At 39.2% G+C, this 115375-nt stretch overlaps 2 protein-coding genes and 2 long non-coding RNA genes across 9 annotated transcripts; 2 read left to right on the forward strand and 2 right to left on the reverse strand.

Annotated features, from left to right (window-relative positions):
- Positions 1-23735: 23735 nt before the first annotated feature.
- On the forward strand, positions 23736-92813 carry SESN3 (sestrin 3). 6 transcript variants are annotated; one of them, XM_037013766.2, is made up of 11 exons: positions 24030-24440; positions 65160-65225; positions 67730-67927; positions 69356-69538; positions 73912-74148; positions 74678-74852; positions 79904-80022; positions 80826-81016; positions 83081-83225; positions 85024-85136; positions 85495-92813. In XM_037013766.2, exons 1-10 carry the CDS (start codon positions 24291-24293, stop codon positions 85108-85110), a joined length of 1551 nt encoding a protein of 516 aa, XP_036869661.1. In that variant the 5' UTR covers positions 24030-24290; the 3' UTR covers positions 85111-85136; positions 85495-92813. The 6 variants fall into 6 exon arrangements, 5 of the variants coding, with proteins under 5 accessions (XP_036869664.1, XP_036869662.1, XP_036869661.1 ...); XM_073239465.1 differs by having other exon boundaries at positions 91573-92813; XR_012132597.1 differs by having other exon boundaries at positions 24031-24440; positions 85024-87448; positions 91573-92813.
- On the reverse strand, positions 24503-59493 carry LOC118971620 (uncharacterized). The gene is made up of 3 exons (XR_005060128.2): positions 59356-59493; positions 49243-49325; positions 24503-24684 (listed from the first exon to the last, which is right to left on the reverse strand). It is a non-coding gene; the product is annotated as an uncharacterized lncRNA (long non-coding RNA).
- Positions 45264-60889, forward strand: LOC140849997 (uncharacterized). Its single transcript, XR_012132598.1, has 2 exons — positions 45264-46128; positions 56015-60889. It is a non-coding gene; the product is annotated as an uncharacterized lncRNA (long non-coding RNA).
- On the reverse strand, positions 92626-111782 carry LOC108388036 (uncharacterized). Its single transcript, XM_073240023.1, has 7 exons — positions 111738-111782; positions 110969-111579; positions 110517-110607; positions 108585-109138; positions 107893-107998; positions 94526-95266; positions 92626-93190 (listed from the first exon to the last, which is right to left on the reverse strand). The coding sequence occupies exons 1-4, from the start codon at positions 111780-111782 to the stop codon at positions 109106-109108; spliced, it is 780 nt and encodes a 259-aa protein (XP_073096124.1). The 3' UTR covers positions 92626-93190; positions 94526-95266; positions 107893-107998; positions 108585-109105.
- Between the last annotated feature and the right edge of the window lie 3593 nt (positions 111783-115375).

The raw sequence follows: 115375 nt of genomic DNA on the forward strand, positions 1-115375 counted from the left end.
GGACAACCCAAAGGCACTAAACCGGCGCCAGAGTCCAGCAGCCTCACCCTCCACACAGAGCCTTTTCTCCTAATCTCTCGCGAACTCTCAAGATACCATTCTTGAGGTTTTCTTTAGAGATGTTCTCAGATACACTTATTTTAGAAATCTCTAGGTTTTCACAAGCTTTTACTTATTAAGTACAGCTTGGAGGGGGAAAAAATAGAAGCCTAATAGTTCAGATGCACATTTGCATACATTACATAAGGCTTCTATAAGGGGTAGGGCTCTCTAGTTTCAGGCTTATTTTAAGTTTTCATGGAATGACTTTGACAGAGCAAAAATAGCAGGCTTGGTACCAGCTCAGTAACTTAGGTGTCAGAGCCATTTCTGCGCCGGAAGCCAGCCCCTCAGTATCTCCTAAGGGACCCTGGATTTCTCCTGTTGGTCTCCAGCTGAGACGATTAACTGCCCTGTGCTGGCCTGGCACAGCTCTCTCTTTCATCCTATTTGCGGCTCCAAACCCTTCTTCTCTTCAGCTTTTATTACACATTTGAAATATATCAGCTTCCCTAAGGTATTTTTATATAAGCAGAGCAAAAAACCACGAGTTACTCCATGGAGCCCACCACATCTGGTTTGCTCAGGTTAAAACAATACTCCCTTACCCACCCTTTTTTTTTTTTTCAGATGAAACAGAACCTTTCAACAAAGGCTTAAGAAACTAGAATGTTGGAGGAAGGGCTGAGAGAGTGAGGGACACAGATGACTCACATGGAAGTACAGGTTTTTATTTTCTGTCTGGGTCTTTGTGACTGCAGCCCTGAACATATAGTACCATGGCTTATGTCTCATAGTCTTAGAGCTGATTTTATGTACTTTGCATGCTTCCATCATTTTCCCAATCATTGCCCCTTTTTCCCCCTTTGGGGACATTGCAGGGGCTGTGTGTCCCCTGATCCTCAGGTCTCATGCATCCTGTGTACGACAGGTCACTCTCAATTTCAGCAAAATGCTCTCTCTGAAACTGGCTTCATTTCAGTTGCTCAAAGGTTCACATTTTCACTGCCTGTGAAAGTACACACACTGATTTTTCTCTTTCTGTGTGTTTTTAAGGGTAACAAATAATGTTTCATGTTGAAAAATAGAATCTTGGTCTCATGAGCTCTCCAGAGTGAACCAAGCTGTTCCCACATCTAATTATCCTCCTATCTGAATCACACCTTTGCTTCTCTGGATCCTTTACCTGGAATGTTCATAGAAGAAAAAGAGAGTTATCACTCATTATGTATTTTAGGGGGAAAAAAAAAGTCTTTGGTTACATAGCTACTTGGGACAGTTAAAACTAAAATTAGATCCCAAACTCACTTAATCATTAAATAAATATTTTATTGATGGAGAAACACATTAGTACAGGCTAATAAATTTGTACAATATCTGACCAGTTCCAAAGGTCCGGAATGAAAGATTTCTCCTGGGATCATAGGAGTTGGATCACCCTGTCTTCTCCCACCCACTATTCTCCCCTCCTCCACCTTTTGCTCTCCAACGGGAGATTCATTTTGCCCAGAAAGTAACAGAGCAAATCAGGTCCACCAGCACACATCCTACTCTGAGCTAGATGCTCCTGAGGGCACTTCTAGCATGGCACTCCAGGTCTATGGGCCCTTTGTAAAGCTCGTGTCTGGGCTCTAAAATCAGGCCTAATTCAAACCTCAACTCTGCAACACATCAGATGGAGGAGGGACAGAAATCAACATAAATGTGTGGATCATTTAACCTCCCTCATCTATTTCATTTTTGTTAAATTAAGGGTAATCAGTCATATACATATGTCTTATAGAGGAAGATTAAGTAAGATAATGACTGTGAAGTCTCTATCATAGAACTGGGATACTGGGATGTGTGATGTAGAAAAGTCCCAATAAATGTTACCAAGTATTTTTGCCAAACTGACAGAAATTCAGATGCAATTAGGGGAAAAAAATCAAGGTAATGAGGAATTCATGAAAGCAAATTTCAAAAATGAGCATATGTGGTACCAATATTTCAGTTAAAGAAAAAAAACAAGTGACAGGAAAACAATTCCATTCACAATTGCATCAAAAAGAATAAAATACCTAGGAATAAACCTAACCAAGGAAGTGAAAGACCTATACCCTGAAAACTACAAGACACTCTTAAGAGAAATTAAAGAGGACACTAACAAATGGAAACTCATCCCATGCTCTGGGCTAGGAATAATTAATATCGTCAAAATGGCCATCCTACCCAAAGCAATATACAGATTTGAAGCAATCCCTATCAAATTACCAACAGCATTCTTTAACAAACTGGAACAAATAGTTCAAAAATTCACATGGAAACACCAAAGACCCCAAATAGCCAAAGCAATCCTGAGAAGGAAGAATAAAGTGGGGGGGATCTTGCTCCCCAACTTCAAATTCTACTACAAAGCCACAGTAATCAAGACAATTTGGTACTGGCACAAGAACAGAGCCACAGACCAGTGGAACAGAATAGAGACTCCAGACATTAACCCAAACATATATGGTCAATTAATATACAATAAAGGAGCCATGGACATACAATGGGAAATGACAAGTCTCTTCAGCAGATGGTGCTGGCAAAACTGGACAGCTACATGTAAGAGAATGAAACTGGATCACTGTCTAACCCCATACACAAAAGTAAATTCGAAATGGATCAAAGACCTGAATGTAAGCCATGAAACCATAAAACTCTTGGAAAAAAACATAGGCAAAAATCTCTTGGACATAAACATGAGTGACTTCTTCATGAACATATCTCCCCAGGCAAGGGAAACAAAAGCAAAAATGAACAAGTGGGACTACATCAAGCTGAAAAGCTTCTGTACAGCAAAGGACACCATCAATAGAACAAAAACATACCCTACAGTATGGGAGAATATATTCATAAATGACAGATCCGATAAAGGCTTGACACCCAAAATATATAAAGAGCTCACACACCTCAACAAACAAAAAGCAAATAATCCAATTAAAAAATGGGCAGAGGAGCTGAACAGACAATTCTGTAAAGAAGAAATTCAGATGGCCAATAGACACATGAAAAGATGCTCCACATCACTAGTCATCTGAGAAATGCAAATTAAAACCACAATGAGATATCACCTCACACCAGTAAGGATCGCCATCATTCAAAAGACAAACAACAACAAATGTTGGTGAGGTTGTGGAGAAAGGGGAACCCTCCTACACTGCTGGTGGGAATGTAAATTAGTTCAACCATTGTGGAAAGCAATATAGAAGTTCCTCAAAGAGCTCAAAATAGAAATACCATTTGACACAGGAATTCCACTTCTAGGAATTTACCCTAAGAATACAGCAGCCCAGTTTGAAAGACAGATGCACCCCTATATTTATCACAGCCCTATTTACAATAGCCAAGAAATGGAAGCAACCTAAGTGTCATTCAGTTGATGAATGGATAAAGAAGATGTGGTACATATACACAATGGAATATTGTTCAGCCGTAAGAAGAAAACAAATCCTACCATTTGCAGCAACATGGATGGAGCTAGAGGGTATTATGCTCAGTGAAATAAGCCAGGCAGAGAAAGACAAATACCTAATGATTTCACTCATATGTGGAGTATAAGAACAAAGAAAAACTGAGGGAACAAAACAGCAGCAGAATCACAGAACCCAAGAATGGACTAACAGTTACCAAAGGGAAAGGGACTGGGGAGGATGGGAGGAAAGGGAGGGATAAGAGGCGGGAAGAAGAAATGGAGTATTACGGTTAGCATGTATATTGTAGGGGGGGGGCATGGGGAGGGCTGTGCAACACAGAGAAGACAGGTGGTGATTATACAGCATCTTGCTATGCTGATGGACAGTGACTGTAATGGGGTTTGTGGGGGTGACTTGGTGAAGGGGGACCCTAGTAAACATAATGTTCTTCATGTAATTGTAGAGTAAGGATAACAAAATAAAATAAAATAAAAAAATAAAACAAATAAGACATGCAGTGATAGTATGAAGAACTACAAATATGTCTAGATAGTTAACATCACAGAGACGAATTTCATTATTTTTACTATTGAGCTCTGCCACATTAAACTGTGGCTTTTATAACATTTGGTATATGTATTTAGTAGAGTTCTGCTGGCAAAATTCAGCCCTTTTGACATATACTGCTGATCAAATTGGGGGTCTGTATGTACAGAAGGAGTCACATACCGCTATTCTGATTTCACTGCATCAATTTCCAATCTCTAGGATAAACTAAAGAGACTAAAAAACTTTGGCAAAATAATCAGGAAATGTTCCCGAGAGCAAAGCACACAGTGCTTTAGATCTGACTCAGGAATGAATGTCTGCCCTCACTATTAATTCGTGCAGAGCTGAACTGGCCACAGGCCTAGGAACCCTCTGAAGGGCCAGCCTTTATATTTCAATCCTTAAAGTGTATCAAATCGCCTGGCCATTTTGTACAACTTCTTCCACTCCATAGCACATTGTGCAAGTTGGTCAGTGAATGACTGAGCACTGAGTGTCCACCGTACGCAGTACGCTGTGCTGGGTGTCGGGTCTAAGGTGATGAGCTCGACAGCAGCCCCACACTGATGGTCGGAAATGTGACAGAATGAAACACAAGGTTATAAGCACTGTGACCTGAGTGTTCACAGGTGCTGTGGGGTCCCCTCAATTAGACACTTACGTATCTTCAGCTACAAGATAGGAAGATGCCTCCCAGGAAAAATTGCCGTACGGTACCCAACATACGCTCATTAATCAATCAATAATCACCCAGAAGGGAATCTCTACAACTGCCATGCAGGGGGCTTAAGAGCTGTCTGAGTCCTGTCACCAATTTTTAAAGTAAGATTCTAAATTAACAAACAGAAGACATATTCTTCAGGTCTACATGTGGCATGAATTGAGAGAGAGCACTAGTACACTGACTAGTGAAGCAAGATTTGAAAAGATCTAGCAGTCTGGAGGGATGACCTGAAACCAAGAAAAATAGAAAAATTTGTATTAAAAAATCAAATGTATAAAAACAGGAAGAGGGAAAGGTGGCTGAGAAGCAGTAAATGTGAGAAGACACAGGGAATGATTGACTGGAAGTTCTTGGTTTGACTGTGAGCCTCTGTAACGAATCAGGTGTCACCATTGAACTGTCACATTCTTAACGACAGATCACATCTTACAGGTTCTAATATCCCTCCTCTGCCTAGCATAGGGTCTGATACAGAGTATGAGCCCAGCAGAACTTTTCTGAACAGAGTCAAAAGTGAAAAGGCCTAAAGCAAGAGGCTTCACTGATGAGTGGGCTGTGGTCAAAACCCACCAAGGAGGCTGTTAGCTCTCCTCTTGAAGACAGCCTCCTGATACTGCTCTGGGCTTTCTCCTCCTATTTTCTTTTTAAGATAAAATCAAAATACTCTGCATGCATTGGAAGGCTGACCTGAGGCTCTTCCTGACCTCCGGTCCTACATGACATGACTGTTCTGGCTCGCACACTGCTGCAGTTCTTTCAGTTCCTCCAAGACCTCCGTGTCCCTTCCAGCCAGAACAAGAGCTGGTCTCTGTATGGAAGGCTCCTCCTCACCCCATCACGTACACACATTTTCCACCTGCTTTTCATGGTTCCCTCCAGCCTGTTGCTTTATCTTACTCCAGGAAGCCTCCCCCAAGCCCTCTCAGGCCCCTCCGTTGCATGCTCTCCCAGTTCCTAATGTGTCCCTTTCTGGCACTTGTCACAATCATCATTCAATGTTAACCATGAATTATCTTGGTTACCTTTCAAATCTGCCTCTCCTAGAGTATGAACTCCATGAGTACAGGGCCTCTGCTGTCCTGCGTCTTCACTGTAGCCCAAGTACCCAAGACAGTGCTTCTCTAACTGTGCTGTGTTTCTGAACGATCTGGGGATCTTGTGAACCTGCAGATTCCAAGTCAGCGGATCTGGGGGGAGGGGAAGCTGGGATCCTGTCTTTCTTCCAAGCGGTGCTGATGCTACTGGTCCACGGAGAGTAACCAAGCCCTGCAATACAGCCTGTCCGTGTGTCCTCACCACTTGTAAACGCCCCCTGCTCACCATCCTCACTGCTCTTGCCTTCATGGAATCCCTTCGTGGCTCTCACCTGGATGGTCTGGCCTTCAGCTGGCCTCCCTGCCTCAGTTTCCTAGAGCTCCAGCCCCTGAGCCACACACTTTCAAAATGTTTTTCTACAATGAAACTTAATCGTGTTGTCCATCTTTAAAAACTTTAGAAACTCCCTGTCACCTTGTAGGAAAAAACCCAAGCTCCTCAGTATGGCACTCAAGGCTCCACCCTGCCTACATGCTCTGTACCCACACCTCACATCCACTCCCCACCCTACCCAAGCCTTTGCAGTTCCCTGAGCTCACAAGGCTGTTCCATTCTTCCCTACCATTGCTCAGGCCCATGACTCTCCCCGGAGCGCCCTCTCCCAGCCCCATCTGTCTGCCAGCAGGATGACCCCCCCTAAGTGGGAAGCATTTCTGGGATTCCCCTCCCCAAGGAAAACCGGTGGCTCCTTCACCTGGGTTTCCCTGCAGCTCCCGTGCTGTACTAGCTCCCGTACAGGGCAGCCTCCTCCTTCAGGACAGTTAGTCCTCTGGGCACAAAACCATGCCTCATTCATGCCTGGCACGTGGTTGGCAGGTAAGAAATGTGTTACACTAATGAAGGGATGTTACCGTGCTTGGCTCCAGATGCCATATTTTTTTAAGGCATATGCTTTGAGTCCCTCTGAGAAAGGAACACCAGCATTGGTCCAGAATCCCCACGGTATGAGAAATATTTCAAGAAAATTGACTAAAAATAAACCCTGAAGAAACAAAAAATGTACCTGCACACAGTAGGTGTTCAATAAATATACAAATGAGTCATAACTGCTCACTTCATATGAAGCTATCAGGCAGAAGAGAGATTACATCCATTGTGAGTTACCCATAGCTCCAGAAGCTCAAACATTGTCTCTAAGGCATAAATATCAGTCCAATAAAATAATGAATTTCCTAATAAGACCAAGACACAGGAAGCTTCACAACCTCTAGGAGCCACCTAAATGATCTCTTTCTTTTACAAATACAAATACTAAATTACAGAACATAATCTCTGGACCAGTTAGGGTTATTTTTGTAACAAATGACAGAAACAAATTTAGGTTGTGGGTCAGTTATTGCTTCTAATGGTGTCCTCCCACCCCCACGTTCCTCTATGCTGACTGGAGTGTAAAGACCCCAAGAGCGCCACCCCACTTCTCACCACAGAAAGCAGGGGATGTCCTCCTGCTGCAGCACCCCCCAGGCAGGGCCAGCGGAGGTGGGGCTGAGCGAGGCCCCCGGCCGGGAGGGGGCGCTCTGGCCAAACAGAGCATCCTGTGCAGATACGGGCCCACTGTTCCTGAGGCAGGAGGAGAGGACAGGCCTGAGACTGAAGGAGAGGGCAGCTTCCCGGCCTGACCTGGCTGAGAGTGACCCGGAGGAAAGGTAAGCGCTGGGCGACAGACCGGCAGTTTGCCACCACCACAGCCGGTACCCTTGTTCCAATTCTAACACTTACAACCACATTCAGTGTTATGTTTGCACATAATATAAATTCAGTGAACAATGACTGGTTATTAAAACCTCCTGAGCAATTCAACCCGCATTTTACCAACCTGGTAAAAATTCCTGTAAGATACACCAGAAGACTGATCTGCACTGACTTTATTCGTTACTTCAAAAAAATTGCATTGTATTGAAGAGACAATGATGAGGAAAACCGTCCTCAAGAAGCCTGTAATCTCAAGAAGGAAGCGTCCAAGTACAAATACAATCACAGAGCAGATGAGGAAACATCGTAAGAAAATGACCTATTTCCATATTATTGTACCAGGATCTAAAAAGAGAAAGTAGAACTTTACTCAATTTCAGCAGTGGCTTTGTCAATAAAGACTAAAAAAAAAAAGACCAAGTAATGAGACTGGCAACGTCTTGATCCCCACACCACTCAATCCCTCTGTTTCCCATTCTTTTGACTTTGGGCCTCAGTTTTACTTTTCTCAGGACGATGTTTTGAACTTCTACCTTGATCCCACAAACCGTGTAACCTCTTAGGTGTCACCTTTGCTGGGGACATTCCTTTGTCCACCTGCAGTGACGTGGCCCACTACTCATCTTTCAGAGTCTGCAGTAAGTGAGAAGGTTCAGGTGATACCCTTTTCGCGGGCAGAGAATAACGATGCTTTATTTTACTTGCCTTTCTAGCCTTGATTATGTATTTCAGGTTATTTAGGTCCTGGGTGATGACAGTGATAGCTTAGTTACAAAGCTTACCAGAATTCTGATCTACATGGAGTTAAAGAACATCCAGGAAATGGCTCAGGATTATTTTGTTGCCCCTTTTGCAGGAAGCACAGATGTGCTGTACTCAGGTGATCTCAGAGGCAACAGGTTCCGTTGTGATTGCTGGCCCACACTGTGGGCCCAGCTGGGCTGACATTTTAATTTCTGTCTCTTTTGAGGTTTCCATTATCCTGGGGACCAAGGAAAGTTAGTAAAATTTTGAAACAGTGCCAGGACCATTCAACGCTTAGGATGGATGCCTTAGAGTCTCTCCAAATGTATGGGTTGCCCCTTTGTGCCATGTGGCGAGACTTGAATCTAGAGTAGAGCATTAAAAAAAGTGATGCTTACTGCCACCTGGTTGTACAATGAAAACAACAACAACAACAACAACAACAACAACAACCTGGGTGAATGGTCTGGAGAGGGTTGCTTCTGAGCTCAGCGGGCTGTTCCATACAGGAATGTTGCTTGGGTCTGTAAAGCTTAAAGATGCTAAGGAAGCAGTTACTGTATAAATATAAATGATGATTTAAAGGGAAAATGATGGCTAATAAAAAGGCTCTGGCTTTTGGCAAATGTTCTGTCTGCGGAAAATGAAGGTAGTTCTATACAATGAATAGTGTGCCACGTCACTGTAGATGGACAAAGGAATGTCCCCAGCAAAGGTGACACCTAAGAGGTTACACAGTTTTTGGGATCAAGGTAGAAGTTCAAAACATCGTCCTGAGAAAAGTAAAACTGAGGCCCAAAGTCAAAAATACAGCCTGTGTCAGTACCCCAGCTCCACCACTTACCAGCTTTAAGACTCTGAGAAAGTTAACTTACTTCTCAGAAAAGCAGCAGTATTGCAAATTTAGGGCTAAATGAGGTAATACATATGAAATGTTTAGCATGACGCCTGACTCCAGAAAGTGCTCTGTTGAGCCTTATAAGGGGACAATCTAAAATGTTATGTGACCCAGTGGCTTACAAGTTTCTGAGGTTTCAGACTACCTTGGGAATTTGATGAAAACTATGGGTCCTTGCTCCTCAGGGAAAAAATGCACATATACAAAATTTTAATACACCATTATAAGGAATTCAAAGATACAAAGCTGTATAGCCGTGGACTTTTGTTCTGGGCCTAGACAGACCCATTCCCAAAAGAGAGATAAAGTCCTCAATTTTATTTATTTTTTCACAATTTCAATCATTTATAATCATAGTCTCATAACTTTTTAGACTTGGTTTTATCTAGTCTAAATCCTCTTTTTTCCTTTAGTTATAATACTATTAAGGTCCTAAGAAAACACCTGGTGTTTCAGAGAAACAGAAAACTATCAATTCTGCATTCCTCTAATTTAAAAAATAAATTTTCTCCTTATCAACTACCCTTTGCATTTGAGATATCCCTTAAAATGTACTACATTTCTACTCTGTTCCTACCCCTGTTCTCTGAGATACATTTAGAGTCCCCAGAAGCTCATGTTCATTCAAAGCCCTGTAATGGATACAATGATTATTATTTTCTGTGCATTTTAATTAGCATATCAAAATTCACTCTGCCTTACCTGTTTGATATTGTGCTAATTAATGGAGAAGAGCCTTGTTCAAATGCAATGCTAGAAAAATAACTTCATCAGCTCGGAATTCGTACTAACAGACTTTTGAGCACCCACAATGGAACAGGCTCCATTCTATGCTCCTAGGACAGATTCATGAATGAATGGAGCCCAAAGATGGAGCTTACAGTCTAATGATGAGAGTGATCTTTTGTTTTGGGAGAATATGTCCAGGGTTGAGATTCTATTCATGGACATGGCCAGATGTAATCTGCAAGTGTTCAGCCAGGTGAATGCCACCGATGCCTCTGCTACCATTCCTTAAAGACACTTGCCTTCATTTGCTTAAACAATAGCTGACTCAGCAAGGGCAGCATTAAACACAGAATCGCTGAAGTGTGTCTAGGCAAAACCCCGCCCATCCCTTTCCCCTGCCAGGAGCAAGAACTACATCAAGGAGCAAAGAGGACATGTTTAGGTAAGTCATCTCCAGGTTTTTCACTGAAAAAAGTATTTTTAAGCACTTCTCCTTTGCTTCCAGGATACTTTGGGTAAATTTTGAGATGAATGTGAACAGGAGAGCAAAGATACCGAGGGTCCGCAGTTTGCTGTCTTGGAAGGTAGCAGGGAGGAGGGCTGACTGTGGAAAAGAAGCAGATTAATAAAAGGGATGGGAGACTGGAACATGAGCAATTGGAAGTAGGTCAGATAAGTGACGGGGCTAAAGGCCAAAGACATTTAAAGGCTTTAAAATCATGTAATCATTTGAATCTGCTTCTGGAGCCCCAGAAACAGTGGCAACACAAAGTCAGCATGGCTTACATGTGGTTGGGATCTAAGGCCCTCAGGAATTCACCTGATCTAACTCCGGAATTGGGATAGAATGATGTTGCTGGAAGCCTGAAGACAGGAGGCAAAGAGAATAGAGCAGACACGGCTCCAACTGGGCAGGAGCTGGCAGGCTGGGACAGGAGCCTCGGTTCACCCCAGCGTATTGACCTATCCAGGCAACAGACCGCTGGTCCTCATTCTGAAGCTCCATGGGGCAACACCAAAGCTGAATAAACTAAGGCACCATCACATCCAAGCGTCTGCCTGCCCTTCTTCGCTTTTTTTACACTAGAAAAACCTTACCCTTTACAGGTATCCTCCACATCTAGACCCTTAACATTTGTTTAGCTAAGTATATTCCTTAGTTCTTTGAGAAAGGGGAGAAACTCTCCCAAATCAGACGTTGCTTCAGTCCCTTTGTACCTGAGATATCACTATGCAATGGACTGAGGACTACAGTGAATAAGCAAAAATCACGTTCGTGACACCTGAGGAAGACGAAGTCAACCTAAATGAGTTGCACCATTTGCTCAAGAGAACAAAATCATTTACTTGTGACCTGGTAATGCAGTGACCTTTTTCATGTGCATTCATAGTTTGCAAGCCACAATATTTTTGGCAGTTGAATTGCTCATCTTTACTCCCAGTGAATGCTCTGATAGACAACAGTATAAATATCCTGTGACCTGGGTCCTTGGTTTGGTACACAACCAGGGAACAATTAAGGCATTTTCCCTGATGACCTAGCGAGACTCACAAATGGACTTCTGTAAACAGAGGGCGATTGTAAAAGGCAAAGATGATGGAACCTGTTACTTTGGTTCATGATTTATGTATCCTGCCCATTACACCACCCAGAGGATGCTCTCAGCCCACACCTATATTAAAAGAGAGAGAGAGAGAGAGAGAGAGACCTATTTATGATATGGCTAAGCCCTTGCTTGAATCATGCAGAATACATCAGGTATATTATCTTTCAGGATTTGTTCATGTCACAAAAGGTAGTTGCCCCCTACAGAGTAAAACTGGGAATCATCAGCCACTGACTTGTTGGCAAAGCTCTTGAAATATTCCAAGACACACTATCTCAGAATCCCAGCCCTTAAATGGGAATGTTTCCTTTTCATTAACTGGAAAACTGCAGTTCTTCAGTTAAAAGCTTAAAGAATGATTATAAACACACACGTCTGTGTATGCACCTGCACACTCACCTATATACATACACAGGCCCAAGTTCCAGAGAAAACCATCTTTCTTCATTTTGAGAGAGGTTAGAATAAGAGACACATTGCTGTCATTTAATTTTTCCAGGCAGTTAGATTCATTATTTGGCAGTATCTCTGACATGGAGTCCTCTATCTTGGAATGTGATTGGATAGACTAATAGAAGACAAAAATGTGCTTTGCAAGCACAAGTGCAAAAAAGATACTTAATGATAAACCTTGCATGTTATCAAGTATTGGATGCCCTTTAAATAAAAACAAAAATTGATAAATGGTATCTGGAAACCCAAGACATTAAAATTCAGGCAAATTTCAATTGTTATTAAAAAATATGTTCTTGTTTATGAAATCTTTTGAAAATACTAGTATCTAACATTCAGTGAGTGCTTGTAGGAAGGACACTGTCTTAAGCACTTTACAAATTTTTTTCATTTAATCCTCAAAAAAAAATCTTACAAAGTAAGTACTAAAAGATGAAATCTGAAGAGTTTTTGAACATTAACTAGATTATACACTACCAAGATAGAAAAAAAAGGTTCCAATCTCACCCTTACAGGCCTCTTAGAAGATACATTTCAGGTCACAGGTGAAATTACACTTGTTTAATATGTAAGCATTTCCATTTGCTTCCATTCCTCAGCATTTTAGTTCCCCATAGACATGTGAATCTCTAGATATTCCCATTTCCTCAGATAAATAGAAAATGCCAAGTGGCAGGTCGTGTATATACAAAATAACAGTTATCTCAACAGCAAGTCTAACACAACCACAGCCCTTCTCATATTGCCCAGGGAGAAGCACCATTTTCTTTTCTTCTCCATCCACAGTTTTCAAAGGTGTGGGAAAGCACACCCACAGAGAATATCCTTGTTGGTAAGGGGAAGTACTTCCTTTATTTTCTGAGGGCTTAGCAAATCCCCAAAACTACTTTACCTACCAGATAGAGAAGGGGTGCAAGCACTGCTGAGATCAGAAAGAGTCCAGAAAAAATACGAGAGAGGGAGAAAGAGAGAAAGAGTGAGAGACCGACTTAGAAAAGAAAAGAAGGGGCCATAGCTCCTGCAGAGACAGGGCACAGGCGGCAGGAATGAAAAGCAAAGAGAATGGGAAGTCCAGCTCTATCGTGGCTGCCTGAGACGAGCGCTTCTAAGTCTAGTAATTGGCTCTACAGAAACAAACCAGTTATTTAGGCACATTCCACATCTGACAAGTTATGTCAGATTCAAACATTTATATGTATCTGTATTTCCAAAGTAAAATGACCTCTGAGTAAATGCCTGGTCCCCTATAAGCTGACCCAAAAGGGCATCACAGTGATCTTTAGCCCGCAAAGTCACACAAAGTTGCCCTTATTCACTATCTTTTCCTAGGCCATTTAGTTCTTAGACATCTGGGAGGAAATTTAACTTTGATTTCTGTTTGTTTATACCTTTTAAAAAATCTTTTTGGTTCAAAAACCCTAGGAAAGGCATTAAACTGGGCTGGCAGGCATGAAGTCTGAATGAAGGATAAAGAGCAGAAAGGGAGAAAGCCTTTTGTGTCCCCAAGCTTTCTTCCCAGACAGTTGCTAGCACAGACATTAGAATCACTTTTACATTAAATCAGGAAAGGAGAAGCAGTTTGGGTAGCAGATTACTGATCTTCATTTTCTAACTAACAGCACAAAAAGTTTCTAAGTTTGAGGTTCTTGCAGAGCAGACTTTCTTAATGACACAGAAGCTGAAAGAATTTTTTGCATGTAAGAACTAAAATAGGATTTTCTGGCCCAATGAGTTCTAGTTCTTTCTTTTGGTATGTCTGACTTTCACATCCATTTACTAATGAGAAAAGTAATACTTCATATTTGTAAGTACTTGACATAGAAATGAAGGAAGATTGTTTCAGTCAGTCCCTCTTGGTTGAGGCATGCTCAGATTACTCCACAAAACTCACAGTGGGAGGAGATTAGGTCAGAGAAAAGAATTGTTTGAAAAACACACAGCAGGGCCTGGAACTGTACCAGGATCGAGGACGGTGTGAATCACCCATGTGTTTGCTTTCTTCCTGCACATGGCTCCCACCTGCCCTCCCAAGCAGCTTTCTCAACCTCTACTCTATCTTTTCGGCACCTTCACAGTCTTGGCTTGCATGTGGCTCACGGCATCCTCTCACTCTCTGATTTTGCTGCCAACTGGTTGACTCTTTTAGATTCCCTTTGCCAAATTTTCAAGAAAGGCATCGGATTTGCCCAGATTTTCATTTTAAGCTCATCCATACCTATGGCCGACCAGGTTACAGAATGGCTGTGTTCAAGTCAAGTGTCTGCCCTTTAGTCCACTCATCTGAGACAAGAGGCAAGTGTGTAGCAAAGAGCATGACTATCTAGAATGGAGCCACAAGCAGAAAAATTTCTTCGGAGGAGGATGGGGATGGGACAAGTTGAGACAAATATCTCCGGTTTGCTGGCACACTATGTGGAAACTAGTTTGTTCATCTTCGTCCTTAGAGGAGCTAATCTAGCTGTCCACAATAGACCAGGACCATCCTTGGTGGATGTTTGGGAGATCTAAGTTAGTAGACCTCAAGCTGGGCAACCTAATGCAGAGAAGTATTACAATAATGACTGTGTGAAGCCAAGGCAGGATTATACAACACTATACACACTGCCATCAAGCAAATCTGGATTCAAATCACAGCTCTGTCTTATAATAACTGTGACTTTGACCAGACTTTTAATCCCTATAAATCACTGTAAAATGGAGATAGAAATAACCACTTTATAGGGGTTTTCTAAATACTGGTAATACAATGTATGTAGGTTACTGCAAAATGACTGACACATAGTAAGCAATAAATGGTAGTAGTTGCTTCTGTTACTAAATCAGTTATGATTATAATATTATGATGGGTGTTATGGGTATTAGAAAATATAGATTAGAGACATGAGGGTTGTCCTCAAATACTTTAGTCTTAAGGAAGACAATTCATACATATTAGAAATGGTGCATATATGTAACTTGCCCATACACAAGGAAAACTCAGCAGAATGATGGACTAAGTGAGAAGTGTTATGGGTGAAATAATGATATTAAGTGATATTTTTAATGAGGAAAAAGAGGTTAAAATTCTGGTAAATTTTTAATAGGGATAGTGCCTCTTAGAAAAGAAACGATTGCTTCTGGCATAAAAGTTTGTCTGTTATAATATAAAAAGCCAAGATTCCCAGTAGTTTCACAAATGGAACATTAGCTGTATTAAAAGGGGGAATTGAAACCTTGAGATTTACAAATGAAAAGGACCTCCTAGAGGGATGTGTGGGAGTCACTGTCAGAAACCAGAGTACAACCCACCACTTGGATTTACAGTTCACTTCCTTGGGGAGGCCTAGCCCAGGTGAGATGCCCCTACTGTTCCCTTCCTGTGTTTTCCCTACAATAATAATCACTACATGTTGGCATCGCTTGTTTAAACTCCGTCTTGTGTGGTAGGTTATAAGTGCTGTAGGATTCTGGCTGTCAGGGCATCACTTGATCTTTGTGATGAGTCAAGTGCCTGGCACATGGTAGGTAGTCCACAAACATGCTGAGTGAATGAATGCATGAATGCAAGAATGAATCAAGTAATGAACATGGAATTAAGAGGTAATTTCATCATACACTGTTCTGTATTGTTCTCTAATATTAATAAGGGTTAATCCTATCTTCCTGTGGATGTTGTGAATTACATTAAAATGCAGCAAGAATTCTGCATCATATGTCCATCACTGCCCCTAAGAGTCATCGGGTTACAGGCATAGTCAAAAGATCTTTCTGAGCCCTTTGCTAACAATTCTTTTTACCTTCTACTCTCATTTTCTATTTATTTTTTTATATCAATGCAAAGATCATACTTCAATCTCACTGTTAAATTCTAAGCCTGTATTTTGTTGATGTTAATCACCAGGACTTACTACTTGGTGAAGTGCCAATAAATAACGAGTGAATAAAGGAAGATGTGGACAGCTTATATGCCAAAGCATTCCCTTCCAAACTTATGACCTCCCAGAATCTCGCAAATTGCTGTTGTGATTCCAAGCTTGCAGTTCATGTAGGAATGCATCATCTCTAGCCAACAATTCATCTTTAAAATTGCTGTCTTTGTTGTTACCATTCACATAAATGTTGAGTCAGTTCTTGCTAACAAGGCAAATTTTATCCTTGCAAGAGAATATTTTTAGATTTTAAGACAATTTGGGAACATTTATTAGTAAAAATAATATGTTCACTTGCTTTCTAGTTTACAAACTCTAATATACCCAGTCATTTCATCCAATAAATTTTTTTGAGCACCGCTTAGGTTTCAATTACTTGAAATACTCTGTTGAGTAAGACTCACCCAGAAGATGCTGAAAGTCTGTATGTAACACAGTCATATTTGGAGGGTCTGAAAGTTGAAGTATGGACTACCAAGGGCCCTTCCAGTCTCACCTCAGTCTTGTGTGTTGATTCCCTGCAAATCCCTCACAATAAAATACCACTGCCTCTAAGACTTCTGAGTCTGCAAATTAGAACTCCCCTGCACTCCCATTAACTAGATCCTACTCCCAAACTCCCTTATTCTCATGTGGATTTTTCTATTTTATTCCTTTTTAACTATTATTTTATTCCTTTTCAATTCCATTATATCCTTTTTAACACCTAGGCAGCCAGTATATTTCAGTGATTTTTCTATAAAATACATAAAATATTTCTCTTATCAGTTTCCTCATCTCTGAGACAAGAATACTAAGAATTTGGGGCAGTGAATTTGGAACCTCAAGGAGACAAACAGGCTAACAGGAGAAACAGTCCCCAAGGGAATAAAGGAAAACTGACAGAATGTGGGATTTGGGGGAATAGAGTTGCTTTTACTTTCTCCCCACCAACTTGAAAAAATTCTCCTCCTTCTCCTATATTCTGCGCACACTGGATTCTCGTGGGAATACTAAGACAAAACAAATTCACAGAATTTCAGAGTTTGAAATTTTAGAGTTTTGCAGTTCTCTGCTCAGATGTGGATTAACCATAAATTTAATGAAGCTCAAACTTGAGGGTCTGTCACTAGCTTTGGACCCTTCCAAGGCCCTGGGAGAGGTCTGAGCAATGTGTTCATGTGGTCACAGTTTTAAATGCACAAGTAAGCTATTTTAACCATTGTTGGCAAAGACCATTGTGTCTTTGCGTCCAATTTACCTCCTTCAAGCTCTTTCTCCTGCTGGTGGAATTGGAGAAGCGATGGTATTTTTGCTGGTATCTGCTAAATGGAAATGGAAATGGCAATGGAAATAGCTTTAGCTTAGGTTTAGTGGGTTACATATATGTGGATCACAGTTATTTCAGTGTGCGGTTGACATTTTGAGTTGTCTCAATGTAAGAAAGCATTCTAGGAATATTCCACTGCCCACTGGGTCAATTCACTGGCATCGTGTCACAAAGATGTAGGGTTAGAGGCTGTTTCATGATGCATATGCATCCTAGGGCACTCTGCCCTAGAATGAATGCTAGGGGAAAGATAGAATTGTCTTTTTATTCTCTCTCCATAGAAGATTGCAAACATCACTGTAATATGAAGAGTATATCAGAATATACAGGACAAAAAAATGAAGGGGAATGAAGTAATGTAGGGTTGTGTCAGACAGTTAATTTAAAAAAAATATTTATTTATTTGGACTTTTTGATGTTTGTGGTATTTTTCAGCTCTTAAAAATTTATTTGGATTTTGTTGTTGATTTTAAATAAGTGCTCATTTTCATAGCTAACTTGCCAGCCATAATTTTATACTCTTAAAGGACATTATATAAGCTCTGGCCCTGACCCTATGCAATCACCCCTCTACATTTAACAGAAGAGGAAACTGAGGCCTGATATCACGTAGTTCACAGCAGCACTAAACTAAACCCTAGGTCTCCTGACTTTCTGTCCACCATTATTTCTCCTATCACACAATATCTTACTTTTGAGAAGCACCTCAAAAATCAAAGATTTCCACTGGGGAAAAAAAAGCAAATTAAAAAATATCCTGACATATATATACTTACAGCAAACACTTATATAGCATTTCGTATATGCTAGTTTTAATGAGTTTTACATATAACTCATCTAATCCTCAGAACAATTCTCTAATATCAATATCCTCACCTTTCAGATGACAAAAATTGCTACATAGAAAGGTTAAGTGATGATCAAAGGTCATAGAGCGTGCAGAGCATAACATCCTTTGTGGCGCTAGCAGCCAACATTTTTTGAGGGCTTACTATGTTTCAGGTGCTTTGTTGACTATAGTGGAATATCCCATTTGATCTTTACAATCATCATGCAACATAAGTAGCATTATTACTCCATTTTACAGATTAAGAATCAAAGTAACTTAATTAAGTACCTCGCCCAAGGTCATGATCTGGTAAGGGGCAGTCAGCACACACACAATGTCCTGTCTGACTCCAAAGTCAGGCTTTTATTATCTCCACATGATAATGCCCATCAAAGAAAACACCAATGTCCTTCCACTTCTTATGTGGTCCCTTTTTTCTAAAACTACAACTAGAATGGGTATGTAGGCAGAGTCAGAATAAGGAGAAGGGTTGGTAGCACAAAGGGCATGATGGTCCCTTTATAGACAACTGTCCTCCCCACCGTGTCCACACACACACAGGTGTCGGGATACCCAGTAAACATCACGGCAGTCCTTGCATCTGACCCCTGTACTCAACTTTTTCTATAGTCTAGGCATGATATTTATTAGTAACTCAGATTCTATAAAAAACTTAAGAGAGACAACCATCAGTTCAGTAATTTAGATACTAGGGAAAGTTTATAAAGGTGGGAAATCACTCCCAATGTCAAGAAGATAATTTAAATTAACTGGCAAAATGTAACCCCCAGGCAGCGACCAAGACCCCGACAGTACGTGTCCAAACCCAAATAGTGGGCAGTGGGCTCTGGCAGATGGTGCCACATGGCAGTGTGAGCCCAGTGCCGCCAGATCTGACAGTTTTTCAAGAGAAAAACTGGATATCTAGATTTTTGGTGTAAAATCTCCTAAATAATAAATATCTTAAAATAATTCCATTTTTTAAAGTATTGTGTGGGCTAACATTCTGCAGGCCAAACAAACAACAGACCCCCACATCTATAGGCCTCTCATTTGTCATCTGCTTTTTATAGGGTTAAGTGCAGGAAACTGTGAAATGGAAGTTAAAAGAGAAGGCTGACAGAAATTTGGATCTTGGTGCAATATTTGTTCTTTGAAAAATGAGCTTTGGTAAGAGTTTTCTTGGTCGAGGTGGGTGACTGAGTGGGTGGCACGGGAACGGGCACAGAAGCCATGGCCGTTTGGAACATATCCTCTTCATTTCTCCTTTGGTGTAGTATTGGTCTTGGGCCCTAGGAAAAAAATAGCAGGAATCTAATAACAGCCCAAAAGGGAGCAATCAATTTACAATTGTGTGAAGTGCAAATTCCTTTGTGCACAAAACAAATTACAGTATTTGCAAATTTGTAAGTAAGGCAGCCCTTTCTCTGCACTCCAAATGCTTTGGGTGCCCCTGGGCAGGAAGTAAAAAAAGTCTGAGGAGGCGAACGTTACAAAATGACCTACTGTCTCAAGAAATGAAATTTAAAAAATATCTTTAGTAATTGATTTTTTCAATTGAATCCTTATTTAGGAATTATAAAGGGGCCCAGTTCTTAGGTCAGTAGAATGAGAATATCTACAGAAGTAAACAACTTCAAGTCCAAAAATCACAGCATGTTATTAACAGGGTACCTTCTTTCAAAAGTGTTGAACATAAAAATTCACCCACCAACCCTCCCTATACTCTTGGTTCCTGGCGAAAACTTTCATTTTATAAAAGAGATGGCAAGCCCAGCCATTAATGTTACATTCAATGTCACAGAAGGAAATGGTAACAGATAAGGACATGAATCAAATCTCTCTGCTCTGCAGCAATAGGTTTGGGTTTTTTTAGCTATTCCATTCACAAATATTTATTGGGGCCCTTCTAGAGGATCCTGTAGCTATTATCAGAGATTCAAAAGAGATGCCCCAGAAGAATGTGTCATATATTTAGGAAAGTAAGAGCGAAAACTCGTGATTTTCTCCAAGAGTTTAAAAGCACATCCCTGTGGATTGGGCTAGGAATCAAGAATGCACAATGACTGTTAAGTCCATCCTGGCCCTCGAGTGGTTCACAGTCTCATAAAAAAATAGAACTTAAATCAATCATGTAACTACTGAGCCTGATGCTAAAGAAGGTGTAAGAGAGGCACCATGGACACTTTGACAAGTGCTTGACTCTACCAGAAGGTCTTTTAATAGGAGGTCAATCACCAGGCAGAAGGGCATGGAAGGCATTAGAGGTAAGGTAAGTGCAATACTGGTCAGCCTTATGGCATTAGAGGTAAGGTAAGTGCAATACTGGTCAGCCTTATGTAGGGAAAGGCAGATCGGGTTTGTGCTTTCATATGATTCTTTCTTCTGAGGTGAGTGCAAATTGTTTGAACCTTTCCACAAACTATTTTAGCAAATTGCATCAAGAGCCTTAAAACATATTCATACCCTTTCAGTTTAAATTCCACATCTAGGAATCAGAGACCCTGACAGAAACGTATGTATGAGGAAGCTTATCACAGCATTATTTGTAACTATGAAAAACTGGAAAAAACCTGCATGTTCAATAATGGAATAATGATTAAATAAGTTACGGTACACCCAAACCATGTGATTTTACACTACTTGTAAAAACAAAAATCACACTTTAAAAGAATATTTCAAAATAATCAAAATTTATTTTTTAAATGATGCAAAACATTTAATAAAATACCATCCTAATTCTGTAATGAAAAAATAAGAAGTAGTTCTCAACATTAATTGTAATTTTTACCTATATCTTATTTTTCTAAAGTTCTTTCTTGTTATAGAAATACCAGACAACAAAGGGATGGAGTGTCTCCTTATTTAAAAGAAGTGGCTTTTGCTCCTTTCCCTCAAACAGTGTGATACTAGGATTTGCAAGTCACTTGTTAAGTCCCATTCTCTTTATGATCTCCAGGATGGCTAGGAAAGAAGGGAAGCCAGGTGAGGAGTGGAAACGAAGTAAAGGATCCAGAAGTTGAACATGACCATGAAAGGAGAGAACGATATGATGGGAATGGAGGTTGTCAGGAGAGGGAAGGGTGGCTGCTGTGTGCTGAGAAAGAGCTACTGGATTGAGGATTCAGGGGTGGAACATAAATATATGTAACAGCCTATTGAAGAAGCATCACAATGGTTAAATGCCAAAAAAATGGCACCACAGACAATTAACGTTAGAAAAGTTTTGTGGAGTTTGGTGGAAAGAGCCATCATTTGGTCACATACATGAATCTAACCATTTATCAGTGAAGATATTCCTCAAAAACCTCCCTTTAGCAATATTTGTTAGGGGTATAATCACGTAGAGCTGGGCTATCTTGGCCATCCTTTTTAGGGGATTTAGCTATTGAAGAACTCAAAGTAAGTTTATTGTGAATGAATTTTAGCTGTTCAGTAAAAGGAAAAGTTGTAAGAAGAATGGAAAGAAAATAGGAAATACTTTGAAGTTAAAATACTATTTGAGAAAATTCAATCTCTGCACAAAAATTCACTTCATCCTTCAATTTCTTCTTCCCTTAAAATGTATTCACATAAAATCTGCTTTACAAGACAGAACCAGCCAGGAATATAGCCCAAGAAATTTACCACCAAATGAGGACACATATGTGTTTGAGTTCTTAGGAAAACTGTGCCTTGCTGACTTACTTTCTCCCTGGATTTCTTGGTTCTTTGCATTGAAGAACATGTGGTAATTTCTCCCTTTTCCGAATTTTCTTGCTGTTACAGTATTTTTTCTAACTGAATGTTAAGCTCTTCACAACACCATTGCTATTCTAGGCTATATATGTCTATACAGCATCCAGCGACCTTTAGCTGTCACTAGTTAAATGGATCAACACATTTACCCAACCGCACAACTTAGAACTCTTGGGGGTTTTCCAGTCTATTTAAATCTATTTAAACCTGACACTGGCAGATTTCCATTTCCTTTGTTCCTTGTGTAGACTTGGTTTATGCGTGTTGGTCTCTAAAAGGGACAGCGAGGAGGCAGCTGTTGAAAAAGGGGGAGATTGGCAGTTCCAACCACACAGTTTGGTCTAATAGCTTTGATATGCTAAACTTGCTAGCTCCTCCAAGTGTACCTTTCTGATTTTGCATCACAACACCACAATTAATCCCTTAGGAAATCATGGTTGTTTTTAAATTAAAAAGAAAAGGAAGAAAAGAAATGCAGACTAGTGAAACCTTCCTTTTAAATCATCTCCACAGATTCTGCGAATCGCAGGCCTTCACAAATCCTCGTACACTAGAGACCTTTAAAAAGGGAGAAGCCGAGAATACCGATCATGGTCTAAAGAGCGAAAACAGGTGATGTCACGAAGCACAGTGCTGTATGCTCACAGCCAGGGCCGGTGGAGAGCTGGGGCTCCAGCGAGCGCGGAGCTGCGTGCCAGCGGGTGAAGCAAGTTGTCTCCAGGGCCGGGAAGACGCCGGTGAAGACCGGGCACCAATCGAGTTCCAGTTCGTCGCCTGCTTTTGTTCTCACTGGGGAGCAGGTTTCGGGGCATCTTGCGTCAGGAACCCGGTTTCGACCCTGCACGAGCGCTACTGGCCTTTCCGGGGAGACCTGGCTCCCCCCAGTCGCCTCTCCCCCCACATTCTGCCAGCCAGAGCTTTCCCCACTTATATCTGGCTTCTCTGTCTAGAGGATGGACGCCAAAATCCCGACTCACCATTTTTAGCTTTGGAAAAGGCAGGTCCAGCCCAATAGTTTTAAATCTGTTCACTGAACCTTCTTTCCCAAGCAGGGCTCTGTGCTCTGCATATGTCTGACCAGCTGCCTCAGAAAGGACTTTCGGTGAGAGGATAAACCTGTCTCTCTGGCCCCTTTCGTGCTGGGCAAATAAAGGAACTTTCATTGCTGAGGATTGAGTGCTAGAGGGGGCTTCAGATACAGGAAACCGCTAAACCAGAGGTTTTGTGTCTTTTTTTCACCCTGACTCGATGAATGGTGTAAATATACTTCAAACATCTATCCCCTACCTCCGCGCAAGCAACTGGTCGTTTGCAAAACACGGCTTACGATAAATGATGCATAAAGTTCTTTGAGATCCCTGGATGCAAAGTGCTGGGTGACCGCAGTCTTCACAGCTAAGCGAAGGTTTTGGCTAGAAGAAAGCATAGCTACTGACCCCACTGTGTAAACGTTTTAGCTCCCTCCTCCTCCCCCACCCCACCCCACCCCACCCCACTTCAACCTTTCTCAAGAAATCAGGGAATATTTAGCTCAGTTGTAGACCCTCTAGAGAGGATCTTGCTCCCAGCTATTTATCTCACACTCCAATTCCGAAGGGACCTACGGAGGGGGCGTGGCTTGCCCGAGATAGGGGCTGGGCTTCCAGTCTAATTTGCATATGGCCACCCTCTCCTCCTATTGGCCGAGCAGCAAAAACGGTATTCCCTCCCAGCCCGCTGCTTAACAACGCGCCATAGCCCTTGAGTTCTGAGTCTCGGAGATAAACTTAACTTGCCCGGAGATTCGGGGCGGCCTCGGCTTCTGTGATTGGCCGGTGCAGCTCCTAGCCGGGCTCTAGTTGCTCATTGGCTGCGGGGAACCGCCAGGGGGCGTGGCCGGGGCTCGCTCGGCGGGAGGGGGCGGCCCCGGGGCGCGGAGGCGGTGGAGGCGGTGGAGGCGGCGGAGGCCGCAACGGGGGTGGCGGCTCTGGTGAGCCTGGTGGGGCGGGGGGGGTGTGAGGATGGGGGCGGGCGGAACGACGGGCCGGTAAGAAGAAGCTGCCGCCGTCTCCGCCGGCGCGTCGGCAGCCGCTGCGGCGGTCGCCTCGGGCAGCGCCGCACTCGCGCATCTCGGCATCCCGCCCGGAGGAGGCTGAGGCTGAAGCGCGGCCGGCGGCAGGAGGACGGCTCGGCCCCGAGGCCGCGATGAACCGTGGCAGCAGCGGCCCGTCGGCCGCCGCCAACTACCTGCTTTGCACCAACTGCCGGAAAGTGCTGCGGAAGGTACGGGATGGGCTCGGGGTCCGCCTGGGAGCTGCGCTCCGCAGGCGAGCTCCGGGCGCGCGGGCGCCTTCCCCGCCGAGGCCCTGCAGGGGGCGTGGGCCGTGGGCCCGGTTGGGAGGGGGCGCCGGCCCGGTCCTCCGCGGGTTGCTGGTGGCGGCCGGCGTGGGAGCGGAGGCTCCGGGGCTGCCCCGCGCTGCGCTCCTCCGGCGGCCGGCCTGTGCCTGCAGTCCGGGCTGGAAAGGAACTGGAGAGGCGGCTCCAACTTCATGCCCACGCGATGCCGTCTTACCCCGCGGCTCCGCAGGGGTCGGGGTGGAGGGCCGACCCGGTCATTGCCTCTTGGCACTCCACGCCGGCTCCTGTTAGTCCGCAGGAATCAGCGCGCGGGCCGCCGACTGCTTTCCAGAGGCTGATGGAAGTTGCCCCGGTATTGTTCCGTTTGCTTGGCTTCATCGCTCCGCTGAGTGGGGTGGTGGGGGGAATGAAAAGATTTCTCTTAAGACCGATAAAAGCTTTATCAGACATTAACAGCCGCCACTCGGTAATATAATCGGTTTATTTTTGTCCAAACTCTGTCGTTCCAGTTCACTAAATGGAAACATTAGTTGAGGCGCTGCTGCTTGTCCAGTACAAATGAATTAAAATTGCTGAGCTGGGCAAATGCACCGGGCCTGAAAGACAGAAATGAATACGCACCGTTCTTAGTCAATTTCTCTAAATACCGTTCAGTTGGGATTGTTCTGTGTATATTAAAAATAGAAAGAAAACACGTAAATAACCAAGCTCATATTTGCGCTCTTTGTCCAAAAACTGTTTTTCTTCCTCTGTAGGTCAGGCCAAGTGCCAATCAAAGTTGTTTTTCAAGCCTCTTTTCCCTGCAGTAGGGCTGCCTTTTTTTCTCTCTCTTTCTTTCCTATTTGAGAGCCTGAAGAAAGCAAAGAGTTTGCAGATTTGAAGTTGATCGAACAGTTAAATGTGCCTTAAATTGTGTTTATTGGATATATTTTTCTTGAAATAGTTTTTATTAAATGTGCATGTTGAGCATGTGCAGTTATTTTTTTCCATAAACTCTGGGATCAAATTACAGTTGATACTTTCTCAGCTCATTGTAGGACAGCTTATGAGAAATGTAATGGATCAGAAGAGCAGATCAGCTTAGTTGAAAGTTAACTCTTTACTTTCAGGGCCAGATGTCTGTCACTTGAACTCAGCTTTTAAAAAAATAATGATTACTGTTATTTCCTAACTTTAAAAGTGATTAAGTTATATATTTAACATGGAGAGTGTTGAGATGTTTGCTTAAAGTCAAGCCAGATTAAGTAACAGCTAGGTTTTTTTTTTTAACTGAATAAAGAAAAAAAAGTATATTGATTTTTTTTTTTTAATGGCTCTGGCAATTCGGTAAGCCAGTGTTTGGAGGTGGTAATAGGCTTCAAATTGTATTTTGTCTTTCTTTTGCGATAACCATGGTTATGGATCCATCATATTTTGCTAGCTTTCTTTATCTCTCTCAGCTTTTAAGAAACTGTTTCTATTCACCTAGAAAGAACATCCTCATTTCTAGCCATTATTGAAAGAAAGGTATATGGAAAATGGATATTCACCATTTTCATATTTTATAATTGCTATGCACACCTCTGCCAGTATTCCAGTTTTTAGTAACTCCAGGGTATTTAATATTGATTCATGCAGTAGCATGAAATAACTTTAGATGAAAATGGGATTGTTTGAGCCAGTTAAGACATGACTTGGCAACATTTGTAGCTTTTGAAGAGTGCCATTCTTAAGTGCTCTTAAAAGATACCAAGTGTTTAGCAGTTTTAAATTCATTTTAAAAATAGCATGTTAGAGTTTTTTCTAATAAAATTTTTTTCTCGTATATTCTTTTTGTTAGAAAGTATGTAACTCTAAAATTCTTGTATAACTCCCAAAATGCGATTCTGTGAATTTATCTGTGTTTTCCATTTAATGAACTGTTCAGTAATCACCAAGTGAGTCAGAGCATTTTGAATTTTAGCTCAGTGTAGTTCATAAATGGAAGAATGAAACTCATGCACACCCACTGTGCATTACTCTTTGCTGTTATAATCTTCATTAATGATAGGGGAAGAGTCACCTTTATATGTGGCATAAAACCTTTTTCTCTAAGTGGCTTAATTTGTTGACTTTGAGGAGAACTTCATAAGGAACTGATTCTCCTTCAAATGAAATAATTTAGTTTAACCCAATATGTGAAAATTGAATTATATATTGTATGAGAATCACATTTATTCCTAGAAGTGCCCTGACAATTTTGACTGTGTCTTCCAAAATAAAGAGACTTCTTGAACTAGTGAATATACCTAATTTGTTAATCTTAAGTCAGTAAAAAAATGGAGAGGTAAACCGTATAGGGGAACAAATGAACAAACAAAACTGTCCTCATATCTGTAACTCCTAGTAAGCCCAACTGCTCTGTTACCACTGAAGTAATTCAATAATATTTTTTAATAAAAGAGGAAATGCTTCTATTTACTTTGGAAAAGTTAATGACTTTTGAAGTGGAATACATTTTACTTGAAGAAATTCCAGTGAAAACTAGATGCATTTCAAAGTGGAGTGCCAAACTGCATTAAGAAAGGTAAGTAACTGCCCACTTATCCTCTTGATAAACAAGAGGTGGCACATTACAGTCCTTTGAGTATTGAGCACCTGGGAGCTAATGGAGTGAAGAAAACCTGTATTATTAACTTTTAATTTTAAAAATTCTTAGTATGTTTAGGGGGCTCTAGTGATATAGTTTTGTTGCCTATTGCACTTTTCCACTTTGCTTATATAGTCACTCATTGTGACATTTTGATGGTTTCACAAGTAAAGACACTGAAAATAAAGTGGGAAATATTAGTTGAATCATATGAACTTCATTTTTATAGTCAAAATTGTCAGTTAATAGAGAATTTATATGGTTCAATCAGTAGAATGGAATTGTTTTGACTTGAGTTACTTAGCTATATTCTGCCTTGGTTAATTAGATTTCTTGTAGACATTTTTTATTTCAAAAAGCAGTTTTTTACTTAATTTGGTTTTTGGTAATCTAGAATTGGTAATCTAGGATAATTTGGTATTAAATGAACTTAAGCAGAGATTTCAAATAGTTAATTTATGAGAGCAAACCATTATGCACTGATTTTCAAGCTGCTTTTCATGGAACCTTAAGATGTTTCACTGTTCAAAAATGCTTGAGTTGGATTAAATTTTTAAGCACATAGTAAATTATTTTAAATTATAGTTTAAAAATACCCAAAATGTTTTACCAAACTTTAACAAATTGTTTAAAAAGTTATTTTTTGTTACAATATTATTGTTCAGGCCTTGAATTAAAACTTGTTCATCTAGTTTTGTACATATATTTGAACTTTTCTGTTAATATGGCATTGATGAGAAAATCATTATTGATTATGACGGCCCTGACCTTTAAAAAAAGTCTTCTCTTTACATGTATGTGTAGGTATTCAGGTTAGTTTTTTACTTGTAAGAAAACAAATTTATTGTTATTAGTAATTACTACTTTGTAACTAAAATATTCTGCTGCTTCCACCCCCACCAAATAACCTTCTAAAACATAACTGCTAATGCAGTGATACTGGAAACCACCAGACTGTGCTCATAGTAAGGCCTTTGATGGGTCTTTTAATTTGGGGCAAGTGAGTTAAATTCCTTGAAGCCTAGTTTTTTTTCTGTAAAGTGCAGATAATTTCTACTTACCTTATAGGTTGCTGCATAGCTCTTGAGGCAATGTGTGTTCAAGTACTTTGTAAACTATAAAATACAACCATGTGTAAGAGAAAGACAAGCCTGCTTATTTTCTCTTTTCCCAGAGTACCTTCATTCTTTGTATGTTGTGGCAATATATTTTAATACATACTGAGTAATTTGTTTAGTCTTAATTTTTCTGTCCTTTCAAATTCTTGCCTATAAATAAACTTTCAGTTAGGACTATCAACACACTGATTTTTTATTTGCATATTTGTTTGTATCTACCCCATCCCCTCTTAAATAGCAACTCAGTGTGTTGCTTTGGATTTTTCCAATAATTAAATAAAACGAAATTTCTTTTTGGACACTTTAGCAGATAAAGGAAATTAGTATTTGGTTTGAAAGACGAAGAGTTAAGGATGAATGTACTTAATAGAAACTGGGGCAAATCTAGGATAAAATGAAGAATTTTTAGTTATTTTAACTTAGGAGGACAATTATGGGAGTAGTAGTCTCTTACTCTTTTCTTCCTATTTATCCCTACCTTTTTTTCTTTTTTGAAGGGATTGGGGGTTATAAATCAAGTTTGTCTAGGCTTTCACATTTTTTAGAGTGCCGTCCCATTCTCCATTGATTCAAGCAGAAAATTTAAGTGGTATGACTTCTGTCATACAACTAGTAAGAAGTCCATTTAATTCTTAGGACTGCCTCTGTAATAAACAGAACTGTATTTTAATTATCCCCTGCAGTATTGAAGCTGCCAGGGAATATAGTTTTATTTCCCTCCCACTCCCAGTTTTAGCATTTATGGAATGCCTGTAGATACCTAAAACTCTCCATCTGACAAATCTTTCTGTCAGTGGCACTGAATATTGTCAGTTGTTTTCCTTGAATTTTCAGGATCACTTAACTCAGTTTTTGAGAAAATGTTTATCAAAATCCTGCCATGGAAAAGGAGTCATTCAGAGTACAGACTAGCCACATAGACTTTAATAAAATAGAGTACAGGAAGTTAAGTTTACCGATAGGTTTTCGGATTCCACATTGCATTTTGAACACTTCACCTTTAAGAAGCTTTACTTGACAAGTTTTGGTGTGGTATCAGAGAAGAATATTTACAAAATCTCTTTCATTTTCCAACTCTGTATCTGTGTGAGGCCAGGTTTTCCTCACATACTTTCACCAAAATGTATCACAAATTGAATGCAGAAGCAGATGTGAAATTTAGCTGGCTTATATTAAACAGACACTAAGAGATTTGCAAAAACATAAATTCACTCTTCTCACTATTTTTAGTTTTGAAAAATAGTTGTTTTCATAAAACTAAGTGATGTTAACATGTAATGGATTTATTTTAAATAAATAATTTTTAAATTTTTATGTTTTAATTTTAATTTGTAATACAGTAACTTTTTATTTGCATTGAGCTACAATAAAATGCATAGGTGATAATGTACAGCTTGATTTTTACATGTAGGTACTCATGTAACCATCACCCAGATCAAGATACCAAAATTCTTACTATATTTTCCCCATCACCTATTTCACCCATCTTCCCATCGCCCTTCCCCTATGGCAACCACAGTCTGTTCTCTGTGTCTGTCTTTCTCTCTTTTATTTGTTCATTTGTTTTATTTTTTAGGTTCCACATATAAGTGAAATCATATGGTAATACAGTCAATAATGTGGTCAGTTACAACACACACACAAACCAGAGTTCCTGAAAGCAGTGTGTATAATACATATAAATGCAATTCTCAGGAGTGTCTTTGGGAAGATACAAGACTAATACTACTAACAGAAAATGTGGAGAAGTCCAACCCAGTCATCTATGTTCTGTGTGGATTCACTTGCAGATGCCGCCTAGCACTTTTTCAGTGACATCCTAGAAGCTTCTTTGTTACCACAGGAAGACTTAGGCTAACTAGGGGATGCTCTTTTCTCTTATTTTTGTGAATATCCCTTCACTTGGTAAAAACCAGGGAGGGGAAAAAAAAAGAATATTCTCCTTAGTACTGTGCAACAAGTGAAGAATGGTCAGATCCAAAGATTTTGTCCATTGTGCTTTAATTGGTAGGTTCTTGGCTGAAAAACAAAGAAAGGCCTGAGTAGCCTGCTTGGCCTTTTTTTCCTGAAAGCTGAGTAGTGTGGGAGAAGCAACAGAAGAAGACGGGACAAGAAAGAGGCAGAAGGAAGAAAGAAGTATCAGTGTAGACCACCGATGATAAGGAAAAAGAAAAGCACCACTGTAGACTGGCAATAGGACAGCTGTGAATGTGGGAGTCCCTACCTAGTGCAGCCCTCAGAGGTACAGGGCATTTTCACCTCGTTGGGGTGGGGGCGGGGGGAGGCCGCACTGTGCACACAAGCTGGGGCAGACCACTGCCTGCACTTCGCTGTCGTCTTGGAGGCATTGGCATAAGGGTTCATCTACTCTGAGTGTATCTGATGAGACCTACAAATAACTACCAGTATATAAATTACCCCTTGGCCATCACTGATGGGAGTGAGGATGGGGTTCTCCCTCTGTGTATATCGCTAGGTCAAGACGTGTAGTCATGTGTCTGGTAACAGTTACCTTAAACCTGCAGGTGGATGCAGGGTAAACGCTTTAAAAATAAATATTCTACACCATCTAAATACATAGTAAGCATGTAGAATTCCTTTTTGTCTTTCAAAATTTTCTTCAAAACTCTTGTGATATCTCCAAAAAGCCTTCCCTGAATTTCAAACTCTTTTCCCTCTGTCCTCAGGACTGCCATGCCACCCATGTCTGCTGCATTTAGTGCACATAGAACATTGAATTATAATTAACAATGTGCATACATCTTTTTCCCCTACTGAGTTGCCTCTTAATGGATCTGGTTAGTGGAAAGTTTATCTTTAGCTAAATAGTATTTTGATTTAAAGATACATTGCTTTTATAAATGCTGGCAATATATTAATATTGGACATAGTATAATCTAATAAAATGAGAACTTTTTTACTTTCCAAAATATGTTTGATGTTTGTCTGACATGTCTGTTCTTTACAGCCATATTTTTCTTTTAGTATCATTAATCTACAGTTACATGAGGAACATTATGTTTACTAGATTCCCCCATCACCAAAGCCCCCCCTATAAACCCCATTACAGTCACTGTTCATCAGCCTAGAAAGATGCTGTAGAATCACTACTTGTCTTCTCTGTGTTGCGCAGCCCTCCCCATGCCCCCACACACATTATACATGCTAATCATTATGCCCCTTTTCTTTTTCCCCCAGCCTTATCCCTCCCTTCCCACCCATCCTCCCCAGTCCCCTTCCCTTTGGTAACTGTTAGTCCATTCTTGGGTTCTATGAGTCTGCTGCTGTTTTGTTCCTTCATTTTTTTCTTTGTTCTTATACTCCACATATGAGTGAAATCATTTGGTACTTGTCTTTCTCCGCCTGGCTTATTTCACTGAGCATAATACCCTCTAGCTCCATCCATGTTGTTGCAAATGGTAGGATCTGTTTTCTTCTTATGGCTGAACAATATTCCATTGTGTATATGTACCACATCTTCTTTATCCATTCATCTACTGATGGTCACTTAGGTTGCTTCCATTTCTTGGCTATTGTAAATAGTGCTGCGATAAACATAGGAGTGCATCTGTCTTTTTCAAACTGGGCTGCTGTATTCTTAGGGTAAATTCCTAGAAGTGGAATTCCTGGGTCAAATGGTATTTCTATTTTGAGCTTTTTGAGGAACCTCCATACTGCTTTCCACAATAGTTGAACTAATTTACATTCCCACCAGCAGTTTAGGAGGGTTCCCCTTTCTCCACAACATCGCCAACATTTGTTGTTTGTCTTTTGGATGGTTTTACAGCCTTATTTTGTTCTCTTTATAAGGAATGCTTTGAGAGGTTCTGTAGCAAGAGATTATTTTGTTGTCTTTGTGACCTTGGGAGTGTTTCAGTTAAATACCATACCACATTTTGGTGGGAGTTCTGATAGGGAGCAAGAATGTTAGTCCGCCAGGAGGGTCAGGACACTGACTTTAGCTGTTGGTCCTTCTCAAAAATGTAAAAGGGCTATTGCTTTGATATGTACATGTGTTCCACCTCCTGGCAACTGCTAGTGTTCGGTAATGGATGGCTATTTTAGAGTGGTTAAGGGCATACCTTTAAGATGCCAACATTTCGCTATAGGCCACCAGTTAAGATTCATGTCACCACAGAATCCTGGCTAAGTCTTTTCCTCTTCCGGCTCCCGCCAGGATGCCTCACTCTGGCAGTCTCCTCAAGCCAGCTCTGATGTCTTTGGCCGGCAGACACTCCTCTGGTAACTAACTGAACCAGAGAGTTGTTCTTAGGCCTGAGCTACCCCTTAGCTAGTCTTTACTTTTCAGATCCGCCTGGAAGTGAGTCATTTATTGGTCTGTGGGCCAGGATATTGACTACCCCTTGAGGGAAATATGGCTATTATAGGATATTTAGTGGTGGGTTGAAATGTCTTGCATTTTGCTGTTCAAAGCTTCTAATAAGGAATGACAGGCATTTTCTTTCAGAAAGAATTTAATTGAACATATCATAAGTCAATAAGTATCAGCAAGTATAAAAGTAGTTGATTTAGGGCCATATTATTTCTTATACCAGAGATTTCTTGAAATATAAAATACATATTTGAATGAGACTTATTTTCTCTACAATTAATAGCTACTTGTAGTGGTGGTATATGTTCTCATTTCTAGATACATGTTTTATTTTTACAGCTTGCTGTGTTGTAAAGTTGGCAGTAGTCAGTTGAAGAAATGAACTCTTCCCAGCTATAGAAAGATGCTGAATATATAGAAAGGTCAGATTCACCTTAGGGGTAACTAAAGCTGGATTTTGCAGAAGATTATTGTAATTATTTGAGGCTGTAACTCTTAAGTTTTGAAATGCATCTTATAATAACAATAACAATAGTAGCTTCTGTTGAATATCACCTATGTGCCATCAACTTGCTATCTATGTATCACATTTAATCATGACAATGAACCCATGAAGAATTATTACTCATACTTTATGATTGAAAAAACTAGGAATCAGAGAGTTTTAGTTACTTGCTTAAGGTCATCATATCATTAAATGGCAACTCAGGACTTGAGACCAAGTCCAACCCCAAAGCCTGGCTTACAAGTGCAAACACTGAATTTCCTTCCATGTTTTCTTTAAGCAAAGACTCTTATAAAATGTAAATTAATGAAACTTAATAGGACTTGATTTCTCAAGAGATGAATAGGAGTGATTTCAAATTTAGGTATTTTTCTATAGTTTTACAGTAGAGGTGCAAAATTTTCTTACCTTTATGAGATTTAATTAAGAAACAAAGTAAAGCTTTCATTGAACAGCTTTGAACTCTTTAGTTAGCTCTTGTATCTGTGTCAATCTGTTGTTAATTATGTGACCATTCTTACCTAATTCCAGGATGTATTTCTCCTATTTTCCCAGCCAGCTTAACCTACTCCTTTTACCAACCAGTCATTCATTAATTCATTAATGTTGGTTCATTCAATACTGCTGTAATATTTGTGACAGGACGCTGTCAAGAAACGTTTTGAGTCTAAGTATTGCATCTCCTGAAGGACCTGTAAGAATGGTTCTTGCTTTTTTGGTAAATTTTTTACAATAGAAAATAATTATTTATGATGATAAGAAATAACATGAACTTATTGCCACCATTTTGATTTTCTATGTAAAGGCCAAAATGATGGCAAAAGGAGGTAAAGAACCCCTGGAACTGCTATCCCTCCCTGGCACCCCCTGCCTCCGTCCCCTGCAGTACTGTGTCTCCAGGAGAGTTCCACGTCCTACAAAGAGTTTGGGCTTATGCTGGGGAGAGAGATTTGTGGAAGGTAGGGCTTGCTATTTGGAAATTATTAACTCTTGAGAGTTTGCCATAGAAACACAATAAGATACCTAGTTAAGTTACAGAGTACTGTTCATATTACAGGTGTATTCAGTAGACATTTACTGATTATCGTGGAAACCTAGCTATTTGGTATAACATTGTTTCCAGGGGGAAATACATCCTGAAATCTAAATAACTGTTCCACTGTAGGTTATTTTTCCTACCTTATATACTTAACACTAAAAACAAGTAATTTTTTGACTAAAAATATTTTTTAATATCTTCACTCCAAAAATATATTTGGTTATTGTGTCTAGTAGGAAAACTGTGTTAATTCAGTTCCATCCAACTTTCAGGTAGTTGAAGTGAAGAAAGATAAAGTTCAGGTGATAATCAGGGCACTGGGATGACCAAGGGCCAGTGCACAGCTGGCTCACCCTTGTTCGCTTTGTGCTGAGGCTCTGGCCCAGCACAGTGCATTTTAAGTTGGGTGGCATATTTTTTTTTTTACCTACGCCTTGTTGTCTTTAAGGTAATATGAATGAAAAAATAATCAACTTTAATTCCTCAGAAATTTTCCTTTTATATGAAATTAGGAATTTTACTTGTGTCTCTTAATTTTTTTTTGCTGTAAATTAATAGGGGAGAAGAAGCCCAGTAAATTTAATCCACTAAAAAAAAGAATTAAAACAAAATCATCTAACCTAAAGGTACCTTGGCACTAAACCCCAAGTAATGTTCAGATTCTTTGATTTTATCAAAACTTTTTTGTATAATGTAACTGAATGCTCAGCTGGGGTGGCAAAATACCTATTTGTGTTATAGTCTTATTTTTTAATAGAGTATGACCTATATAGTTAATTATCTTGTGAGGTACTGTTTTATATTGTATAGCTTTTAAAAAAAACTACCAGGTCTAGGTCCTAATACTCTTTAGGCAGATTTCGTTGTTAAACACCCAAGATTAGCATGAACTCTTAAATATTGTTTTGATTATGCAAGAGAACTCTTTAGTATTTGGTGCTCTTAAAAATGAGGGAAGACTACGTGTAGATAAATAGGAATATAGACACAATTCTCTTTTTGGTAAAAATATATGCATTGCCATTTTATGTTATCCTATATCTCTACATTATTACCCTTTCATGGCCTCCATGTTCTTATGCCAGCAAGAAATGTAAATGCTGTTAACATTTACAAACTACTCATATCATTCCCTTATTTACTCATTCAACAAACGTTAAAGACACAGAGTGAGGATATCAGGGTTCTTGCCTAAGCAGTGTGTAAGAATTGGGCCATACATCTGGATCGAATGAAGAGATCTTCCAAGATGTGCCTCTCACTTAATGTAGGGTTTGGCAGATTTTTTTCTGCAAAGACCTAGCAAATACATATTTTACAGGTAGTTGTCTCTATGACAGCTGCTCAACTCTGCCTTTGTGCAAAGAATTTGGCATCACAGGCCTAGGTTAGGTGACCTTTCTTAATTTGCTTGCTCACTATTGAAATATAGATAGTAATAGTAAATATTTTAAAACATTTTCTGTGTTATTCTAACTGTACTTTCATTGGTATGAAAATTAATCAAAAGCCAACTATATAATAAACACTACATTTATAAAAATATTTAACTTGAATGACTTGGCTGTTTAGTACCTGGATAGATACCATGTAATTTAGATGGATCAAGAGTAAAACTTTAAAAAATCTGTACATACTAAATATACTTGAAAAACACATTTGTCAGGTCCTTTAGCACACACAATGCTTTCTACCTCTTTCGAAGTAACACTTTGTCATACCTTGTTTGATTTTAGTAGAAGTGCCATTATGTATGACAGAGCCTTACATTTTAATTAAAGTTGCATTTTGAGAGTTTTCCAAAGCCTAATTTGTATGAATAGTTTGGATTGACATGTCATAGTGCAAAACTAGTCACTAAGAGTCTGAATGTGTTTTGTGCTGGTCCGAGTCCCCAGTTAGAATCTCAGAGCTGTTATTTATACTGTCTTTGAGATCTCAAGTGAAGTGAACAGACGGTAGTTCCATAGACACTCTTTATGGCTACAGATAGACAGTGCAGCAAGCATAGTAGTTTTTCTGTAGTAAATACTTTTAAAGTATCAAACTCATTGTCTTATTCCATTAAAGTCGTAATTCCCTCCCTTCCTCAACCAACATTCACATTGGCACTCAAGAAATGTGTCACATATTAAGTGAAATGAACATGTGCCAGAGCTGACAAAGGTAGTACGTGAATACAGATCTGCATGAGTTGTGGGGGTTGGGAAATGTGTGTGTTGGGAGTAGCGATTCAGTGTAAACAAACCTTTTCTCTGATGACCATTAGGTGATGGCTGTCACTAATTTAGAAATGGAAAACTATTTTTCTTGAAGAATACTTTTTATGGACATGAACTTGAAAATTTTAAATAAAAAAAAATTAAATTCTCACACTGAGCATTTAATCAGGGACTATAAAATGGCACCATTTATTAGGATCGCACATTTGTAAAAGCGTCAGTATATGATGTTTTCCGTGGTTGAGATGCAATGATACCAGGAGAATGGCTCAGCCCATGCAGAAGTACAAGATTCACACGCTATTGAAAATTTGCATTGCAATGGAGATTGACAGCCATTCATTTTAATAATGTGTGCTTCAAACTAGATCAGGTAAGGAGTTCTTTGACCAACTCATTATGATTGTGTATTGTTATGACTATATATGGGGAAATTAAAGTACATAACCAAGCACTGATATGGATCATCATTCTTATTTCGTTCTCTTTTATTGTATGAAGTAGTCACTAATCTGATATACTTGGGGGTCTTTTTTAGTATAATGGATGTGCAACATTAAATTAGTTTCAGGTGTACAACATAAAGACTCCACATTTGTATACATTACAAAATGGTCACAACAGTAAGTCTAGTTACTATCACCATATAAAGTTACAAACTTTTTTTCTTGTGATGAGAACACCTAAGATAACTTCCTTTGCAACACAGTGTAATTCAACTACAGTCACCAAAGTCATCATGCTGTACATGACATCCCCTTGTCTTGTAACTGGAGGTTTGTACCTTCTGATCCCCATCACCCATTTTACCCACCCTCCATTCCTCTCTCCTCTGGCAGCCGCCAGTCTCTTCTCTGTGTCTGAGTTTTGTTTTGTGTGTTTGTTTTTCAGAATCCACCTACAAGGGAATTAACAGTGTTTGTCTTTCTCTGGCTTATTTCACTGAACATAATACCCTCGGGGTCCAGCCATGTTGTCACAAATGGCACGATTTCATACTTTCTGATGACTGAGTAAAATTCCATTATATACATAGCACATCCTTATCCATTCTTCCATTAATGGACACCTAGGTTGTTTCCATATCTTGGCTATTGTCAATAATGCTGTAGTGAACATAAGGGTACATATATCTTTCGAAATTAGGGTTTCTGTTTTCTTTGGGTGAATACCCAGAAGTGGGTTGCATTGCTGGATCATTTTGTAGTTCTAAGTTTAATTATTTGAGGAATCTCCATATGATTTTCCATAGTGGCTGCTCCATTTTACATTCTCTTTTTTCCACATCCTTGCCAACACTTGTTATTTCTTGTCCTTTTAATAATAGCCATTATGACAAGTATGAGGTGATAACTCATTGTGGTTTTGATTTAATTTCCCTGATGATCAGTGATGTCAAGTATCTTTTTGTATGCATGCTGGCCGTCTGTATATCTTCTTTGGAAAAAAGTATTCAGATCTTCTGCCCATTTTTTTAACTGGATCTTTTCTTTTTTGTTGTTATTGAGCTGTTATTTGTTACTGTTCTTTATGTATCTTGGATTATTAGACATGTGACTTATACACATCTTCTCCCATTTGGTAGGTTGCCTTTTGTATTGTCGATGGCATCTCTGTGCAGAAGCCTTCCAGGCTGATGTCGTCGCACTTGCTTATTTTTCCTTTAGTTGCCATTGCCTTTGGACTCGGGTCCAGGAAAATATCACCAAGAGCGAGGTCAAATCACTTACCATCTATGTTTTCTTCTAGAAGTTTTATTGTGTCTGGTCTTACATTCAAGTCTTTAATCCATTTTGAATCAATTTTTGTATATTGTGTAAGGTAATAGTCCAGTTCTCCCAACATCATTTATTGAAATACTGTTCTTTCCTCTTTGTACATTCTTGCCTCCTTTGTCATAAATTGATTGACCATATATGCTTGGGTTTATTTCTGGACTTTCTATTCTGTTGCATTGATCTGTGTGTCTATTTTTATATGTCAGTAATACACTGTTTTGTTACTATAACTTTGTAAAATAGTTTGAAATAATGGCAAGTGATGCCTCCAGCTTTGTTCTTTCCCAAGGTTGGTTTGGCTACTTGGGAACTTTTGTGTGTCTATAAAAATTTTAGGATTAAGACACTTGTTTTTTGGTTTTTTTCTTTCATTAAGATATAATTGATATACACTTTATGAAGGTTTCACATGAAAAACAATGTGGTTACCACATTCACCCATATTAACGAGTCCCCGCATACCCCATTGCACTCACTGTCCATAAGTGTAGTAAGATGCCACCCAGTCACTATTTGCTTTCTCTGTGCTCCACTGCCTTCCCCCTGATCCCCCCCCACATCATGTGTGATGCACTTGTTTTTAAAAAACAAATTTCCATGATGTATAAGCAGCCATTAGGAAAACATTTTACTTTTAACTGATGTTAAATTTTTTAAACAAAAGCATATGACATCTATGTGTTTTTCTCTTTCTTTACTAATGATCTTTATTAAAGCTATTGCAGAGAACATGTTTGTCACAATGACAGATGGGAAGGATTGATAATCAATGAGTACCTTAATGATAACTCCATTTAACTTAGAAATTTATAGAAACAATTGGATTTTTTAAAATATTGAGTAAGAAAGAATCTAGCCACCAGTGTAGTACTAGGTGTTTCATCTTTTATTTAGGGTGTCACTGATATTGCACCCTGTTGTGGCAGTGCACTTTTAGCAATTTTAGTTTTTAATAAACCACTGTATTACCATTCACGAAAGGTACTCTGATGTCATAAAAATGAAGTAATTTGTGCTCTTGATCTCCTAACCTGTCCATCACTTTTTCTGTGGCAGGTTTGCATTTCATGACCATGGAAGAGTAGAGAGCACATTGCTGTTATAAAAGACCATTTCCTTTCATTCTATCTTTATAGTCATTTTAGTGGATTTAGTGTTTATGGATAATTAACTATTTGACAGAGCTGTAGAGCACTTGAAAACTAAAATGTATTGTGCTGCCAGTTGTAGATCAATCAATTCAAGGTAATTTCTAAAATGAAGATGTAAGTCAGTGGGAAGTTAAATAGGACTTACAGAAACTTGGTACATAACTTGCTGTGCAACGTATGTAATGCATAGTTGGTTATTTCTAAGAAAAATTTACATTCAGACACTTCAGTTCTGCTTCACAGATTTATGGTAGATACTTGCTTTTGAAAGCCAGTTGAATTCAGAGGGGACACACGCAATATACTGCTGCTCAGGGTTTTAACTTCCTGGATGTCATTGCATCTCACAGCACTTATCCGACCACTGGAGAACAAGTTTTAGGAAGTAACATCCTTTTCAGATTGCTAGGATTCACTGTACCCCCGACTGAAGCTATTGTTTTTATTTTAAATGGTTCATTTGTGAAAGATTGAAGTGATTTATTAACAGGGAATAGCAATTCTGTAAACAAACAAGTCTGTGTGGTGTCTAGGACAGTAGTTCTTGAAGTGTGGTCCTAGAACCAGAGGTGTCACCGTCACCTAGGAGTTTATCAGAAATGCACATTTTTGCATCCCACCCCAGGCCAGCTGAACCAGAAATTCTGCAGGTGCGACCTGCGTCTGTGTGTTAACGAGGCCTCCAGGTGATCCTGATGCACTCCTAAGGACTGGGAACCGCTGGTCTAGAATTATTAACCAAATGCTTTTACAAATCAGAATTGTATGCATCCATTTTATTTTCAGTATGCATTTTCAGTTGTTTGAGAAATATGGTAAAAAGAGGATTAATTAATAAATTGTTTCAAATTAAATTAATGCTATGTCTCTGATCTTTATATGTAATAATGGCAGTACCAGCTAAGAATCAGGAAAATTCCTCTGATTTATAGATTCGAGATCTTCAGGTACACTATGCTCTTACCCTAAGAAAAGTATAATGCCTTGTTTTATTGTTGCTAGAATCTGAGCTTTGTCTTAAGGGAAAAAATAGAGTTGGGTCTTGGACCTCATTTATGATTGAAATAAAGTGAGAATATCTTTTGGGATTGCTTGTTTACATAAAAATAAGTGTTTTAGTGTGGATATTGTTAGACTGATCAGTCTTAACCATCTTAGATTATTTTTATTTCAAGGAATGTTGATGTACTAAGTTTTCATGGAGAAGAAGATTTATCTTGGATATTTTTTCCCTTAAACAGAAGGAGAAATAATATTTACCCTAAAGACAGTTTTAGGATTGATATCATTGGGTTTTTAAAAAATTGTTTTGAGTCTGTTAGCTAAGAATAAATATGCATGTAAATTATGGGCAGACTTTTTCACCTGTAAACTGGTAGCTTACTCTTCAGTTACAAATGGGATGTCAGAAAGTCATAGCAGGAAGCCTGAAAATCGAAACGCAACAAACCTAAGGACTGTGCATTGTACATGGGCTCTAGATAAATCAAAGGGACCAAAGATTGCTCTTTGCAAAGGAAAGACTATTTTCAGTTAGTCGCGGTTCTATCTAGGATAGCGAATATAAATAACTTTGTTTTTGCTTGCATCTAATTTTGAGGTAATTTTCCACACATTGTCTCTAGCTTAGTACTAAATTTAACCTCTGGTGATCTTACTCAGGGAAAATAATGGACTGTTTAAATTGCATGCCTCATCCCCCTCCCAAATTCTCTTATGCGTTGGTTGCCCCAGAAGCATATGTAATTACTTAATTCTAAACCAGGGAGAATGATGCTTTTCTGTTGACCACTTTTCTGTTCTCCTGTGAGGAAGGGACTAATATAGTACCTTAAATAGAACTGTCTCCATGGCAATGGGCAGTCAGCTTTTGACTTTGAGACTCATAAAAAAAGGAAATTTAAAAAAGCATTTTCATGGTCTAAAACAGCAGTAGAGCAAAAGCAAGGTATGAGAATATTTCCTGTCAGTTACTGCATGACTGATAAAGCAGCGTAACATACCTGTTCTTATTTAGCACTTTTTATCTGCATATTTAAAAATGCTGTACAGTAATTCCTTCCCTTAAGTAATGAGTGATAATTACTATCTTCAGATTAATAGAGACTTGAGAAGCTTGGATGTAAGTTTAGGATTGGAGTCCAGCCTGAGAAAAAAGTGTTGCCTAACTAGTCGTAATTTGATTTTCACAAAGATTAAAAATACTAACGAAATCATGGGTCATTTTTTATCATATTTAAGCAGAATTATCTCTGGAACACTGGAAGCAATGACAAGACTTAAAAAAAGCTTAACAATTTATGCCATTTTTTTTCTAACTGGCTCCTACAAATTTGATTATATGGATCACTTCTTCTGTCAAAAAGACTCCACGGGCAGCCCGCCTCCCTAGATCCCTCTTGCTTCCACGCCTACTTAAGAAGCAGAACCCTTTGGTTCTCACTTCTGGGCCATGGAGCCTTCAGGGGAAGTGAGAGTGCTGTGTACTAGGGCCCAAAGAGGAAGATCGCGTTATCTCATGTAATCTTTCTGTTCTTTTCTGTATTTCCTCCTTGACTAAGCCTTCTTTCAGTATAGGGTTAATTTCCAGTTGAATTGTCTCTCACCTTTAAAGTATTACCAGTAAAATGCTCAATACTCTGAAGTTACTGTTAATGAGGGAATTAATTAAGCAAATTATGTGATACACATTGCAGCACTGAGCATCTCTGAGGATGTGGATCTAAGCGTTGAAGTGAACTGATGTCCATAATAGGTTATTAAGTTGGAAAAACCTGCTTTGTTTGTTTTTTAAGGACGTAAACTTTTCATTTTCATTTTTAAGGTAAAGAGATACTGTAGGATGGACACCGAAATAAATGGTATTCATTTCTTGGTGATGAGATTACTAGAAATTACTTTTATCATCTACTTCTCTTCGTTCTCTTTTGTTTGTGTTAATAATAAATGTGTACTTATAAAAACTTGAGCTATTACTGTTTTGAAATAAGAGTAGAACAAATAATTTAAGTCAAGGATGGGGCAGAGAGCAAACCTAAATGTGATGGCAAATTAGAGATGCATTGAGGTAAAAACAAGCTCATAGATTCGATAACCATGGTAGCTGTGGGTAGATTGCCAGAGAAGAATAGTGTATGTGTAGGTGGCCATAGATACATTTAGTCTGGAAGTGAATGAAGGTATTGTAGCTGTCTGTATAAGATATTACTTTATTTACATCAGTCATTCCAGGGTTTTTCTGAAAACTCATGTTTATTAATATTTAATAAGAAAATTAGTTTTCCTCTTTGATTTTGAATTCAAGAGATGATTGAAGTTTTTTGCTCTACTTTTATACTGTATGCTAAATAAGACTTATTGTGTAAATTTCAGGGATTTATCAAATGTGTAATTTGAACATTGTTTATTAATCTAGAGATGTTACCTATTAGGACCTGAGGATAGGAAAAGGTGGTTATTTTAGGAGATACGTTAATTTGCAGTTACTACATTAATAATCACATTTCAGAGTTTTTGAAGAATTAAAAGGTATACAGAATATGACTCAGGTATTAGAGAGCTTACTTTGTGGTTGGACAGGAAGATATTTTCTAAATAATTATGAAGGGAGATAAAATGGAAAACATGCCCTTTGGCTTTTTATGGATATTAATAGATTGTGCTTATCTTTAACAATTATGAAGGTATGAATAAAATTTCAATCATCCAAATATGCTACTGTGTGGAAAAGGATAGTAAATATTAAATATTAAATACTTTCAAGGCAGAGTGATGTTGTCCTTGTGACTCTGTATTTTTATTAATTTTTCCAACCTAATTTTTAATTCTTGAAAATGATCATCTGCATCAGGTATGCAATGTCGCTTGCTTAAAACTATGATGACCACACCCTCAGCTGCTTCTCTTCCATGTTCGCTTTCCCTCACCCTAGGTGGAAATTCTCAATATCCAGAAATAAAAGGAAAGCATATAGAAATTCAGTGTTCTACCTCCATTGCTGTCTCATAAATAAAAATGAACTATCTCAGTGTTTCTATTACTTTATTGCCAAAGATTTCATCCAAGTGTCCTGATTATTTTATTTCATTTCCTTTTATAAGTTATAAACTCTAATGTAGCTAAATACATGTTGATGTCTTGACTGAAAGTTGCTGGAAAAAGTCATTATACAGAGAGGTAATAGATTTGGTTTTCCTCTTCTAACAGCCTGTAAGAGCAGAATAAATGCTAAGATAACCACCTTTCATTCTGTGCAGCGTGGAGAGAATGCTCTACTGCCCTTCATTACTAGTAGCTTGTGCATCTGTGAGTAACTTGTATAAACACATAAAATACCTTCTGGCTGGTAGAAGTTTTGTTGGTTTACGTGATGTAACTTTGAAATTTGCAAACCTGATTCATCTTTATTGTTTATAAAAACATAATTTATATGCCAGGAAGTAATTGATGATTATTATCTGGTACCTGAGATATACATATATATATATATATATATATATAAATTTTCACTCTATATTTTTACTCTGATGAGAGCAGAACATCTCATTTTCATGATAAAATTGTATCTTTTTCTGTGGACTTGGTTTTCAAATAGTGCAAATGCAGTTATAAGTTGCCTAAATTAAGTGTGTTTTAATTTTACTTTTGTTGAGTATAGCTAAAACTTTTATGTAAGGAAGACATATTTATAGAGTATTACTTATAATGAACTATGTGACGTAATTAAAAGCAGATTTTCCGTATTTGAGCTTTTCTCATTCCCTTTATCTTGCCTGTGAATTTTATCAAATTAACTCTTGAAAAAATAAGAGAATCTTGAGTCTAGCATATTATTATAATACATTTCTTAAGCCTTTGTCTTAGTGAGAGCTATGCTTAAGTGTATAGTGTTAGAGTGCAGCATGCCATCAGTTCTGCTATAACACTTACACACATTTGTTCCAGTTGATGTGTCAGGGAATAATTTGAGCATAAAGAAAGGTGAAATTTGCCTCTGTTTAAACACAGTTTCATCTGTGAGAAACACTAGGTGAATTCAGAAAACTGCACCCCTCTGATCTGAATGTCCTTGGAATACCCTAAACATGCACACACCTCAGAGACCTAACCTCCACTGCTTCATCACTTACAAGCTGCAGCCCTTCCAACACCCACTTCCACCAGCCACCTTCAGGTCTTTCTCAAGGTAACATGTCATATTTAATGTTCTGTTTATGTATTTTTTAACAGTTTGACATGTGCAGAACTGGTACCATTTTTTGTTAGGTCACTTTTTTTTTTAATGTAAGACTGACAGAGTTTTTTTCAATGTTGTCTTTAACCTTATTTTTCTCGTAAGCCTTCTGGGTTTTAGTGCATGATTTTGTGTGGTTCAGTGACTTTCTTGGAAGCACATATTTTGTGTTATATAGCAGAATGACTGTAATTGAAAAAGTTACCTCTTTTTTTCCCTCTAAATTTCTCTAGATTCTAAGATTTTAGTTAATTCATTGTAATAGGGTGATTAATTTAATAAACTTAAATATAAATGTGATCAATCAAGTACAGAAATTCAGTGGTTTTTTAAAAATAATTATATCATTATGGATCACAGATGTCTTTGAAGAGTGTCACTTGGTAAGAGCAATAGAGGGGACTGTTAAAAACTTGTCACCTAAATTCATAATTAAAAGCATAATCTGTTATTGTGAAGTTACTAAAATTTGTGTTTTGGGGAACTTTTTGGTAAAAGGAAATTACAAAATTGTATAGAATTATGATCTCTAGTAAATATAGTCTTATGTATATACATATATGCTTACAAAAATATATTGGAAGGATAGAAACTGCCATGTTAAAAGTGGTTATTTTCATAAATTGAAATTGTAAAGAATTTTTGTTATTTTGTACTTTATTTTCTACTTTGAATAAATACTACTTTTGTCATCAGAAAAAAAAACTACACAGAGTGAAGGAAAAGACACCCAAGAGGGTATGTGGGGGAATATAGTGCTAACAATAATTTAATTCTTTACTTAATGAAGGCCGTAGGAAAAAATAATCCAGAATGGAGGGAAATTCACAAATCTTGGCAGAAATTCTATCTGAAATTTGAATACAGGTATACTTTTTATTTTGTGCACTCTGCATTCTTGACACAGTAGTAGGTTTTTTTCTTCATATCTTATCTCATTTAATCCTCATAACAAGTCTTACGAAGTTGAGATGTCATCCGTTTAAAAAAGGAATAATTTGAGGCTTAAATATTTACCTGATGCTTGGAAGCTACTCTGTTACCATTATAATGTATTACCTTTCTCTGACTCTGTGGAAATGTGTATTTTTGAAGCACTTGCATTTATTTTTTATTTCTGATAAGAAAAACAGTATCATCTTGTATTCTAAATCAGAAAAAAGAAACACATATTTTCTTGGGAAAACAGGTTGTTGCCTTTTGTGAAGGACCCCGTTGCCTTACAGCATTCGAGAATATTGCCGTTCAAGACTTAGGGGCGTGTATTTTGTGTTTTGCCACTATAGGAATAAATGTTACTTCAATGCTTATCAGTAAAGTTAATCTGGGGTCTTTTCCATATAGCATTCTAATTTGATACTTTAATGTTTTCCTCTAAGAAACCAATCAATAGTATTAATAAAAGAATAATAATAGCAATGACAAAAAAATTATTGGCCATCAGAAATGCAGAAATTTGCTGGTACATTAAAAACATTTAAAAATATTTGCCAATTAAATTCTGCTGATTAAATAATCACATATGTCTATTCAAACTGTTATTAAAAATAATTTTACTCGAATTATGGGTAAGAGTGACTTTGGTAAGTTCTCTTAATCATAATAGAATCATGATTTGATTAGTCTTTAAATCCTTTAAAAGCAATCACTGGAATAATTTTATTGATTTGGAAATGTCCATTGTCATGTGAACTTAATCCTTAAGTCTTGGTACCACTCATGTAATTGTGCAGAAAAAACAGACTTGTTCCCACTGTAATACCCACAGAAAAGATAGTTTGGGGTGCAACTAGTGAAACTAAGATTCTTTGCTATAGAAGGTGAAATTAGGTCTGGAACGGCTAACCATGAAAACTCCCGGGGAGGATCTGCAGCTTCAGCCACGGTGTCATTGGTGCTTCTTTTTGGAACCAACTGCCGTCCTTGGAGGGAGCGAAAGCAGCCCGCGTGGAGGGAAAGCCAGGCACTCCAGCCGGCAGCCCGCGCCCGCCGCCAGCCACCCGTGCGTGGCGCCTTCGGCCCAGCAGCCAGCCCACAGCTCTGATGAAGCTGAGTACGTGTTTGGCATACCGGTGATCATGTGACTCTTCTTTTAGAAGAGAAGAATGTGGTTTTTGGAGATTGCATCCTAGTGAGGAAACAGCTGTATTTGCAGACCTGTTAATGTTATATAAACTCCCTGAAAATAAGTTATGGAAAATTAAAACTCACTAATATGTACAGGTCTAGTAATCCTTAATGCTGAAGTTAAAATTATACAATGTATCTTTTACTAGAAATACCTGAGAAAAAGTCCACAAGTTATTTTGTGAGGACTTTGAAAAATCATTTATAATAATAGATGTAAAAGATTTTAATCTTTTAAGACCACTCTCATCATTTACATAAAATATCTTATCAGAATCCCTTGATTTATTTTGGGGCTGAGGACTATAGATAGAAGAAAATTAAGCAACATGGATCCTTACAAGAAATTAATTTAAAATTTTTTATTTTTATTTTTTTGAAGTATGGTGTGTTTTCTTAATTGGATCATTTATACAAAGTATAGAGTGTAGAACTTTGAAAAAATCTTAGATATATTTAAAACTAGTCATTCTGTTATAAGAATTATGTAAATTACTTAATATAATATGGACTATTTTCTAATCTTAATTTTATAACATTTACCAAAAACTCAAAATCTGCGTTTACCAACCAACTTATTAATAGACTAAGTAAAATGGTTGTTTTAAAAGCATTTATTTTAAACTAGTAAAAAGAATGAGAAGGCAATCTTCAAGCATTTTGGTTATTTTCTTCTGAAATCTTTCTATCAGCATTTAGAATCTCTCACAACACAGAACCAGAGAATACTAATACAAAAAGGCCCTTAGAGATCATCTCTTTAATTTTTCAAATATGAAAACTGATGCCCCAGAAACTGCTCAAAAGTCTTTCAGTATTTGAGAAGAGAAAAGAATTTTTGGTACCCTTTTCATTATGTTGGCTTACCTATAGCATTCAATTACATATCATTCCATTTACTATTTTTTGAGGTATCAAAAATAACTTTTTGATTATTCACCTACTTGTTTAAGCTCCCTTAGGTAGCTTTTATGTTTTGTGTAGTCTTAAAAGAGCTCTTACATAAGCTGTTTAACAGTGAAGAATTCTGGTAGTGCACAGTGATTGGTGGTTTGATTTGAGTGTGTGTTTTTAACTCAGAATGCCTAGTGCAATGCTCTCGTTCCCATTAGATGTCCTTTCCATGCTTAAAAATTAGTAATACTTAGATCACATGAATGATTTATTTATTTTGGGTTAACTAGAAAACTGGATTTAGTATACTCATGTTAAAGCTTTAAGTAGAGTCTATCCTTAGTTAAAATGTCAATTAAAATGCAATGATTTAAGAACACTAAGGTGCATGAATAGCATCTGATCTTAGCTTGCAAGAAAGTTAATCTGGAAAATGGGAGGAGGTATCAGGAAAATGACAAATTAAGGAAAGTCTTTTTGATTATTAGATAATTACTTTCACAGATTTTAATTGAAACATAATTACAACTCTTTCCGTCAGCGGCTTCACTCTCAGAATTTTTTGCCAGAACAGAAATTCAAAACGTGTGTGTGCGCGTGCGCATTTTAGGACTAGCATGAGTACAGGATGCCAATAAACAATTTTTAAGGCAGTTATTGTACAAAAATAGTTACTTAATGTCACTAAATAGGCTCAGATACATAGAAATATTATGTGGCCAATCAACATTGAGAACCTGATTTGGATTAATTATTAAGATGGAACACTTCTTTTATAATCAAAATAGTGAAAGAAAAGATAAAGAAAGACATGTAAAGATATGACCAGGTGTCATCCAAGTGAGAACCCAGAAGGGACAACTCACTGTGGGTTTGAATGAAGGTTTGAATCCTCAGTATAGAGCATGTAGGATGAGCTGAGCTGGGCCTTATGAGATGAGTCAGCAACATTATAGCAGATAGGAAGAAGGGATGTGGGATTCCACGTGGAGGTTCAAGGACAAGGGAACAAAGGTGCAGAAATGTGCAAAGTAGTGTCTGGGATTTAGCAGATCAGTGTAGTTCACCGGTCAGGAACACATGGAAAACAAACATTGGAAAGCTACAGAAGAGTCAGAATGTTGAAAACCTACCTTACCTTCTTGTTTCCACTGTCCTTCCCCACCCCCACCCCTCACCCCACTCCTGCCATAGCTGGGGATAAAATGATGTAAAATGGAGTGGTGGTGGTGGAAATGGAATACACATTAGGGGCACTTGGTGAACAGGTGGTAAGATAACCTAGCATGAAATGGTTATTAAATGTTAGACTGTTAGGCAGGATTGGAAAATTGGGTGTTTAATTGAGATAAAAATAATGAAAAATTGACTCCTGCCAGCAATTTCATCTCTCTGAAACCCATATCCTTCTGTATATCTGCCTAATAAATAGATATCCCTAGATTATTAGAATAACCTAAATCCAGGCTGCCTCATTCTCTTGATTCCCTTTATATCAGTTGGTATCCCCATTATTCATCCATCTAGTCATCCAAATTCAGAATTCTTTGAGGCATTCTAGACTTCTCTCACTACTTTACCGTTGTATCCAATCACTCAACTCTGTCTCCTAAATAGCTCTTAACATAATTCCTTTTCTTAACCCATACTGCTTAGTTAACGCAAATCTTCTCTTTCCTAGAAATTAGAATGGCCACCTAACATGTTCTATTTCCTCCAGCCTCCCCTACCTCAGTCTATTTTCTAAATGATACAAAAATTTTCTTAAAGGACAAATCTAATCCTTTTTAATATTGCCCGTTGTTTATATGAAGCTCTTCACTATGTATTTATGATACAATTCTTGCCTGTGTCTCTAGGCTTACTCTCTGAGAGAGGTTCAGGGGTCATACAGAAGAGCATATGGGTACTCAAAGTGTGGTGCCTTTGCATTTTCTATTCCTTTTGCCTGGGATAGTGCACCCACAAAGACCCATCTATTTTTTTCCAGGTAGCCTGACACATATCTATTCCTTCCTAAAGAATTATCCCATCTGGAAGGCTTTTTTGATCCATTCCCTTGCAGGGAAAGTTAGGCATTCCTATTTTGGTTATCTCCATAATAGCTCCTAACATGTATTGTAATTGTACATACATACTTATTTACCTGGTGTTTCCTTGCAATCAGCACGTAATGCCTTATTCTCTTTGTACTTGCAGTACTTAGCCCAAGACCTTGCAGATAATGACCTTAAAAAAGGGAAACAATCTGTTGAATGAATTAATAGTTCTTTTTAAAAGCCACCACTTAATTTTAATCTTAGTAAGGTTTAAATAAACATAACACATTTTCTTCTTTAACTTATTAATTACCAAACCTGTATCTTAATAATTGCCATTTACCAAATGTCAGGTGTTTTGCCTTTAGCTGGTTGGGTCAATTGCCCTGTAGAATTCCTGGATATGCTTCCTTATGGTGTCATTTAACTTGTTCCTCTCACTCTCTATTTCCTCTCTTCCCCATCAATTTGAAGTTTGGGCTAAAGGCTTAATTAAATTCAGGTTCAAATTGTTTTTGGTATAGGCCTTTTCCTCATCTTTTTTTTATGGCTGTATTGATAGGTTAGATTTCTAAAAGTAGGATTGCTGGCTCAAAGCATATATGCATATATACTTTTTCTAGACTTTGTCAAATTCCTGCCTTTAAGGGTTGTTTGATTTTTCATTCCCACAATTTTGCCTGTTTCCCTGTAGTCTTGACAATAAATATGTTGCCTAACTTGGATTTTTGCCAATCTGATGTATGAAATATATTTCCTTTCCTATGAGTAATTTCTTGTGGTACTTGCTCGTTCTTTGTCCATTTTTTTATTTGGTTAGTGGTTTTTTTTCTCTTGATTTTGAAGAACTCCTTATGTAGTTGGGGTAAAATTAGCCATTGTCTGTGTTAAATTGCAAGTATTTGTCATCTGATTTATCTCAGGGTGTTTTGTTCCATGCAAAGGGCTTTTTTTTTATGTTGTGTTTAAATATGTTTGTGTATAGTTTTTATTGTTTCTGTATTTTTAGTCAATTAGGAAAGTTCCACTGGTTTGTGACTCTATACATGTGCCAACACAACTTTTAGTTACAGACATAATGTGTCCTACTCTACGGTACAGCCTGTACCCCTCCTACATTGCTCTTTTACAGGGTTTTCTTGTTCATTCATGTTTGCTTAATTGATTGAAAGCTTACTTTACAAGTAAGAAAATGAACACTTCCATAGAAGTTATATGAACATGGAGTAATGAGAAAAATAAGAAATAATTGTTCTTAAGGGTTTCTTAATACTTTGTCTTAATATGAAGGTTAAATGTAGCACTCTTTTTGCAGATGCTGAAACCATTTGTAACCATACAAAATTAAAAGGAAGAGAGATGAGAATGTATTGGAAACATTTATTCCCCTCAGTGGTTCCCAAAGTGTGGTCTGTGGACATGTAGCCCCTTAGCATACATCACAGCAGTGGCATCCCTCTGCTGTAGTAATCATGTTTTCCACAGCATCATATTCGTAGTAAAACATTGTCAGTTTTATTCAAGAATATCCTTGATAAAAGTAAAAATTATGTACTTTATTAAATCTCAGCCTTATCTTTTGATTGAATATAGTCTCTGTTTCAAAATGGAGAATATGTACAAAGCTCTTCCACGGGCCAAAGTGTGTGACCATCTCAGGGAAGGCAGCCTGTGACTGAGTTGAGCCAGACTAGTCACATTTTATTGAACCCCATGTTTACATGAAAGAATGACTGATAATTGTGGTCATTCAGACTCGGGTGTTTGGCAGATGTTTTCACAATAATGGACAAAGTGAGCCTGTTACTTTAAGAAAAACAATTGACAGGATTTATTGCCAATGATAAAATTTGAGCTTTCAGGAGAAAAGAATTTTGAAAAATTGGTATTCTCTATACTGTGAGCCTGACACTTCTAAATACTTACAGATTTTTCTGATGTTATCGGTGGTCGTATTAGCAAACTTTAATTTTATACTAAATGTGTTAACATTTGGAAGACCTGCAAGTCTCAGTGAGCCAACATCTTCAAAATGACCCAGTGGATAACACTACAGAATGGTGTGTAGGTAAATAATCCAGCAAGTGGATTTTATTTTAACAGAGTAAGAAATTTATTGATATTACTTCAGATTCCATATCGCAACAAACTTAAAAGCTACTACTTGTCAAGCTTTAGTGTAATAGCAAAGAATGCCCAAATTATCTGAAAAGGTGACTAAAATACACCTTGCCTCTCTCTTTTCCAACTACATATCTTTGTGAGACTGGATTTTCTTTATGTTATACAATTACAACATAAAACAGCAGATTGAATGCTGAAGTAGATATGACTGTTCTTTTTAATTAAGCCAGATATTTGCACAACTGTAAAACGATACTACTTTTCTTGTTAATTTTTGTTTTGGAAATTATAGATTCCCCAAAATTCATTTGTGTCAACATGTAACAGGTTTATTATTTCTATTTTTATTTTTTTATATTAATGAATAATTACATTAAAATTTTCTTTGGTTTAATTTCTAATATGGTAATTGACAGATATTACCCACATAAAAGCTTTTGGGGTCAGTAATTTTTAATAATATAAAGAGGTCCTGATATCAATAAGTTTCTGAATCATATTTAAATAAGCATAACAATACATGGCTTTCATTTTGATTACAACAGGTTTTACATTTCCCTGTATACATTAAAGCACAATTTTGTAGTCTTCTGGGTAAAGAGTTAGAGGTTGACAAAAAATATAGCAGAGATGAGGTTAATGAGAATTTGCTTTACAGATCAGATTATTTATTCTAGGCAAAAATTAAACCTTTTTCAAAACTAAAAACAAAAACTTCTGCTTTTCTTTTAAATTTAATTAAAACTGAAGTTTAATATAATTCAGTGTAAAATCATACTTTAATTTTGCTTGGTTGTGTTGTCAGGAAACTTGGCGAAAGATACTTTCTCAATTTAAATAAATGCATGAGTTCTTGTTATTTTTGACTACTCTGTGTAAAGAAATACTGGTTTTTAGATGGCTAAAATGCCATCTAGAGATTTTGTAAATCTCCAAAAATCAACTGTATCTAATGTTTTTCCCTGATTCCTTCAAGCTGAGCAAATGGCCTGTGTTTTGTTAGTTATTGTGTTTTGAAAGATCTAGAAACTATCCTGTCAATCTGTGTTTAACATGTTACATTAGAATAACCTAAATGCCTTTGATTTAGTTACAACCTAGATATTGATGCTGAGTATAAAGGTTTGATTTAAAATTCTACTTTTCCCTTATATACCAAGGGAACTACATTCACAGCATATTTTTTTGTTTCTCTTAAAGACTGGTAGCTATCAACAATATAATGAGTAATATCAGAATTTTGTGTAGCTATAATTTTCTCTAAGGGGGGTCTTACTTCCTAAAACTCCAAATCCTAATTTCTTTTTATCTAATTGGGGGATAATTTTTATAGATAAAGCTTTCTAAAATTCACCAAGTTTTTTTATTATTGCACAAAACTGAACATTTATATAGAAGTTAAGCCCTTCTTAATACTTGAGACCTGGAAAGAGATCTTATGATTAGTGGTAGGAAAGTATATTATCTATATGTTAATGGGGGAACATTGAGTTAGGTAGTTACTATGGACTTGTATTATCTCAGGTGCAAAGACATAGTTCTCTCTTTATTTTCTTGGGCTTTACCCCAAATGATAGCATATTCAACAATACTGTGTGTTTTGTAGTACTGCATCTCTAAAGCAAGGGCTCAACATTTTAAAAGAGCTTATCTTATATAGGAGCCTTTGTTGTTCAAGATTAGTGTCACAGCAGCCAGTATGTTGTCCTGATTTCTCAGAAAACAGTACCAATTATAGAAAATTGCAGATATTACTTGTTTTAACAACATAAGAAAATAAGCAAATGGGGAAAAGTGATTATTTGTCCCATAGGGAACCCAGAGAGCACATGGAAGGTAGTGAATTACTGTTCCAGAACTGTGTTCGTTTTGTTAGTTTAATTTATTGGTGTCTCTCAGTAAGAGAACAGAGAACTGCATCAAGTCCATAGGATGCTCTCGCCCTGTGGAATGAGAAGGGATGGAAGAGCCTGTACCAGACTCCTGTCTTAATTCAGTTCAACAAGTATATATGAGTATCTGTAATTTTCATGTTGCTATACTCTAACGCTACAGATGTTTTGTTAGAAATTGATCCTTCTCCTTAAGGAGCTTATTTATGGTCTGAAAGGAATGATAAGATAATGATAATCTGTTAATAGCTATAAAACAACCAAAATGCAGTTGTGAATGTTAAGAAGAAAAGGTTTACATTCACAGAAGAGCCTGGGAGGTGATTGGAGTGCAAGGACAACCCAAGCATGTGAGTTGGCTCTTAAAGGAAAAATGGGTAGAATTTCAATAGTGATAAAAAGGGAAGCCAGAGCCTCAGGACGTGCTGGTTCAAATATATCTCAGTTCCATAGAACACAGAAGAAAAACTACCATGTTAGAAGTACTGATTTTTAAGTTACAGGTGATCTAACTTGATTGATTTATGCTCCTCTGTGGCATTACAAAGAAAGTGCAAAACAGGTGTATTCTTTGCTACTTGCCTCCAAATGGCACTGGACATGAATGTGATTTTAGATTTACTTCCAGTTTAAATGATTAGCTAGTAGTATAAATGGTGTAAAGACTATGCTAGTCCCGTATTTTATTCTTAATATTTCTGCCTTTGCAGGTTTGTGTCACTCTGTGTTTGTACAGGGCATACGTTAGTCCTTTTGCTTTCCACAGTCAACATGTAAATACAATAACTTGCCTACACTTTGAATAAGTACACTATGTGTTCTAATACGTAAAATTTAAGGGGTTTTGTACTTGCCAAGGAAAAGTTATTTAGAAATTCATCTATACTATAGTGCAAATTTAACTCATTTAGCTATTCTTTGCTATATGGATATAAATTTTTAATTCTTCTAGCGCTGGGATGGGGTCCATTCATTTTTGCATACGTATCTGCATCTACTCTACCAACGCCTACTACTGCTTTCTGCTGATAATAGTAGCACTCAGGGCTGCCTTTTCAGTAGGATGGTGTGTCTCTCCATAGGCTCACAGTTGGTAAGACAAAATTTACCAAATGGCACATCCAGTTTTTTTGTTTTTTTAGTATTAGTTGCTTGATCATAATATCTCATTATTTCTTGGAACTCATTTTTTGAAAAGTAGAATAGAAAAAAAACCCTCTTATTCAAATGGCTATCATGTAAAACTTTCAAAAATGGACCAGAAGTTTACCTCACACCACATACATACTAAAGCTGAAATACTCGAGGATGAATGAGGCGCTGTCCCAGCCCACCTGGTGCTGACAGTCACTAAAATACAGTTGATGAATGCAATGCTTTTAGTGGAAATGTTTTCAGATTCCAAGTTACAGTTTTTAATCAGTATGTGTTGTTTAAGAAGGCTGAAATTCACCATATTAGTAACAAGATCTTTGCAATGTTTAAGTGACTACCTAGAGCTGGAGCTGTTACAGAAAAGGCTGGCTAGTCTTGGTTTGAATGTCTCAGTAAAAAGACTCCTCAAGTCTCAGGCCCTTAGAATGAGACAGGAAGGCCAACTTGTGAAGGAGTTTGCATGTTCTCTGGAGTGCCGGTGAATTTCTGCCACACCCTGTAGTTCCTGGCTGGGCTCTGATGCCCAGTGGTGCCTTGTGCCACTCTAGCTGCAAGTACCAGGAGAGTTGGTGGGATTCAAAAGACTCTAGCCCTTAGTGCCATCGCCATTTTCTGCTTCCAGAGTTTTTCTCACTAAATGACCTTAGATCTCAGTGAGCTGTAATATCATGAAAGTCAATATGTATTTTAATCAAGTTTAGAAGACGTCACAATTTTGTTAAATGGTCTTTTAGGCTATTTTGGGATGATGGGAAGATAGTGTATATTCCAGGTAATGACAGACTTGAGTTTACTGTAAAATTAACCAATCTTTCACAGTTAACCTAATTTAAAACCTGTTCATGTTTTCTCACTTAAGGATAGAGAGTTTTTATCTCTGTGTTCCTTTCCTTTTTCGCTTTCCCTCTGGAATATATATTATCACTAATTTCTATAAACCCAGGCATTATTCCAGAAATTGAGTGCCAAAGAATAAAAAGATGGCATCACATTATTTCATAGCACAGAGTCACGTATCCATTCCTGCCCTTTTTGCAGTGGTTTCTGCCAAAACGTCTTTGAAGAATAGAGTCAACAACTGAAATTTACTATTTGTATTGATAATTGCAGTTGGCTTTCTTATACACATTTTAAATTTTTATTAGGGGCATATATTTAATATTTAAGATTTTCTCATTGTAACATGTTAAAGAAAGTTGAAATATGAAACTACCTTATAAGGATGTCTTAAAAATTGTGGAATTAGTATGTTCAGTGGAATCAAATCTCTGCTTTGCCGAAGTCTTTTCTATGTTAAACAGATTTTTTAAATTCTTCTTTAAGTGTTTCTGTGTAAAACACATATATTGCTCTCAATATTCTTTCTCTCCCATGGAGATAACTTCATAAACAGTTTTTACATTTTAATACAATATGTATATTTTTGCTTCTCCCTTTTTAAATGAAACTAAAGAGATAAATGAAAATTAAATTTAATAATTTATTTAAAAAGTATTTGGTACTTAATGCATCTCTTAATTCTCTTTGGCAATTAGGGGCAAGTAATTAGTTGATTACCTGTAAAGACTCATAATTTTAAGAATTCCTAATTTCAAAGTATTTTAATTTTCTATTGGATTAATTTATATAAAAGTATCTAGTAAATCACTTAGCTGTTAAGTGTCAAAATAAGCAATTTCCTAACTATAATTAATCCTTCTCCTTTCAGTGTTTTGTTTCCCAGAAGAAAATTACTTAATAGGCATGATCTCATCTGACTAATTTCAAGCTAACCTCTTTCAACTATAACATAACTGAAAAAAGAATCTTCCCTTATGGTAGCATTCTTGAGATCACAACCCTTTAAAATATCTCTTAAAATACATATAACTGACCCTGAATAGCCAAAGCAATCCTGAGAAGGAAGAATACAGCAGGGGGGATCTCACTTCCCAACTTCAAGCTCTACTACAAAGCCACAATAATTAAGACAATTTGGTACTGGCGCAAGAACAGACCCACAGACCAGTGGAACAGAATAGACAGTCCAGATATTAACCCAAACATATATGGCCAATTAATATGCGATAAAGGAGCCATGGACATACAATGGGGAAATGACAGCCTCTTCAACAGCTGGTGTTGGCAAAACTGGACAGCTACATGTACGAGAATGAAACTGGATCATTGTCTAACCCCATACACAAAGATAAATTCAAAATGGATCAAAGACCTGAATGTAAATCATGAAACAATTAAACTCATAGAAAAAAACATAGGCAAAAATCTCTTGGACATAAACATGAGCAACTTCTTCATGAACATATCTCCCTGGGCAAGGGAAACAAAAGCAAAAATGAACAAGTGGGACTATATCAAGCTGAAAAGCTTCTGTACAGCAAAGGACACCATCAGTACAACAAAAAGGCATCCAACAGTATGGGAAAATATATTCATAAATGACATATCCAATAAAGGGTTGACATCCAAAATATGTAAAGAGCTCACACACCTCAACAAACAAAAAGCAAATAATCCAATTAAAAAATGGGCAGAGGAGCTGAACAGTTCTTTAAAGATGAAATTCAGATGACCAACAGACACATGAAAAGATGCTCCACATCGCTAATCATCAGAGAAATGCAAATTAAACCACAATGAGATATCACCTCACACCAGTTAGGATGGCCACCATCCGAAAGACAAACAACAACAAATGTTAGCGAGGCTGTGGAGAAAGGGGAACCCTCCTACACTGCTGGTGGGAATGTAAATTAGTTCAGCCATTGTGGAAAGCAGTATGGAGGTTTTTCAAAAACTCAAAATGGAAATACTATTTGACCCAGGAATTCCACTCCTAGGAATTTACTCCAAGAATGCAGCAGCCCAGTTTGAAAAAGACATATGCACCCCTATGTTTATTGCAGCACTATTTACAATAGCCAAGAAATGGAAGCAACCTAAGTGTCCATCAGTTGATGAAAGGATGAAGAAGATGTGATACATATACACAATGGAATATTATTCAGCCATAAGAAGAAAACAAATCCTACCATTTGCAACAACATGGATGGATCTAGAGGGTATTAAGCTCAGTGAAATAAGCCAGGCAGAGAAAGACAAGTATCAAATGATTTCACTCATCTGTGGAGTATAAGAACAAAGAAAAACTGAAGGAGCAAAACAGCAGCAGACTCAAAGAGCCCAAGAATGGACTAACAGTTACCAAAGGGAAAGGGACTGGGAAGGATGGATGGGAAGGTAGGGATAAGGGGGTTTGGGAGGAAAGAAGGGGCATTACAATTAGCATGTATGATGTTGGGGGGAGCACAGGGAGGGCTGTACAACACAGAAGACAAGTAGTGATTCTACAGCATCTTACTACGCTGATGGGAAGTGACTGTAATGGGGTATGTGGGGGGACTTGGTGATGGGGGAGTCTAGTAAACATAATGTTCCTCATGTAATTGTAGACTAATGATACCAAAAAAAATACATGTGACTGGCATATAGAAAGTATCAGTTCCTAGTTGATAACTAGCTTTTTTCTTGATTGAAATTATAGAATTTCACAGAAAAAATTTAAGCAAATCCTGTGACTTATCTAAGATACTAGAAAACAAATCACAATTAAATTTACTATTTTTCAAAATTCCGTAAAATTTTCATTCTCCTTTTTATTTTTTAACACTGAAGTCATCATCTCAGAGAATTTCTTTTTAGTTAGTGGTTTGAACATTATCATTAAATTGAGTCTCTGAAGAATAGTATCTTCCAACTTTTTTGCCATTGTAATTTGTTGGTTTTACTGGTCTCCTAGTTTTAATCAATTTTTATCTCTATGAAGTTATCTTAATACATATTTATTATGCTATGGTCATTCCTGAATTTTTAACCATTTTGTATCTTTGCATCATCCCAGTAGCTGAACTCACGACTAATCAATACTAAACAATGCTGCATCGTAGAAACGCTGGAGATGATTAGAAAAATCCTAGATTTGGCACCCACTAGCCACAAGTGGCTCTTACACACTTGAAATGTGACTGGTGGAATTGGGGCACTGCAGTTTTAACTTCATTTAATGTTAATCAACTTAAATGTAGATAGCCGTACGTGACTAGTGGCCTTCATAGTGGACAGCACCACTGAGAAGTCCTCAGGGCTTGTTTTTTTTTTTTTGGTTTTAAATTTTCACAGAAATGAAACAAAGCTTATGAGTTAAAGCCATTGTATAAGATTCACTAGTATGGTCAAAGTCACTTGTTTCCCAGAATAAGATGTTAGCTTTAGGCCTAAAGAGAGGAAAATATGGCAATATTATTCCTCAAACTTTGCACAGCTGCAGGCTATTTCCACTTACAGAACAACCATTGAATACTTCTATTAGAGTAGCATCTGTTAAAGTGCAGCTTTTCTTGTTTGGGGTGTTTTGTTTTGCATTAGGCAGAGTTGGCAGAAGAAAAAACAAGTCTTTATTTTGTATTGTCTTTGCAGTTTTTACATTTTTCTATGCATTATCTTCTCCAAGCCTCCCAATGAGAGGGAAAGCTAAGACCTAGAACCGACATTATTCTCAGTTCTAAGGAGAAAATATTTCTCAACTCTTTTAAGGTTGACATAAAGATTTAGCTGGGAAAGGGCAGTTACAGGATTTGGCAACTGAATGCAGACTCCTAGGATGAAGAGCCAAAGGTAACTAAATCGGAGCCAGGGTTACCGGTGTGTATGTGATTGTATAACTTACAGAGGAAAGTGAAGAGAACAGCTGGTTTGAGGTAGAAGAATAGTTTTAAACATGTTGAGTTTAAGATGCTGATAATACAAGCAAATGGCATGGGCAGTTCAAAATGCCCCAAAACTGAACTGAAGGGCAGAGAAGACCTCGCTCCTAGCTGGATAGAAAAGATTCAGGAGTCCGTGACAGGGCTTGCTCATTTTCATCTCACATGCCCGTTTTTCTCCTGAATCCACTTTCCCCTCCCCCCAGCCCCCATATACTGACTGCCACACAATTCAGTAGAAGTTTGTTTATGTAAAGAAGATCTGAGCCACGGAGGAGAAACTCACCTGAGAGAATGGAAATTGATGAAGGAAATGCAGGGAAGGTCTCAGGAAAGTGTGAAAGTGGTCAGAGTGAGTGGGAATGTTTCCCTGTGGTGCGGGCTGAGCAAGAGGAGAGTCGCGCAGGAAGGGTCAGATCTGCGTTGTGCGAGAGGCGAGAAGGCTGGTGACGCAGGGGAGCATCTCAGCTATGATCTGGAAGTGCTTGTAAAAAGCAGGAAGTGATGGTTGTCAAGGGCCGGGGGGCGAGACAAATGGGGAGCTGCTGTTCAGTGGGTATCAAGTTTCAGTTATGCAAGACGGAAGAGGCGCAGATGCCTGTTTCACAATATTGTGCTTACAGTTACCAAAACGGTACTGTACACTTAGTTTGCTAAAAGGATAGTCTCATTTATGTGTTTTTTTCCCATAATTTTTAAAGGTGCGGGGAGCTCTTTATATTTTTTTGGAGACTAATGTGAACAGAAATTGAGACAAGGATTCTTGGAACTGGCTGATTGGTTTTTTTTTTCCTTTTCTTGAATTGCCCCTATCTGGGTTCATTCTTAATTTGGTTGAAAACATTTCTGCCATTACATTAAAATGTTTGGTTATGGATTGAGTAGGTGTGACTATCAAACCAATGACAGGTGGTCATTTAGCATTTCAAAAAGGCATTAAAATGCCAGAAGATGTGATTTTTAAAAAAAATAGAATGAAGGGCCCAGAGCAAGCACTTAATGTGGTAGAACCTTCTGCAGTGGCAGATGGCAATGTCTGTACTGCCCTGTGCAGTAGCCATAGCCACATGTAGCTGTTGCGTACTTGACTGGTGTGATTGAGGAACTGTATTTTTAACTTTATTTTGTATTAATTAGTTTACATTTACTCATATGTGTCTAGTGGCTTCCATAGAAGGCAACACAGGTCTAGAGACCTGAGAAAAGTTAATCAGCATATGAATGAAGTAGGAACTCGATCCAGGCATTTGGATTTGAAATAAAACCTGAGGAAAGGTATTACGGTGCATTACCGGAGACCAGAACTTCCACGAGTGGCTTTAAAGTGGTGTCATCCTGTTTCAATCAGTGAAGTGAGTTCACAGCAGAATCCATGAGTCGCCTTGATCGTTTTTAATTTCTGTGCTTCGCCTTCATGTGAATACACAAAGCAGCCAAGTGGGACAACAGTCCAGTGCTGAGCAGCAGAAAGGCCACTCACAGAAGCGGGGCCTGGGCCGATGGTTTTAGCAGTGCTGCCATTTTAAAAATGCAACTAAGGAAGGGTACATGATGGCAAAACTTAAAAATGATGTTGGTTTTCCCTTCTCTTCAGGGTATGAACAGCTCTCTTGGGCCACATCATCTCTCTCCTGGGCCATTGCAGTAACTTCCCAGTTGGGTTTTTGTTTTGTCTTGTTTTGATTTTTTTTTGCCTCAGGCCCAGGGGCTGCATCACACCCAGAATTGTATTATTAAAAAACAATTTTAGAGATCTGATCCACATCTCTGCTCAAAAAATTTTACCTCACATATGTATTTAATAAAAAGTTTCAAACACATTTTTGGATGCTGTTTTTCACTTTGAAATTAATGGGGTCATGTGGACATTTTCTCAGCTGATGAGAAGAAAATTGTTAAAACATTTTTGTTAGCCTATTGGCAGAATGTAACAAGGACTTTAAAGATATTTATCACCTGAACTCTAGTAATTCACATCTGGGAATCCTCCCAAAGAAACTATCTAAATACCACAAACTATGTCCCCAAATCTCATGTGCAAAGGTATATACCTCATAGCATTATTTAAAATAGTGAAAACTGTACGTAACTGTCATGTTCAACAATAGGGAAATGACATTGCTGAAATGATGTCCTCCTCCATCACTGTGGACGCATCTGCTGGGATATATTACATGCTACAGTCAGTCGTATGCATTTCTGCCATTGTAGTGCGTACTTGTGACGCTGCTGTGCCTATACATTGTAAATGCCCAATGAATCTTTGCTGAATAAATGAACAAATGAATATTGTCACAAATGAAATTGAGTTTTAGTTGCTTATCAATTGGTTAAAACTAAGAGTTATTATATTCTTTTAAGTTCAGTGTCATGCAGTTCCATTTGTAATAAAAATGTTGTTTTAGATTTAAACATCTTTTCCAGAAAATATTTTTGTAGACAAAATAACAATTTCCAACACTGAAAGGTAAATTCAGTTTATAAATGTATCAAATAGTGATTTTTATAAACAAATAATATTAGTAATAAATCATTCTGTGGCCCCAGTCTTTTTTGTACACTTGTAGCTTATTTTTGTCTCCCAATATTTTCTCTGAATTTTATGTCTTTTTTATAATACAAATAAAACCTGTACATACCTCAAACCTATAATTTGTCCACACATTCTATTTCTCTACTTTGTTCATTTGAAATGATCAGTCATCAAGGAAATTGCATACCTAGTGCATTAGGATGTGATGTAGAGTATTTGAAATTTTGTTTTCTGTACAGAGGTTAGCAAAAGGAAGAAATCTGTTATTTTCCTTTATATTATTTTTCTGGGTAAATCCAGATTATTGTTGATGTAGACAAGAAATAATTACAATGATGTAGACAAGAATTTCAGTATTCGAAATTCTAAATTCCTCCTTTTTACATGGAGTCCTCTAGTGTACTTGACCAGCAGATTGAGATATATATTTGTCATCACTTTATAAATAAAACCTAGATGCCTCATTCTTCCTGAAACTTTAGCAGTTTAAGATTGTCATTATTTAATATATTTAGTTGATAGAACCCTGAAAATTGAGTGTCAAGCTCATGAGCCAGGGATCGTATCTGTTTGCCCACCCTGTGTCCTCAGAGTCTATCACAGTACCTGATTAAGCTCTCAAAAAATCATCAAATACCTGACTGCCTACTTTTGCCCATTTGTTCTGTAACTGCTTTCTAATAAAGAAAGGGATTTAAGTATCTGTTTTGTGGTGGATAGGCTCTTTGATTGTAAGGAACAAAAAAGATTCAGGTTTTCTTATGGAGAGAGAAAAGGGCAAAAGAAAAAGGGAAAGAGGGGGAAAGAGAAGAGAGCCAATGGTTAGGCTTTACTTTCTCTAGTGAATCTAGAAGCTAGTGGTTTTCCCCTAGAAACAAGTGTCTTTTCCTGCCGACTCTGATGCTTCTCCATTGTGTTCTCTTTGCTTCTGCTTCTGAGTGCTGCTTTGTTTCTCTTCTCTTTGTCAGAGTACATTACTTCCATATAACTCTAGTACTCCAGAGTTACTTAGTACTGTAGAATCTTACTGGTCCAGCTAATTACCCTTAGTTTAGGCAGAAGTTTTTCATAAAGGCCCCCCACCCCACCCTATGGGCTCCCAATTAGCTTCTACATTGATTGGTCCAGTTGGCTTTGGCCAGGAGACAAGGTCATGTGAAATAGGAATTGCCACCCTCAGATAAGGAACCACCTACAGTTATTTCCTCAGTTCAGAAGTTTCCTGAGATGCATCTGATATCATCTAAAGCTTAACACACTCTTTTCCAGTAGACATCTGTTTCCATGTTCTTTAATTTCCCGCTCAGGCTTTATAATATTTTTATTAATCATGGCATAGTCCCTATTTTTAAATTGAATTATAATTGACACATACGACTTTTGGGTGTATGACATAATTATTCAGTATTTGTGGACATTTCAAAATAATCACCACACTAAGTCTAGTTACCATCTGTTACCATTACAAAATTTTTTTGTTGTAATGAGTTTTTAAGGTTTACTTTCTCTGCAACTTTCAAATTTGCAATACAATATTATTTACTGTAGTCACCATGCTGTATATTACATCCACGTGACTTATTTATTTTATAACTGGAAGTTTGTACCTCTAGACTCCCTTCATCCATTTTGTCCACTCCCTACTCCCTCCTCCCTAGCAAACACCAGTGTGTTTTCTGTATCTGAGTTTGTTTTATTTTGTTTGTTCATTTGTTCTGTTTTTTAGATTCCACATGTAAGTGAAATCATATGGCATTTGTCTTTCTCTGATTTATTTCACCTAGCATAATACCCCATAGGTCTATGCATGTTGTTGGCAAATGGCAAGATTTCTCTCTTTTTTATGGCTGAGTAGTGTTCTATTGTATATATGTACCACATCTTCATTGTCCATTCAACCATTGAGAGACACTTAGGTTGTTTCCGTATCTTGGATATTGTCAGTAATGCTGCAATGAACAAAAGGGTGCATGTATCTTGGAATTAGTGTTTGTTTTCTTTGGATACCTCAGAAATGGAATTACTGGATCATCCAGTAGTAGTTCTAGTTATAATATTTTGAGGAACCTCTGTATTGTTTTCCATGGTGGCAGGGCCAATTTACATTCACACCAACAACATGTGAATGATACATTTTCACCACGTGCTTGCCAACACTTGTTCCGTCCTGTCCTTTTGATACCAGCCATTCTGATGTGTGAGAGAATACCTCATTGTGGGTTTGATTTGCATTTCCCTGGTTAGTAATGTTGGGCATCTTTTCATGTGCCTGTTGGTTATTTGTATGTCTTCTTTGAAAAAATGTCTGTTCAGATCCACTGCCCATTTTTTATCAGGTTTTTTCCTCAGTTAGTTGAGCTGTATGAGTTCTATTAAACCCTTATCAGATATAGGATTTACAAATACTTTCTCCCATTCAGTAAGCTGCCTTTTTATTTTGTCTTGCATTTTCCTTTGCCATGCAAAAGTTTTTCAGTTTGATGTAATCCTGTTTGTTTATATTTGCTTTTGTTGCCCATTTCCTTTGGATTTTGATCCAAAAAATTATCACCAAGGGTGAGGTCAAATTCCTTACCATCTATGTTTTCTTCTAGGAGTTTTATGGTTTCTGGTCTAACATTCAAGTCTTTAGTCTATTTTGAGTTAATTTTTGTGTATGCATTGATGTTTTATGTTATGGTTTTAGAGGACTTCATTTTTAGAATTTAGAATATTGCTTTTTTTATAGAAAATTAAGTAGTCATTTCTCCTATCTCTTCTCCTCGTGAGAAGGACTTCAAAGCCTGGGAGCCTCCCCCTGACTATTCCTGCTCCTCAACATGCCTGTGGAGAAGGAAGTTACTTCTGATTGGAATTTTTGTGGCTTATAGATAATCACACTTAAAATGGAGACACCAAAATATTTTTCAATTAAAGAAATTTAACAAAAAATTTTAAAATTTAAAAAAACTAATAGACATACCACTGGTAATCTGTAAGTTGTAAATACTTAATGGATAGTAAATTTAACAGTAAAGCATTGTTACAGTTCCCATTTCTTAAATTAACCTCTACTTCTCCAAGTTTTTCATTTTTCTTACTTAAAACTTCAAACCTTTATGCTAGATATACTTACTCCTATTTTATTCAGGGGGGTAAAAAAACACAGGTCAGTCCATTGCTTGGGGAGTTACACGTAATCTTTGAATTTAACCTTTCCTTAGCTTTCAAATTGAGGTCTAAGAGTAACTGGCATACTGTTAGATATGACTTTATTATGGAGGATAATGGTTTTCAATCATGGCAAATATGGACTAAAAATCTGTGGTGCTATAGAATATGACTGAGGGAAATGACATTTGAGGAGTCTACTGTGTACGCATGTTAGGGGCTTACCCTGTTCCCTTATTCACACAATGGCCCTGTGGATTTTCTTTGGTCTGAGACCTAACAGTTTTTCTAATTTTATATAATTCTATTTATTCTGTTTGTTTTAGTTCCCTGGCAGTAAATTTGCACCAATTTAACTCTTCTTAGATAGTCATCATTAATACATAAAACTTTTCTTTTAAAAACAGGATAAAAGAATCAGAGTATCTCAGCCCTTGACAAGAGGACCAAGTGCCTTTATTCCAGAGAAGGAAGTAAGTTTATCCGTCCTAAAATATATTAAGTGTTATATAGATGTATACAAAAAGCTTTAGTTGTATCAGAATATCTCCATTTCTAATACAGGAGTAAACTTGTGGTTGCTTTTGTTTCTTAGTTATATGTCAGAAAACCGGAAATATTTTATTTTCAACTTCACTTAAAAGTTTATGTATATAATTATCTACCTTCTTATTTTAGAGTTAGATATTATAAAAATTTTACCGTATTTCATTTCAAACATAACTTTTCTGAACAAAGCTACTAACTAATAAAATTTAGTACTAGCCTGAAGGTTTTATGTTTTAAAATGGCCATGGTTTCATGGTGGTTAAGGGCTACAGAAATGTTAAGATATTTTGAAATGAAAAAGTAAGTTTCCCAACTAGACCTAATAAACAAAATATGATATTATATCCCTAGTAGTTACTCCTTTCATGTGGCTCTAAGTCTCTGGACAGCATGTCACAGAAGGCCCAATGCAGTCTGCACCTTTGGTGAGGATGGAAGTCAAGACTGCGGATGCAGAAAAGAGAGGTTGTAAAATGATGCAAGGAGATGATAATCCATAAACAATGTACAGGACCTTCTAGATTCCTGGATGTCTCTCATATATACTTGGGCTAAGAAAAGTTTAAGAAGCACTAATTGAGTTTTTCTCTGTTTCAAGGAGTTACTAACTCAGGTTAAGTACAGTTTTGTAAACTAATTCGCTGTTGACTGCAAAAACATTATTTATCTTAAAGCACCAGAATCGTTTCTATATTCTGAAATTAATCAACAAATACTTATAGGACACCTGTTACATTCTAGGCATTATTTTAAAAGAAGGGATGAGTAGAATTTAAATAATACATGCCAGGACATTGGCAGAGTCAGCAATTCCTTCAACTTCATTTCACCTTTTAGTGACCTTACCATTTAAATGAAACTGTTAAAGGAAAGTTTAACAGAAATGTTTTGGGAACTCAGTGACCATGCATTAGAGAGACTGTTGTACTTCTGCCTGCTTCCCTCTTAGGGCATACGGGCTGCTGCTCTTAGTGGACTGATTGCCACATATACATGAAGACTTCCTGAAACACAGTAATTTTCACAGTATGTGTTGGAAGATAATACGGCTTGCAGAAGCCACTGATTTGTCAGGATCTGTCAAATCATATGAATCTATTAATGTATCTTAGGTATCAGTTAAACAGAAGAAATGTCTGCTGGGGAATACAAAGCAAAAACAAATATTCTATGCCTCATTGTATGGCTTATCTGGATCCTGTTTAATATGTTTTTAACTATTATCTTGGTCCTTGTAGTTGACGAAATGGGGGAAAATGAACAAATGCAAGTATATTTGACTTTATAATTAGCTGAAGTGAAATTGCCTCATTTTTACACTATTGTAATTAACATTTTCTCACAGTTTACACTTCCTTTGGGATTAGATTTTCCTCAAGTCAGTAGTGCCTTTGCATAATTTGTACATATTTTTCAAAAGAGACTGTAAAGCCAGCCCTGAAGAGTGCTGTGTTAATGGCAGTGTGGATCTCTGGAAAGACCATTGGTCTAGATTTAAGGAAACCTGGATTCTAGACCAGGCTCTGCTGTTACCTTGAATTTAAACTTGAATCTGTTTACTTATCTAAAATGAGTGCGTTCTTAAGTCTAGAACTCTAGCTCTAAAATATCAATAATAATAAACCAGTCCTAGAATATGCCCGTATAATTCCCACAGAGCTGGATCCTTCTACAAGGTGCTAATAAGCTTTTAACACCTTCAGAGTCAATTCTTGGTATGATGCCCAAGCTGTCATTGTGTGTCAAGCTACATATAAATAACCTGTTTTTGAGAAAGCTCTCTTGATTTCCTAGGATGGAGGATGTCCAGTTTAATAAATTGTGTTGTTTTTTAGTGATTAATATGATAGGCTCAAAATAGGAATGCCAGTACTTCAGTGTACTTAATTTTTCAATTAACACTTTTCCTATAAATTTTCCTATAAATATTTTCCTTTGTCCCTATAAAAAGTTCAGAAGCCCTTTTTTATGTTGAATAGCAAAAACAAGCAAAGGATCAAACTGAAAGTATTTATCTTAATATAGTGTGATTAAGTATCTCCATAGGTTGCTGAGATAAAATTTTAAGTGTATGTAATCAAATGCCGCTTCCTCAGCCTCACCGCAGATCAGTATGCCGACTGCCAAGCAAGTGGTCTCCGAAAGCTTTGCCTTGTGCGCTGGGCAAAGCAGATGGGAGCTTCTTCTCTCCGGTTTCATAGCTGTGTGTGTATAATGTTCGTTAATTTGACATTTGTTGTTTAATAAATTATGGTCCCAGAGCCAAAAATGAGTAGTGCTTTCCTTTTTGTTTCTGGTATGAGCAACTGCATAATTTCTGTGGCTGTTAATATCAAAAGAACAATCATTCGCTTCTGTAGTGGCATGATTTATGTAAACTACAGATCGGTTTACTTTTTAATACCATTTTGTGTGTCTTGGTGTCCAGGTCATCCAAGCAGACACAGCAGATGAGCGCACCAACTTCCTGGTGGAGGAGTACTCGACGTCCGGCCGCCTGGACAACGTCACGCAGGTCATGGCTCTGCACGCCCAATACCTGGAGTCCTTCCTGCGGAGCCAGTTCTACATGCTGCGCATGGACGGCCCCCTTCCCCTGCCGCACAGGCACTACATCGCAATAATGGTGCGCTTGGCCTGTGCCTGCCCCCACCTGACATCGTCCTCGCTCCTCCCACCTAATGTTACATGTGTGCTTGCAAAGCTTGCAGCACTTTGTAGGGATAAGAATTGAAGAAGCCTGTGTCCTTTTGGATACATTTTGAATGCTTTATACTACTTAATTACTTAACTTTTCTCATTTAATTATCAGTTTAATCTCTTATGATTAAAGATGCTTGTAGGATCCAAAGCAATACCACTAATATTGCACAAGTTTTGTTTTTGCTCTTGATATCTTGTTTTTATTATTAATACAAAACAGGTTATAACATTTTGTTTAGTCATTTTATACAGGAAGAATATTACTGATTTGGCCGACTAAAAGGGAAATACCAGTCAGCACCCACAGAGATGCTGGATAAGAGGAAAGCTCTGAAATGAGTTACAGTATTTCTCAGTATAGTACTTGGCACAAACTGGTTAACTAGTTAATATTTTGGGCGGGAGAGACTTCTAAATTGGGACGATAGGCAGCAAGAATGAGAAAGGTAGGCTGAAACAGTGTTACAGTTGGACTATTACAGAGAAAGCGGAAGAAGAGCAGGATGCAGGTCTGCCTGTTGGGAGAGTCTAGAGCAGCTGGGCTGGCAGAGCCCGCAGAGGGGGCCGTGAGCTGGCAGATTGGTTTTTACACGTTTGATTTGATCATCTTGTCTATGCTGTGTCCCTTTCACTTTGAATGACAAAAGGGCAGCATTCTGTGTTTTACTGAATGGTGAACTTGACTAAGACTAATTTCAGCTTAAAGTTCTGGCAGACTTAGAATGCTTACAAACTAAGAGATAAACAAGATACAGAAAATAGAAAGAACAAAATAGTGCTATTTTACTAAGGATCAGCTCTGAGTAAAGGAGCAGTGAAAAGTCTGCTTTGCATGGATTTACCAAATTGTCAGTATCAAGGCTGATTTTGAATGCATAGGAAGGAAGATGTCAGGAGCTTCAGTTCTACCTCAGTAGGTGCTGTGCATGGATGAGATCTGAAATCAGTTATCTGAAAGGAGATAAGAGAGGTATCCAAGTTAGCATGCATTCTGAATTGGTACGATACAAATTAATAACATTTTATTTATGGTTTAAATAGATTATAGTTGATATCATTTACCATAATGAAATGGACATGTATTTTCTTATGTCTAGGTTGACCCAAATTCTAGATGAGGAAGTGACTGTCTTTGTGTAACAATTATTTGCTTATATAAGTATCAGCTTCCTGTACTGACTCAAAAATCTATGGCAGCACTGTGATGAAAGTTCTAGAAGGAGGAGGAATCTGTAAGAAAAGAATTATTGGCCATAAAAATTATTAAACTCCATCTAAATTATTTGTTTAGAAAAAGAGTAGGACTCTACAATGATTGTTTAATCAACTAACTTTTCCCTTTGTGTTTTAGGCTGCAGCCAGACACCAGTGTTCTTACTTAATAAACATGCATGTGGATGAATTTTTAAAGACAGGAGGTATTGCTGAGTGGTTGAATGGTTTGGAATATGTACCACAAAGGCTGAAAAATCTTAATGAAATAAATAAGCTGCTAGCACACCGACCCTGGCTGATCACAAAAGAGCACATTCAGGTACTGAGTGTTCCTTTGAAATAAAAAAGATGTTTACTAATGATTATAAGAGTTACATAGTTGGGTTTTTTTTGCTTAAGAATTAATTTTGATTAATCTTTAAATAATTACAGGAACTTGGAAAATAAAAAATAATAATATGTGTAGAAGAGAAAAATTTAGAAAGTCAGTGGATTTAATGAAGGTACAAATGAATACTTTAAGTAATCAGTAGTTAACTATACAAGTGCTTCGGTGAGTGGCTATGAGAAAAGTTGGTTTCTATTTTCAAGCAGTGGGTACAACAAAGGAAGCCCTGCGCAATCGGAGACCTGAGGTCTAGTCCTCCACTCTTACTCACAATTTTACTACCTTTAGTAAATTAACTTCTGTGGACCTCAGTAGTTTCCCCTTCTATAAAACGAGGGACCTAGATTAAATGAGTTCTACACTCTTTTCTAGTTCTAAGTGGTGTGTGAATGCTTAAAGGCCTCTAGAAGCTGGAGCTTAGAAAAATAAAGCTGTGATTGACTAAAGCACTTGCACGTCGAAAAGAATGTCCATCAAAGGCCTGCAGGGTGAGGCTATTACAAATACCCTTAGCACTGTGTGTGTACTTGGTAACTACTCAATCAGAGAGAGCTGTCATCTCAGTTATCATTAGTAGAAGCCTTAAGTATTAAAAATCCCTGCTTCTAATGCATAGAAATGCCTGTTTTTAAAAAACTGTCTTATTAGACTACATGTTTATTATTTGCTCAGTTAAACCAAACTTAACATTTTTTTCTCCCAAGCATATATGTTCATTTTAATTTTTCTCTTTAGGGATTGACAGTATAAAGCTTGAAGTTCTCTGTTTTATAAAATACGCATATTCAAAATATTTTGATGAGCAGCATTTTAATCATGAAGCCAGCATGTCACTGCGAATCTGGTTAAAAGTCTGGTAGTCACTCAACGGGACCAACAGCAGCAATAGCTGGAGTCTTAATCTTAAATATATCCGGCACACACATCTCGAACTGTCCAGCATTCACAGTTCCCGCTTTAAGCTCAGGGACAGGAACTCTCCACCCACTGACCCCCTCACAAACTGCATGGGGCCATCACAACATGTTTTTTTTCAGAAGATTTCTGGCTTCCACAGCTTCACTTTTGGCGACACTTGTACAAAGTCGCATCCATTCTTTTTTGAACAACATGCAGCATGTACGCGATGGTAGCTGGTTCACAGACCCTATAGAAGCCCCATGATCCATGTCTGTGTAGGAAGTGTTGAAAGTGTGAAAGCTGTGTCAGAGGCCACCACAACAGGTGGGCTGGGCCAGCTTGCTAAGTAGGTTCACTCCCCCTCCAGAAAGAGCAATCCTGGTGGCCAATTGGCATGGCCATGAGACAGAGTGCACCCAGAGGTGCCCAGCCTAAACCAGACCTCAACTGTTTTCAGTCTGTATGCTCTCAGACTTTGTGTAGCTACCTGGGAATGTGAGACACAATTCTGTGCTGAGGTTTATATTCTACTTTGATGATATGTCAGTTAGATAAAGGAATTAATTTTAATTAATATAATAACTCTGTGCCAGATACTTTGGTGGGTCTAAAAAGATAGACCCTGCCACTGGACATGCTTGGAGTCTAGGGGAGGAGAGGCAGAGATAATGGCCATAGCACAGTAGTTTATAAAGGCATAAAGAGAATGGGATCAGGAGGTTTTATAAAAGAAGTGACATTTGAGATAGTTCTTGAAGAATAAGTGGGAATTTTTAAGTACAGAAGGGTATTTCTGCCAGACAATAATGTATGAAATATTATGGTGTCTTGGAAAAGTAGCTAACAGCTTCAAGTTAGGAATGGTTATGTAAGGTGGAGGATGGGAGATGGGAAAAATTGGGGTCATATTGTGTCTGACCCAATGAATACTGTGTTCAAGAATTTCTGTTTTATCCTCAGGAAACTAGTCTCCAGAGTTATGGTACCTCAGGGGTGCATAAGACAGTCCTTCAAAATGCTAGAGTGTGTGTGTGTGTGTGTGTGTGTGTGTGTGTGTGTGTGTGTGTGTGTGTGTGTGTTCTTAACCTTTTAGGTTTCTGCATTTTACAATATTAGTATTACAGTATGTGTATATAACTGATCTATATAAAATGTTGTATTTTGTCAGAACATATTAACTTATAAATAAATGTACATGCTATCAGGAGTTAGGCCTCCCAATTGTTACTGTCAGAAGTATATATATATATGATCAAAAGAGCTTAGAGACCACAATGATGAAGAATCAAGATCCCTTAAAGGTTTTTGAGCTGAGTTGTAGTATAAGCATTTTTAGCGAATATAGAAGTTAAATTACAAATGGTCTAGTGTAGAAGCAGAAATGCTAGACATAAAACAGTTGCAGTAACCTACCTGCAAAATGATTTTTTTTAAAGCCATGGGGAGATAAAGAGGAGAGGTAAGAGTGTATGTTAACTATTCTGCTTGAGAATAATCAGGACTCGGTGACTGGTAGGATAGAGAAAGGGAGTAGGACAGGAGAGTAACTCTAACGTGTCTTCATTCCTGACTGGGCAGAAGGCACTGCTGTGAGCAGGTTGGCATACACAGGCCTGCAAACAGTCTATGACATCGATACAGTGATGTCCAGTTACAGAAGGAAATACAGGGCCATAGTTCAAGATAAGGGGTAGATTCAAAATAAGATCAGGTATTATTTATAGATAAGCAGAGGTCAAATTGAAAGAATGAATGATCCTTCCAGGAGTTACTGTACCAGGGAGATCATGGGTAGAAGAGAGCAAGCCAGCATTTTGGAGGGGCTGTGGGAAAAGGGGGCCTGTGAGGAGGGAGGTGCATCTCAGGGTTGAAAGGATGCAAAGAATTCATGGAATTGCTGAGGTCGAGGGAGATTAATTTCAGGAAGGGAGAAAGTAAAGAAAATGTAAATCCTGCAGAGATCATAAAAGATAAGGACTAAAAAGAAATAGATTTGGCCTTTTGGAGGTCATATGTGACCTTACTGAAAGAGCTTCAGAATTTGTTTAAAAAAAGAGTCTAGATTATAATGAATTTAAAAAGTATTCGCTGTTCTATCAAGTTTAATGATTATCCTGCAAAGACTGGTAAAGGCATTATAAATTTTACCAGTCCCTTGGGAAAGCTCTTTGGCAATACTATCAAAAATCATAAAAATATTAATATTCTTTGCCCTAAAAATCCTATTAACAATTATTTCTAGAATAATAAGCAAAGTTATAGCATGAATATACTAATAATAGCAAATAAGCAAAAATGTAGGATCAGTTGGCATATCTAACAGTAAGGAATAGGAGAAGTAGTTGTGTACATGCATTACTGTAGAATATATCCCATGCTTAAAATTAATATAAAACATTGTAGCCTCAAGAAAAATGAACATGTCAAAATGTCAAGTTTGAAAATCAGAAAAAAGTAGATGCATACTCTGATTATAACATTATTCTTATAAAAATAAAAGGTGATGTTTTAAAAGATACTAGGGTGGTTGAAATATCCTTTTCTTTTCCCTGCACTTTTGGTAATTGTTAAATTACATGTGTGCAAGCGCGCAGGCATGGTAGTTAAATAATGGACAGTAAAGCAAAAGCAAGTCTTGGTTTGGGGCTTTAGCTGTGAAGTGGGTGAGATGAGGGTTGGTTTGCGGGAGCAGCAGCCCACACATGCACAGAGAGAGAGGACACACTGACGGGAAAGAAACCCCAAGGGATCCACAGATGGATCAGGCTCTGGGAGAAATTGGGTACCCAGGTATCACTGCTTTGAATGGCGTCTCGTGAGTCCGTCATTCAGGTGAAAGATCAAGTAAGATAGTAAGATAGCATATGAAAAAGTGCTTTGAAACTTTTAAGTTCTTACTGAAATGTTAGGTAGTATTCTACAGTTTCTGGCATCTGCTATAGGCTCTTTCTCCATCAGAGTAGATGCCTAAAAGATAACTGAAAGTTGACTTACTGAATTCGATTCTTATGTGATTTTTAAGGTAGAGTCTCTGCTTAAAACCTTAAAATGAATGGTTTTGGTAGATGTTTTGCTAATCCCTTTAACTCCAGTGTTCTCTGATTCTCTGAAATGTCTTATTAAAATAATATGTAGAAGTGCTTTGGAGGCAGAAGTTCCATTGTATATATAAGGAATTCAGAAGAAGCCACAATATAATTCTACTGTTAGGTTTGATAGTTTTAATGTAACATTGTTTGACCAAAGCCCGTATCTTTAATATAAGAGACATTTTTAAAAGGGAGTTTTAAGTTTATTACTGTAAGGTTGTATTACATATGAAATTTGGTAGATTTTCCATGCTTTCTAAACTTGCTTTGTAGTATTCTGTGATTTTCATTTTCACTTTTACTTTCTCATTTCAGAAACTTGTCAAAACTGGAGAAAATAATTGGTCTCTGCCAGAACTGGTACATGCTGTGGTCCTACTGGCACATTATCATGCGCTGGCGAGCTTTGTTTTTGGTAGTGGCATCAATCCAGAGAGAGACCCAGAAATATCCAACGGATTCAGGCTGATATCAGTCAACAATTTCTGTGTGTGTGATCTCGCTAATGACAACAACATAGAGAACGCATCCCTCGCAGGCACCAACTTTGGGGTCAGTTTCCTTAACTGCTTTTCTTTACTATTTTGCCTTTAAACTTCCTAATGTTAAAAACTTCTAGAGAGAATTTATTCTCTGACTAAACAGTATATTATACACTTGAAATCTTTTTGCATAATTTTTACTACTATAAAATTTAACCTGTACCAGAAGTTCTGAATTATCTTAAAAGGGCTTTAAGCAAATAGATACTTCCTTTAACACAGATAGATATTATTGACAAATCTTCAGGGTGCATCATTTTAAAAAATAAACTATGATATATATCAGGTACTAGATCTAGATTAAATATATCTGTACTTACAAACTTTTCTGTATTTATAACTGAAGCAAAAACATCATATGTCTGAAAATGTTTGTATCTGTCATATGATTTCCTGTGGAGTTAGTGGAAAACCCACTTAGGAACTTAATAATTGTGCCCATGCCACTGTACATAGTAAGATGACACTGGGAGATTAAGACATTTGCTAGAACAATTTTTAATATCAGTAACACCCAAACATCATCCTGTCTGCCTCAGATTGTAGATTCTCTGAGTGAGCTAGAGGCCTTAATGGAGAGAATGAAAAGGCTTCAGGAAGAAAGGGAAGAAGAAGAGACATCTCAGGAAGAAATGACCACTCGTTTTGAGAAGGAGAAGAAAGAAAGTCTTTTCGTGGTTTCTGGAGATACTTTTCATTCATTTCCTCATTCAGGTGCTTTTTTATTTCAGTCTTTGCCTTTAGTCGTCCTTGGAACCTTGACAGACCACCTCTAGTATCTTTCCGTATGATTATGTAAAAATGATTCTACTGGCATGTTCCTTTTATGTAGTTATCTTCCTCTGCCAGACCCTAGTGGTACTGCCTCCCCTCCTACGTTGGTGCATCTCTGAGTACATTTCAGACCCAGTTGAGAGGAACTTCCACCTATGTGGTCCATATTCTATTCTGGATACAGTGTTATACAAAGCAGCCCAGTTGCCTATTAAGTTAGATAGGAATATTTTAAGTCATCCTACTTCTATAATTTTTGTAATGATAAGTGGAATACTGTTTCAACAGATATAATTTTTTAAAAAGCTTTTGCTTTTTTTGTGCGTGGGGAGTGTGTGGGAGGATTGTTCTCACACTGCTGCTTCTCCAGAAATAGTTCTAAAATTACATTGCATGTGCATTCGCATTTCTTTGAAGAAATCATTGGAATTTTATGTGTATTATTTGGGTCATTATATTAGGTTTGGAGAAATTCATTTTGTATTCAAAGCTAAGCTTCTGTACTCTTAAAAATGCACTTTTTTCTAATACTCTGAGAGAATTGAAATAGGAGGGAAACTTCAATTATGACTAAAAAAGGTAATAAACATCACATGGGAAAGGTTATTAAAAGAACAGACTCAATAGAAAGCCTAAACCCTTCAGAGTCATCAATCTATATAATATTTATTCTTAAAATAGAGTTTCATTGGCTTAAAAGAGGGCTTAAAAATTACTAGTCTTAAGACTAGTCAGTCTCATAAATTCTGAGGGTAATCGATTTGGCCGTAACTGGTATAATGTCAAACAGCGTGGAGCAATGGCTCTCAGAAGTTTTACCAGGAAGAATAAGAACCCTTATGTCCTTCCCCTGATGATCTTTTTTTATGGAAGGTTTTATGTACCAAATTGAGTATGTTAAGTAACAGTTTCTCAGAGCTTCTAAATAACAGGAATTCCCAAATAAAGAAACTTGATGTTTCAGTTATTGGTTTAATATTCTACAAAAAATTTATTGAGTGCCCTATGTAGTCTCAGCACTGTGATAGGGATTAACGTTGTCAGGCTAAATAAGACACGATTCTTGCCCTTTGGGGGCTCTCGTTGCTAGTGGGAGAGAAAAAAATGATTACTTTGCATAGCAGAATGTGAAGGGTATATGAGCCTAGAAGAGGACCCTGAACCCAGTCTTGGTAGGGTGGATAGAAGAGGTCCTCGGAGAAGACTCCTGCAGCTGTTTGCTCTAAGCTAAGTCTTAGAGGCTTGAGTGCAAGAGAGTCAGGCAGTGGCTGGGAGACAGAGGAGTCGGGGGTAAACACCATCCAAGCCTGAGCCAGGGCACAAAAACACTGGATGCAGGAGCAAGTGGTTCTGTGTTGCTGTGGCATAAATCATGAGGTAGATAGTGTGATGATGTGGCTAGTTAGGTAGATAAGAGGCCTTATCATGAAGACCTCTCTACCCTAAGGAACTTATATAAGCTGCCATATTTTGGACATTTGAGTTGAGATGTCTGTAAAACCTCCAGTCTGGAGATAGCTACTTGTGTGCTTCTCAAACGTTAATGTGCATGTGAGTTACTGGCGAATCTTGCTAAGAAGCAGATTCAGATTCAGTCAGGCTGGGCTAGGACCTGACAGGCCACACACCTCATCACCAAGTGACACCAGTGCTGCTAGTCTGAGGAGCACACTTGGGGTAGCAAGGATGGAGCAGACAGTCTGAAGGTCAGGAGAGGGTTTTAACCTCAAGATAAAGTTTTGGAAGTTATCAGTATATAATTAGAAGTTAAAAGAGTTGATTATAAAAATCATGTGGGGAAAAAAAATCGTGGGGAGAACAGATGAGACAAAGGAAAATCATGAGCCTAGGGTGAACCTTTTAGGTAAAACAATATTTAAAAATGTAAACTTTTATGAAGGTTAGTAATCTATTTGCTTTTAGACATTGATCTTTTAAGAGTTTCTCTTAAGATGATTAGAGCTTAAAGAATAAACATGTTTTATTTCTTCAAGTTTTCTTATTTTTAGTATTGAAAATATATTTTGGGTCCCAGTCTCTATTCTCCCTTCTTGGGCCCTTGAGCAAGGACTGCTGCCTTCTAACTTGTGGCCAGCAAGTCCTGGGCCCTAGCCGAAAGTATGTTCTAAACTTAATGGAAGAGGCTGTATCATCTGTAAATCATTCAAGGAAATAAATCATGTCATTATTTGTTTTTAACCTTTCTCAGTACTAATTTGCTGGTCACACAAAGATAACATAGAAAAATGAGCCAGTACAGTGGCTGATTGAGTCATTTTTTTATAGACCTACCATGTTTGAAAATGAAACTAGAAATTTATCTTTTCCTATAAAAATGTCTTGGTTTGACCAACATGATAAGCATTCCAGATTCCATGTAGATGTTCTAAAAATAGTTTTTCAAGCCTTTCAAAGAAAATAAATGTTCAAAGGATTCTACCAGGGTAGTACTCTATAGCTTGGATAATAGTTAACTAGCTTTTATTATTTCTTGTTTTTCAAGTTAGAAAAGTGTTCCATTATTGTAACAGAGGTTTTCTGTATTATGTTAGTAGCTACCTCGTAGGGACAGAAATGCAAATAATATGCCAATTATTATTTCCTTTGAGACCAGACTTTGAAATATTTGTTTAGATAAAATTAAAATTACAGTTTTAGATTTGTTGATCAGAACACTAATTTTGACATCTTTAAAATTTTTTTTGACTTCTTAAAAAATATAGGAAAAAATATTTGTGGTTTGATAAAAAGACCTTTGTACATTTCTTTCTGTGGACAAAATTGAGTAGAAATAGGTCTTGATTGACCCCTGATTTTAAAATGAATGGATATTATTCATAGGAAAAATTCCATCTTTTGTGGCTAATTACTCTATTGTTCATATAAAAATGTTTGAAAGTCATGTGAAAACTTAAAAACGTATATAAGCAAAACAAAAACTAACATTGAAATCAAAGGTACCATCTACATAATGGTCAACTCCAGTATCAATATTTGCCAAATGAAACCAGCTGGTTGTACATGTAGGAAGAAAGAGCACTTGAGGAGAGAAACTGTTTACAGAGTTTAGTTATTGCTCACTGTTCCTGGTTTAATTTTACTTTGCAACGCACAAAACTCCTAGTTTTCATAGTAGTCTCAGCAGTTGCTACTACATTTTCAAATTTTGCTTCGTTTCTTTTGATTATTAGGTGATGGACTGAATTAAGGAAAACAATTCATAAATGTTAAGAGATTATGCACTGAAAACACCATTTTTAAAGTGTCTCTATTTATTCAAATAGGGTGCTGGAGCACAAGGGACAATAGTGGCTGGGGGACGGAGCTAGGGATGAGCCTGAGATTTCTCTTCAGAGAACTGAAAGTCACTTAAAAGCTTCGGATCAAATTAAGTAGTTTAATGTTTGCAAGTTTTCCACATCATGTTAAGCTAATCCACATTGTATTTCCTGCTGACCCTCACTCAGTACTGACGGTGGTATTAGTGGTTGAGAGTTAGTTTGCTTATTTCTTCAGTGGATATTTCTTTCCATGTTAATGAAACAAAGAAAAAAATAAATATTAAGTACATAGCATAGTGGTATATAGTAAGTTCTCAACAAATGCCAGTCTCTTCTCTATATGTAATAAAGAAGGTATTTTAATAAGGTGTTTCCAAAGTTGGGTAGTCTGGCCACTCGATCTTTCCTTCTATTATCAAGCACCCCATTTAGTCCATGGTAGCAACCTAAGGAAAAGTTAAACCTTATTGCTAGAATTTTCATGGAATAGCAAGAGATGAATGATAATTAAGGTACTACTAGTGTACCGGGTCTCTCGATGAATTACTGTAACCACTTGTTTTTTAAGCTTCTTAAGACTGCTGTGTTAAAAATTATGCTTTTTTATTATGCCATAAAATTGTTTTATTGACTATTTATTAAACATTAAGTTTAATATTAACTAAAATACTCTATTAATATTGTACTTTGCATAGGAGCTAATTTTTTCATTTTGAAAACTATATGTTCATTTTCTAGAGTAGAAGGGAGTAAATAAAGGTTACCCATCCCCTTTTAATGGTTGAAATCAGAAAAAATAATTATAAAGATAGACTAACCTGCAAAAAGAAAGTGAATTAGAAAATAGTTACCTTTAAATCAAATTAGCATTCAGTAGGCATTTAAAGTTTCTCAGTGGTGGATTTCTAATATTACCAAGTATGCAGAAGTCAGCTGCCTTAATATTATTCTAATCTTCCTTTCTTCTTGAATGCCTCTTTCATAATACTCTAATGCCAGTATCATAAGCACATTGTTACTTCATAAGTTGCATACCTTTTTATTTTCATGTGCACATAAAAATGTACAAATCTTAGGTATATAACAATGAATTTTCACAAACTGAACTTTCCTGTTTAACGCCCAGATCAACCAAGAATAATATCCGCACCCAAAAGGCTGTTTTCTCCACATTGTGTTCCCTTGCCAGTCTTTCCCTGTATGCCTCTTTGTAAGCTAAAAATGAACTGTGTTGAACTAATTTTCACTATGAATACATCCAGATGGAATATAAAATTTTAACAAAATCTATCTTAATAAACTCAATTAAAGTGGCCTTTTACCTTCATCTCTTCTTTTCCCCACATCCCACTTCATCCCCCAGAGAGATAAAAAAAATGGCTATGCTTTATACTCAAAGATCTGTGCTATTTTCCTTCAAATAAGTTACAACTAGTGAATCAATCCTTTGCTACTACTGTTTAGATATTTCCAATTAGTTTTTTTGCCTAGGATAACGATAGTTAAATGTTAACATTGCTAGTATTTGGTAATGAAATTGTATTCAAAACTTAAGCAGTAGGTACTTTATATGAATTTAAGCTATGTAGTCAATATTGTAACTTTGGAAATCCATGGAAAAGCTAAAAAGTGAAGTTGAAGGTGGAATTGTTTCATTGTTCTAGTTATGTACAATTTCCTTAATGCTAGATTGTTCCTAACTGTCCTTAGATTTTGAGTATGACATGATTATAACATCTGATGTCTCCCGATATATTGAAGACCCTGGTTTTGGGTATGAAGACTTTGCCAGACGAGGAGAAGAACATTTGCCAACATTCCGAGCTCAGGTATGAGATGCCTTTAATTCAGAGAAACTACAGAATAAGTACTGTTGCTTTAACTGTGAAATGTTGAAATGTAAGTAAATTGATTTCTAAAGTTAGTAAGTCATTTTGATAGAGTGTGTAAATCTTTTTATTTAACCTAGTTTTTGGCCTAATTTGATGTCCCAGCAGATAATTATTTCCAATGTTTTCCCCACTAAAGACAAAAGGAAGCTGTCTGCTTTACTCAGATATTTGCATTAATACATGGTAGTTGTATAGTGTTCATGCCATTTTGTGGGGAGGAGCATGGAGGAAATCAGCTGATATGGTCACATTTATAATAAAAAGGTATTTTGTAATAAGATCACACATTAGTAGTTATAGTACTTATGTAACCCACCCTCCCCAGAAAAATAGCCACAATAGTGATGTGGCTCCTAAAGAGAGAGTAAGTTTGAGTCAAGACAGACTCCTTTGCACTTGTTTCAGATGATCTGCTAACTGCCTCTGTCACTGAGTAGGTTTGGTCACATAGGAGTACCCCAAGGTCTTCTGGGGTTCTTCAGATAGAGCACAGTCTGCATAGTCCCCAGCCACAGGGGAGGCCAGAGTCCAACTCCAGCACCCCTGACCTTGGACTCCATTGAGGAAACCACATGGTGCTCGGATCTGCAGACTGATATGAAACGTTCTTAGTAAACCTACAAACTTAGAATTAAATTTGAAGTATCTTCAGTTGCTTGCTTCCGTAGTTATATTTAATAAAAACATAGAGTTTAAGTAGAGAATGCCATTCTGTACTTGGATGAATCCCATTCTTTCAGGACTACACCTGGGAAAATCACGGGTTCTCCCTGGTGAACAGGCTTTATTCTGACATTGGACATCTTCTTGATGAAAAGTTTCGCATGGTCTACAATCTCACCTATAACACTATGGCCACCCATGAGGACGTGGACACAACCATGCTACGCAGAGCTTTATTTAACTATGTTCACTGTATGTTTGGAATCAGGTATGTTCGCTGTGGAAGCGGTCTTCTGCATTACCAAAGGAAAATCCTGACATGGATCTACTTCTGTCCTGGTTAGGGGTATATAGTTCTGGGGAGAACATATTACATGCGGACTTCTGATTTTTAAAGATTAATTCCATTTTATAGAAAAGCGTTTTTCTTAAATTATTTTGAATTGTAACATGCACATATGAATACAGTGGTAAGGATTTACCAAGAAGGGGAAAAAATAAATCAGTAATCAGTGGGAATAAGGTAGAATCAGACCGAATTTGAGAATCCTTCCTGAAAGAATTGACAGCTAAAAAACAAATACTGAGTCCCTCTAGATCACTGTAATAAGTGCTGGTTGCTCTATTGGTTTATTTCTTATTTTTGAAGGAATGGTAGTTATAAATAAAACTAAGCTCTCATGAAGCTTCCATCAGAACTTAAAAACAAAACTATCCATCTTTATAAATTAATGGCCTTTAAGTTTAGAAAATTAGCAATGAAAGAACAGTGAGTAAATGAGTACATGAAATTGAATGGTCTAATCAGCAAGGCAAGCTCTTTTTCAAGAATGTACCTTTCTAAGCTAGAGTGTAAAGGATTTTATGGAGATAGACTTTCAGAAAGGAAATTCTCAGTTATGAATCTATTCCATTTGACTCTATACTGTATTCTTTCTGAGAGAGTATCAGAAAGCCTTAATGGAATGGAATTAGGATTGATTTGTTAAGTAAAGTATTTTCTATAATTTTAACTTAAAAAAAGAAATTTACTGAACAATCAACTAATAATGAAACATTCTACATAAAAGACGCTATTAATGTGGTTAAGTTACAGCTATTAGACCATTTACCGTCTTAGACAATAAGTTATAGAATCCTCACATTTTAAAACATACATTGTACTCACCTAGTTAAGAAAAATAAATACTAATAGAATTTAATTCAGTTGTGACAAATATTATATTCGAGATAGTAAATAACATGTCGTGCTTGTATTTATCAGTAGGATGCTACTAAATAAAGCTTATATAAAATCCTTGAGATAACTTTTTTTTAACTAAGCATTATGTGTGGGATAAAAATTAACTGAAAATGTAGAAGTGAATCCCACAAGCTCTCACTACTTTTACCCTCAGCTGTCCTCCTCTCTAGCCATTTCCTCTGCTGTCCCTTCTGTTAATATGGATGAACTGTCTGCTCCTGTGCACTTGGGCACAAAATCCCATCTCCCCTCATCTTCTGAAGGTCCCTATTCTAGCGATTCTACCTTCTTTCTCCTGCTTAATCAACTTTACTCTTTATTGGATCTTTCCCATCAGTATATAAACATGCTGTTTCTTTCATCTTTAAAAAATAAGTCCTTTCTTTACTCTTCTTTTCCCTCTGTTGCCTCATTTTTATGCCCCCATGCACAGCATATCTCTTTGAAAAAATGTTGTATATTTACCGTCACTATTTTCTCATCTCCCATTCCCTCTGGAACCCACTATCCTGTCAGGCTTTTACTCCCATCTTGCCAAAAAAAACTTGGCAGTGAGGTAGCCAGTGACCTCTCTGTGGCTACTCCAGCGTCAGCCCTCAGTTCTCACCTTCCCTGACGAGTTAGCGGTGTTGGACAGTTGGCTACTCCCTCTTCTTGGAACGTTTGACTCCTGCCTTAGGGCTGGACCGTGGTGCCCCTTCTCCTGATACCCGCCCAGGTGTCAGCCTCTCAGAGAGGCCCTTCTGCCCACCCTGTCACAACCACAGCTGCTGTCTTCCCAACTTCCCGTGCCCTCTGCTCTCCTTAGTGGTTACCACCGCTGACATAGTATAGGGTTGTCTTCTTAATTTTTTTTTCTCCAGTAGAATTTAAATTCCATGAGGGATTTTTGTCTTACTTAGTTCAATAGTGTATCACCAGTTCCTAGAGGAGTACCAGAAGGTACATGGCATATAACAGGCACTAAGTATTTGTTAGATGAGTTAATTAGTGAGCTTTTGGTATTTAATTACTAGATAATGAAATTCTCAGTATAATTTTAGAAAATTTTATTTTGTCATTATAAAGCTGTTGTCACCTTGCTCATAGGTATGATGACTATGATTATGGAGAAGTTAATCAATTACTTGAACGAAGCCTGAAGGTTTACATTAAGACAGTGACCTGCTATCCTGAGAGAACTACCAAGCGCATGTATGATAGTTACTGGCATCAGTTCAAACACTCAGAAAAGGTATGTTTCAGGACCAGACATTTTACCATAGATAAATGTTCAATATAATTATCAATGATTATGAAAAACTATACAGGAAAATATTAATAAATTAGTGCCATTATGAAAGTGGCATCAGCTAGCCATCTGTTTACTTTTATGTTACTAAATTTAGGTTTATTGAATATTAACTAAATTTTGGTTATGTTTTGTCCAATGTGGTATATAAAGTTTAGTATTGACCTTTGAAAGAAAAGACCCGAATATTGATATTTTTGAAGTACATTTGTGAAGCCATCTATCATTCTAATGATTAATAAAAATCAAGCCTACTGAGATGTTGTTAGGTGTAATTGTATCTTGGCTCAGAAGGCATATCCATTTAGAGATTCATTAACTCTAGCCATTAGAGTTAACATATTAGAACAATAGTTTCTCATTCTAATTGGGTAATTTAGTATTTTGACAATATAATGCAAGACCTTTGAGCCAAATATATTATTTATTATGTCAGAATACTTCTTTGGATGAAATATATAAGAATCATTATTTAGGACCTAAAAAGTGTTAAACGTCTTTACCAACATTACAGTATAAGCATTGGCTTTAAATCCTAGGTATTGACCTGTTAGTCCAAGAATCTTCCATTTATAACACAGTACCCAAGCCTCAGAGTAAGAAAATCTTTTTAGGGTCCTAATATTCACTAATTAACTTGACCAAGAATGTTATGGCCTCAAAACCTAACAGATGTTTTGAAGTCTTAGAGCTGATCACACATCAAATAAATACCCATTTTATCTCCACCATCTTTCCTCGATGGATCTTTATGCCCTACTTACATATTTACACTAGATTTTCTTCCTTTACTAGGTTTTATCTAGAAATATTCTCTTAACTCAAGAGATTATATCCAACAATAAACCCAACCTGTAGAAAGTTACCAAAATAATTTAAATATAATAGCAAAACATATTTCTTTATAATAAATTTTGAAAATATGTGAGTATTAATTTTAACCTATCAACTCAGAGCATCCCAAAAAAAGTTAGGTGCTTATTCACAGCATTATCTAAATGAGTCTAGGGAACCTTAGGCTATACATATCTAATGAGTACCAGACACTAACCACAAATTGCTTTAAGCTTTAAATTTCCACCTTAGTATCTTTCAAGTAAACAGTAAGAAATATTTTTAAAGACCTTCCCAAGGAATAAGCATAGGCTATAAGAAATATAGAGATGATTTTTAGTCATATAAAATTTTACAACTGGAGGAAAATATAATTTATAGGAAAATTATAATTTATAAAAATTTTTATTTTATAAACCCAAAAGACTGATTGACTGTACAAAACCCATGTTCTAAAAATAATTACTGGAATTTTTAAGACTTTCAGGGTCGTTCATCAAATGCTCACAAGAGCCATTTTTGATAAATACAGTTAAGGGTGTTACATCATGTATATGGATCCATTGTTTTCATAGTCAGTAATAAGTTAAAATTTTCTGTTAAGAGTTCCCACAAAGATTTCATTTTAGATTTACTTGTTATATAAGACTTAACTTTTTTTTCTCTCATGAAAGAATCATGCACTAGTCTTGTGTTAATATTCCCCTTCCATTTATCATCCTTTTCTGGCACAACACATGAGGTTTCTTTCTTTTATCATGTACATGCATAAATATGCCCAGGCATTTATGTTTGTACGTGTGTCTATATATACATGAAAACCTTGTGAATGCCTGGTATCTGAAAAAAAGTAAAGATTTTTCAGTTATGTTTATAATGGTCACTAAATTAAAATTTTCATTTTTAGGTTCACGTAAATTTACTTTTAATGGAAGCACGGATGCAAGCTGAACTTCTTTATGCTCTTCGTGCCATAACTCGGCATTTGACCTGAAGCATCACCCAGGGAAAATGTCATATGTGTGTAAAGACCTTTTCACATAAGATAATACATCAGAAGCTGTTTGTGATGTAGCATCAAAAATTATTCAATTCTCTAGTGTCAAAGTTTAGCCGTTTTTTTTGGCGGCTGTAATGTGCAATGATGTGTTTTATTTTTCTTGATGCTTAACATTACTAACAATTGAAAAAATAATACCGAGGAGCACTACTTTGCATTCTTTATGGTTGGATTTTTGGATACTGGTCATAAATCATGAACCTGGTTTGTTAATGCTTAACTTGAGCATTTTTGGGTTTGTGTGTATGTCTATTTTTTTTCTTTCCTTTTTTTTTCCAAATAAGGAAAAGCGCTTACAATTACTCAACTATCTTTCAGATATTGGAATTCAGCAAAGAATGATCTCTTCTGGCCATTCTAAAACTTTACTGTTCTGTCCTAAATCTGGTGGAGGAAAAGCATGCGCTGTTGAACTGAGCTGCTCACAGGACACATACCTGTGTCCCCAGGAGATTATTTGTCAGGCACTGTTCGGTTTTTTTGTTTCGTTTGTTTTTGTTTTTGTTTTTTACTGCTATTGGCGATAACGTAAAATGTGATACAGCCATTGTCCATAATTTAATGTGAAATTAGTCATGATGAATTCTATAGCATGCTACTGAAATGCCAAATTCAGCTATTTACTTTCTCTTCTGAAACAGAAGTTCCAGTTTTCCATATCAGATGTATATATTAAAAGTGGAATTATGCACAATCCTCTCATTGACAGTAATCCTTAGGCATCTGGATCAGTGCTCACACAGTGCTGCTTACACTTCATTTAGTTGGCACATATAAACCTGTACCGACACAAGACTGACCAAAAATTTTCTTTGCACATTTTTCTTTCCTCATAGTGTTTTCTCTATTGCAGTGTGTAAGCAGAGGAAGGTTGACATACCTGTTTTTTCCTGTTAGGCCTTTAGACCTTATTTTCCTTGATTTTTCTAGTAATAGATTAACAGTTTATTATTCAAAGGTGAAAGTTGTGTTTCTATGCATTAATGTGATTGAACAATGACAACAACAAGAAGTGCAATATGTTTTTTAAAAATGCTCATCTAAACTTTCCCCCTATTATGTCACTGCAGAAGTGTCCTTTTAAACAGAGCCATAAAGAAATTGTGAAAAAATTCGAATTTCTTTATTGCACAAGGCTTTTTGCCTTACTGGGGTTAACAATGTTCCTTTCAGAATGCCAAAGCATCCCCTTCCCCAGAAAAATCTCTTTGGACAACTGGTTAAAAAAAAGATACCAAATCTTAGGGGAGGAACAAGCGTCCATTCAAAAAGTCACATTTTTGCATTGGCTTATGTTGCTTAATTAGGCTATCTTCACAGAGCACAATATTGTGTGTTTATAGCTTTAATTTGTATTACATTAATGACCCAGTGAAGTGCCTAAAGAGATGCTTACAACTATCCAATAGGACACGGCTGCAACTACTTAAACACTTTTTGGTTACTTAAGGGTGACTTGAATTTCATGCAAACATGCTAAGTTTTTTTAATCCATTTTTTTCATAGTCAGTAATATAGTTAAAATCTTCTGTTAAGAGTTACCACAAAGATTTCATTTTAGACTTACTTACTTGTTATATAGGACTTAACTTTTTTTTCTCATGAAAGAATCATGGACTAGTGTTGTCTTAATATTCCCCTTCCATTTATCATCCTTTTCTGGTACAACACGTGAGGTTGCTTTCTTTTAGATTTTTTTCCAGATGAGAAAAGGGAGAGAAGACTGTGAACCTACTAACGTAAGGGAGCTCTGCATTGTTGGACTCTAAGATCTTGTTTGAAATCTTCCGTGTGAGATAAAAATGACTAATATTTTTTAAAGACAGGGTGGTTTTAGTTAGAGAGATTATTCAAAGAACTCATGCCAGATCTCTTCTGTTTTGTTTACTTGCATATGCCATATGTTGATTTTATTCACTATCACATTACATAGATAAGTAATAACTACATGGAAAGAATTTAGGAGAACAGCAAATACAGGATATGGTAACATAAATGTCCATTTGGCTTACCTAACTTTAGTACTTTAAGTTAAGGATGTCTTGTATTCTTGACATTTGGGTTTTTTTGCTATAATCCTTTCAGTTAGTAGCCCTCTATTGTTTTTTGTGCAGGTGACCTATATTACAGGATGATAAATGATCTTTATATGTTGAAAAGGAGGAGAAATTCTCACAGAACACCATATGAGCTTCAGACCAAAAGGGGAAACAAGGTTTAAGAACTAAAATGGCCACTTAGTTTTTATTTTTAATTTTTTTCCCCCAGAAATGTAAGTAGCTGGAGATTGGGTTATGGAAATATTAGTGCCTTTAACTAGATCTCTTTCCTAGAAAAGTTTCTTTTTAGCTCAGCATTGATCTGTCTCAATAATCAGGAAAATGAGTTGACTTGGAAGTATAAACAGAAACAAAACAATATATTTATGAACCTCAGTGAACCAGCCTAGAAAACTTGACTTCTGAAAGTGCTTAAGCACCTGCTAAGATACAGCATGCACAGCGTTCCAGGCCGTGAACACCATTTGACATTGAGTTTGCTGGGAACTACATCTAATGCAAGCTTGAAATTCTGATGCGGTTTTCCAGGGTGGTATTTTTCAGAGTATTGAATTTACTATATAGTAATTTATAGTGTAGCTTTTTATATTAAAATGGGATATTTTTAAAAGAGATAACTGGTTCAATTGGTGTAATGATATGATTATATGATATGCTAACCTACACCTTGGGCTCACATTGTGCCAAACTTAAATGTGCAAGTGTATGTGAAAAAAGCACATGTGAATGTGAATTCTCTTAACTTCAGTGCTTATTATGTTGAAATTAGTCTAATAATCCACCAATGTATACACTTGATTGATGTCTATTTACTTTTGAACTTCAAGTTTTTCAGCTTATAATTCTTGATTTCTCAGACCAACCCTAAGAAATACCTAAATGTTTTCCCATCTGAAAGTAAATCTGTTATTTAACCTGATCCCTTGACTGTGGATATGGCCAGGCAGCTACCACACCGGATCCTTCCGATTAGGCCTCCTAAGATGGACTTGTGATAATTAGAGGAAAAGAGGCTTCTGAGATGAGACTACCCTTCTTTACCTTTTTGAACTAAATTAATTGTCTCAGTCTTGGGAAGAATCTTTGGTCCCATTTGGGGTGCTTTTTAAATAAAAAGGCTAATGTGGAATCTGGGGCATGGCTGTGGCCTTTAATTATGGCTTTAAGCCCAAATAATGGCAGAGCAACACAGGGCTATTTTAGAACAGAAAACAATGTAAGATTTATGTCAAAATGATATTTGAACCAGAGTCCCTATTTTAATTGTGTTGTAAAGTCTCCTAAAGATCTAATAAGCTTTAAAAAATTAATTACCATTATTCCAGAGCAACTTTTTCCTTTTCCCCCTTATACATTTTTTTAAATCCATAATCATAGTTCTGTATGCCCGAGCAAAGTAAAATGACCAACCAGAAAACAATTGAAGATATGTACTTAAAAAACAGTTCACCACATCAGTGAAGAATGCATGGATATATTATGGTAGGATTCATTTAACATCTACAGAGAGTTCATCAGGAAAAAAAATAAATTTCAGTGCATGTTATAAAAATAATTTGCACTGTGATAGTAAATTGAGGTTTTTGTTCTGTTTTTCATTGTAAACAATTATAAGTCATTCCTCTGGAAAGCAGGACCTTAAATTCTTTTTATCTAACAGGACCTTTTCTTCCTTTATGCACAGAGACAGTCTTGCATGGATTAAAAAGTATGCAACAATAATTTAACATAAATAGTATGTGAAATTTTCTTAGTATAATCCAACAGCAAATTGAAAGACATGTGTCTCCTCTGTTCGAATCCAGTTTCAAGTTACCTAATTTGTAAAATCAGAACCTATTGTAGGTGGCCGTTATCAGAAACTGTATTTCCCTATTATAATCACACTAGAGACTGAGAATCAAATTAAGTAGTCTTTCTTCAAAACAGTACTATAACATGAATGTATTCATCTCAGTCATCAGAATTTAAATGCCCCCTATATGTGGCACTTTTTTCCATGCTAATTTGGCTGAGGTAGCAGTGTCTGCTCAAGTGAGACCTAGAACAAAATTAGCTGGGGCAAAATGGATCATAGCAGTAGAGGTCTATGTCAAAGCAGAGCCCTGTGGGGAAGACAGATCTTTTCAAAGAACACATGGAACATCATTCTGAGAGAGTGGCTGTCCTCAGCCTCACTCACCTAGTACAAAGGAACATCTGTTGTGGGGCCTCCTGCCTGCATTCAGTCCACCCTTTTCTGCCTGCTTTCTCTTCCTCCAAGTGCCTCAGCCTCTTTATGCTCACTCCCCACCCCGTTGCCTTCCCTTCCCTTCCCTTAGCTCATCTTGGTCTGAATGCCTTTGCACAATCCAGACCAAACATCACCAGCCACCTCCTGATAGTCACCAGCGTGTGCGTTTCTGTGTTGCTTTTCCTCCACTCATTAAGAACATGACTTTGTCTTACCTCCCCCTAAGTCCCTCAACCACTCAGCTATATTTCGGCTAACCTTTGCCCTGGACACCCTCCCAGATACTGTGCGGCACCAAGTGTAATCCTGTCCATCCTGTACTGTTCTGCCCTTTCCCAGCTGCCAAAATATCTTGCTCTCCTCTACCTCATCCCCAAAGAGCCTATAAATTTAGAGTATCCAACCTTTTCATGGATTCACTCTCTGTTCAGTAATACTACTTCCATATTTTAAATAAATCATAGATTTTTGCCTTCTATCATAATAGAAGTCTTTATATTTATACACAATACAGAAATTGAACTATTTCTACCATGCAGAATTTAGCATTTAGCAGGACTTTAAAGTGATTGAATTAATAACATTCTAACCTGGATCTATATTAGGTAATAAATAGTGTTAGTCCGAGTTAATTGAATGTGAATTTAAAATTCTCTAGCAATCCAGACTGATCTGTAACCCTTCAGTGGCACAGGAACTTTCTGGCATACAAGTGGGTGGTGTTTCAGGCATTTTTCTTATTGGTGGTGTTTGGGCCTTGAAACACATTTCCAATAGGACATGTGATAAGTGGTTTTTAGGTGGTCCCATTGGATCACAAAAGCCCATTTTATTCATAATATAGATAAAATACCACAAAATTGGGCATGTAAAGGCTTGTTCAAGCTTTCATGGGTTAGGCTAAGTTTCTAACCCTCATTCCTACCCTGTTCTCATGGGGAAAAAGTGTACTATGGGGTGAATAGGGACTGTGTTGATACCGTAAGTCTCCATCCCCCTGGCTGCATTTCAGGCATATTGGGACTGTATTATTCAGGAACAGGAAGTGCACAGAGGTGGAAGGGACAGTTCTCCCTCTCCAGCCAGGGTGCACTCCATGTGGTGCACAGGTGAAGACTCCCAGCTTTCTAACATGGGGCATGTTCATCTATAGATGCTTTTCTCACCTGATTATGAAACACCGTGTTTGGAAATATAGATTATTATGAGCTGTGGGGGTATCTGCATGCTTTCCATTTCCCATTCATGAACAGTGCAAGCTGACAGCGGAGTCCGGGAAATGCCTTTAAGGGCCCAGGAGGGAACTGATGCCACATTAAGAAATGAGACTTACTAATGAAGACTGAAGGGATGGTTTTTATTAAATCCTATGTCATAAGCTCTTTGTTCTAGCTTTAAATTTTAATTATGACTGCACCACCATGAAGTTCAGAATTGAAAAAGAAAAAAAATGTGGTGGTGGGAGTGCATAGCTGATTCTTTTCAATGCTTGTGGATATCTTTGGAATAATGAAATGCTTACTTTAAAAATAGCCTTTTGAACAAACACCCCATTTTACAACCCCCAGGACAACATCAAACATTAGTAAGTCTAAGTATAATAAATATAATTTTTGGTATATACATTTTGCTAAAGCAGTCTATTTTCTTGCACCCCTCAATTTAACCTCTTAAAAATGAATGTATAATTTCTACAGAGAAAATATCAAAGGAAGAGAGAGAGTCTCTGGTCTTAAATGCTAAAATATTGTTTGTGAATCCTGATTAACTAGTGTATGTATTATGACACCAAATGAAAAATTATTCATCTCTTAATCAGTCTACAAATTTTCAACTGATTCCCAAATTTGATAAGGAAGGATCAAAAGGTAGGATAAAGGCAATGTATCAGTTCGGTAGCCAAGATGTTTCTTTGTATAATGTTGAAAGATTTCACTGGTTCTGTAAACTAAAAGGTAAGAATTAAATGGTACCTTGTTCATCAAGGGAGGTGATCCAAATTCTGTATCTAGTGCAGATATTTCCTTTATATTCATGTATCTTCTCTAGAAAGAAAACACGATTTTTTCCCTTCCTCTTTCTCTTCACATTTACTCTTTACAGAAAACAAACCACAAGCCAGTCTGGCATCTTCTCCATGCTAGTAGAATGGGCACATCCACATGAACAGTCTGAGCAAGGTAGAAAGAACCCCGTCAGGTCAGCCTGGAACATGACCTTGCCTTTTGGATTAGCTCCTTCAAACCTGAGAATAACTTTCCTGGTCATGGAAGAACTGGATGTATCCTTTAGCTTATGAAATAGGATTTGAACTTGAAATCTTTTTTTTAAATCCTGGTTTTGCAGGGCAGCTACATAATGAATGTATATATTAAGACTCTGTAGCTGAATTGCACATGAGATCAGATTGCCAACTTCTTGACTTTCAAATTTAGACATCATTTTATCCTTAAGTTGTGAGCAATATATGTAGCATGCTGTGAAACGTCTATTAAAGTTCTTTAATTCATCAGTATTAATACAGAATTATCTTTTGCGTTCCTTGGTACTTTTTATTCAGTGTAATCAGAAGCTGTGATGTTTTGCCTTTGTAGTCCTGTGCTTTGTTACTGTAATTTTTCTTTACGAAGCACATGACTTTGGACTAATGTGAGGCAGATGATGTGATCTTTAAGACTGCTATATGTATCAGTCTCTTACTATATAAGGTTTCAATTAGAATAAGCTTTTATCAAATAGATCGTTGATGCAATTTAGGATTCACACAATTTCAGTGTCAAATGGCGGTCTTATATTTACAGTTTTCAATTCTGAAAATAGCAGACTTGATAAACAGCCACTTTAAACTTGTTCTGGCAAACCAGACCCTACTGTAGATGTAGTCTAAGGTAGTTAACCATGTAAGCCTTTCACCTGTTAGGCCCTCCACGTGATTCAGCAGTTACGGACATTATAGAACCCACGGAAAGCTTTTGTATGTGTAACTAGGTTTTATTTTTCTTACGTTGCTCATTTTACAAATCTGACTAAAGCTGACCTGAACGGAGCAGTTTATGTGTAATATTCTAGTGCTTAAAGGACTTTTTTTTTTGGAGGGATGGGTAATATTATTTGAACAGATGCAGAAGGAACTGTTAGTGAGTCAAGACAAACACATTTGAAATAAAGGAACTGTATTAACATGTTAACAATTCATAACTGCACTTTTTATGACATTTTGAAAATCTATTTATAGGTACAGAACAATGGGTTTTGTTAAACTGTATCACATTTATACTTGCAGAAATTTATTTCATTGTTATTAGTAGGAATTTTATTGGTTCAATAAAATTGGCAAAACTGAATGCTGATTATTTGTTTTTGTGTATATATGTATATTGGAGTAGCAGTCTAGCCTACATTTGTTTCTGCTTGATTATTGGGATCTGCATTCTGAAAGACATCAGAATTATGTCATTTTTTCACCGTATTCCTGATCACAGTTTCCTTGTGATACTTTTTATGATCACTTGATATTGCATTAATGGACTATTGCAGTAGTGTAACTTGTGTGGAATGTACAGTTATTGTTACCCTTTAAAATATCAATTGTCATCTCAGGAAGAGGCAAATTAGTTTTACTATTATCTCTTGTTAATCAGAGTAGTAATGTAGAATGGGAAAGGGGCATTGAACACAGGATCAGAGCCTTCTTAATTCTCCCTCTTGCACTGGCCTGCTCCTGAAATAAACATAAATAAATCCATCTTAGCATCCAGGCAGAGTGCAGGGAAACTTCTAGTTATGGTACCGTTCACCACCCCTTTGGCTGTCTCTTATTTGCTCAGGAGCATTAGTGCACACCTCTTGTACACCACTTCTCAATCAGTGTGGCCCCTCCTGCCCCTAGGGCTGCTCTGAGTGCTTGTGGCTGAATGCCAGTGGGAACTGCTTTTGCCCAAAGCATGCATAGCCAGAAGTGCAGGGAACTAACAGCTAATCCCATGACCAGTGACGAATGAGAGGATGACTGGATACTTCCTTCTTTCATTCTCCCAGGCCACAGTTTGGAGACTGTTGGGCCTGGTAGAATCAAAAACCAATCCAAATCCATCAGCTACCCCTCCTGTATTTCCCTCTCCTTGTCCTCCACTTTCCCCCTAGGTCTCAAATAAGCCTTGGTCTCCAGCTTTGCTTCCAGAGGAGGCCAAGATAAGGCAGAACAGGGGAGGAGTTTAGAAAGCAGATCCTAGAAAAAATTCAAATCTCAAAGCCACCATTGCTAACTCTCTGGCCTGGAACAAGTTACCCAATCTTGTGGTGCCTCCATTACCTCATCTGTAAAATGCAGGAAACAGTAATAAGAAAGAAGACATAGCCCTTGTCTTTAAGAAGAGGAGTGTGGGTAGTAAGTAAGAGGGTAAGCAGGTGACATCAGACAACATAGAAAAGAAGAAGGTAATGGCTTGTAACCTGGGATAGAATAGCCATCATTTATCAAGAACCTTCTAAATGTCAGGAACTTTTAAGTACATTATTTTATTATAATCACTGTGATTATTTAGTAGTCCCCATTTAGAAGTACTAAAAAAATAGGCTGAGCAAAATTATGCAACTCGAATAAGGTCAAACAAGTGGATGGTAAAACTGTTCTCAGATTTGTCTGATTGCTATTCTTTTTCCTCTATGCCAAATACAGAGGAAAGTAGTGCACTTTCATGTGGTGTCACCAGTGAAGGTCCAGGCATCTGTAGGGTTGCTAAGATTTGGATTTGCCGAGATTGAGGAACAGCACATATGGTAGAAAGGACAGAGGGAGCAGAAACCCGGCATGGAATCAGCGCTATGTGTAGGACTTTGTGTAAGAAGGTGATTTTGGAAAGCAGTTTGGTCAGACTGTGCAGGGTCTTCAAGGCCTGAAATAGTTGTATTTATTCATTTGGAAAAGGAGCTGAAAGTTTCACCAGGTCTTTAGCATAGGAATGGATGTGTCCCACTTGGAAACTACAGCATCTTCTTGACAACCAGAGGCGGACTAGAATTTCAGGGCAACACAGAAACAGGATCTGCAACATACCTGTAACGCCTTCTTTGGGCAATTTTCTGAGTATCTTGAACAATTTCCTGAACACTTTGCGTATCTGCCTTGAGGATGTACATCAGGCTATCAGTGTGAGATACTGGAAGCAGACTTGCCGTATGAGGACTCGCCCCGGCGTCAGTGCACACAGGTCCTTCCGGGGCCCGGCGCCCCATCGAGAGCTGTCAGAGCATTGTGCCTTCTCGCTGTGCATCACCTGAGCACTCAAAGTTCAGGTAATGCACATGGTAGGTCGTTTGCTTAGATGGCACCAACTCCTGTCCTCTGTGCATCCACAACCCTAGGAATGCGACTTTATGACTTCTCTCATCAAGAGGCAGCGTTTATTTCTGCACCTCCTTGAACCTGGGTTGATCTTGTGACTTGAGTTTGGCCACAAGGGTGACCCAACTTTATGGTACAAGCACCACCAAGGAACTTGTTAAAATATCCAGATTCATGGAACCACCACCCAGAGATTCTGATTTCCAAGTATGGGCAGAGACCAGGATGTCCATTTTTAAAAGCATCCTGGGTAACTGGGGGCCCCACATGGCCAGAGTCTGAGGGAAAATGGTTTTTTTTGTAACCTGGGATAGAATAGCCATCATTTATCAAGAACCTTCTAAATGTCAGGAACTTTAATACATTATTTTATTTTAGCAGTAAGAGTGTTTGGAGTTTCTGAATGTAATAAAATTGCAGTACAGGTACAGACACACTGAGAATGCTTGAAGGCTGTGAAAACAAAAAAAGGAAAAAAGCAAACCACAGGACATTGGGCACAAAGTAATCATGAAACCATGAATGGAGATAGGGTGCAAGGAAAATCTTTTTCTCCTGACTTTTCAATGGAGATTCCTGCTACACTGCTTTTCTTACCTCGGGCAGAGTTAGGCACAATAATTCTCAACCATGCTGCACCATGCTGTGGACTTCAAAAACATCACTACCTAGAATCATGCCTCCACCCTGAGACTGATGGGATTAGTCAGTGCATCCAGGAATTTGGTTTTGAAGTTTGGTGACTTCAATGTCCAGTACATTTTGAGAACCAGCAGGCAAAGTTAAAAACACCTCCTACCAAATAGATATATCTACCTAAATGAAGACTTGCAGCCCTGATTTACTAACTGAACTGCAGGCAGAATGGAGAACAGACAGTGCCTGGAAGGTGAGCATTGAAACATATACCTATTTCAATAGAAATGAAAATCACTTTGAGGTGCTTCTAACATCATATCCTTTTGTGGAATCTCAGAAGTGCTGGGAAGGTGAGCATTGAAACATACACCTACCTCACATGACCCCAGGTAAGGAAGTAATGCCCACACTTGGCTTGTGAGCAGAAGGAACACTTTTGCATAGTGAAGTCATTCTAGATTTCTCTATATATGCAGTGCATGTACTTAAAAGTGGTGTAGGGGCTACCTAGTATCTTTTGTAATTACACTTCTTACAACTTTGTGATAAGAATGCCTGTTTGGTATTTCAGATATTTTTTGAATGCCTAGATCCTGTGTGACATACAATATTCCCATGAAAATAAGAAAATAAATCTAAAAGCAAAATGGACTATTCTAGATTACAGTTTACACTGTGGTTCTTTAACCTCTAGAAGTATCAGAATCTACGAGGAAGCATTCTAAAACTAGATATTTCTGGAAACCACCAAGACTTATTGGATCAGAGTAGGAGGAAAGGGTTCATACAATTTCCTTTTTTAGAGGCTCCACCCACAAATTTTTATGCACCCAGCACCACACCAGTGTCCTTTTGAGAACCATGTATCTTTTGGGAACAGGCCCCCTTAGACAACATTGTCCAATTACACAGGCTAAAATCCACCTGGACTGTCTACACCATCTCTATGGTCAACACATGACTGGACCAAAGAAGGGGTACATGTTATTAAAGCAGCAAATCCCATGGGATCCAGAAGAAGCTACATCAAAGAATTCCCAGTAATGCAAGTGGACTCCCCATGACAGGCAGAACTCCCTCTGTTACAGACTGCCCCTGAAATGGAAGATGCTCAAATAGAACCTCTCAGTCAAAAGGCACAAATGCTCTTCCTGCTCTTGATACACATTCTGAACGGCTTTCTGGAAAGGTGCCAATTTACATCCTGACTACATACATGAGATGCCCCCCACCCACCACCCCACGGTGGTCACAAGCACCTCACAAACGGCATCGCCTTCATGATCATAGCCAGGGCTGCCTCGGTGAGAGGAGGCACAGATATTCTGTGCCTGGGCCATGGGATTTCTGAGCAAGTGAGGGCTCTTGCCACTCGACTGAAGCAAGAAGCGTCTGTGGTTTCCAAGAGAAGTGTGGCTGGCCGATGTGGCTGGGGTGGTGGCGCTGAAGTCCGCAGCTACTCAGCAGCGGGCTGGGGGGGTGCCTCTTACAGAACCATCTCTCCCAGAAGCAACCCCTCCAGGCTGCAGCCAGGGATGATGCTGGTAGAGAGGGGCCCCAGATGGGGTGCAGGGGCTGCCTGAGAGGGACGGAGGTCAGCAGGGGCAGGGGAGGTTGAGAGCTTCAGAAGACCCTGCTCTCTAACCTCAGGCATCAGGCAGAGTGGAGCCCAGTGAGCGCTTTGGCCCTCTCGGCTTGCTGGTGCTGTCATGGGCGCTCTAGCTGCTTAGAGCTGCTCCAAGAGCCACATAACCCTTCTTGGCTCATAATGGTAGATTCTAACCGATTCCTTCCATTGAACACTTGCTAGTAAAACAATTCTGTAGCTGGAATGCTGTCCAATCAATTCTGCCTCTGGCCCAAAAAGGATTTAGGAGATGGCAAAGTGCTCCCGTATTCCAAAGTGAAGTGATGGCCCATGTACTCAGCACTAGCGAAAGAGTTGATCTCACACCTGTCTGTGACCCTTACTTCCACCCCACTCCTAGCTAAGAGTTGAGGTAGAAGAGGGAGGAAGAGAAGATTTCTTTAGGAAGAACTGGGCCAAGTCCCAGCTCCCTTCCCGGAGCCCATTTGAGAATTTATACATGTCTTGGGGAGTTTAGGGAACCCTACAGACTGGTGTTCAACTGCAATCTAAAAGCACACAGCTAAACTGTGGCTTAGGGTGCCCTCATTGGAGAGAGGCACTGGTGTTAACTGGTGTGGCACGGATGTCTGTTCTCTTTGCAAGTCAAAAGGAGACCTTGGAAAGTAACCCGGCTGGAGCATCCTGAAGGGATACTGTCTAAGAGGGCGCCCACCAGAGAGGGACACCCCCAGCACAGAGGCCAGATGCTGGAGGATCACAAGAGGTCACCCACAGAGCACATCTCCTGGATCAGTCTGCTGAGCATCTGGGCTTGGCTCTTGCTGTAGCAGTTTTAAATTGTGCGTGGAGGAGGGAGGAATGTTAGTAACATGATCAAATTTGTATTTCAGGAACATTCTGGCTAGAGCATGAGAATGGAGGGGACCAGAATAGAAGCAGGAAGGTTCTTTAATAGGCCAGTCAGGTGAAAAGAGCAGGTTGCAAGGACTAGGGTGGGGAGCGCGAAAATGGGGCCAAGTAGACAGGTCGGGAATAAACGTGATGGGAGTGGGGGTGGGTAAACAATGAGGAGGTATTAGGATGACTCCCATGTTCCCAGCTGGCCCACACTGCTGCGAAGGAGCCATTCACCTAGCGAACACTGTGAAGGGGCCGAGGTCTAGGGGAGAGACCCTGTGTTCTGCCGTGGACACTGGGAATTTGGTGTGCCTTTAAGACATACAAAGATGTCATATGGTGAACTGAAGGTTTGTGCGTGAGGGAGATGGCTTAGGAAACACATCAAGAGTTGAAGGTAAGAGCCAGCCCAGAGGGATGCACCATTTAAGAAGAGGAGAAAGCGCCAGAGCCAGGGAAGGAGGAAGAGAAGGGACTGCCTGAGACGCAGACAGAAAGGCCACTGCACCATCGGTTCTCAAGGCTGACTCCAGGGAATAAAAGGACATGGCCCCTACCTGCATGGAGTATACAGTCAGGCAGAGAGGGCAGGGGCAGTAAGTGTGAAAACCACAAAACTGGAACCACGAATGAGTAAACGTTATAAAGAGATAGGGAACATGGGTGATTGTGGGGCAGGGAAGGGTTGTTGGAGGAGGTGACAGTTCTGCAGAAGAGCACATCTGCACTGCGATGCAAACGAGAGGCACTGCCCCAGGATGAATGCCAGAATCCTGGAGAGTTTGAGGACACCGTGAACAGGAAAGTGCTTGCAGAGGAGGCTCTGGCGCCTGAGGTCAGCTCTCCCACTGGAGTCCATTTTTCCCTCCCCAGCTACTTCCCAGGAGACACAGGGGACCCACGGGAACCCGCTGATGAAGTGTCTTTGACCAATGAGTGTCTCCCAAAAGGGAAGAGGACGTGCAGAATTGATCTAGGTCACAAATGCCAAGCTGGCTGTAAATAAGGAAAGAAGATATCACAGGCTCTGGTCCAGTCAGGAGAGTTTTGGGCTCTTCTCCAAGGCCTAGTGGCCCACACAACATGGCCTGCACTGATTCCTAAGGGAACCAAGCCCTTGTTCAAAGCAAAGTGACCCAGAGGGTATCAGGTACCACTCAACCCAGTAAGCAGACTGCAAAGAAATGCTAACTGGGGTTGTCCTGGCAGTTTTGTGCTGAGGGCACCAGGGATCAGATGGCCTTGGGTATAGCTCTAGAGCCCCTCTGCCCAAGCTGCCTGGAATACTCCCCAGGCTAATGGGTGCATTTATTCACCCAAGGTCCCTATCAGACTGCTTTATCAGATTCCTTTAATTTATTTCTTATAAAGGAAATAGTATGATATTATTCATGTACAATCTCATTTAACTAGGCAAATGGGAAGCCCTGTGCTAAGGCAGCAGCCTTAATCATTGTGAAAAAGCACAAACTAATGGTGAAAGGTTTAGGCTCTGCAGTCAGAGATGCAGGTTCAAAGTCCAGCTCTGCCACCTACTGGCTCTGCCCCTGCTGGTTCACTGACACTGGACAAATTACACAGCTTCCGCTTTCCTTCTTACCGAATGGGGATAACAAGATTTGGGAATGTTGCAAGAATTCAGTGAGATGATGCCTGTAAAGGACTTGATAATAATAGTAATAGTAATGGATTTCTGGTTAAAAAGACGGCAGAGTAGGAAGGCAATGAGGAAACCTCCTCCCACATACACAGCAAGGAAGCAACTACAGCAAATTTAACCAAACCTGAAAATGACCTTCAGATGGCAGGACAGACCATCTGTACCTGGAGAAGAGAAGCCCACATAGAGAAAAACAAAGTGGCAGAACTGATCAATCAAGACTCAAGCCCTTCCCACATCCCAGCCCAGAGCAGGGAGGGAGAAGTGCTAGGGAACCCTGCACACCTGGCCCTGGAGATCTGCTCTGGGAAAATGAGTTTGCACTGGGCTTTGATGATTAATGGGGCTGGCCACTGGGGAGAGATGGAGCACTCTGGGAGGCTGAGATTCTAGTTGGTTGTGGAGAACAGGCACATTTCGTTGGTTCCACTGAGACCCAACACAGAGGTGGCAGTGTGAAAGATTTACCAGCAGCACAAAGGGTGCTGGAGGGCCAGGGGTTGGATGCAGCTCTCTCCACAGGAGAAAAGGCATGTGACGATGCATCCCCAGGCCTGCCTCAGTTCAACTGGTCAGGTGCTTGTGGGACCCCCAAATACTCTATACCCATTGCTGGCGGCCAAGCCCTGAGGTGCTTCTCTGAGCAGCTGCCTGCCTGTCTGGCCCAACTGGCCCAGCAGCACTCAGACTTTGCTGCCTGGCAGGTGCAGAGATTTTCCCGGTCCTTTCTCAGCTCAACTGGGGAGGCACCTGCAGGAGCCAGCTCCAAACACTCCTTCCTCCTTGCTGTTAGCCCAGCTCCTCGCTGCACGCCTCTGCCCACCCTATCAGCCCAGCAGCACTGCCATTACCATTGGGCAAGCAGAGGGCAGCCCCACCCACAGCTATCCCAGCAAAAGCATTGCTGCCTGGCTTACATGGGCCAGCTGAAGTGAGCTGCCAGCCGTGGTGGACTGAGATCAGTTACTGCTGGCAGATGGGCAGAAGGTGGCCCTGTCCATAACAATCCTAGCAGAGGCTCCTCTGCATGGCCCACAAAGGGTCTTTGTTGACGGAGACCAACCACTGTCAGCAGACAGAAAGGCACCCTGCCCACAGCCTACCAACAGCATCTGAAGTTCCACCACAAAGGAGAACCAGGCACAGGTGAGTAAAGAGTCTTGAGCTTCATAAAGCCATTACTCTCTAGACAGGTAGGCATAGAGGATCTATCTAATACAAAGGAAGAAACACAGAAACCTAGACAAAATGAGGAGGCAGAGAAATGTCCCAAACAAAAGAATAAAATAAGACCAGAAAGAGGGCTAAATGAAATGGAGATCACCAATCCTCTTGATAAAGATTTCAAAATAACAGTTATAAATATGCTCGCTGATCTGCTGAAAAGTTTCAACAATTTGAGGGAAGATTTCAACAAAGAGAAGATTTGAAAAAGAGTCACTAAGAGCTGAAGAATACAGCAACTGAAATGAAAATTACAATGGGGGGAATGATGCTGCAAATAGAGGAAACAGTCAGTGATATGGAAATTAGAGAACAGGAACAATGAAGCTGAGGAACAGAAAGAAAAAAATCTCTAGAAACAAGAGGATGCTAAGAGAGCTGTGTGACAGTTCCAAACAACAATATTTGCATAATAGGGGAACCAGAAAGAGAAAAGAGACAAAGGGGTAGAAAGTTTCTTTGAAGAATTGCTTTAAACTTCCCAAATCTGGATAAGGAAATAGACACCGAGGTCATGGAAGCACAGAGAAGACAACCCCTAACAAAAGGAACCCCAGGAAGACAACCCCAAGACATATGATAGTTAAAATGACAAAGATTAAGGATAGAGCATATTGAAAGCAGCTAAAGAGAGGAAAACATTACTTAAAAGGGCAACCTCATAAGACTATCAGCAGATTTCTCAGCCGCAACTTTATAGGCCACAAGGGAGTGGCATGAAATGTTTCATGTTTTGAAACAGAAGGACCTTCAACCAATAATCCTCTACCCAGCAAGGTTATCATTCAGGATTGAAGGAGAGATTTAAAGTTTCCCAAATAAATGAAGGCTGAAGGAATTTACCACCACTAAACCAGACTTGCAGGATATGTTAAAGGAAATTCTGTAGATGGAAATGTTTTTAAGCCTAAATATTTTTCATCAGTGAAAATGAACCCACAGTAAAGGTCGTAGAATTACTTACTAAGCAAATATGAAGTTAAAAAAATAGTAAAATCAACTATACACAAAATCAGTCAAGTGGTACATAAAAAAATTGCATATTATGACATCTAATACATGAAGTATGGGGAAGAAGAATAAAAAAGAAGTATTTTTAGACTGTGTTCAAAATAGAGTGAACAAATAGAGACTGTTATATATTTAGGAAACTATCTTTGAACCTTATGGTAACCACAAGCCTAATGCCTATAATAGACACACAAAAAATTTTTAAAAAGAACTCCATTCATAACACTCAAGAAAACCATCAAATAACAAGAGAAGAGTATAAGAGAGAAAGAAAGGAACAGAGAGGAACTACAAAAACAACCAGAAAACAATGGCAATAACTATATACCTATTGATAATTACCTTAAATATAAAAGGAATGAATGCACCAATCAAAACAACCAGAAAAAAATGGTAATAACTACATACCTATTGATAATTACCTTAAATATAAAAGGAATGAATGCACCAATCAAAAGACACAGGGTGGCAGAATGGACAAAGAAACAAGATCCATCTATATGCTGCCTGCAAGAGACTCATCTCAGACCCAAGGACATACACAGACTGAAAGTGAAGGGATGGAGAAAGATATATCATGCAAATAATAGAAAAAAGCAAGAGTAGCAATACTTATATCAGACAAAACAGACTTCAGAACAAAGAAACACATTACATAATGATAAAGGGATCAGTCCAACAAGAGAATATAACAATTGTAAATAACATATGAACCCAACAAAAGAGCATCTAAATATGTAAAGCAAATACTAACAAAACTAAAGGAAGAAACAGACTGCAACTCAATCATATTAGGGGACTTTTACACCCCACTTACATCAATGGACAGGTCAACCAGACAGGAAATAAATCAGCAAACAGAGGCACTGGACAACACACTACATCAGATGACTTAACAGACATCTACAGAACATTCTACCCAAAAGCAGTAGGATATATTTTTCTCATGTGAACATGGAACATTGTCCAGAATAGATCATATATTAGAATGTTAAAAAAGCCTCAATAAATTAAAAAAGATTGCAAATGTATCGAGCATCTTTTCAGATCACAGTTGTATGAAACTGGAAATAAATTACATGAAGATAACAGAAAAACCCACAGACACATAAAGGCCAAACAACATGCTTTGTAACAATCCAAGGATCAATGAACAAATCAAAGAAGAAAAAAGCAATACATGCATGAAAACAAATTAAAACAAAAACACAATAGTTCAAAACATATGGGATGCCCAAAAGCAGTTCTGAAAGGGAAGAACATAGCAGTACAGGCCTACCTCAAGAAACAAGAACAATGCCAAATAAACAGTTGAAACTCACAATTAAGTAACCAGAAAAAGAAGAACAAAACCCATAGTTAGTAGAAGAAGGGACATAATCAAGATCAGAGCAGAAATAAATAAAATAGAGAAGAATAGAACAACAGGAAAAAATCAATGAAACCAAGAGCTGGTTCCTTGAGAAGATAAACAAAACAGACAAACCCCCAGCCAGACTTAACAAGAAAAAAAGAGGGGATACAAATAAACAAAATCAAAATAAATAAAGAGCCCATACAACTGAACACCAAAAAAACAAATAACCCAATTAAAAAATGAGCAGAAGACCTGAACAGACTTTTTTCCAAAGAAGAAATATGGATGGCCAACAGGTAAATGCAAAGATGCTCCACATCACTAATCATCAGGGAAATGCAAATCAAAAGCACAATGAGATATCGCCTCACATCAGTCAGAATGGCCACTACCCAAAAGACAAGAAATAAGTGTTGGTGAGGATGTGGAGAAAAGGGAACCCTCCTTCACCGTTGGTGGGAATGTAAACTGGCACAGCCACTATGGAAACCAATATGGAGGTTCCTCAAAAAACTGAAATAGAAATTCCATGTAACTCAGTAACTCCACCTCTAGGAACTTACTTGAAGAAAACAAAATCTCTGATTCAAAAAGATACATGCACCCCTATGTTTATCACCACATTGTTTATAATAGCCAAGATATAAACGTAACCAAAATGCCCATCAATAGATGAATGGGTGAAGAAGTGGTACATATATGCAATGGAATATTATTCAGCCATAAAAAAGAAAGAAATCCTGCCATTTGTGACAACATGGATGGACCTAGAGAATATTATGCTAAGTGAAATAAGCCAGATGGAGAAACAAATACCATATGATCACACTTACTTGTGGAATCTTGAAACAAAACAAAATAGCATTACACTCAGAGACACTGAGTAGTGACTGGTGGTTACCATGAGGAAGGGTGAGGAGGATGAAGGGGCACAAACATCTCAATCATAACACAAGTTGGTCATGGGGATGGAAGGACAGAATGGAGAATATAGCCAGTGATTCTGTAATATCTTTCTATGTTGACAGATAGTAGCTGTACTGACTGGGGTGATAATTTAGTAATGTGGGTAACTAGTGAACCACTGTGTTGTGTATTTGAAATTAAATAAGACTGTATATCAACTACACTTCAATTTAAAAAATAGTAACAATGCTGGTATCAGTTGAGCACTTAGAGTATCTCAGATACAAAGTGACTTACATGAATGAATGAATGACATGCTACATGGAATTTGCTTTCCCTGTCCAGCCTGATCCTACATTTCCACATTCCGTTTTGTGTTTTTACTTCCTCCCCAAGCTAGATACTCAACCTTGACTACAGCCAAGCTGGTCCACCCCCCAGCAACTGGGTTGCCCTGCACCACCTTCATCTCCCAAATGCCTGCTAGTCTGGGGATGCAAATCAAATGTCACCTGCTCTTTGAAGCCTCTCCTGCTGCAGAAGGCAGGCGGCCACACCCTCCTCTCTGCTCCTACACACTTCCTCCAAATCTCCTGAACAGAGTGATAGATACAAGTGCCAAGCACTGTGCTTAAGGCTCTTAACTGTTTGAACTTATAGAAACCTCACAGGAACCCTATGATTAGGTTTTAAAATTATTCCCTTTTTAGGATGCACAACACAAGGCACAGAGAAGCCAAGTAACTTGCTCAATGCTACACAGTCCCTAAGCGGCAGAGCCAGTGCACAGACCAGGCCTTCTGCTTCCAGAACCTGTGCCCCTAACCACTGCACTACAGGGAACCAACTCTCCAGGGATTGGAGTTTATTCATTCCTGTGTCCTGGCTCCCCACACAGCACTTGGTACACGAGCATATGCAACTTGCCTCCTCGCGAGATGCTAAACTAGATGATTAAAGGAAAACCACGAATCCAGTAACGCTCTTCCATGGGTCCTGGACTCCTTTGCTTTCTGGTCCTGATTTCCAGATTAGGAAACTGTTCTGAGTTCTTCCTACCCAAGGGAAGTCTATATAGTCTCTTTGAAGTTGACGAATAATAAAGAGCTTCTTCTAATTCATTCAATTAAAAAAAAAAACCAAAGCAGGCATTTTTTTCCCCATGGATAAATTTGGAGGCCAGTGATAAAAGAGAGACATATTATTTGGCATGACATCCTTTGCCACTGAATGGAAAGGACTGTGTTCTTTAAGAAAGGAGTCCGTGGGGCTCCAAGGGGGATCCCTCCCGGGTGGAGCAGCTCCTGGGGCAGCTGTATAGGAAGAGGGAGCTGCGTGAAGGCAAGCGGGCTCCAGAGCGGTCCGCGCATCTCCGAACTAGCTGGCGAGGCCAGGAATCAGGGGAGGGGAGGACATTTGGGAACTCTCTGGGGTCAGAGGGACCGAAAGACTGCCTGCCACCTGGTGCTCGCCCCTTCCTCCTTCCCAGTTTACGGTCTAACTCGGGTATTCCCAGGGTCCTCTCCTCATCCAAAGCGGATCGGATCTGTGCCTCGGCCAGCGTGCTCCTTCACCCTTTTTCCGGCCCTTAGAAACCGGAGGTGGGGCCTTACCAAGATTAAATGGCACTGCTTTCAAAGCTCCAAGTCTGGCTCAGTTACACGCGCGCAAGAGGCTTTTTTGAAGGTGCTACGGCTCATTTTCCAATAAAGCAAAACTACCCAGCAGGACTGAAACCAAAATGAACCGACATCTTTCACATTCAGGACCTAATCAGCTCTATGAAACATGGATTTTTTAAGCCAAAGCTTTAACTTATGCTAAAGCCTCAGATTTGAAAAATGCTTGAAACTACAATCGGGAGGGGGCATGGCCGGAGGAGGACAGATGCGGAAATGCGGAGGTGGGGGTAAGCACTGTGTGAATCTGCTTCCAGCTGCGGTAGGGAGTTCGTGAGTTCGTGCGCTTTGGGCCGTTTGCTAAGTACATACTGAACGCTCTTCATACCAAAACTGCAGATTCGGAGGTGTCTGATACAGGGTTGCTGCTCTTGAGCAGCATCTCACCAAGGAGAGGAATCCCAATATCAGCAACATATGTATATGGTTGGGGCACATGGGAGGGGCCTCTCAAAGTCCATTTGTCTTCCCTTTGGGCTGATGGATGGGAAATGCTGTGACTGCTAGAGACGTCCCTGAGCAGAGGGGGCACCTCACCGTGGGAAGGGTGGTCACTGTGGACCTGAGCGGCCGGAGCGTCTGGCACAGTGGGAGATGGCCAGTGGGGAGGGAGGGCGGTGATGAGGGAGAACTAGCCGGTGGAGGAGGCAAGGAGGGCCTGTGCCAGTGCGGGGCATGAAGGGCGGCAGTGCAGTCAGGGGCCCCCAACGCCAGACCAAGTGGTTTGCCTTAACCCTGGTTTCAGATGGGAAGCAGCCACGGATGCTTACATTTGTTCACTTTTTGCTTTAATGAGGATTTATTGTATATTTTTAAAATCTGAATTTGAAAGTCGGGGGTAGAGAAACACTTGCTCCTCAATTTTCAGTTTAACTCCAGGCCTTACTTCTACTGATCACCCAGTTCATACATCCATGTTACCTGCTCAGGTCCTGTAGGAATTTGGTTTGTAGCTCAAACCCTATAGGTAACAGGGAAATGGGACATTTTTAGAATGATGGAAATGGTATTTCCAAACTGTCACTTGTATGTAGGGTTGCCATATAAAATGTTGATGCCCAGTTGAATTTGAATTTCAGATAAACAACAAAAATATTTTAAGTATGTCCTATACAATAAAAATTACTTTATTACTTTTTATTAATTATTTTACTAGGAGCGTCCTGGTTTTATTTCTTCATAAATCTCACAATCTGACCCATGTGGCATGTATCAAAATATTGGGAGGAAAGAGAGGATGAGATAAAATTCAGCAGTTGTGCAGTAGCCCCAGAGAGAGGGAGAATCTGCTCCTGGAATATGGCACATGGTTGGATTGGAGGTGAGAGGCATTCTGAAGAAAGAGCAGAACACACTGCCCGGTTGGAGATGCGGGGCAAAAGCAGAGAAGTAACCCAAGAAACAATCCACACTGAGCTCCACTCTTACTCCTAGCCTCAGTTTCCCCATTACCACATCATAGTGTGGCTCGAGGCATAAAGAGATCATGGAAATGCCTTACAAGTGCTGCATAAGCACAAGTTGTTGTCATAGAGGCCATGTTTCTCCATGCTGTCCCTGCCCAGTTATCTTGAACACAAGGGTAAAATATGACCTTGCTCCATCCCCTCATCTTCCCCCGCTGCTTGGACTTACACAATTCCGTACTCTTCTGTATGGGCACTTGCATGTACTCAGTTTTCTGTGCTTGGCAAACTCGATGACCTTTCCTCTCAGTGAGCCACTGGTAAAAGAGTGTATTAAGGCAAAGCCCCACAAGCCAGACACTCCGACCCTCCAGGGGGCCATCTGTCTATGACCAAACATCTTCTGCATCCCGTCGAATGTACCTGCACCCACACGTGGCTTCTGTGGGCTTGACCATCAGGCAGAAACCTGCTCTGCAGATGACATGGGCAATAGGCCCTCATTGCCCCTATCTAAGTCTGACTTAGGGCAGATTGTATGACCTTTCCATCCAGATACAAGGTTTAATTTTGTTTTTTGATGTCCTTTTATTTTAATTGCTTTTTCCTTTCTTCATGTCAGTTTTATGACTTAACACTTATACTAAAGGTATCTAAACAATTTCTTTCTGAGTTATAAATAATGGAGGCATAAGATGCTCTCCCTTACCTGGATTTCTTCAAGTCACCTTGCCCCTGCCTTCCGGCGGCTCAGCCTTCCAGACATACCCCCAGACAGGAGCTCCTGGAAGGACACTGCACCTCTCCTTGGCCATCTGCAAGAGCATTTGGGGGAGAGCTCAAGGGCCCTGCATGACAACAGGAAGAGAAGGCAATGGCAGCATGAGGTCCCTGGGCTTCCTGGTGGTCAGGAGGCTCCATGAGACACAACCTCATCTTTCCAGTGCTCAGGCTCCAATGTTTAATCAGCTCAGTGACTCTGCACAAGTCCTTTGAGCTTATTTCATCATCTCTAAAACAGTATTTGATATCCATTAAATTGCTTTGATAGTGATTATTGATGGCTCATTCATTTATTTATATAGTCATCAAGCAAACACATGGAAAAAGCTACTAAGCTTTCCTAGTGGAAATCACAATCTTACAATGACATCAGTCAAATCCATAGGAACTGTTTGTTCTGATAGCAGAGGCATGAACTAAGTGTCATGTGAACCAACTGACTGTCTGGAGCAAGCAGGGAAGGCTTCACAGTAGAAGTGACATATGAGCTGGATTTAGAAAATCACACAGGAATCCACTAGAATTTGGAAGAACACACAGGAGTTGCTCACCAGATACTAAAGAGGGGAAAGGACATTCCATAGAGAGGGGGCAAAGAGCCAAAATACTCTGACCTACCTTGCTCTAGAAAGTTCCTAAAGAGTGGCTGAATTTTCAGATCCTGCAGCAGACTTGGGAGGATAGAAGTATTAGGAAGGAGAATTTTGCCAATTTCCAAGCAAGAAGACAGCCACTCACTTGCCTACAGTGAAGCCCAGGCCTGGCAGGGGTCTAGGACGTGAATGAGGAGAGGGAGCTGCAAGGTGGAAGAAGAGCATTCAAGGGAGGGTCTGGAGGTCTGCCCACCACCCAGGCTCTGCCCGCACTAACCATGTGACCTTAGCTGAGTTAACCACCCTCCTCATGCTTCTGCGTCCTCATTCGCAAACAAGGATAATAATACCCACCGGAGTGTTGTTTCAAGATGCAACCACAATCATTAACACAGAGACACAGAGGCGCTCCACATGTTAGCCACAGGATTACTATTAAACACATGCCTTCAAGAAGTTCTTTTCCCTCAGCAAGCCTATTTTCCCATCTATAAAATGAGGGTAACGGTGTTCATCCTGCATGCATCAAGAATTATGAAGAGGCCATCAAGTAATATCAACTGCAAAGTTCGTAGAAACCTGAGTTGTAAGAGTAGAGAATGAGATCATCAAACTTACGTTTTCAAAATACACTGAGCATCTATTGTGAGCCATTTTCACTTTCATAACTCATTTAGCTTTTCCTAACAACCTTATAGGGTAGGTATCATGTTTATATTCATTCTACACGTGATTAAGTAAGAGCCAGGCGTTCTCTGAGCAGGCACTGTGCACAGACGCGTGAACAAGAGGGACCCATGGGCCTTACAGCGGAGCAGTGTGGACAGATCCCGTGCACATGTCGGAGGCCCTGGCCAGTGCTTAGGCTCCCGTGTCTCATATGCTCTTTTGGTGATCTCTCCAGCTTCACTGCTTCCAGCGCCGCCTGTTGGGAGTCCTGACAACCCCACATTCTGTCTCCAGCCCAGTCCTTCTCTAGATGACTGCTGCCTAGTCAACTTCTCCACTAGTTTTTCTATAAACACCTCAAACTCACTATGTCCTAAAGTAAGCTCTTCTACACCTCTTCTCTAGTCTTCCAGTCTGTCAGTGGCAACTCTATCCTTCCAGCTTAGAGTCTTCCTCGATTTCTCACACCCCAAAATCAGACAGGAATCTTTTTTATTATACTTTGAAAAACATGTCCAGAACCTGACTACTTCTCCCCAGCTCTGCTCTACCAGTTGGCCCGAGAAAACACCCTCTCCTGTGGATCTTCATTGTGCTTCTGTCTTGCTCAATTACCTCCCACAGTCTATTCTCAACACAGCCAGGGTGATCCTTGTGAGAAGAAAATGTCCATCTGCTGCTCAAAACCCATAAATGGCTCCCTATTTCTTTCACATTAAGGCCAAAGCCCATAAAATGTCTGCAAAACCCCTGTATAAGTAGCCCCCTTCCAACAGACATGATTCAGTTATTATATCTATTGCTTATTGCCTGATGACAAGCTCAGCAAGGAGTCACTTACTGGGACATAGTGGGCACTATGTAAACACTAGCTGAATGGATAAAACGACTATACAAGCATTTAATTGCATAGTAGTAAGCGCTATGAACAAGATCTACTACACTGTGAGAAAATTCCTAGGGAGACGGCCAGAACAGCTCCAAATCCAGAGCTTGTTCCACTAAGTGTGCAGCAGAGAGCCTGGCACAGAGTAGGTGCTTCCACATGCCCATTCAATTGGAATCTGTGATTTCAAAACACAGGGAAAGCTTTCCCTCACCCTCTTTCAGAGGTTGCCCAGCCGTCCATTTCTCTCTGACTCCTCTCTCCCTCTCTCTCCCCCAACATGTACCCACGCACATGCCCACATACACCCTGCCTTCCCTGGCCTGGTTTCCTTAGGTTGCAAACTTTGTGACTCCTTAAAATGCAAACAGTTTTCAGGAGGAAGAATGAAAGGACAGTCACCTGGATAGAGCAGTTCATACTAGCTCTGCTAGTGGCGAGGTGTGCAGGAAACCCCTCCCGAGCCTTACCGCGGGGTGAGGGAGAGGCCAGCCTTACAGGACGTCGAGAGGAGGAGAGAGGAGGAAGCCACGGGAAGGAAATGGATGTAAAGGGGCAGTCCCTAAAACCCTCTCGCCAGCAGGGTAGACAGAGGCAGGACTAGGGGCGCTGGGGAACTTGGGATAAATTTGCCCTCTGCCGGTGAACCACTTAAATCAGTTCACATGGGAGATGCTAGAGATGCGAGTGCAAAGAGCAGCCCGCCTAAAATGTAACCCTAGCGTATCATTAACATCTCAGACGGGGCCCATTACAGCGGCGGGGGCGCAGGTCTGGGTCAGGGCTCGCGGAAGGGGCTGGTCGCACCGGGATGGCAAACATTTTCCCGAGCCTGGTGCCGCTGCACGCCTCACCCCGCTGAGCCCCTGCTCTGGGTTCCCCGTCTTCCCAGTCCGCGCCCCCGGGCCTCCGCCAGGCTCGCCTCCGGGGAGGGGCGGCCCCTGCTCACAGGTGAACCACAGGGCCCGAGTAAGCGGCCTAGACGCCGGCGGGCGGCGTCCTGGGAGGGCGGAGGGCCCGGAGCTGTGCCGGCGACGGCGCCGGCGGCCCGCGTGGGGCCGATGGGCCGTCCGGAGGCGCCGGGCGCGGGATGGGGAGCAGCCACCCCAGCTTCCGGCTCGCGGGCTCCGCCTCCCCTTCCTGCGCGGGAGGAAGCGGGCCGCGCGCAGCCGCCGAGGGGAGGGGCGGCGCTGAGGCCGCGCCTCCCGGGGCCGCGGGGACAGGGCAGCGCGGCGGCGTCAGGCTCCGCCCCTGCCCGCCGCAGGGAGTGTAGAGGGCCTCGGGCCCGGGCTGCGCCCCGCTCAGGGCACCCCCGGAGGTTCCCGAGGCACAGCCCGCCAAGCTCGGCTCGGGGACGCTGCCTGCGGGGAAAACAGGCAGCCGCCCGATCCGTCGGAGGGAGGCAGTGCCGCCCGGGACGTCCCCTGCGCGACTCGGGGCCCGCGTGTGACCCCCCGTCCGCAGCCTAGCCCGGACCTATCCGCTGTCAGGTCACGCACGTCGGGCAGGGCCCCACGATGGTGGGACAGGGTCTCAACCCTGGCTGTTTTACACAAGTTGCGTACGTACGTGCGTGCGTGCGTGTGTGTGTATGAATGAATAAATTTTTCCCCTTTCCACTACCCAAGGTTGAGGGTTAGTACCACTGTGGCACCATCTTCTTTCCATCTAGGACTCCAGACTGCGGTTAGCATTGCTTGACTCCGGTGTTTCCATATGCCCCAGCAAATGTCCTCCCCGCCCCTCCTCCACCTGCTCCCCTGCCTGGTTGGCTGGCAGCACTCAGGGTCACAGTGTGACCGAGGAGGCCTGGCCTCCAATGCCCCCTGCCGCCTCGTGTGGTTCTGAGAAGACAGTGCCTTCCAATCGGGTGTGCCTCCAGAATGGTCCCCTGCCCCAGGGCCCTGGCCCACCAGCCCTCCCGCAGTGCTCCGCCAGCGTCTGCCCGCGCTGCCAAGACCTGGGAGGACCAGGGGCCTCCCCACTTCTGCAGCCGGGCCGGGACTGCAGCAGCCCTGTGGATAGCGGTCACCTCCTGACTTGCAGCATCCACAGGTATCCGCGCCGGCCAGAGGCAGACCCCGACCGAGGATGGCCGCCAAAGCCGCAGAGCGGTGGGCACTCGTTGTGGGGCCAAGGCCAGAAGCACAAACTGAATGCCGCCTTCCGCGAGTACAAGCGTGGGGATGTTGGCTATTTGGCAGAAAGCAGAAAATGAGGTGCGTGCACCACGTTTCATGCAGGTTCTCCTCCCACCCCCTCCCTTTCCTGTGTTCGTCCTCTGTCTGCGCTGTGAATCACTTCTTCTTGCCAAATGACTCAGTACAGATGGGAAGTTTAATTTATTTGAGGGAGGCCTCTATGCCATATGGGTACCAAAAGTCACAAAAAAAGTATTGAATTAAATAAATAAAAATAAAACACCCAGTGCTGGGTTACTGATCCATGCAAAATTTGTACCCCCTGATGGGCCCTGTGTGTGTTTGCACCCAGCAAATGCAAGCCCAGGGTGATATATGTTAGATTCACCGACCTTGAGGCAGGATGATGAAGTGAAAATGTGTAAGTCCTGGTTCTGACACTAGCTGTGTGATCTTGCACCAGTTACTCAACCTCTCTGAGCTTCAAATATTTTCCACAAAAACCAGAATAATCCTTTATCTTGGCAAGGTCGTTGTAAATGAAGAGTAAATTAAGTAATGTACTTAAAATGTCCTAATATATAGGAAGTGCTCAGTAAGTATTCAATTCATCGTTGAAAATTGTGTTGGAAATGAAGCCAAAAATGATTTCTGTGATCATATGTCAAAAACCTCTGGAAAGACAGTCCCCTCAGAGGTCTTCAGGCACCCCAGGCAGGATTTGGAGATACTGAGAAAGGGGAAAGAGAAGGTAGAATGAGGACTATGGGCTCAGGAACTTACTTCCTGTTGGTTTCCCAGTTTGGGCGCAGAGAAGGGACGCACGGTGTTCTTGCAGCCTGAGTGTGTTCTCCTCTCCTTCTTTCCCTCTTCCCTTCACCCCTTTTTCCTTCTCTCTTTGGTTTCTTCCGAACTCACGGGATCTCAATTGGTCCTATGAATCTCAGTTTCCTCATCTGAAAACCCAGTAATCAGCTTAACTCACAGGGTTGTGATAAGGATTAAGTGAGGTAACATAGTCAGTAAATCAGTCCTATTTGCCTTACGGCATCTCATTTCTTCCTCTTCTCTGCTGACCTCTAATTCTCCCTGCTTCTCCTTCTTCCAGTCCTCCACAAAGACTGAAGGTGAGGCTGAATCAGGCCCAGATGTGAGGGGTGGGTCTGGGAAACATGAGGTTTCCACCCTCTTTGGACACCACCCTTTGAAGATGACTGTCCTGATTGACAGCTAATACATTATCAGCCTGTGATCTCCCACCACTGGCCATTAGGCATGAATACTTCCTGAATTAACGACTTTTAGGAACTCCTCCTTGAGGTTGGTCACAATTTGGAATCTGAGAGTAAATAAATTCAATACTGTAAGTTGATTCGATTTCAAACCATTCCTAAACTAAGCAACATTAAAAATGTACCAGCCTACACTGAGGGCTCCTGGGCAGGCTGTCCGTGGGGGCTCACACTGCTGCTCATCTTAGCACTCTGGGCCTGGAGATCTGGCTTCTCCTTCTGAGGACTGTCGGAAGTAGGGCCCTGAGTGTCCCAGTGTCCGGCAGGAAAGGCCCTCCTGGTCCTGAGTCAGGGCTGGTGCCCTCACATGTCAGTGGTGCCTCCCCTCTCTGATGCTTCTGCCCTTTACAGTTCAGTCTGGACTGAGTGCTTGAAGCGTTTGTCTACTCAACAGCCATTTACTGTGATGCCTGCCATGGGATGGCAAGAAGGGTCCAGAGCCCTTGCTCCCTATTCAGGACAACCCTGAAGGACTGTCCCAGCTCTCCATGGGCCTGCTGACTTCTTCAGTGTGGTGCATCACCATCCACTTCCTTTACCTGACCCTGAGCGTCTATCTTCCCTTACAGGTGGTGTCCCTAAGAACATCCCATTAACTTCCTTCCTGCTCATCTCCTCTCAGCCTGATTCCTGGGAAGCCCAACCTACAGCACGGAGCTGTGTGGGAAACACATAGAAGGTGCACTGAGCCATACTTGTGTTTAAACCCCGGTTCTAATACTTACTGGCTGTGTGACTTTCGACAAGCTTTTAACCACTCTAAACTTCACTTTTTATTTGGAGGAAGTGGATTATTGTGAAATTAAATGAGTTTGTATAAGTACCTGGACCACTGAAACATCTCAACAAATGCTAGTTCTTCCTTTCATAATATTTCTCAAACATGACCTCCCAAATCCTACTAGAAGTTACATTTCAAGTTCATAAATTTTACTAGAATTTGTTTTCATATTATTGAAAGTAATACTGCATCTTTAAAACAAGTGACTCATTATTAAAGTTTTAGAACACTGTCTTAAATGAAGCATAATGGTAAAGAAATCAGAGGGGGTGTGGACTTGGTTGAGCTTAAAAAAGTGAGCTGACCATTTGATCTGGCTAATTGTTGCAAAACTCCCTCCCCTGTAGCATGGGATGTTAATACTACATTCTTATGACAGATGGTAAGTCATTTAAATGCTTACAGGAGTATTTCCCAGCCCAGCTGCTCTTCTGAAATGACCTTGCCATTCCTCCCTTCGTAGGTGGGGTCTGATTCCCCTCCCCTTGCATCTGGGCTGGACTCGGTGACTTGCTTGTCCATCTGAACGTGGCAGAAGCAGTGTTCTAGGACTTCGGACGCTGGATCACATGAGGCTCTGTCATTTTGTCTGGGTCTTTTGTCGGGCTCCCTGTGAGGGGCCCAAGCATGTGGAGAGCCCGTGGTGTAAGTGTCCGCTTCACAGTCCGTGGCCAGTCAAGTGAGGGCGTCGTCTTGGACATCCAGTCCACTGGGCCTTCTGAACTCTGCAGTCCCAGCCAGCACCGGACTGCACCCCAGAGACCCCTGTGAGCAGAGTGCACCCCCAAAGACGCCCTGCACCCAGTCAACCCACAACCATAGTTGTGGGCCAGCTCGGGTTCCTCTCCTTCCTTGGGCCCTGGCTCCTGCTCATGTGTTCTCCGTGTACCGACTTGTACTTTGAGTGGCTCAGGCTCTTTGCCTTCCTGCTCCATATCCTGAAGTCGGCTATTTATGCCCCCACTTCCCCATCTCTGCCCATACTGACCTTTACCAAGGAAGGTGGGCTTTGCCTGGCACTTGAAAAGGACAGGCGGTCTCCTCAAA

The sequence above is a fragment of the Manis javanica genome, chromosome 6 (assembly GCF_040802235.1).
Source record: "Manis javanica isolate MJ-LG chromosome 6, MJ_LKY, whole genome shotgun sequence".
Lineage (NCBI taxonomy): Eukaryota > Metazoa > Chordata > Mammalia > Pholidota > Manidae > Manis > Manis javanica.

What these genes read in the sequence shown, in the direction of transcription:
- SESN3 (XM_037013766.2), top strand. Translation starts at nt 24,291, where the DNA reads ATGCCGTCTTACCCCGCGGCTCCGCAGGGGTCGGGGTGGAGGGCCGAC. An exon ending in TCACAAAAGAGCACATTCAG is followed by an intron (nt 69,539 to 73,911) that starts GTACTGAGTGTT and finishes TTCTCATTTCAG; the next exon opens with AAACTTGTCAAAACTGGAGA. An exon ending in AGTTCAAACACTCAGAAAAG is followed by an intron (nt 83,226 to 85,023) that starts GTATGTTTCAGG and finishes TTTCATTTTTAG; the next exon opens with GTTCACGTAAATTTACTTTT.
- LOC108388036 (XM_073240023.1), bottom strand. Translation starts at nt 111,782, where the DNA reads ATGGAAAGAAGATGGTGCCACAGTGGTACTAACCCTCAACCTTGG. An exon ending in GTACTAACCCTCAACCTTGG is followed by an intron (nt 111,580 to 111,737) that starts GTAGTGGAAAGG and finishes GGTCCGGGCTAG; the next exon opens with GCTGCGGACGGGGGGTCACA. An exon ending in GTATGAACTGCTCTATCCAG is followed by an intron (nt 109,139 to 110,516) that starts GTGACTGTCCTT and finishes CTTACAACTCAG; the next exon opens with GTTTCTACGAACTTTGCAGT.